The following is a 107941-nucleotide window of genomic DNA, read 5'->3' on the forward strand; positions in this document are numbered from 1 at the left end:
AATTCGTATTGGAGAGTGCTGCAAGCGATGAACTGCAATGCAGTTTTTTGCAAAATGTCAATCAGTGATGGATAAACAGCTAGACGCAAAATGTTTCACACAACATCCTTTCCCACAATGCGTGGTATCTGCATCCATTTCGCTCTTTTTGTCATTCTGAAAGCTTTATTGAGGCGCTATGCATTGAATGATTTCTGTATCTAAAGGAACTGAAGATGCAGCCCGCATTCTTCGCTTGCGAGATGGACAAGCATGCACAATTCCATCGCCTTGTGTTTCGGCTGCTGGCTTGAATTAGGGCACACAGAAAAAGAAACTATCGTGCTGCGTTAACTTACGTTTCTGATTCGGTGATAAAGAAATAATGAGATTTAAGGTTCAAAGAGTAGGGTACACTTTTTGTAGGTTTGCCGTAGTACCGGCTGGGCACGACTGGTTCAAGAACATAAACACTGTTTTATGTTGCCCTTGGTCTTGCGGAAGCTAAAGACTGCCGACAGCATTCTACTTAATGATGTGTTTGGCTACGTATTATCTGCCTCTGCAATCCACGCCGCTCCACCACCATATCATCAGCGCTGAAACTAAGTGTAGAAATGAATACTCGAGACTCAACTCCACCACTCCGTTTTGTTTTACTACACATTGCGGAAGAAGCACATTTCTTACGCAAACGTTGCTGGAATTGATGACGTTAAATATATCGGGTGATAGCGAACAGCCTGAATGAAACTGATGAAGGCAAATGACGGTTGCTTGTGGTCCTCAACAATCTGTGTGATGCATCTTTGTTTTGATGACCCCAGCCGCCAAGACGTAGCTAATGTGCTACAACATTCTTATTGTTTTACCCGCAATATCTTTAGGACATGGTATTCCGTTACGTGGTCTGGAGCTAAGTCTTAATCCTGATTAGCTTAGCAATGGTAGGCCAGAGTGTGTGTTTAAATTCCTGTACGCATCTAAGCGAGTCATCAAGACGATTCGCACAAGACTCAGACATTTCTTAGATATGATACGTTTTCTGACGTGCTACCGAGCGATGCGATGTGCAAATTAAAGTGACCGTGAATTCATGAAAGTGGGTATGGCTATGAAGCCGCGAGTTTCGGTGTGCGTTATTACCTGAAGGTGCCAGTAATCTCTCGCCGAATTAATTTTTATAATGAAGAAGGCGTGCGAGTGCTTGTCTTGTAAAATGTTGTTACGTCTCATTACGACGCAACACGCCGGTAGAATACTGTGGTCTTACGGGCGTGCCTCAACATAGAGCAGAATATCGCACTCCGGAAACACGTTGATGAGCGGAACCTTCACTTTCATATTAATTTGTGCTTCGCCGCAGACGCTGAATTTGTACTTTCGTATGAGCTTCGACAATACGGCCTTGAGCTCAAGCAGAGCGAAACGCTTTCCGATGCATTCACGTGGCCCGAAGCCGAACGCGACGCCGGACGCAGCGAGCCGTTCCCCCTCGAGTCGCTCGTTGAACCTGTCCGGGTTGAAGTCGTAAGGGTCCGCCCACAGATCGGGATCGTGCAGAACATTCCACGTGGGTAAGATGACGTGCGAATCTTTCGGGATGATGTGACCACTTGCCAGCCGAGTGTCCTTGGCACACACGCGCGACGTTACCAGCACCAAAGGTGGGTAGAGGCGCAGACATTCTCTGATGACCGCGTCGAGTCGCTTTAGTGCCTGCAAATCTTCGTAGCTAAGGACGTCTTTATGGCGAAATGCAGACATGAGCTCGCCGTGAAGCCGATGCTGTTCTTCTGGGTGTCTGGCCAGCTCGTAAAGCGCAAACGCTAATGTGCTGGCCGTTGTCTCGTAACCGGCAACGAGAAAGACGAAGCAGTTGGACACAATGTGCGTATCCTTGATGAAGCTGGTCTTTAACCTGATGGCGCTGGATGGTGATGTAAAGGTTCTATTTTGCACCCCGTTCGTGTTAGACGCGTTCTTCTGAGCCTCAACCATTAGCTGAACAATATCCGCTATGGCAGACGTTCCGCTCTTACGAACCTCGAGGACTTGATGCAGATTCTCTTGCATGCGCGTGAACAGCCTCCCGTAGCTGAGTAGCGGAAATATGTACGATATAATCGTTCCGAGTGATGGTACCAATATACACACGTCATTGATCAGGTTCCCCGAATTCCACAGTATCTTCTTGATCGTGCTGATGACAGGATCATCCGGATTTTTCTGGCAGCCCGACTGTGTAAGAAACGACAAAAGAAGGTTAGAGGATTTTCAAATGCAGCAATATTAGGACAAACCAAGATATATATATATATATATATATATATATATATATATATATATATATATATATATATATATATATATATATATATATGTGTGTGTGTGGGTGTGTGTGTGTGGGTGTGTGTTGCGTGCAAAGAAATTCATCAGCGCTTGTTTTTGCAATGATATAAAAATCACGTATATAGAACTGGAACTAAATACTGTACTTTTCGCCCTAAGCTTAAATCGCCAGTAAAACAGTAAATGTGCATATTAGCGCTACTCTCCCCGCCTTATGCTTTTGCAAACGTGAGAAGGCACAACCACATCAAACCAGCATTTTACCCGGCTCATCCTCGCAAACTCTCGCTCGTACCTACAGCGTACGGCGCGCGGCCACCATCTTGTCGCACTTGGACTTTGTACAAAACGTACACAGGGAGAAATTTATGCAGGAGTGTCGATATAATTGCTATTGCAATAAAAAGCTTTACCATCACCAGTGCTCTAAACAGGACGAGATAATTAATACGTGCAGGTTGCACTTCACTTTACTTTAAAATGATGGTAATTCAACGGTTGAGCTCCTTTTAGAATAATCTGGCCGCTGAGCAAGTATTCAACTCGACATGTCGAAAATGAAGGTGTTACTCCTCCTAACTCTTTCACGCTTACACCATTTCTTCTACGAAATCTTCGTTGCCGCAAAAAAAAATGCAAAATTTTTATTTCATAGCAGTAGCCTACCACGAGGAAAGTTTTGCATTTAACGTTCCTTACATGTGTAGACGTGACTCACTTACTTCTAGGAACTGACGCATCGCAAGAAGCATTTTCTCACGCGTGAAGTTTATGTGCTCAAGCTGGAAGAGGTTCGGCGCGCGTATTAAGTGTTCTTGACGCGTATATACAGGGTTTCCCGCATAACTTGAGCCAAGAATTTAAAAATGAAGGGCGCGTTGGAAGAACGTACTATTCGCAATAACCTATAGTAACTCACACAATTTTTTGTGTCCCCCCTAACTCACTAATTGAGTTTAATTACCCAACTTTTTAATTATTGGCTGAGGACCCCGAGTATGATACGCAGTTTGGTAGAGCACCTTCAGAAACCACCGATCGAGTTGTTTCCTTTAAGATACGTCTCACATAGTCCTTTTTTCGGGTTGCAAAGAACGCCTGCAAAATATGAAAAATGCCACGTGACGGAGCGCTTGCGCAGTGCCATCTTGCTGCTCTCAAGCGTGCCTACGGTGAACGAGGTCGGCTACCGTCGAATGACGGCGAAAACGTATGCTGCTGGCCGAGTGATGCCGAGGAGATAAAAAACGCCTGCTCCTTGCCCGTCGCTAGTCGCGATGCAGCCAACGTTGATGAGTTAGGGGTCCAGTCACGACAGTCCGTTTGTCAGGGACAAGCTCCGATAGAGTGGCAGCGATTCTTCCACGAAGAACGGCGGTTCTGTTGCCTCGAGGAGAGTGCCTTTGTTGGCGTGTCGCCGTCTATGATGGATCAACTATCGTCCAAGCGAGCGCTCGTTTTGCCGGTCAGCTTATGGTACACTGATTTAGTACGGTGCTTAAACATTACTCGTAACACAGCCTACCGCTGAATGCGCATTCATAAAGTTTATACCTTGAAGAAACAACATGCTGCATACAGTTGGCACATCACTGCATAAGTGCCAAATACAGCTATGACAGACTATGCTCAAGCTAACTGAAGAGAATCCAGCAAGTGTTATGCATATAATAAACTCGAGGTTTTAGAGTCGTAGTGTGCGATACATTTCTGCATCACGCTTTATGAACTAAGCACAATGGGACTCCGAACCGGAAGTTGGCGCTGCCTGCAATAAACTCCTAAACGGTTCAATTAATTTGGACTTCGCACCTGCCATCCGAGGGAGCACTTGGTGATGACGTCCATAGAGACACCTTGGCAGAGCTTGGACAGATTTACGTGAGCTCGTCCGTCCACCGACGCTTGATCGCTAATAATTTCCACCAATGTGTCTGAACAAAGGTGGATGATGTCTAGCATCAGCTTCATCTTAACCGACGTGAAACTAGGATTTAGTAGGTTTCGGACTGTCTTCCATTCGTCCCCTGCGAAGATAAAACAGCAAAGAATAAAAAAAATGAATGCCACTTACGTAGGTTGCCGTGTGCTGGCTCATGTATTAGAAAAGAGTGTGCGCTTAGCTTCGCTGAGGTGTAAGAACCGAAGTTTTTAATCAAAACAAATTCGATAATGTAACGTGGTCTAGAGCAGCCGCAGTTCATGTAACACGTCTTCGTAAAAAAGGCCTGAGAAAGGACACCATTGCTACAGTCGATACGGCAATGTTGATTACGATAGTCAATTTTCCCCATATTGATAAGTGCGAAAGATAGGTAAATGCACGTGACCAATTATTCCATATAATTATGTACTTCCGTAGCCGCGTTTACATGAATGAGACAAGTGGCTCTTGGCATGGAATTGCATTTCTAGAGCGTTTCTAAGACGAATCCCATTGTTACGACAGGAGAGGGTGGATCGAATTCAGTATAAGTCGACGTACGGGGTGCATGTAAGCGCTGACGTTTACACGGGGAGAGGGAAAATGAGCCGGCTCCCGGCATGTGCTCTATTCCTATTACCGGCGACAGGAGCTCACCGGAAACTGGTCGTGGCTCTTTTAGGACGAAGGGGGATGCATCACCTTTAAACTCCGTCACACAGAATTACTGTTATGCCCTAAGCGATCCTGTACGCTACTGTCGTATTCTTGTTAACGCGGCTGATGATTGCCTTTGTTTAATGCTGTCCCAAAACATTTTGTTAGGCATAAACAGTGGAACCCAGCACAACAGCAGACGCTTCGGTTCGCATTGGTCTTTGTAGCAGTATTCCTGTCTTTTTGTGTAATTTTTGCTGTAATTTTATACGTTTCTTTCTTTTGGCATCGCTTAGCTAGATTTCACTCCGCAATACGTTTTTGTCGGGGCATCCTATAGAAAGCACAGAACACATTTCATTTTCTAATGAATAGTGTGGATTCTTAGAGCGACAGGCATTTTACAAAATTTCTAGGTATATAATGCTGCTTAAAGGCCGGCCTGCTAACACGGAAGCAAGTATAGGAACGAACTGATACAAATATGGCGTTTGTATTGTCCTTTTAATTCCTGCTTATGTCCGTGTTAGTAAGCCTACTACTCTGTAATGCAATAGTGTATATGCGATGTAAATATGTTACCTTTTAGTCCTATGAGGCTGTTCAGAATACACTCGATGTCGGTTACCATCGGGGGCCGGTCGCTGAATTCATGCGCCCGCTTAACGAAAATTTCCTTGGCAATGTTGACATCACCAATGACAACTTTGGCAACCTCGCCTTCGTAGAAACCATACACTTTTCCATACAGTTGGGCCCACTGCTCCATGATCTGCGTAGTGGAAGTAAATACCCGTGAAAACACACACAGAACACCGCAGTGTTGTTTTCTACTTGGCACCCGGTGAATAACTTGCCCAAAGCAACGTTATCGAGCTAACACTGACATGAATGAAACATTTGGTTTCCATTTCATGTAAAAAGTAGTAGTATCTGTCTTTTAAAGAAAGGAAATTGAAGAGAAAAGTGCATCGTTGTAACAGTCTATCCTTGTGAGGACCCCTCAATAGCACTGGGCCGGGTGGGATAAGGGGAATAAAAAAAGGGAAGAGGCCAGAGGCCTCCCCTGTCTAGCGGCTAGGCCGACCACCGAAAGAAAACCTGAAATCCTGTTGACCCTTCCTTGTGACACCAATCTTAATTGTTTAGATTGATTTTTTCTTTTGGTGGTTTCCCTCCCTTTGGCAGTGTATGTAAGTTTCTAGACGTTTATGTGACCTTGAAGGCGACCTTAACCCTGAATTCTGGGGTTTTAGGTGCCAAAACGATGAGCTCATTACAAGGCACGCCGTAGTGAGGCTCAAAATTTTGTTGCTTACTTAGAAAACAAGTCACTTGAAGATAAGTCTAAATACCCATTCATCCTGTGACCAAAGCCTCATGCGCAGTGCATGAAAGAGCCAACGCGGGTCCTCAAGTATGAACATCTTGAAGAAGGATTTACATGCACACAATATTTATATTACATGTTCTACAATTTAAAAACACCAACGCGCCATTCTAACCCCCTCTAGTCACATCACCAATACACTCTTCAAAGAAAGGGAGCGAAAAGGGAGGAATTAGCCGTTTCCCTCCTTCAGGCCGGTGAGTTCCTGCTTCACACGCACTTCACATGTCGCGCCATGTTGTGGCAATCAAAAGGGGCGGGATGTATCTCTCTTGTGTGTGTATATTGCACCGCCGCCGCCGGTGATCGGAACATCGGCTACAGTAACTTCTTTTCGATGGAAAGTAGTGCTAAGTAGCGTAACCTGAGGTCGAAACCTTTCATGAAAAGCGACCACGAGTGTCAAACCTCTAGCTCGAACGGGAGCTGCGATACGAGAATAGTTCCGCTCAAAGCAGCACCCGGCTGACGCACAGTGAGACCAGCCCATACTCAGGCATCTCGGCCAGGCACGGCAGATATCAGCCAGCCTTTCTCATTTTGATGCGTGAAATTACCATGAGGCATGCATTTGTGGCCGTTTAGAAGAGCTCTTGGCGAGGGCTTCGAAACGAAACAAAATACGTTTACTGGCGCTGTCGGCACGTAGCTGGGCACTTTGAGTGCATCACCGCCGCAAGCGAAGCCTCCAGATCCAGCGATGGAACACAAACCCTGCCGCCAGAGCACGGAGGTGCTTGAGCACACCATGTAACCAAATATAAAGCTGTATATCGAGCCTGACTTGTGCGCCGGTTCGTCTGCGTCTCCACCCGTCAGCGGCGGCTTCTCCGGGATGCATCGTGTAGCGCGCACGCCACTAAAGAGACAGGCAGCACCGACAATCAATAGAAGATGTATAGAAGGGTGGTACAAGCAAATTAACAAACAGAAAGTATCGAGAAAATAAACTTGAATAATGCTTTTACAAATTGCTGATTTCCGCGTTGAAGTTTGGCACATACGGCTGTCGGCACACACTCGCGAATAATATGCAGAGGAACAATGGAAACTACAAAGTAAAAGTCTAATGAAAGGCACAAGGGTACGGGGCAAATGGATATGCCCTGACGTGAACGGGGCTACCAAGCTAATGGAACGCACATGGGTATGGCAGCGTTGCGCACTGTGTCGAGTACTGGGATTCTAGAACGGTGCAGGGCACTGTCGAACTCGGACGTCCGTAGGAAGCGCAACCAACCTCTCTCTAGCAGAAAGCATGGCTATCACGGCACAGACATAGCTTTGCAGTAGAGGCACTCGGGGAGAGACGGCATACTCCAAAGTCAGAGTCAGCCTTGCCGGTCACTTGTCGTGACGGTTACGCTCCAGCCACTGTATTTACCCTATGGTTATAGTATTTTAGCCTAGTAGGCTGTAAATACCTAGTAGTAGTAAACGTCTAGTAGGCTGTAAATATATTTTCGTTACCATGACTCGGAAGGAGGTGGATATAACACAACAGACACCAGCAGTTAGCCTTCTGATATCCTCGATGATGAGGGGGGCCCGCCACGCCAACCGCGCTGAGTAATCTTTGGTTCCCGTATGATGTGGCACCCTGACATAGGGGCGAGTAACTTGTATTGTAGCCTCGTGGGATGAACATTTTGTTCTCATCCAACCGCTATATCCCTACAAATCACACGCAGCGGCTCAGCGTCATTCGTGCTCAGCGTCATTCGTGCTTAGCGTCATCCGCAGAGCGATCCGCTACGGCTTCAATGTTAAAAGCTTAGATCGCCATCCCCACCGTGTTGATAGTCGAAAATCGCTGATCAAAAGCATTCAATAAAGTGCGGTTTTATTTTAAGAGGTCTGTGTAAGTTTGCAGTGTCTATCAGGTGACTTTACCGAAACAAGTATTCTTTTGATATATGTTGCTCAATTACATATAATAGAGAGTCACTCACTGGCACTGCAATGCAGGTCGAAACATCATGGTTATATGAGTAGGATCGAAGGCATAGGGATGTAGGCAGCTGGAGCGGTGCTGGTCTATCTGTCGGGTGTTGTGGGTGCTCTGGTCTGCGTAGTATGCATGATAGTGCTCCATATTGCTCTGTTGTAAATAGTACGTCGGTGACAGTGTTTTGTGTAGCTCTGTCGTAACCTTGCCGAGCGGAAAATGCACAATAAAATTGGAGCTTTCCTTTGGATGGATGGATGGATGGATGGATGTTATGAGCGTCCCCTTTGGAACGGGGCGGTGGGTTGTGCCACCAAGCTTTTGCTATTATACTGCCTAATGTCCTACGTAAGTTAAACAATGAAAAAAGAAAAAGAAAAACGCTGTGAACTACCACGCTCAAATTTTCTGATCCCCTTTTGCGAACTGTGCTTTTGTACTTTTCCGTCTTTTGTCGTTTCCCTACTTTTCTTCCACCAATCCTCCAATCGCCTCTTACTAATGCCTATTACGGACATGTTTGCTTTACCACTGCTCCCGCTGAACCAAAGGGCTTCAAAGAGACCAGTGGTGCCTAAATCGACCGCTGGGTAGCCGTCTTCACATTCCAATAAAACATGCTCCGTAGTTTCCCTAGCTTTACCGCACCAAGCACATGTTTCTTCTTCCTTCTTATATCTAGCTTTATAGGTGCGTGTTCTAAGGCATCCCGATCTCGCTTTGAAAAGTAATGAGCTTCCCTTTGAGTTATCATAAATGGTTTCTTTCCTGATTTGGTTTTTTCCTCTTAAGTAGTTACTCATGGCAGGTTTCTTTTTCATTGCCGCCACCCATGAGATTATTTCAGCCTCTCTGACTTTCCGCTTGACCTTCATTGTTGCTGTGTTGCCCACCATGCAGGCCACATACTTGCTGGTAAGCTTCCTAGTTATTTTCCTCCACTGTGAACCAATCTTTTTCCTGTATAGATAACTGAACACCCTCCCAGACGATTTACTTTCTTCCATATTCCTCAGCCGTTCTTCATACAAAATTTTACTGCGATCTTTCCTCACTTCAAAACTAGTCCAGCCCATATAACCCTGCCCAGCTTCATTTGTAGTCTTCCCGTGAGCGCCCAATGCGAGGTCACCCACTGACCTTTGGCTCCTGTCGAGTCCTGATTGTACCCCTGATATAAAGCAAACAACTGCGTTTCCAAAAGTAAGTCCTGGAACGATTACACCTTTCCACATACCTCGCAGGACCTCGTACCTATTGTATCCCCATAGCGCTCTGTGCTTCATTATGGCTGCATTACTGTTCCCCTTTACTGTTATGGTTTTTTCCTGTGTTTCCATATATATATATTGCCTTCGTTTATCCATATACCAAGGTATTTATATTCTGTTACCCGAGATATTTCTTGGCCCTTTATCTCCACTGTCTGTTCATTGTTTTCACTGAATACCATAACACCTGATTTTCTAACACTAAATTTCAAACCTAAATTGTTGCCTTCCTGTCCACAGGTATTAACCAGTTGTGGAATCACTTTGCCTATTAGCTAGCAACGCAATGTCGTCCGCGTAAAATAAACCTGGGAGTTGCTGCTCTACTACTGTACCCGCCTGTTTGTATGAGAGATTAAACCTGATATTACTTCCTTCTAGCGCCTTCTCCATCCTCACCATGTACATCATAAACAGCAGCGGGGATTAAGGGCACCCCTGCCTCAGTCCCTTGTTGATATGAACTTTCTCCTCGCTCCCCATTCCTTCCCATCAAACGCAAACGGTGTTTTCTAGGTAAATCTCTCTCAAAAGCTGTAGACGATAGTTACCTAAGCCTTCCCCTTCCAGAAGATCCCACAAAATGTTGCGGTCTACGTAGTCGTAGGCTCCTGTAATGTCTAAGAAGGCCACATACAATGGTGTGCTTTCTGCTTTTGATATTTCAATACACTGAGTAAAAACAAACAAGTTATCATCCAAACACCTACCTATTATGAAGCCATTCAGAAGCTCTCTCAAAATGCCATTATTATCTGCCCATGGTTGGACCTTTAATTTCATTGCCTGCATTGCTAGCTTGTATATTACCGATGGTCAACGGTTTATACGAGTGAATTCAGTCTTTCTACGCCTTAGCTTTTTAAAATAAAATCATTATACTTTGTCGCCAACTTTCTGGTATTCGTCTATCTTTTAAAGTTTTTTCCACTGCTTTCACCAGAGCTTCCTTACTTTTTGGTCCTAGTTTATTTATCACCCTAACGGGAACCTCGTCTAGCCCTGTGGCTGTGTGCTTAGGAATTTTCTCTTCAGGTTTCTTCCAGTTTAAATTTGTCAACACCAGCTTCTTCAAATACAACCTCGTCCTTTCCTTGGAAAGATTCGGCTGCTACTTTTCAGATGTAATCTTGCCGCTTCTCCTTCCAGTCTGTTTTCATCTTCGTCTAGGATATGTTGTAGTATTGTTGTTGACTTCTTGCCTAATAATTTTATGTGGTTCCAAAATATTCTAGGTGCGGCCTTCTTTTTCTCACGTATTTCTGGCAACGAACGTTCACTTTCACCTTTTAATTTTGCTTGCACCAGCATTTGAACCATAGATGTTTTCTCTCGCTATATTTCCCATGTACTGGTTACTTCATCCTGCGGCAACTGCGCCTTCTTTGCCTACCTGTGCTCTCGAGATGCTTTCTGTCGTTCGGCGATCGCTTCTCGTATCTCCTTGTTCCACCAACTTTTCGGCTTCTTTTTTCCTCTCCAGCGAACATGTTGTTTCTCTTTCCGTATTTCTGTCGCGTTTACACTTCAAAGCTCACCATATTCCCACTCTTTACATGGCCATTTACCAAGTTCTTCCTCAACTCTAGTGAGGGACTATATTTGCTGTTTGTTCAGCGTTCAAATTTGGGCCGGCCATATTGCTCTCCTTGCTCTCTTTCCCAACTACCTTTTCCAACAACCTTTTTCGTCAGTTTTTCTTGCAATCTACCGGGCCGCGCAGTAAATATACGGTTTAGTAGTTTGAAGCCTCTACAGTGCCACTCTGCAGGTGGCACTAAGCGCGTTGTTCATATAAGCGTGTTTGTGTGTGCGACGAATTCATTTGTGGACATCTCTATGTTTACGTAAGTGCAACGCCGCATTCTTCTAGCGATGTCATTCCTTCTCGCGCTTCATGAGTGGTTACAGTGACGTTCCGTACGCGTTATTAACATCATCAGCCCGCCGTCAACGGTGGGTGATAAGCGCCGCAGTGGAGCGGAAGGAATCGCTGCAAAATCGTGTCATACTTGCACCTGGTTCCTTGTAAGCGCCAAAGTAAAGCTTAGCGAGAGTGTTTTTCTTTTCTTTTTTGCAAATATCAGTGACATACACTTTTTTATGACGCGTGCGTTGTTTTCCAGCTGCGAACTAGGACATTTTGTAGGCCTAGTTACATCAATCGCTTCGCAAACCCGGAGTCGGCCAGTTGGTTTTGGAGAGGGAGGAATCATCGCTTTCATGCATGAGGGAGGAAATTCGCTCCTTTCAAAGGCGAACATAGCCAGCATCGGCGTTTCTCCCTTAACGGAGCTAAGGCCACTCCATTTTTCTCTTAGGGTTTAGCAACTTCTTTTACTTTATGGAGGCTCTTACTTTTCTCATCTCTTCCGGACATTTTTCTCATTCTGCTTTCGATGGCGGCGTTACCACAATCTAGTTGGACGGTTCCTTGCTCAACTTACCAGAGAAAAAAAAGTGTTCGGAATTTTTATTTATGTAAAGCTTTGTTATGTAAGTATTGGTTAAAGCATCAAAAGTTGGTTTTATTTGAAAGAATCAATTTCTGTGAAAAAGGTATCATAAACATGCGTAAGTTGGATTAGCGTCTCGTGCTGAACAACAACGCGTCAAAGGATAGACACCATGAGGAGAAGACACTAGCACTTTGTCGCCTTTTCTCGTTCATTAGGTGGCTCACTCAATGGCTCACTAAATTACCCAATGGCCCTCAGTCCACAGTTGCTGCGGAGCAGCTGTCCAAGGCGGTGGTAAGACCTGTAATGCAGCAGAGGGTGCTAAGAATCTCTCGGCCGGACAAGCCGCCGATGGAAACTTACGCTGTCAACCTTCAATTGCCGAACTCTGTCGAGTGAGGCTAGCTTAGCAGTACTGTTTGAGGAATTATCAAACATTGTTTGGGATATCATCGGCCTTAGTGAGATTAGAAGAAAGGGTGAGGCTTATACGTTGCTGAACAGGCACGTACCAAGGGGGGGGGGGGAGGCTTGGGGTTGCCCGGTCCCTCCCTCCCCTCGAAATTAGGTGGTATAGCCCCCCCCCCCCCCCCCCTTCTCACCGGCCACACCACCATTCCTCACACACATTCCTAAAGCGCTCACAAATCAATCTATTCGGCGGTCAACCTTTTGATGCCTTTACAGCAAGAGCTGTATATAACTAACCTTGCATAGTTTTTTCGCCATCCGTCAACAGACAAAATCATCATGTGAGCCGATCATGGTGATAGTGCAAAAAGGGTCGAAGCTCAATGGCCATACCCCTGTGTGCTCGGGAACCTGTAACGCGCCCTTCGAAATCTTCGGGATGGGCTCACGTATGGGGAGAGCTTAACGCCTGCTTCACCTACACCGCGGGTCGGCCCGGCATAACACTACCTTTGGATGGACACACCTATGCGGAGCGCTCAACGCCTGCTTCACCTCCACTGCTGGTGGGCCTGGTATTGCACTATTTCTAGGATCGGCACACGTATGGGCCGTGCTTAATGCCTGCTTCACCTCCACCACGGTTCGGCCCGGCATTGCACTACCGTCGGGCTGACCCGCGGCGGAGGTGGCGCACTTTGCTTTTCGTTTGAGAGCTTTGACTGTCGTCAGCTCTCGCTGCAATTCCATCTTCACAGAGTAGAATGGTCGTCAGTTTTTTTTTCAATACTTTGGAGAGCAGTAGTTATCGGCATCTTCTGGGGTATGAAGGCCAGTTTACTCATCGGTTCGGTGCGCGCGCAATCAACTGGAGGTGAGTTCGGTTGTCACCATCTATTCAACGATCACACCCATCGATGTTGCTTTCTTAGTTCAACCTTCTTCGTTTAGACTGATCCAGAGACCAGGAAAGGGATTCGGTTCGTACTCAGCTTGTCTGTATGCTCGTGGAACGAGTGGCCGTCGGAGAAATCGCCAGTTGCATTAAACGTTTGCGTTTGCTTCAGTATTTCCTCGAGTGACGGCTCGCCGCGACGCTGGCAGATCCTCGGAAGCATATAGCCGCGATATGGGTTAGATAAGGTGGAAAATGAAATAATGCAAAACAGCGTCCATCATCAGACCCTGCAATAACCGTTAAAATTGCAAGCAATAGGATTGTCACCCGTTACCTCGTCTGGCTTTTCACTAATTGTACAGCACTTTGCGTGAAAAATTGGCAACTGGAAAAAAGTGTAGCAAGGAGTTGAAAAATTAAGTGATCTGCTAAGGGAGAGAGCCAAGGCAACAGCCAAACAGGCAGGAAAAGCGAAAATTACCAAATGTAACCGTTGTTTGAGAAAATATTTATGGATCAACACCTCTTTATTTAAAAAGGAAGTAGAAAAAACGCCGACACAAATGGAAAACAAGTCTATGTGTTTTGAATCACACTTCTACAGTTATCATTGGAGCCGCCTCACGTAGCACTTCTCTGCTATGCTAATGTGTTTTTCTAACCCTCCGCGGTTGGTGCAGTACGTCTAGAACCGCGCGTCCTGCGCTCTACGTGGCTGTACGGGACTGGTGACCATGCACGGCTCGTTACGCAACTTCTCCAATAAAGATACAAGTCGGTTCTGGCACTTAGATTGGTAAAGTAGTAAATGAGGGATCAAAAGAACTGTGATTCTTCCGAAATAATGCATATTTACAATTCTTGTAGCGTTTATTCAAGAAACACTACTAGAAATTTTTATTATATACTTTCGCCTGTTTACTTGTTCTTTGCAGCGTTCTTCCTGCGCTTCTCTCATGCGCGACTCCATTTGATGTGTTTCCTTATTTGCCAAGTAAATGAGAGGTGTACCTAAGAGGCGTACTTGTGAGGTACATCTTATTTAAATTCTTTTTTTGCGTGTTTACGCGTCTTCATTGGAAATGGTGGCATTATATCTACGTTTGTGCTAGTAAGGCTACCTCGCACCCCCCCCCCCCCTTTGCATAGAAGGAGTTACCTTGGGTTGCCTCCCCCCCCACCCGAAAAAGATCCTGGGTACGTGGCTGTCGCTAAATAATAGCCAGCCATGTACTCTGCTATAAAGGTTTCCCTGATAAGAAGCAATAAGGAGCAGAATTCTTAATCCATAAGGACATCGTGGGCGACAATGACGAATTCTACAGCACTAATGAGAGGGTAGCAGTAGTCTTAATCAAACTTAATAAGAGGTATAGATTAAAGGCAGTACAAGCTTACGATCCCACATGCAGTCACGACGATGAGGAAATAGATCAGTTTTATGAAGATGTTGAATTAGCGATGAGAAAAGTGCAAACTCGGTATACAGTAGTGATGGGTGACTTCAATGCAAAAGTGAGAAAGAGCAGGCGGGTGAGCAGGCAATTGGCAACTACGGCGTCCATTCTAGAAACGCTAGAAGAGAGGTGCTGGTAGAATTCGCAAAAACGAATAAGCTGAGAATAATGAACACGTTTTCCAGGAAGCGTAGCAACAGAAAGTGGATCTGGAAAAGCCCTAACGGTGAAACCAGGAACGAAATTGATTTCATACCTTCTGCCGATACCAGCATAGTGCAGGATGTAGAAGTGATAGGTAGGGTAAAGTGCAGTGATCATAGGTTAGTGAGGGCTAGGATTCAGCTCAGTTTGAAGAGAGAAAAAGTAAAATTGCACAAGAAGAAACAGGTCAACTTAGAGGCAGTGAGGGTAAAAGCAGGCAAATTTAGGCTGGTACTTGCAAACGAATTTGCAGGCTTAGATCAGAGAGATGATGATGACATAGAGGTAATGAGTGAAACCGCAACGAGGTTGGCTTCAGAAGTAGCAACTGAATTAGGAGGCAAGGCACCAATGCACCAAGGCAAGGTAGGCAAGCTCTCCCAAATATCAAAGGGCCTAATAAAGAAACGACAAAGAATGAAAGTGTCCAACTCAATAGACAAGAGAGAATTCGCGGATTGTGAAAACTGATAACAAGGTGAAAACAAGTGATATTCGAAACTATAACGTTAGAAGACTGAAAAAGCCGTAAAAAAAAAGGAGGCAGCCTGAAATCAATCAGAAAGAAACTTGGAATAGGGCAAAGCAAGATGTATGCACTGAAAGATAAGCAGGTTAATATCATGAGCAATCTCGAAGGTATAATAAATGTAACCGAGGAATTCTATACTGGCCTGTACAGTACCCAGAGGACTCAGAAATCCATTCAAAACAATATTGAACAGGATACACAAACTCCTCCTATAACCAGAGATGAGGTTAGAATGGCCTTGCAACACATGAAACGGGGAAAAGCGGCAGGAGAAGATGCAATAACAGTCGATTTAATCAAAGATAGTGGAGATAGAGGCGGCGCTCTATATGAGAGCCGCCGGAGACTGGCGGCTCTCTATATCACGGAGACTGGCGGCTCTCTATATGAAATGTCTATAAACTGCAGGGGTCTAAGAAAACTGGAAGAATGCAAAATTATACTAATCCACAAAAAGGGAGACATTAAAGAACTTAAAAACTATAGGCCTATTAGCTTACTCCCGGTATTATACAAAATATTTGCCAAAATAATCTCCAATAGGAAAAGGGCAACACTGCACTTTAGTTAACCAAGGTAACAGAAGGATTCTCTACAATGGATCTCATTCACGTCATTAGTCAGGTTATCGAGAAATCCGCAGAGTACAATAAACTTCTGTATATATGGCTTTCGTCATTTACGAAAAAGCATTTGATTCAGTACAGATACCAGCAGTCATAGAGACCTTGCGTAATCAAGGAGTACAGACCGCTTACCTAAATGCCTTCGAAAATATCTACAACGATTCCGCAGCTACCTTAATTCTACACAAGAAAAGTAGGAAGATACCTGTAAAGAAAGGTGTCAGACAAGGAGACACAGTCTCTACACTGCTATTTACTGCATACTTGGAAGAAAGGTTCAAGCTATTGAACTGACAAGGTTTGGGAGTAAGGATCGACGGCGAATACCTCGCCAACCTTCGGTTATCCGATGACATTGCTCTTTTCAGCAACACTGCAGACATCATCATCATAAGCAGCAGCAGCAGCAGCAGCCTGGTTACGCCCACTGCAGGCCAAAGGCCTCTCCCATACTTCTCTAACAACCCCGGTCATGTACTAATTGTGGCCATGTCGTCCATGCAAACTTCTTAATCTTATCCGCCCACCTAACTTTCTGCCGCCCCTGCTACGCTGCCCTTACCTTGGAATCCAGTCCGTAACCCTTAATGACCATCGGTTATTTTCCCTCCTCATTACATGTCCTGCCCATGCCCATTTCTTTTTCTTGATTTCAACTAAGATGTCGTTAACTCGCGTTTGTTCCCTCACCCAATCTGCTCTTTTCTTATCCCTTAACGTTATACCTACCATTTTTCTTTCCATAGCTCGTTGCGTCGTCCTCAATTTGAGTGGAACCCTTTTCGTGAGCCTCCAGGTTTCTGCCCCGTAGGTGAGTACTGGTAAGACACTGCTATTATAGACTTTTCTCTTGAGGGATAATGGCAACCTGCTGTTCATGATCTGAGAATGCCTGCCAAACGCACCCCAGCCCATTCTTATTCTTCTGATTATTTCCGTCTCATGATCCGGATCTGCCGTCGGTACCTGCCCTAAATAGATGTATTCCCTTACCACTTCCAGTGCCTCGCTGCCTATTGTAAATTGCTGTTCTCTTCCGAGACTGTTAAACATTACTTTAGTTTCCTGCAGATTAATTTTTAGGCCCACTCTTCTGCTTTGCCTCTCCAGGTCAGTGAGCAAGCATTGCAATTGGTCCCCTGAGTTACTAAGCAAGGCAATCTCATCAGCCAATCGCAAGTTACTAAGGTATTCTCCATTAACTTTTATGCCCGATTCTTTCATTCCAGGTCGCTGAATACCTCCTGTAAACACGCTGTGAATAGCATTAGAGAGATCGTATCTCCCTGCCTGACGCCTTTCTTTATCGGGATTTTGTTGCTTTCTTTATGGAGGACTACGGGGGCTGTGGAGCTGCTATAGATATCTTTCAGTACTGAAAGATATCTATAGACACTGAAACACTGCAGACGAGTTACAACAAATAATTGAGAACCTTAGGAGAGAGAGTGTAAGAGGGGGCCGAAGATTATTATGCAGAAGAGAACGATAATCATGAATAACCGGGCAAGGGAACAATAATTCAGGATCGCCAGTCAGACTGTAGAGTCTGTGAAGGAGCACGTTTACCTAGGTGAACTAAACACAGGGAACCCTGACCATGCGAAGGAAATTCACAGAAGAATAAAAATAGGTTGGATCGCATACGGCAGATATCGTGAGCTTTTGACCGGAAGCTTACCGTTATCATTGAAAAAGAAGGAATACAATCAGTGCATTTTACCGGTGCAGACATATGGGGCAGAAACTTGTAGACTGACGAAGCAGCTTGAAAGGAAGTTAAGGACTGTGCAAAGAGCGATTAAAGGAAGAATGCTAGGGATAAGTTTAATACACGTAACGTGTATAAATTATGGGGTTTTGCGTGCCAAAAACACTTTCTAAATATTACGCACGCCATAGTTTAGGACTCCGCAATTTTGGACCATCTGGGATTCTTCAACGTGCACCTAAATGTAAGTACGCGGGTGTTTTCGCATTTCAGTTCCATCGAAATGCGGCCGCCGCGGACGGGATTCAATCCCGCGACATCGTGCTCAGTAGCCCAACACCACAGCCACTGAGCAAACGTGGCGGGTAAAAGACACAAACAGAGCGCTTTGGATGAGAGAGCAAACGGGGATACAGGACTTTTTAATTGACATGAAGAGAAAAAAGCGGCGCTGGGCAGGTCATGTAATGCGTAGAGTAGACAGCTTTTGGAACATTAGGGTGACAGAATGGGTACCAAGAGAAGCGGAAGCGCAGTAGAGGACGACAGGAGACTAGGTGGTGCGACGAAATTAGGAAATTGCGGGTGCTAGTTGGAATTGGTTAGCGCAGGACAGGGGTAATTGGAGTGGATATAAAATAGGCTGCCGCTGCTGATTATTATTATTATTATTATTATTATTATTATTATTATTATTATTATTGTAGATAAGCTAAAAGAAGACGTCATTGTTGATTTATTGATTTCCAACATGCTTCGTTAAAGTACATCATCCACTCTTAGAGAAAAGAAAAAAGTATCTTAGCTTCAGTGTAGTGGCGTTGCTTTTGACAAAAAGATTTGTTGTTTTCAGGTCCTTTTCGAAGACAATCCCTCTTGTTGAAGGTTGGCATTCTGATACTCCTTGCGTTCTGCTTCAATATTTATTATTCCATTTTGCTTACCTCACCTTTGACCACCGCAATGCAGCTTTGATTTCAGTGGTATGTTTTCCACCTTGTAGCAACAGAATCTGCTTACGGTGCTGGCCAGAATAACATTTTCAACCATATGAAACTAATAATTTCAGGCATGCCGGGGATTTGAGTACCTTGATTCGGTCCTTCTTGAGCTCCATATAGTTCCCAAAAAATAGGCTTGGCTCAGGTCCGGGAATTCCGTATCTTCTCAGGCGACCCTGCTTGTGGCGTCTCCTAGTGGCCCACAAGGTAAATGCAGCAAGAAGAAAGACCGCTGCAAACAGAGTCACTTCAAGCGGGGACATGCTTATGTCCGTAGCCGGGGCCTGTGAGGCTCGCCCCAAGTGAAACCTGCGCTGGGGATACCAAACAGAAAAAAAGAAAACAAAGCGAATGAAGAGTTTATGAAGCGTGAGCATGCTAGAGCTTCTTTTCTCGGAAATCTCTCCATCCGTCTCTCTGTAACGGATGACACGGTGCGCTCCATAGGTATACATGGGGTCGTAGGTGGGTGCATATGAGAATGCCTTATGATTAGGTATGGCTATTGAGATTTATGATTATGACTCTATATAATTATTACAGAAAAGGAGTTAAGAGTAACTGAGGTTAAAAATGAGAAATAAATTAAGAGGAAATGATGTATGCCTTAATACGAATCCCTAAGACTAATGAAGGTTAATAAAGTCTCATGGATAATAATTACAGTGGAATTACTCGAGCCTAATGAACAGTAATTGACAGTAAGAATAGTGAGCATATTTAAAATTATTAAGGTTGAAGCGATTAGCGTAATCAATGGTGTTTAAGTTTACATGAATTATACCTAACCAATCATGATTACCATGCAAATAATACGGGCTAATAATAATCATTTCATGTTCGTTAGGCTGACCTAAATTTAATAAAGAATAATTACAATGAACTTGCTTAAGCCCTTTGAGGAATTATAAGGGTAATGCAGATTAATCCTTGTTACCTTATTTAGACCTAATTCACATGATTTACAATCACATTATATTTCCACCAATTAGCTCATTGCGATATGTGATTACAATTCCTGCAGCACATTCGCCATCACGACACAGTGTGCCACTGTTTGTGTAACTGGGCTACTCAACCAATAATTCGTTACATCAGTGCAAGATGAGCCACTGGAGGCGATCGTTACATAATATCTGACAAGTTGTACTGAGGAGTTTTTTCTTGTGGCTCTTGTTTAGCCGAAGAACCTGTCACACCTGACAGCAGCGTGGATAGCAGAAATAATACTGTCCGGTGAATCTGTAACGTAAAGCTGTTTTATTTTGGCTTTATTCCAATCTCCTGTCGTCTAATTTACGTAACGATCGACAAAGTACGAGTGGTGGCTCACAAGGTTGTTTCAGAAGCCCAAACAAATGTTCTTGTTTATTGGAGGCGACTTTGGTTTCAAAGCGAACAAAATTGCCTACCGTGGGAAGTACTTCCTATACAACTGACTGGCAGGACGTACGCGGCAGAGGAGAGGGTTTGGGTGTGGGCGAGCTAGCGCAGTGAAAGTAGATAACTGGGGGAGGAGAGTGGTCCCGCGGAGGCTCGTCCACAATTGCGGTGGCGTGCAAGGGGGCGCAAAAAATGCCCTCAAAATGGAATTTGAAAGAAGATTTGACTGAGCGATGTCGTATACGTGTCAAAAAAGCTTGATAACGTTATACTACCACGCAAAACTCTTTATTATATGCAAAGAAATCATGTCTAGCTGGCAGCTCCGAGTTGACAGTGCTAGAATTACCAGTCCACAGCCATCTTCTATTACTTTCTGATTGGGGGAGCCTGCTGCTATTCCAGAACAAAAATAAGTTATGTTTGGCATATCTATGCATCTTTCATGCGTACCCGTCACTATGACGTGTGAGTTTCCGCGTTGTGGTGACGTCGCGTGAGTGAGAGGTGAACTAGGCGTGGCCCTACGCTGGCGCTCGCTGGGACACTACTGAGCTGGGTCACACTCGACGAGACGCTGGTTCCACTGCCATGATCCTGGAGCGCACTGGCTTTTGATTGACGTAATTGTTCTGCGGCAATCCGCAAGGTGGAGAGAAGTAATTAATAAAGGGAAAATCAGACATCCACCCGTTCGTAGAAATTGCTACAAAGGAAACCCATACGGGTTCCTCGAACGAAAAGCCTCACAGTTGAAGAAAAATTCGTCCAGTTCCCGGGCTCAAAACCGGGACCACTGCCTTTCCGGGGCCGCCGCTCTACCATCTGAACTAACCAGGCGGCTAGAAGGCGGCAGGGTGAAGTTGAATTTGTCGACAACACGAAGCTTGTGCTGTACAGGAGCTCCTTCTCATTGCAGTTCGCTGGTTTAATGCAAGGACGAGAGCCGCTGAATGTTAAATGCTTTATACATTTTATCGCTTGATACTAGTTTCTTCTCCTAAATAACCGTACATCTTGGGGTCATGAAGCTCTATTTCCTGCAGCAGCTTGGAATAAACTGTGTGAGCTGCCCTATTTATACATGCACATTTCACATTGATGATAACTTTCTTATTTTGCATTTTCCCTTCGACTATGATGATGATGATGATATGTAGTGTTTATTGGCTCAAGAGCCAAGTGCGGCCAAAGAGTGCCAAGGCAGTGGTGATGAGTTCGCAATGTAGTTATGAGTTCTATGGGGTTAATGTAAGGTGGCTGTATAGGGGCCCTAAAAATAGTCGCTCTAGAGTGCGCAAAATGTATCTGTAATAAGATTATGTCGATGACAAATGACATGTTCTATGTGCAATAAAATCCATCGTGAAAGAGTGATGCAGTACAGAAAATATATTAGATGGTGAAATTACCTGGAGCACCACTGCCTCGCCAGAGCCCTTGAAACACAAGGGGTGTGCTATATGAAACAGCTATCACAGCGGCATCCTCTAAAGAGAGGAGACGCTATGAGTGTGTGGGGCTAATAACATGTAATACAACATCTTTCAGGAAGCCCAGGACTGCGTTGGTGTCAAACAGCGGTTCTGGTCCGAGTAATATTACTGGATGAAGGGGAATGTGCTGCCGGTATGCTAAGGGAAAATGTTTCTTTCTTTCAGATTCGGCTTTCCGACACTCCAGAAGGACGTGGAGGACGGTCAGCCTCTCCCCGCATCTACCACAGGTTGGAGGCTCGTTTCCGGTGAGTAAAAAGTTCTGTGTGCCAAATGTGTGTCCTATTCTTAGACGGCAGAATAGGGCATCTGTCCGGCGGGATTTTGTTACGGAAGGCCAGAATCCTAGCTGCGGCTTTATCACGTGGAGCTTATTATTTGTTTCCGCGTCCCATAGGCGTTGCCAGTGGTTCCGTAGTTTCCTCCGTAAGAAGGGCTTCAGATCTGTGACAGGGACTGCGGCGGTGAGATTAACAGAGTGCGATGCAACTGACGTGGCCATCTGGTTCGCCAGAACATTGCCTTCGATGCCCCTATGACCTGGCACCAAGCATATGATGACATGCAGGTTTCCTATATACCCTTTACACAGAATGGAATAGAGTTCATTATTTACAGGATTCTTGTGGTTACAGAATGGCATCAAGGTCTTCACAATACTAAAGGAGTCCGTATATATAACTGATTTCTGGAGTTTTGATTTCCTGATACGCTTCACAGCCGACAATAGTGCGTAGGCCTCAGCCGTAAAGATACTAGTTTCCGGATGCAGTACGTCGGACTCCGAGAAGGATGGACCGACGGCTTCGTAGGACACCCCGTCGTGTGACTTCGATGCGTCTGTGTAGAACTCCGTGCAGGAGTACTTGTACTGGAGTTCCAGGAAATGCATTCGAATTTCGATATCTGCGGCTTCCTTTGTAACTTGTAGGAAAGATATATAACATTGTACCAGCTGCCACTCCCAAGGAGGTAGCAGCTTGGCTGGATGCATTAGTAAAAGCTCGAAGAGTGGGACATGCATTTCTTCACTAAGCTCCCTCACACGCAGCGAGAAAGGTCTTACGGAGGGATGATTGCGAAAGAGTGTACAATATGTCATATCATTAACGGTATTAAAACACGGATGTTGAGGATTAGAGTGCACTTTCAGAAATTATGTTTGGCTGATCTATGTTCTCTGTATATGAAGTGACCACTCATTTGATTCTACGTATAAACTTTCAATGGGACTAGTTCTGAAAGCGCCCGTGGCTAAGTGGATTCCTAGATGGTGGACAGGATATATCATCTTTAGCACGCTCGGGGCGGCAGAATGATAGATCACGGCGCCATAATCTAATCGTGACCGAATCAGGCTCTTATAGAGATTCATTAGGCACGCCCTGTCCCTACCCCACGTAGTGTGCGATAGAAGTTTCATTAGGTTCATTGTTTTCAGACATTTTTCTTTAAGGTGTTTAATGTGTGGGATGAATGTGAGTCTATTCTGAAGTAGAACACCCAGAAATTTGTGTTCTTTGTTTACAGGTATCTGTTGTCCACAGAGTTTTAAGCAAGGATCCGGAACCAGGCCTCTCTTTCTAGTAAACAGAACACAACAACTCTTGAGAGGATTGATTTTAAATCCATTTTTCTCTGCCCTCTGTGACACCTTGTTCATACCGTGCTCTACCTATCTCTCGCAGACTGTGAGGTTGCACGATTTGAAACCTATTTGTATATTGACACGTGTACTTATCTTTAGCGGGCGACCACGTTTCGCCGCCTAACAAATGTTACGGCACAGCGCAGGGCGCGCCTGCATGTAAAAGAAGTTTCTGGAATGTTATCGATGGTTCCGTCCACTGTCTACCACCGCAGCTTGTGTAAACTGATTGCATGTAGGCGGGACGCGAATAGTGTAGAACTTTGTGGAAGACACGTGGGTGTGAGCGGTTAATCGGGAACATTCGACGACTGATTTATAAAAGCCGACGCGTTTGACCCGCTGATCAGATTTCTCGACGATCGCCGACTGTGTTCGCCGCTCTCGTTGTGCTATAAGTGTAGCGTGTTTTGTGGGCACAGGTTCCCCCAATAAAATCTAGTTTTGCCTTTCGCAGTATTGCTACTGTGTTCCTAACGTCACCACCACGTGACATCTGGTGAAGGTGCTTGTGCGTTCATGTACTGAACGCCCCCGCAAAGCCGCGATCCAAGCCCGAAGCCCGAGGGCAAAACCAACATCGCCCAAGACCAGCGTGCTAGCCGCTGACTGCAAGGACTGCCTCCAGAGCATCGACTTCTACCTGAGACGAGCAGGAAGATTGCCACCAAGTCCACCTCAATGGCAGCCCCAGTGTCACCCGTCGTGCTGCAGCAGCCCAGGGAGCCCCCGACATTCCGCGGTTCAACATTCGAGGACCCGGAAAGCTGGCTGGAAACGTATGAGAGGGTCACTACGTTTAACAGCTGGAACAGTGACGACAAACTGCGACATGTCTTCTTCGCATTAGAAGACGCCGCGAGGACGTGGTTCGAGAACCGAGAAGCCACCTTAACGACCTGGGAACTTTTCCGTAGCGGCTTTTTGCAGACATTCGCGAGCGTCGTACGCCGAGAATAAGCCCAATTGCTATTAGAATCCCGGGTGCAGCTACTTAATAAGACAACTGCGATCTTCACGGAAGAAATGAGCCGCCTATTCCACCACGCCGACCCGAAAATGTCTGAGGAAAAGAAAGTCAGGCTACTCATGAGTGGTCTAAAGGAGGAACTTTTCGCCGGTATGGTACGAAGCCCACCGAAGACTGTCGACTGGTTTCTGCGCGAGGCCACTAGCATCGAGAAGGAACACGAGATGCGAAACCGGCAATTCCACCGCCGCACCAACTCTACAAACTATGCCGGAGTTCAATCTGTGGTCTCCGACGACCTGCGTGAGGCTATCAGGGCAGTCGTACGAGATGAGCTTTAGAAGGTCTTCCCGTCGTCGCAGCCTCAAGTGGCCTCGATCGCTGACATCGTCAAAGATGAGGTTCAGCGGTCGCCTGGAGTTCCGGAGCTGCAACCTCAATTACCGCAACCCCAGCCAGAAGCGTTGACCTACGCCATCGTCGCACGCCGTCGAGGTCCTCCTCCACGACAGCGCCAGGGCCCCATAACGTCACAATTCCGTCGACCGCTACCACCGCCGCCAGCACGCCAACCCGTCGCCCAGCGCAGCTAGCCGAGGAAGACAGACGTTTGGCGCGCTCCTGACCACCGCCCTCTCTGCTACCACTGCGGAGAAGCGGGTCACGTGCACCGATGATGCCCATAGCGGGAGATGGGACTGCGAGGTTTCACCGTCAAAGCTCCGCGCCCGCAGCGAGGTGAACGCCCTCGCGATATCGCTGACTACCTCGCCGCTACTCAGTGGAACTCTCGACGACCGTCGCGTTCGCCATCACCAGGCCGCTACCTGTCGCCGCAGTGCCGACCATACACTGGCCCAGCCCGGGGCTGGTCAGCAAGCCCATATCCAGAAAACTAAAAGCAGCAACCGATGGAGGTGCGGTTGCTGTTCGTCGTACTGACGAAGACCCTCCGCCGCCGACGAAGGCGCCGAAGAAACTACCTCGACGAAATAACGACACGCCGCCGTACCGACGAAGTCTGGAAGAGAAGAATACAACGACGAAAAACGACCTGACGACGCGACTTTCCAGCTTCAGTTCAACACGACGCAGCCGTGATCCGACGCCAAGACTCAACTGCAACGCCAGACGAAGAACCACCGACCTCGACGTACTTCTCGACGGCCACGCAGTCACTGCCTTAGTCAACACAGGGGCCGATTACTGCATAATGAGTGGACACATCGCCGCCCAGTTGAAGAAGGTTAAGACTGCATGGGAGGGCCCCGAAATTCGGACCGCTGGAGGACACCTCATTACGCCGACTGGAAGCTGCACCCCATCACCGGACTTACCCTGCCACCTTCTCGATCCTCCAACAGTGTTCACGAGACGTCATTCTCGGTATGGACTTCCTGAACCAACACGGCGCAATCATCGACCTGAAGTCGAACTCGATAACACTTTCGCAAGATCAAGCGATACCATCGGAGAGCTTTCGTGGTCACCGCGCCTTGAGTGTGCTCGAAGATCAAGTGAGCATCGCGCCGCGCTCCAGCATTGTTATTTCCGTTGGCACCGAAACACCCACTGATGTAGAGGGCGTCATCGAGTGCGACCAGCATCTACTACTCGACCGTGAAATTTGCGTCGCAAGAGGAATCGCTCGACTCCACGAGGGAAAGCGGAAGTGATGCTAACCAACTTCAGCCAAGAGTTCAAGCACTTTAAGAAGGGCACGATGATCGCGTACATCGAGAAAATTCTGGAAACCAGTAATGCTTTTGTCCTCGCGGATTCCGCCGCATCTACCGCGACGACGATGGTTGCCGAACCAGACTACGACCTTAATCCAAGTCTCCCCGTGATTAAGCAACAGCAGCTCAGAAGTCGGCTTCGACGACACAACGGCTGCTTTTCGACATCATCGAGGATTCGACAAATACCAGTCGCCAAGCATCGCATAATCACCGAAGAGTACGCTCGACCACTCCGCCAGAGCCCTTACTGAGTTTCGACGCGAGAACGTGAAGCTATTAGGGAACAAGTCGACGAAATGCTGCGCGGCGACATCATCCAGCCGTCGAAAAGCCCGTGGGCATCTCCTATTGTCCTGGTGAAGAAAAAGGACGGAACCCTACCGCGTCCGCGGCGGGTGCCCAGACCCACTAAAAGACGCCGGACTCAAATCTTTCTGATTTGAAATAAAAGTTTACGCTCTCTCTCTCTACGTTTCTGCGTCGATTATCGTCGACTGAATAAGATCACGAAGAAGGACGTATACCCCCGTCCGCGCATAGACGAAGCACTGGATCGGCTCTGCAACGCTAAATACTTCTCGTCGATGGACCTCAAGTCTGGCTACTGGCAAATAGAAGTCGACGAGAGAGATCCCAAAAAGACCGCCTTCATCACGCCAGACGGCCTCTACGAGCTCAAGGTCATGCCATTCGGACTGTGCTCGGCGCCTGCAACGTTTCAGCGCGTCATGGACACGGTGTTAACAGGATTGAAGTGGCAGACGTGTCTTGTTTACTTGGATGACGTCGTTGTCTTCGCCGAAAAATTTGACGACCACCTTAAGCGGCTTGCGGCAGTATTAGAGGCCATCAAATCATCAGGGCTCACTCTGAAGCCAGTTGGTATTGCTGCAAGCAATATTCAGGATTCGTATATGCTAGATGCTGATGGTGTGCTCCTGTGCTATATCATGTGCTAGTCCGTTAAGATGGTGATTCCCCGCAGTCAACGCTGGGACACTTCTAGCTATTTTCATGACTCGCGGTTGGCCGGACACGCGAGTGGCCCTAAGAGTTATCTTAAGTTGTGCCACTCCATCACCTGGCCAGGCATGAAGCGTGATGTGCTTCATTATTCTCGCTCATGTCGCATGTGCATCAAAGTGTGAAGCCCCGTGGTTGCAAACATCCCGGCCCCATGCAGCTGATAGACAGCCAGCTAGCTACCCTGGCAAATCGGGGCCTGTGACGTTATGGGACCTTTCCCAAGAAGCCGGCAAGGTCACACATTCCTGTTCGCCGTCACAGATAATTTCACGAAGTGGGTGGATATTTTCACCTTCGGAAGCTAAGGCCACGCGTCACAAGGGACAAGTTGCTCGAGGTTTTCACCCGCTTTGGCTTTCCGGCGGAACTGATCAGTTACAACGCGTCCTTTTTCACAGCCAAAGTGTTCGTTGATGTCGGTGCAGCCTCTGGCATAAAGCACCGCAAAACAACGACTTATCACCCTCCGGCCAATCCCGCCGAGCGCATGAAGCGAAATTTGAAGCCCTTGCTCATGGCCTTTGCCCAGCAATACAGGGAATGGAACGCCTGTCTCCGCGAGATAGGTTTCTCTGTACGCACATCGGTGAACCGCTCGACTGGGTATACGCCCGCTTTGCTCAACTTCGGGAGAGAGCTGCCAAACCCAATGGATCGCGTTCTGCGAACCGGCAGCGGGGCGGACGCCACTGCGTCGGGTCTCTCCGATTACACGGTGCAAGTAGACTCTAGGATGAGCGAGGCCCTTTCTCATGCCCACACTAACCTGGCGAAAGCACGTACTGGACAGAAGGCACAATACGACCGGTCGCATAGAGAGGTACGTTATCAAGTAGGTGACCTCGTCCTCAGATGCAGTTATCTGCAATGTGACGCAACAAAGGGCCTCTCAGACTCTCTTTCAGCCAAGTGAACGGGCCCATACCATGTGGAGACGAAATTGTCAACTCTTGTGTATAAGCTGGTGGACTCAAACGGTATAGCATCCGGCAGTCTAGTAGACGTCTCTGACCTCACACGATTCGTTGCCAGAAGCAGCGACTGGGAAGAGGAAGAGACACAGCAAGCGCAAACGAGCAAGATGGCGGGTCTCAATCTGTGTACTCACCGATACAACTTGCGAAAACGCTTAGTCGCCACTTCTTGCTGGTAGGCAGAAGTATCTTATTCACCGCCGAGGTGGCAAGCCGAGAGGCGCGACTATAGCGTGATTGCACGCGTTAAAGCGGAAAAATGCACTCATTAGCCGAATAAGATATTTTTTCGTAGTGCACAACTCCTTCCGAGGGCCGTGGTAGATCAAAGTTACCTGTGAGCCCACCGGTCTGAGCATCGAAAGCGGACCTAGGCGTTGCCTTACTGCTCGTGCTCGGGGAGCTCTATCCTCCAGTGGCACTCGAATGACATGAAAAGCACGGTTAGCGTTTCAGCGCTGGCCTGATGGGCACAGAACACTACCATAAGCCAAATATGCCTCTTTCGGTGAACTTCCTTCTGCTCTCTGGCAGCCACCTGTAAAGGTGAATGCGCCAGTGGGATGCGCCATTTGGCAAGCTGACGGACGCAGTGTTAGCTTCGTTTTCTGCGTATGAACATAGTCGTCGGACTGTGAGAGTCGCTGTTGGCGTGCTATTATCATCGGAGTTCAAACTTAGTTGTTTGAAGTGTTAATATTGTGGGACCGGTGCTACACATACGCCTACGATGAACCCGACCGAACACGCCGCGAGGACGTCGACCGACTCATCTAGGTCTCACGGGAGCCGTCCCCGCTGCAAGCACCTCCCGTTGCAAGCCGTCCGGGAAGTCACTACGGTTTCACTCCCTCCTGAGACCATAGCAGGACCCATGGTCCAATATAGCACACCTGCCGCCTCCCCATACTTCCTGGTGGTCTCAATTCTTTCGTCTCCACAGCCAGGCTCCCGGTTGCCTTCACGCCGGCATGTCGCTATGTGAGCCTTCCAATCCGGCTCCGAAGCACCAGTTTGCTTCGTGTCGGCGAGACGGCGGAAAGAAAAGAGAAAGCTGTATAATGGCGTGAACGAGCGAGAGATCCCACGCATCTTACATGGCCGCACGGTATCAGCCATTGTCAATGCGTCTGGTGGAGGAGTCATGGGCCCTGACTCTTCGGCAATGTACTGCGGGGTGTGCGGCGTGTTGCGGCTGTGCTGGTCCCATGACGCCAACGGTGTTCACAAGCTTCACGTGAAGAAGACGGAACCGGCCGCCGGAGAGCCCGGCACAGTCCCAGCCACACAAGTGTTGAAGAAGACGGACACGGACGTGAACTCTGTCCTGATGCGTTCTGTTGTCGGCGCTCTCACCTCGGACCCTGCGTACGCGGCGACTGCTCAGCAGGCGATGGCGCTGGCGCCCCTCCACGGCTCTTTCCTTTCGCCGCAAGCCGGAGTCACCGCCGCGCCTGGAGAGAGTCTGCACTTCGGTATTTTCGGTTAACGAAATTAAACAGGTCAGACCTCAGCTTTGCCATTGATTCTGGGCGGCTCCCTTATGTGCCGGCCCGAGTCTTTACGAGGCGTGGGGGATGTGGGGACCCCTTTGGACCCCTATCTACTGTTCATGCCTGACTTGGGCCATTCGCCCGCGTGATCGCTGGTGACATGCAGTTCCAACCTAATCTTCGATAGCGTACATTCCCCGCCGCCGGTGGCGCTGGTGCGACGCGGAGCCTGCTGCTTCTGTGCGCTGCTCACGTTACGCCGTGCACCGCGCGTTGGAACAGTGCCTCAGGCGTGGGGCCCTCTCACCCTCTCTTCGGTTTCCCTTTCCTTCAACATCGTAGGTGCGTGGGGGTCTTTGCCCGACAGGTTGGCTTTCGGTGCTCTTGGCTGTCGGAAGTGCGGACCCACTTGGTCCCGCACCCCCCTGAGCAAGGCGGCCCCTTTCTGAATGAATGAATGAATGAATATTTGATGTTTAATGGCGCAAGGGCCCCATGCGGCCAAAGAGCGCCATGCTAATGATTAATGAGTTCGCAGTGCCTGATGGGTTCTGTGACCTTAATGCGCCATGGCTGTAAAGGGGCCTAAAAGAGTTGATGCAAATACCGTAAAATGTGCGAGTAATAAAATTATGGGAATGACTATTGGCGTGTACTATGAACATTAAGATGTATTGAGAAAGAATGATGCAATATATAAAATATGTGATTGTCTAGATGTATAATATTGTCTAGAGCACTACTGCTTCACCGGGGCCCTTGAAATGCAAGGGCCTAGAGGCATCTGCTGTACAGAGAATCTATCCTAGCGATATCCTCTGGAAAGAGGATGCGCTAAGAAATGAATGGGCTTGTAACATGTAGTACAACATCTTTTAAGAAAGCGAGGACTGCTTTGGTCTTAAAAAGCGGTTCTACACCAAGAAACATGGCCGGATGCAGCGGGACGTGATGGCTGTATGCAAAAGGAAAATGTTTTCTCCTGTCTCTTTCGGCTTACCGGCACTCCAGGAAGACATGGAGGACGGTCAGCTGGTCGCCACATCTACCACAGGCTGGAGGCTAGTTACCGGTCAAGAGAAAGTTATGAGTGTCAAATTTGGGTCCTATTCTCAGTCTAGTGAATAGGACATCTGTTATTCGTGTTTTTGTATTCGGTTGCCAGAAACCTAACTTCGGCTTAATTAGGTGAAGCTTATTACTCGTTTCAGAGTCCCACAAGCGTTGCCAGTGGCTTCGCAGTTTTTCCTTAGGAAAGGCTTCATGTCTATGGCAGGGACAGCAGCAGAAAGAATACCTTGCGATGCTACTGATTTGGCGATATCGTCGGCAAGAACATTTCCCTCGATACCTCTATGACCAGAAACCCAGCATATTACTACACGCCTATGTGATAAGTAGATTTTACATAAGAGTGAGTAGAGTTCATTGAAGACAGGATTCGTTTGCTTTTGAAAAGAAATGAGTGCTTTTACAAAGCGAGTCTTTGAATATGATGGCTTTCTCAAGTTTCAGTTTCCTTATATTTTTGACTGCACTCAGTACTGCGTAGACTTCTGTAGTGAAGATACTTGTTATGGGGTTCAACACGTCAGATTCAGTAAAAGATGGACCAACAGCAGCGTAGGATACGCCAGCATGTGATTTGGACGCATCTCTGTAAAATTCGGAGCAGGAGTACTTCAATTGAAGCTCACGGAAATGCATGGCAATTTGAAGCTCCGAAGCGCGCTTTGTGATATCTACAAAGGATACGTCACATTCTATCACCTACCACTGCCAGGGCGGTAATAACTTAGCTGCAGGCATTAGGCGATGTTCAAGAAGTGGGACGTCCATTTCTTCGCTAAGTTCTCTTACACGTATTGAGAAAGGTAATGTCAAAGAGGGTCTGTTACGAAAAAGTGTTTCACACGTCAATTTGTTAACGGTTGTGAAACACGGATATTCCTTATTAGAACGCACTTTCAGAAAATAGGTAAAGCTGATGTATGTTCTCTGAAAATGGAGTGATCACTCATCTGACTCGACATACAGACTTTCAACAGGGCTTGTTCTAAATGCGCCAGTGTCCAGGCGGATTCCCAGATGGGGAACAGGGTCTAGTATCTTTAGCGCGCTCGGGGCGGCAGAGTGTTAAACTACGGCCCCATAATCTAATCTTGATCGAACTAGGCTACTGTGAAGATTCAGTAAACATTTCCTGTCACTTTCCGTGTTGTGTGGGATAGGATTTTAAGTAAGTTCAGTGTTTTCAGTCATTTTGTTTTTAGATATTTTATGTGTAGAATGAAACTAAGCTTGGAGTCAAGTAAAATACCTACAAATTTGCGCTCTTTGTTAAAAGGAATTTGTTGTCCGCCCATTTCTAGAAAAGGATCTGGCACCAGGCCTGTCTTTCTTTCAAGAGAATACAAGAAATTTTGTGGGGGTTGATTTTAAATCCATTTTGGTCTGCCCACATGGACACCTTGTTTAGGGCCTGCTGTACCTGTCTCTTGCCGACTGTGAGGTTGCACGACTTGAAACCTATTTGTATATCGTCTACGTAGACGGAGTAGAAATTAGCTGGTGGTAAAGATGAGTGAAGCGTGTTCATCTTTACGACAAAGAGCGTGCAGCTGAGTACGCCACCCTGGGGTACCCCAGTTTCCTGTATGAATGTACGCGACAGTGCCGGACCAATTTTCACTCGAAATGTACGGTTCTCTAGGTAGCTCTCTAGAATATTTAACATATTGCCGCAGATACCTAGCGTGGAAAGATCTCGCTAATGTGCACTTTATTATGTAACTTTCTTATGAAGCTGTTTTACTTGATGCACGCCCCCCCTTATGTAATGCCTTCGGGCCCTTAAGGTTGAATAAATGAAATGAAATGAAATGAAATTCCGTACCGCCAGGTTGTGTCGTAAGCTTTTTACATATCCAGAAAGACAGATAAGAAAGATTGCTTGTGCACAAAGGCATCGCGAATGCTTGCTTCGATGCGCACAATATGGTCGATTGTAGATCGCCCTTCCCGAAAACTACATTGAAATGGATCAAGCATTTTACTGGACTCTAGGAGATGTACGAGACGGCGATTGATCATTTTTTTTCAAAACGCTTACAGAGGCAGCTCGTAAGCGCTATAGGACGGTAGCTAGTAAGCAATGAAGTGTCTTTACCATGCTTCAGAACAGGGATCACAATAGCCTCCTTCCATTTTGATGGAAGATAACCAGCAGCCCAGATAGTATTGCGAAGTATGAGTAGCATGGTTTGTGTGTCGGAGTGCAGGTGTTTAAGCATATCATACATGATTCTATCGGGGCCCGGTGCAGAGCTCCGTCATGCTGATAAGGAAGCTTTAGGTTCAGCAATGGTAAAAGGACGATTATAAGGATCGTTTGGCATGCATTTCCGATTCAGAGGCTTGAGTTCTTCTATTCTTTTATATTTAAGAAAGTTCTCCAAATAGTGAGTGGAGCTAGACACGCGCTCGAAGTGTTCACCGAGAGCATCAGCCTGGTATTGCAGGGTATCGCCTTGTGTGTTTACAAAAGGGAGGGGGTGCGTTTGTCGCCCTCTTACGCTATTAACCCTGTTCCAGACTTTGGCCTCGTCTGTATACGAGTTGATACCCGACAAAACCTTTTGCCAACTCTCTCTTCTGGCCTGTCGGCGCGTTCTGCTGCCTTCGGATTTTGCTTTCAAACAGTTAATAAGATTCTCCGCACTGGGAGAGGCGCGTAACGATCCTCACGCTTTGTTTTGTTTCTTACGGGCGGTCGTACATTCGTCGTTCCACCACGGGAAGCATCGTTTGCGTGCCAAGCCACTTACTTCAGATATGCATTTAGATGCGGCATCTATAATGAACGCTGTAAAGTACTCAACAGCAGCATCGATTTCTAACGAAGACATATCAGCCCACGAGATACTAGTAAGAGTTCGGAATTTCTCCCAGTCAGCTGTCTCAATCTTCCGCCTAGGAACCTGGGGTAGATATTGGTTTTCTTTATATGGTTTTTGTAGTATGGGGAAGTGGTGGCTCCCGTAAGGATTGTCGTTAACTTCCCATTCAAGTTCAGACAGTAGTGACGCGGAGACAAGGCTGAATTCAACCGTGAATGTGTTTTTGTCGGCGACTTTAATATAGATGCTTCTGAAAATAATGCTACCTTCTTGTATTTCAGAGAACTTTTCGAATCCTATGGTTGTACAAATGTAATTAACGAGCCTACCCGTGTTACCTCAAGTATTGAAACAATATTAGACCTGTGCATTACAAGCTTTTGCCCTGATGAAGTGAAGTCAGGTGTAATCACTTGTGACCTTACCGATCATTTACCAATTTATTGTCTAATACCATCGAAACAAAAGCGTACATTAGTGAAAGAAACACTGGTTAGAGACTACTCGGAACAAAACATGTTAAAGTGTAAAGAACTCATGGAACAACAGAAATGGGATAGTGTCATAAAAGAAAACGATCCAAATGTTGCTTATAATGTCTTTCTGAAGTGTTTTACTTCTGCCTACAATGCCTCCTTTCCGCTAAAAGCTCCTAAAAACACAAAAAACAAGAAAACCTTGGATATCACATGAATTATACACCAGAATTAAACAAAGGCAGAGACTTTTCCAGAAGCTTTAGACACGAGATGTGAAGGTGATCTTCAAATATTTAGGAAAATGAGGAACAAATTAAGTGCTGATATCAAAAAAGTAAAACGAGATTTCTACATGCAAAAATTTTCTGAAATTGTGGGAAATTCTCGTCTTGTATGGAAAGCGATCCGGGGTATTATAGGAAAGACAAGTTCGTCAAAACGTGTTTTGTATGAAAGTGAGTCCATGAGTGACATCGAGGTCGCAAACTTGTTTAACGAACACTTTATTAATGTGGGTGCTTCATCAGATGACCGCGCCAAAATGCCTTGTGAACATTTTGTGAAAACACACTGTCAAAATACTGTATTTATGTCACCCACTGATCAATATGAGATAACTGATGTCATATTGGCTTTGAAAAATGATTGCGCCGCTGGAGCTGACGATATTAAAGCTAGACCACTGAAAGCTGTCGCGCCGATGGTAAGCATCCCGCTTATGCACATTCTCAACCTTATTCTTTCAACCGCAGTGTTCCCAGACGCAATGAAGCTAGCCCGTGTTGTCGTAATACATAAAGGTGGTTCCGTTAAAGACAAGAACAATTACAGACCAATATCAGTGCTTCCTATCTTTGCAAAGATAGCGGAGAACATAATACATAAAAGACCTTCTGGCTTTCTGACGGCAAACAATATGATAGTAAGCGAACGATTCGGGTTTAGAAAAAACAAGTCGTCTGAAAGTGCACTTCTTGAAATAAAGGAGCACATACTAGACAACATCGAAAGGTAAATAGTTACCCTGGGAATATTTGTGGATTTTAGAAAAGCTTTTGACTGGGTCCAACACGATGTGCTCTTAAAGAAACTTCCATCGTATGGAATACGGGGCAAAGCTTGGTCTTTGATAAAAAGCTACTTAACTTCGAGAGCTGAATTCACATGCATAAATGGCATAAATTCGGACTTAAAATTTGTAAAATTTGGCGTACCACAGGAATCATTACTAGGACCAACGTTATTTTTATTATACATTAACGATATTGTAAACATTAACAAAAATACAAGGTAATTTTATACGCAGACGATACGAATGTATTCTTCACAGGTGCTCATAAAAGAGAGGTATTTCGTCGAGCTAACGAATGGCTAACAGGTCTGGATTTGTGGCTTCAATCTAACAGACTTCAATAAAACATCAGCAAAACTAAATACTTACTCTTCCGGCCGCGAGGACACCACCCGACTGTAAACTTGGCTTTAAAATTTCAAAACGTTACCATCGAACAATCTGTATCAGTTAGATTTTTGGGGGTGACATTTCAAGAAAACCTCTCATGGACGCCTCACGTTCACAAGCTCCGAAGTGAGCTAGGGTGAGCTGTTGGAATCCTAAATACAGTGAGATATTATATCCCGTCTGCGGTGAAAAGGCAGATATACTGCGCCCTATTTCATTCCCGGTTATGTTACTGGTTCTTAGTATGGTCAACAACGACTAAGACCAACCTAGATGGTCTTTTTTAGTTGCAAAAGCGAGCGGTGCGTGCAATCGGAAATTTAGAACTTTCTGAAGACACTACACCCTTTTTTAAATCAAATAAAATAACGCCTATTCATAAATTGTATAAATATAAATTGGCCCTGGAAATATTGCATCAGCACAAAACAACACCTATCCACACCAAATATCAAGTGAAACCTGCTCCGTACTGCCTAAGAAAGAATTTATACCCAGGCCACGTTCTCGTACAAAATATGGCGATCAAAAACTAAGCTTTATGATACCAGACCTTCTCAACGAATATCCGGAAATTGCTGAAGCACTCGTTACAGCTACCTCAGTGCACATTTTCGGAAAAATGCTAAAAAATTTTTCCTTAATACAGACTAAAAATGGTGCCGGACTGATCCCAGTTGGTTTTCCGCTTACTCTGTGTCTTGGCTTTTCATTGTGTAAGTCCGATATATTTTCTGTACCTGGATGATTGTTTCGACCTACCTATACAATGTATCTGATTGTATGTGTATTTATGTTGTTGATGTATAAAAAAGAACATTTATTGATGTTTATGTTCTACCGTGTTCCAAATTGAGCCTCTTGTAGTCAATACGTTTTGTTATTATTTATGTTCTTGTGTGACTGCTGCTGCCAAGGGTGGCGAGGCCCAGTCAGGCACGTTCAGTGTCTTTTGTCGCGTCCCCCAAGGCATTTCTGTAAGGAATGTCTTGAATAAATTAATAAAGAAAAGAAAGAAAAGAAAAAAGATCTATTGAAGAAAAGGTTCTGTTTGCGAGAGAGTAATATGGGGGTTCCTTCTTACTCAACAGGCCCGCACCAGAAGAAAAAAGGAACTGTTCAACAAGACGGCCTCGCGCATCTATACGAGGGTCGCCCCACAGGTAGTTGTGTGCATTGAAGTCGCCAAGAACCACATAAGGTTCTGGCAATTCATCTATAAAGGACTGAAATTCATGTTTGTTAAGTTTATAATGTGGGGGTATATAAAGCGAGTAAATAGCGATAAGTTTGTTTAGCAGAACAACTCGCACCGCCACTGCCTCAAGGAGCGTTTGTAGCTGTAAAGGTTGACAGGCTATACTTTTATGAGCGAGAATCGCAACACCATCCGATGATGCGACGGCATCATCGCGATCTTTGCGAAATGTCACATACGTTCGGAGAACGTTTGTGTGTTTGGATTTTAAGTGTGTTTATTGTAAACACAGCACTTTTGGATTATGTTTCTGGATGAGTTCTTGCACATCATCAAGGTTTGTAAGAAGGCCTCTGACGTTCCACTGAATTATTTGTGTATCCATTTTTAAAGTAAATTGGTGCTGTGAATACAGAAAAGGAAGTGACGCCTTATATTACAGAGCTCTTTCGAGGCCCTGTAATCGGGGTCTTGCCCTTTCTGGAGCGTTCGAGGAAGCCTCGCCCCTCCTTAGGCGCTTGGTGCGCCGTGAGGACAGGTGTAGTGTCCATTGCCTCTTGTGATGTGCCGGACACATGCTCTTGCGAGCGAGAAGTTTTCCGTGAGAGTCCCACTTCGGAAGGCAAGACCCCTGCGCCCACCAGCCCGGACGTCGATGGGGCTCCCGGAGGGATTTGACTGCGCCGGCTCTGGCCAGCGCTGGAAGGTGCCGGGGAGGCTGCAGCAGCCTCGGCTGCGCCCACCTTCGTGGTTGATGGTCCCTTCTGCTCGGTTGGTGGAGCAGCGCTAGCTGCGACCACTGTGGGGGAAGATGGCGTAACTGCCGACTCACTGATTGTGGGTCGGACAGCCGCCGGAGGCCGTTGTGACGCTGCCCCCTGACGCGCCACTTCGGCAAAGGTTTTCTTTGGCAAGTGTGCTACCCGCCTTCGTGCCTCTTTGAACGATATATTCTCTTTCACTTTTATCGTTACAATTTCTTTTTCCTTCTTCCAGGAGGGGCACGACCACGAGTACGCGGCGTGATCCCCGTCACAGTTTACACAGTGGAGAGAGTTCTTACAAGCTTCAGTGGCGTGTTCAAGGGCACTGCATTTCGCACATGTTTGGCGGCCCCGGCAGCTCTACGAACTGTGGCCGAAACGCTGGCATTTGAAGCATCTTAGAGGATTTGGCACATATGGTATGTCACGGAGCTTGATGAACCCGGCATCTACAGACTCGGGCAGACTACTTGAACCGAATGTGAGTATCAGGTGCTTCGTTTGAATTTCTTTACCATCCCTTCTCATTTTAATTCTTCTGACACTGACAACATTCTGCTCACTGAAGCCCTCCAAGAGCTCAGCCTCTGTCAGCTGGAGCAAATCATCATCCGATACAACGCCGCGGGTGGTGTTAAGAGTGCAGTGTGGAGTTACTCTCAATGGAACACCCGCAAATGATACTAGACTGGGGAACTTTTCGTATTGTTTCTGATCATGCAGCTCTAACAGGAGATCACCACTTGCCAGCCTTGATACCTTGTAGCCTGGACCAAGGACCTCAGTTAGAGACTTGGAAACTAGGAAGGGGGAAATGTATCGTACTTGTTTATCGAATTTTTTCTGAGTGGATCACATGCTACCATGGGAAGTTCGGTCTTTGACGTCCAAGGGACTGGAAAACTCCATCGGTGCGCCCTCTTTTCTGAGGACGATCAGGAAGCGGAGGGAAGTAGGTTGCCATAAAGGAATTGAATTTTCGGCAATAACACCAGCCACCCACCGTGGAGCCCTACAATTGGACGTTACAGGGACTGTAAAAACAGGTTTTGCAAACGACAGCTGTACGTTATCACTATAACCAAATATGAGATAACCTAGGTTGGTTATTTACAAAAGGTTAACCCTTGCAGCCTGGAAAATTGGAAGTGAGCGGAAGCTAGGAGAAGACAGGAAAGATGGAAAGTGAGAGAAAGACGAAGGTTGGAGGGAGAGCGAGAGACCGGAAAAGGCAACTACCGATTTCCCCCGGGTGGGTGAGTCCGGGGGTGCCATCTACGTGAAGCACAGGCCCAAGAAGTGTGTTGCCTCCGCCGGGGGGCCTTTAAGGTCCGAACACCGAGCATCGGCTCAACCTCCAGGATCCCCCTTTCCCCGGACACGGCTAAGCCGCGCACGGTTAGACGCGGGAGGAACCAACCCCCATGTGCTCGGGTACGTGGTGTCGCAACACACCAAACGCCTGCTTACGGAGACGCCCCTGCGGGGAGGCCCTTTTCTGTGTGGCGAACCTGCTCGAAAGAACCAGTGTGGCGGAGCAGACTTCCCGAAATCTTTTACCCGTAATCTTTGACTGCCAGCCTAGTGCCGCACTCCTGTAATGCACGCGCATTTTGTACATAACAGGGAATAAGGCCCCATTCGTTTGTACCACAGCGGGAGTCTTCTCTACGCCTTGCCGGTGAGTCAACGAAACGGCTGTGGGGCCCCTTTGCGTGCGCTGCGGAGTGGGGATGAGCGACGTGTCTTCTTAGACCTTAGCTAGCCGGGCCGGTCACGTTAGCCTGAACCCCCACACATTAGATCCTTTGTATTCGACTGATGGCATTTACATCGAGTTCGCTAAAGCGTTTGATCGCGTCGCTCACGGAATACTTATCAATAAACTCACTGCAGTCAGTCTCGACCCAGTAACCGCATCGCGGATAATCCGCTTTTAACAGACCGTGAACAGCTTAGTGTTATAGGAGGCCAGCATTCTTCCACATCAAACGTGAAATCCGGTGTCCCCCAAGGCTCGGTTCTTGACGCTCTCCTTTTCTTAATATTTATCAACGACATACCTAACAGAACTTCATCTACAATGTGTCTTCTTCATAGGTGACTGCACACTTTACCGCCGCATCAATAACCACCAAGGCCACTTTCATCTGCAGAATGAATTAAACCTAATTGAAAACTGGTGCTCAAAGTGGATGAAGAAATTTAATGTTTCGAAATGTAAATTTATGCACGTATCTCAAAAACGCTTTACCTCCATTTATACATACTCGTTGCACGCAAGACCGGTTTCGCCGGTGCAGCAATGTCGGTGCCTTGGCTTCTTAATTACTACAAAATTAACCTGGGCAGAACTCATAATAAAGGTTGCAGGCAGCAGACGCGTCGAGGTCAGTGGGATTCATCAGAAGAAATCTATCTTTGTCACCACCCTCTGTTAGACAACTGGCCTACGAAATATATGTACGAACAAAGCTTGAATATGCTGCGTGTGTTTGGATCCCCAACAAATTTATCTCATTCACACCATTGAAGAAGTCTAAAACCGCGTAGCACGATTTATATTTTCTAAATATGACTACAACCACGGCATCAGTGGCATAAAGAACTCCGTCAGTTTCTCTTCTTTAGCATACCGACGTCGAATTGCCCTACTCTGTTTATTTCACAGAATATACTACACATTTCCGCATTTACATGGAACGCTCCTTCTCCCGCCGATCCGCACTTCTCGTCGTATTTTGAATTCATTGAACGTTCAGCGTCTTCACGGTTCTACTAACACCTTTAACAACTCGTCGGTCTTGCCTACTGCTGTAGTGGAATGGAATAATGTTCCCGAATTGATCCTCCTCGAACGTGATCATGTAAAATTTCGTGATTTATTACCCACACAACCTATCTAATTCTTATATTAACTACAGTTCAGCTTTGAAATTCTTCGTTGCAATGATGCTTTGTTTCAATTTTGCTTCTCTGTGCCAAGCATTCTAGAATTGAATTTCGCTCGGCTGTGTTATGTTCATTTTCTAGTATTTCTTCTTGATCCCTGTTTGACCATGTGTATCCTGTTGTTCTTTTTACTGATTTTTATTCCTTCAATGACTTCTCATGTTTTTCCCGACTTTGTATTACTGCCTAATTTTAGTGTATTCTGTAAATTCACTATCCCTCCTCATTATGTAATACCCGAAACAGGGGCCTATAAGGGAATAATAAATGATGATGATGATGACAGCCGCCGACTTTCTTGTGAATTCGTTCTCATTTAAAAGGTCATAGCTCTAGCGTTACAAATCAGTTGTCGGAGATTGTTGAGATCATGTTTCCCATCATTTCTTCCCCGTGCATTTTAACATGGGCACCAACACCATTGTCGCGTGACTGGGAATAGGGCTAGCCAACATTTTGCACAGCTTAAATAGATCCTATCGAAGCGTAAGCAGTGCTCCCTATTTGTTCCGAGCGTGCCACAGCACCGATTTACAATTAAATAATCCTTACTCACTCCCTTCCTCTCTCATCCAGATGGCGTACCAAGAAATGATAGTATTCAAAGTGATATGGATGAACAAAAAGAAAGGGAAAGACAAGAAGGTTAGTCATTGTATGTACGGACTGGGTACCCTTTGCGGGCTAAAAGGGTAAAGAGAATAAAATTTGATAGAAGGAATACTACTAAACACAAAATACATGTTACAATGCGATGCAGCGCGAAACAATTCCAATATCAGTCACACAATTGACAAGTCCTCAAAAATCTGCGTAGTGCATTTAAGGTCTTGATTGTCAAAACCCGTCTCGACCAGCATCTTAGGACTCTATCTTACGTCAAGCGGTGGTCAAGCACGGTTCAGATCACATTTCTTGACAAACTGCAACGGTCACAATCAAAGAGGAAGCGCATGATAGTTTCATTGCAGCTGCAGTTGTTGCAAGCAGGTTTATCGGCCATTATAATGCAGAAGGAATAGGCATTCGTGAATACTATGCCGAGCCACATCCCGCAAAGAAGCGTTTTTTCAACTTATGGTAGCCTTGGCAGAAAATGCACTTTCACACACACACACACACACACACACACACACACACACACACACACACACACATATATATATATATATATATATATATATATATATATATATATATATATATATATATATTCACTAATTACAAGTAATTAAGTAAGATTGCGTGATGAACAAAAATGCTCGGCATAAGTACATACGACCACGGCTACTCTGCAGTCGGTGCGATGTCTCTAGAGCTCCTGGGTATTTTTAAAATCTTGGTCCATGTTATCTGGAACACCCAGTATATATATATATATAAATATATATATTGTGGATACGTGCATTGGGACATTTGACCTCTACTGAGCCAGTGCGATCTAGAGCGCGAGCTGTCGAAGCCTTATGGCTGCATCCCTCCTGGACATTGATGTCGGTATGCAGCTTCACACGCACTCTCGTTGCCTCACATGCCACAGTGACCCATTATACACTTATAGATTACGTGTCCCTTGTCGATTGCATTGTGGCAAACGAATGGGATGTCTGCAACTGGCTGTTCGCTAGGTCCGTGTTGGAACGGAAACAGAATACGGTGGAAAGCTGCCTTCGTGTAACTGAATATGGTTCATGACAGTGATGATTCCTGAGTAATGACCTCCAGAACAGCACGGATAGGTTCGTGTTCAGCCACGGATAACCTAATATGAAATGTCTTGAATGGAATGACGATAGATTTTGTTGGAACTACTATTGCACCATGTGACCTTTTGGAGGAAACGTAATCATCCGTGTCTACATGGAGACAATCACTATGCCTTCGTGCAAGGCTGTTTGTTTGAGGGTGAAAGATGGCATTTCTCCTTTCTTTTTGAGGCCGGCAATGACGAGAAAAGCTTGGAATTGGTGCAGACACCACAGTAGTAGAGCTGGCCTTGCTGCAGGAGTAAAATCGGCGGCAACATTGCGTAACTGACGGAGAAAATCTTGCTTAATGCGGAATGTGATGTAGGCAGAGGAAAGAAAACGATATAATGCGATGGAAGTCGGGTGAGGTGCCTCATGTGCAGCCTTAAGGTATCGAGTTCAATGTACATATTGATAACGAGCCACGTTATGCAAGCACGCAAGCACGCAAGCACGCAAGCAAGCAAGCAGGTAACCCAGCCTCTAGAAATGCATAAAAAGGATGATGATGTAATACTGCGATGAAAATAACGGTAATTGCTTCGTTCCTCCAGACGTGAAAGCTTGCTTGGAAGACACGTTTTCCTTGGTTAGTAAGATGCTCCTAGCGATATAAATTCCATGTGAAGAGACGCCAGTAGAAAATTTTCATTACAAAATTCTATCTGTATTTATATTATCTCCCCCAATCATGCTTTAAATGTACATAATACGTGAACAATTGTATACATCAAGCTTTGGGACATTGGCATGCATCTTCCGACCAGTACGTCCTAAATTTAAGAGACGGGACAGGTGGGATTAATTCTACTCTGTACCGTTTACACATCATGCAAAATGAGGTTTCATGAGGCACACCACAGGCTTTAACACTCAGGTTACTCCAAGTCGGTGCATACCCTAAACCCGCACTGTTACACGGAATCTATCCAGAGTTACAGTCGACCAATATTTGCGAGCTATGGTCAGACGTAACTAGCTTTGAACACTTGCTCTGGCGGTGCCCCACATGAAGCTACGGCCACAGCGTCACGTAGCAAAAATGGGAGGCTGCCGTAAGCAGCCCCGACCTTAAAACACAGCTATGGGCTTTCCATCGGGCGGGCCCGCGACGCAGCAGAGAGGCTCGGCTTTTCTGTACCGACGTGGGAGCGGCCTGCTAAGTGCCGACACGCGTTTCGAAGGACCAGAATGAAGTTTTACCGTACCATACCGCGTCACGAATGTCTTAATTTCAAAAGTTTGGGATTCAAGCCAATATGAAGCGCCCAAACCTGCACTAAAATTTTCTTCTAGTGGACTCTATTTTCAGATAGTGCTCATACTCTCTACGGGATGTGTTGTGTGTTCTGCTCTTTTCTTTCTTGAAGATTATTAAAGAGGCACAAACACGATCCATAGGAAAATGTACAACGCAACCATAAGACCACTGACTGACTAAACGGCACAGGAGTCCTTTTCAAGGGCAAATTGCTAGCAGTGTTGTCAAATTTTTCGAGGGCGCCGCCCAACTGAGACAACGAAGTCGCCAAATTTTCTCTGAAGTTTGTCACAAGGTCGTAAACATTGTGGCTAAGCCGTCGAGCTAATTTGATATAGTGAGGGGGTTTTTGAACATTCTCATATTGGATAACATGGGGTAACGCATCTACTACCGAAACATTTCAAGATGATCTAGTGTCCCCACATGGGAGGAATGAACAGTGAACTTGCTATATATAGTTGGATGTAGACGACTTTTACCAGAGTAAAATATATGCTTATCTTCTGAACATGAAATGTGCCCGCAAGTTTCATATAGGGACCGAAGGTGGCACCAGAGACGCTGGCATAAGAAGCAGAATGTATGGGGACGACAGAGTGCTGCTTGCCAATACGTGTGGCACCGCAGCGACAAATGTGTCTTAAGTTTAGCACAGAGAAATCGAGAATTGTGACCTTTAATGAAGAGACGAGTAATTACTTGGTGTCAATTGAGCAGCAAGTCATACTCGTATTCAGGCAATATAGATAAGTCGACGCATACATAAAGGAAGGAAAGACTTACTCAGGCAGCCATCAAGATAGTGTGAAAATAAAGAAGAAGTGGAATGCAGCATTAATAAAACAGAGAGAACATTGGAGCTACTATAAGTATGAGGGGGTGCATTGAACCTGTAAATGAATAATGATGCTAGCGCTAGTGTTCGCAAATGCTATTCTGTCTTCAATCGGATATTTTGTTGGCACTGGAAGTTAACCAAATATCGGGAGGCATGGTGACTTTGAGAGCGTGTGGGAAAACCACAAATACGGCAGCGCAGGGTGACGTGGGTTGGGCCTTGTTTGAAGTCAGAGAAGCGCAGACCAAAATGAGTTTTGAAGGAAGGCTCAGGAACATGAATGAAAATAAATGGGTGGCTAAAGTTGACAAGCATGTGTACCTGAAAAGCGTGGACACCGAATGGAAGAAGAGATAAAAAAGTTGGCAACCTGGTACAGCGTGCTCGAATGTGTAAATAGACAGGCAGAGTAATCAGAAATAAAGTGAGACAAACAGAGACAGTGAATCGGCGGCAAAAAAATGGAAAAAGGGACCATGGAGATTTACAACAATGGGAAAAAAGAAATTAGAAAAGAAAATCTGTACGATAGCACGAAGGGAAGTGCCTCGCTATATAAAGCTCGAGATGCTTGCCTAAGGAAAAAACATACCGAAGCAAATATTCGCAACTAGGCGCCGTATAACGTAAAACTATTCCAATATGTTTTTATTCTAATCTCCTGACGTCAAATTTGCGTAACCGCTGACGCAAGCATCGGGCGGTTTCAGATGGTGTCAGCAGGGTCAAGATCGTGTTATCGCATACGCTAGTCACCTCTTCACAGCAGCGGAGCGCACTATTAGGTTACAGATCATGAATGCCTGGCTCTTGTCTGGGCAGTTACTAAATTCCGCCCGTACTTGTATGGCACGCACTTCTCTGTAATCATAGACAACCACGCGCTCTGCTGGCATTCCTCACTCAAGGAACCTACCGGACGACTTGCTCGCTGGGCTCTGCGGCTGCAAGAATATTCGTATACAGTAGTGTACAAGTGGGGCTGATTACATCAAGACACAAACTGTTCATCGCGCTATCCAGTGGACGAACCCTCCGCCAACCCTTACCCCGGTGCAGCAATTGCGTTTTCTCCATTTCTCAACTGCTACAATTTGCCGATGAGCAACGCCGTGATGCCTCTTTGCGCGCCATCATTGATGGCTTGGAATCTTCGCCTTGTGATTCGTCCCTTCACTTGTTTGTTGTCCATGATGGCGCATTATATCGCCATAATATACGCCCCGACGGTCTTCCCTACTCCTCGTCGCTCCTCAGCACCTCCGGTGAGCTGTTGTCCAAGAACTTCCTAATTTACCAATGGCAGGTCGCCTTGGCGTCTCCCGCACCTACGACCAGATTCGCCGATGCTTCTTTCGGAGAGGCCTTGTCCGCTCCGTTCGGAAATATGTTGCGGCATGCGAAAAACACCATCGAGGCTCCCTGCCAGGTGCCTTCAACCGCTCGACAGTCTTTCGGAGCCATTCTTTCGCTTTGGCCTGGATTTACTTGGTCCTTTCCCGCTATCCACGTCTGGCAACAAGTGGGTCACTATGGCGACAGGTTACGCCACATGCTACGCCATCACCACAGCGCTTCCAACAATCTGCGCCACAGATGTCGCCGATTTTCTTTTAAGCGACGTGATTCTGCAGGATGGTGCTCCGCATCAGCGGCTCACATACCGTGGGCGGACATTTCTTTCTCAAGTCATAGCCGATATCATGCAGTCCTGCTCCACCAAGCACAAGCTGAATATGTCTTACCATCTACAGACTAATGGTCTCGCTGAGCATCTGAATCGCACCTTAATAGACATATTTGCCGAGTATGTCTCATCCGACCATACTGATTGGAGCCTTGCCCTACCTTATGGAACTTTTGCATATTATTCTTCGCGTCACGTCACTGCCTGTTATTCCCCGTTCTTTCTGCTGTACGGCTTAGAACTCATATTGACACTTGACGCATCCCTTCCATCAGCCGCAGCAGAGATCCGTGAGTATGCACTTGACGCCATCACCAGGGCAGCCCAAGCACGCGAATTTGCCCGCGCTCGCCTCCTGATCTCTCAAGACAACCCACGGCGCTTGTACGATCACCAACACAGAAACGTGCACTTTTCGCCTGGATCTCTGGTACTCCTGTGGTCCCTGACTCGTCACGCTGGCCTGTCAGAAAAACTCCTGTCTCGGTAACAGGCCTATAAAGAGGGCGCCGTGCTCTGACTCCAGTTAGGTACGAAATTGACCCAGTCAATACCAGTGCTTCATCTGCCCCTAATTCCACTGACGTTGTGCATATCACGTGCCTGAAACCATAATACTCTCCTGTTATCACCGATATTTGGTCACCCCGGGACTGTGCTTCTGCCGCCGGGAGTAATGATACATGTATATTGTGTGTTTCTTATGGACGATGCATGGAGGCGCCCCGCCGAAGACGACGAATGCTCTCTGGTTCTAGATCTGTTGGTTGAACTGGCTAGCGCTGCAGTTATCCTTTGTAAATATACATCGTAAATAGTCTCCAGTTCTTAATCCTTTATTCGCGTAACAATATGGCTGGATCGGTTACACGCATAGGTAGTGCTACAAAGTAGAGAGAGAGGTATTCAGGAGGAGAAAAAAGAATGTAGATATGAATAAAAAATGCTAGAATGTAAGGCATGTATAGCACACCCAAGTAACTCAAGCAGGCTTGGTGATTGTTTGTCACCGCCCCGTTATAAAGATGATGTACACAAGTCATCATCATCATCATTATCAAGGAACAATCTGCCACGCCAGATGGCCGGGCTTTGCGATCATGCAAATATTTCACAAGAGGCTTCTTGTACATTTTTCCCCATTTGTGTACAGCGCCATAACTAAAACATGAGCAGATCAAAGCAGCAACGCAGGCTTTTGCGCATAAATACATAAATGCGCGACCTGAAATTTCTTTGTAGCTGGTTTTCAGGGTTGCAATAATCCGAAGCGTACCTTTTAAATTAATAATTAGGCCACTCTTACAAATGCAAAAACACCTGCAAATGAAACAAGGCGTTGTAGCTGATTTCATATTGTTCGCGCTTAAAGTTTTGGACGCTGTAGAAAACCAGGGCAGTGATTTTCGCGTCGTGCGGGTAATATTCGAACACTGATAATGGTAGTCAACCCTATACAAAAGCCGGCGCACGCTGAGAATGCCTGTGGCATCCGCCGGGCTTCTGCTCCGATGCCCTCTGCTTGCGCCAGCAACACCGTGCGTCGTCAATGGGCGTTCTATGAAGCGCTCCCCTAGCGTTAATCTTCATTCATTCTCTTCGGCTGCTCCAATGGGCCAGTGTCAATGCAACTTGTAGGCAGACGTCTTCTATTCCTTTCGGAATCGGAGAGTTTTGGCCTATTAGAAAAAAAATATTTCACTTCTGTTCTTCAGAATAATGCATATTTAATACCTGCGCGTCACTTTGACGTGAGATTTCCTGGCTTCTTTTCGCCATCTTTTCGTTTCGGAAAGGGGCATTGAGAAAAATAAATTCAGATTTCTTCTGCATGTTAATGGGTTTTTAACGCGTACAGGTCACTTCAGCGCGATGAGTTTTCGCAGAGTTAGGAAGTCGCCTGCCATGCAGGCGAAGGGGGCGCCGGGAAACCGTTTACCACCCGTCAAACGATGCCGTTTTCGCTAATGGCGAAAAAGGCGTGTAATCAGAAATTCCAATTTTTCTTTTATTCTGTCTAATTATTTTTTTATTATGTGGTTTTAGGGGTGAAAACTACTTTCTGATTATGAGGCACGCCGTAGTGAGGGTCTCTGGAAGTTTCCACCACCTAGGGTTCTCGAACGTGCATCTCTTACCCGCCGTGGTTGCTCAGTGGCTATGGCGTTAGGCTGCTTAGCACGAGTTCGCGGGATCGAATCCCGGCCACGGCGGCCGAAATATGAAAACATCCGTGTACCTAGATTTAGGTGCACGTTAAAAAACCCCAGGTGGTCGAAATATCCGGAGTCCCCCACTACGGCGTGCCTCATAATCAGAACATGGTTTTGGCACGTAAAACCCCATCATTTATTGTCTTCTAGTTTTCGTGGTTTTGTGAAATCGCGTGACAAAAAGGCGAAGTAGGCGCATGCCTACAAATGTGCACAATAGCGCAAGGCTAGTGGCGAAACACATGTGGAATCAGAAATAATTTTCTTTTATTGAGTCTTATAAGGCCTAATCAGTGTGCACACGTCATGTGACAAGGGGAGTGCTCACCGCATTCGTGACATCGTGTCAACGACAAGCGAAGCAGATGTTGCCCGAAAAATGACCAATCGTGCAGAACTGATTGCAGAAATGAAATGGAAACAGTTTCGAATGTTTTTAAGTTGTAGCGCAAATGGTGTGCGTTATATGTGCAGGTTCTTTATTTTGACAAAACAAATGCAAGGGTTGCCCGCAATGTAAGGCAAATGGGGGGGTGGAGGGGGCGTAAACCTCCTTGTTAAGGCCTTTATCACACTGGAGCAGCAGAAGTAGTACTTTAGAAGCAGCATACGTAACTGCAAAAGTTCGTTTTCGGCGCACATGAAAGTTCTGTGAAAGTACCTTTGTCATGTTAATATGGGCTTGAAAATTACGTTACCCTAATAAAGGTCAAATACTATACGTTACCGCTACTGCCCCTTGATCCGTCTGGAATAGCTTTGCAGTTTTCACTGTGAATGTGAAGTTTCCACCCCGTCACGCAACTCAAGCTGCACTAGATTATGTGAATGATTATTTGTTTACTTCATTACTACCTTTAAGTTTGATTATTGTAATGTCACTGGCTGGCACCAGTGGCCATTGCATCTTCTTCAGCGTGATGGGGGACACATATTTTCCCTTGAAGTGGCAGCCAAAGTTCAGAAGTTCCGTGGCCATTTATGATGGCATGATGTCTGCTTGGTGGAGTTGCAAGTCTCAACCCTTAGCATGTGCGACGAGTCTGACGGCTGGCTCAAACTGTAGACGTACTGTAACGATGTTGCCTCGACCATCCCATTGCGCGTACGGAAGCTTGCCGAACGAGCCGTCGGCCAGTCCGGCGGGAATTTCCATGTTGTGCACCGCCATGTATGGGTGGCCCAAGCACAACGTCACCTGCTATAGCAGTCCTCCCGTGTCTGCTTTGATGTGTCCGTCGAACTTCGCTTGAGCAGTCAGAAACTCTTTGCGCGTTCTGAATCTAGTGATGGTGCCTCGCGCAGTGCGTATTTTTGCAGACCCTTGTTGGCGGCAGCGGGTTGCACGCTTTAGGCGACCCCATTGGCGTTTCCCTTGTAGCGGCGCGGCGATGGAGCTGCGCACCACCCCCGCAGCCAACTTTGTAGAGCCGTGGTAAACGAGACGGACACACGTCTTTTCGGTAACAAGGTCTAGTTTTATTCTGTCAAAAGAGAGAATTGAGCGGGCGCGCGCAGCGCGCCGGAAGTGGCAAGGGCTTTACGGTACGTTCACACTGAGGAATCCGGCGTCTACAGCGAATGGAATTCTCCTGCCGCCGAAAATCGCGTAGTTCACACTGCTTGCGGACCGCGCCGCCGGAAAGACATACACCGCCATCTATCCCATAAATCGCTAACCTCCAATCAAGCGTGGGATATCCCGGATGTTCGCGCGGCTCGAAATTGCGCAGTTGTCTCCGCTCGCATCGAGTTCGTGTGTTTATGTTGCGCGTCTCCATCATTGCTTGGAAAGACAATGATGAACCCCGAGCAAGAAGAGGCAGTACTGCTCGGCCTGTTGGCAAGCGCCTTTCTGGCGATGCATGACGCGCAGAAGCATTCGCCGAAGAGACGGCGGAAGCGGCGTTGGTGGGTTCGCCCACCAATCTCGCAACCGATCTTGTGCCACAAGTCGTCCTTCAACACGTTGTCTTTGTGCTTCAAGTGGCGCTTATCGTAGAGGACTGGGTGGTCGCGCCCCAGTCCGATGAGCATTTCGGATGTGGATGTCGCGGCGGACTTTGATGACTGCGGCGACGACTGCGACATGACGTGAGACTCGGCCGCCATCATTGGAAGTTCTGTTTCGCGCTCCCCGATTGGTCAACGCCGCGCGGCGGCGAGGCAATCCGGCGGCAGCTGCCGCAAAAATCGGTACGGGAGCGATCGGCGCGGAAGGGGCTATTCCGGCGGATCTCGCCGCCGCCGAACTGGGTTCCGCCGAACTGGGCGCCGCTCCAGACGCCGAATGTCTCAGTGTGAACGGGGCATAATGGTACGTTCACACTGAGGAATCCGGCGTCTACAGCGAATGGAATTCTCCTGCCGCCGAAAATCGCGTAGTTCACACTGCTTGCGGACCGCGCCGCCGGAAAGACATACAGCGCCAACTGCCCCATAAAATGCCAACCTCCAATCAAGCGTGGGATGTCCCGGATGTTCGCGCGGCTCGAAATTGCGCAGCAGTTGTCTCCGCTCGCGTCGATTTCGTGTGTTTATGTTGCGCGTCTCCACCATTGCTTGGAAAGACAATGATGAACCCCGAGCAAGAAGAGGCAGTACTGCTCGGCCTGTTGGCAAGCGCCTTTCTGGCGATGCATGACGCGCAGAAGCATTCGCCGTGGAGACGGCGGCAGCGGCGTTGGTGGGTTCGCCCACCAATCTCGCGACCGATGTTGTGCCACAAGTCGTCCTTCTGCACGTTGTCTTTGTGCTTCAAGTGGCGCTTATCGTAGAGGACTGGTTGGTTGCGCACCAGTTCGATCAGCATTTCGGATGTGGATGTCGCGGCGAACTTTGATGATTGCGACGACTGCGACATGACGTGAGACTCGGCCGCCATCTTTGGAAGTTCTGTTTCGCGCTCCCCGATTGGTCAGCGCCGCGCGGCGGCGAGGCAATCCGGCGGCAGCTGCCGCAAAAATCGGTACGGGAGCGATCGGCGCGGAAGGGGCTTTTCCGGCGGATCTCGCCGCCGCCGAACTGGGTTCCGCCGAACTGGGCGCCGCTCCAGAGTGAACGGGGCATTAGAGAGCGAGAGGAGAAAAGAGGGAAAAGGAGCATAGAGAAGTGCGGTGCACGGACCTAGTGCGAAAGGAAAGCAGTAAACGAAGTAATAAGAAAAGGGAGCTCGCGCACGACGTTCGGCACAGTGAGTCGGATCATGTGTCCGTGTGCCTGGTGTCCAACACTCGCGAAGGTCCGCTTACGGGAGGCCCGCGGGACGCCCCGCGGAGTTGTTTATGGCTGCGTGGGTGGTGCGCAGCCCTATCGCCGCGCCGCTACAGATTGCTCCCCCCTTATGGTACGTTCACACTGAGGAATCCGGCGTCTACAGCGAATGGAATTCTCCTGCCGCCGAAAATCGCGTAGTTCACACTGCCTGCGGAAGGCGCCGCCGGAAAGACATACAGCGCCATCTGCCCCATAAAATGGTAACCTCCAATCAAGCGCGGGATGTCCCGGATGTTCGCGCGGCTCGAAATTGCGCAGCAGTTGTCTCCGCTCGCGTCGAGTTCGTGTGTTTATGTTTCGCGTCTCCACGATTGCTTGGAAAGACAATGATGAACCCCGAGCAAGAAGAGGGAGTACTGCTCGGCCTGTTGGCAAGCACCTTTCTGGCGATGCATGACGCGCAGAAGCATTCGCCGATGAGACGGCGGCAGCGGCGTTGGTGGGTTCGCCCATCAATCTCGCGACCGATGTTGTGCCACAAGTCGTCCTTCTGCACGTTGTCTTTGTGCTTCAAGTGGCGCTTATCGTAGAGGACAGGGTGGTTGCGCACCAGTTCGATCAGCATTTCGGATGTGGATGTCGCGGCGGACTTTGATGACTGCGACGACTGCGACATGACGCGAGACTCGGCCGCCATCTTTGGAAGTTCTGTTTCGCGCTCCCCGATTGGTCAGCGCCGCGCGGCGGCGAGGCAATCCGGCGGCAGCTGCCGCAAAAATCGGTACGGGAGCGATCGGCGCGGAAGGGGCCTTTCCGGCGGATCTCGCCGCCGCCGAACTGGGTTCCGCCAAACTGGGCGCCGCTCCAGACGCCGAATGTCTCAGTGTGAACGGGGCATTAGAGAGGAAGCTGAAGCGACGAACGATGCTCACAATGCACAAGTGGCAGCCCAGTGAACGCGACGAAGAGGTGACGAACCGCGCACTTGCAAGGCGGAGTCCGCATGTTCCGGGGAGGTGAGATAATTAAGCGCGGGTGCCTCGCTGAATGCCGGCTTGAGTCGCTCAAGCGCGATTGTATCTCGTGTCCCATTTACGTCGACGACGAAGTTAGAAGGAAAACGTTCTAAAACGGGGAATGGCCCGAGGTAGTGGGGCTGCAGCGAGCCGCGCACAGGGCCGTAACGCACAAAAACATGTGTGGCTGTCTGCAAGTCCGAAGTGATGTACACTGCACGGGGTTTGTTAAAACGCGTAGGCTGCGGACGGAGGTTTCGGAACACGTCGCGAAGCTGGTCGACGTACTCGCTTGCTGTTAGAGAGGAGGTGAGGGTGTTTTCTTCGAAGAAGTCGGCTGGCAGGCGAAGCGAGGTGCCGTAAACAAGCTCCGCAGTAGCGCAGGAGAGGTCCTCTTTGAAGGCAGATCGAATTCCGAGAAGCGTGAGCGGAAGTCTGTCAACCCACTTGTTTGGGCAGCTCTGCGCTGTGAGTGCTGCCTTGAGATGGCGATGGAATCTCTCGACAAGGCCATTTGTTTGAGGGTGGTAGGAGGCAGTTCGCAAGCGTGCTGTTCCGAGAAGTTGAAGTAGCTCCGTGAAAAGGGACGATTCGAATTGCCGGCCTCGATCAGTGACAACTTTCGTTGGACAGCCAAATCGGGATACCCAAATGGAAACAAAAGCTGCGGCGACAGTAGCTGCAGACATGTCGGGGATAGGTGTTGCTTCGGGCCAGCGTGTAAAGCGGTCGACACATGTCAGAAGATAGCGATAGCCTTGGCATGGGGGTAGCGGGCCGACAATGTCGACGTGCACAACGGAGAAACGTTCGTCGGGTTGCAAGAAAGGCTTTGTGGGGGGGACAGGGTACCGCTGAACTTTCGCGCGCTGACAAGGTGCGCACGAGCGGACCCAGTCTCTGATATCTGCGTTCATGCCCGGCCAGACGAAGCGTGATGAGACAAGCTTTTGCGATGCGCGAATGCCTGGGTGTGCAAGAGTGTGACATGAGTCAAATATTTGCTTGCGGAATGAGGTGGTTAGGTAAGGCCGAAGTGTGCCCGTGGAGGTGTCGCAAACAATTGGCACATCTTCAAAGGTAACTAATTCAAGCTGAAGAGATGTTGACGCGTCACGTAGGTGACGGAGCTCAGAATCACTAGCTTGTTCTGTAGCCAATTCTCGGAGGTTGAAAGGAAATGATGTTGAGATAGAGCTCTTGGAGCGACTGCGCGTGATAGCATGCACGCGACTGAGAGCGTCAGCTGGTGAGTTGTCAACGCCGCTGACGTGGCGTATGTCAGTTGAAAACTCTGAGATGAAGGCGAGCTGGCGCACCTCGCGTGGAGTGTATAATGATTCAGAGCGGCGGATTGAGTAGGTGAGAGGCTTGTGGTCAGTGAATATTGTGAACGAGCGGCCTTCAAGTAGGTGTCGGAAATGCCTCACGGCGAGAAATATGGCGAGCAACTCACGGCCGAAAACACTGTAGCGTGTTTGTGCGGGGCTCATGCGTTTTCAGAAAAAGGCAAGGGGCTGCCACCCACCATTTACTTTTTGTTGCAGTACCGCTCCGACCGCAGAGCTGGAGGCATCCGTCATGAGCGACAACGGATAGTTGGGGTTGGGATGAGCTAGCAGTGTGGCATCGGCCAAAGCGTGCTTGATAGAATAGAAAGCTTCATCTGTTGTGCTGTCCCAGGGCAGTGCGGTTGACGATTGTTTGCCGCAGAGCAAACGCTCGAGGGGTTCCAGCAGCATAGCACAGTTTCTAATGAATCGGCGGTAAAAGTTTACCAGGCCTAGAAACTGGCGCAGCTTAGTGATTGAAGCTGGCTTGGGGAACTCCATGATGGCTTGCACTTTGTGAGGAAGAGTGCGGATGCCGTTGTTATCCAAGTGATGGCCGAGAAAATCAAGCGATGGTACTCCGAACTCGCTCTTGGCAGTGTTGACGACGATACCATTTGCTGATAGTCGCCCCAACCATAGCAATTGCTGGTGATCCTTTTGCTTGCCTCCTTCAAAAGTTCCCCAACCTCACGCGACCACCAGAATGGACAAAGCCCGTACAACAAGTTGTACGTCATCACATCATAACAACTGGTCCACCTGTATTTGCTCGCCCCCGACGACTCGCCCCGAACAAACTCAAAATTGCCAAAGCAGAGTTCGAACACATGTTAGAACTTGGAATCGTACGAGCATCGTCCAGCAGCTGGGCGTCTCCGCTCCATTTGGTCCCCAAGAAATCAGGTGACTGGAGGCCGTGTGTGGACTACCGATCCCTGAACGCAATCTGTAGCGGCGCGGCGATGGAGCTGCGCACCACCCCCGCAGCCATAAACAACTCCGCGGGGCGTCCCGCGGGCCTCCCGTAAGAGGACCTTCGCGAGTGTTGGACACCAGGCACACGGACACATGATCCGACTCACTGTGCCGAACGTCGTGCGCGAGCTCCCTTTTCTTATTACTTCGTTTACTGCTTTCCTTTCGCACTAGGTCCGTGCACCGCACTTCTCTATGCTCCTTTTCCCTCTTTTCTCCTCTCGCTCTCTAAAGCCCTTGCCACTTCCGGCGCGCTGCGCGCGCCCGCTCAATTCTCTCTTTTGACAGAATAAAACTAGACCTTGTTACCGAAAAGACGTGTGTCCGTCTCGCTTACCACGGCTCTACACCCTAGTAGCTGCACATCCCGTCGTGGCACTGTTTGACCGCTTGTATCTCAGTAACGAATTGGCTCTCTATAAGCCTTACCTCTTCGAAATCGAAATGCGCCCTGTCTCCAATCTTCGTAAGCAGCGACAAGACGACCTTGTCCGAGTGCCTGACGACTTCAGAGCGTTAGTAGCATTCCAACTTGTGCCGTGGCATGGGAAACGTGCTGCCGACGTTTCGCGAGTTCGAAGACCGCTTCTATACCTCAGAGGCTCGCATCGGTGGCAGCTGATGGAGATTGCCGCAGATGATTATGGAAAATCCTGCGAAATGTTAGTTGATCCTGATGGCGATGATTCTAAGTCGTTGATGGACGAGTGTCGGCCAACATGATGTGATCACACACATGATGTATTCGTAGTTTTTATCGAGGATGTTGATTAATCGGTTTCCATTGAGGATGTCCACCTCTCTTTGGACATCCTCAATGGTGGACGATAAGGACGTACTCGCGTTTGTAATTCAGCACACAAATCGACTGGTAGCTGTGATATAACATATTTGCAAATTCTTGCCTTTTGCGAATATTCTACCGGCGGTACATTGAACAGAACTCGGCTAGTGTGATATCTCTCGGCTCTTCTGGTCGGTCTCCGTACTTTACCATGGAGGTTCGTTTCCATACGTCTGCGCTTAGTTGAACCAGACCTTAGTCCTCCTAATGTTGATGTGTATTTCGGACGCGAACTCGCTCTTTGGGCCATCGAGTGTTGCTATGGATGACTTTGCGCCTTTTTTCGGACATTCGCAGGTGGAAGAGAATCGACGCCACCTCCTCTGCCGGCATCTCGACGTAGTTTAGCATCTTCAAGGTAATGTGCCCAAGGCCTTGACTGCAGGGGATTTCTGCCTCCGGGGACTCGTCCATGATCTTGCGCATCTCTTTGTATAGTTTTGACATTTCTCCGTTTGCTTTGTTTACGTACTCGATGACGTACGCTGCACATTTGTAGACGTCGAGTACGATCTGAATATCCAGGCTTGAATCGAGGACCGACGCGATCCACGTATTCAAGTAATTGACTTTCGTATACCCTGGAGCTCTATTGAGCATGGCCGAAGGACGTGAGATGCCTCAGCGTACGATCGCCAAGTATTCCTCCTCAAGCTCGACGTCGTGATGTTGCCATATTTGTTCGATGATCTCGTATAACGTAGACTGAATGGGCCGTGTCATATAGATTCTTCAGTTCCTTCAGTCCTGCCGACCCAGTGGCTTCAGCTGCCCAATAGCTTGGTCCTCTAGATGGTATAGTATGGATGCCCTCGTGGCCGTTGCATCGTCGTCACTGCACCTTTGTCATCCTGCACGTGTCGTGGTGTCATCGTCACGTCATTGTGCTTATACATTCGTCAGGCATCCGTCGTCATACCATCGTCGTGATGCCGTCGCGGTCGTTCTATCGCCTGTCTCTCAGACTTGGTCTCTCTCACGTCGTCGTCGCGAAGTCATTGTCGTAATACATTTGTCGTCATCCCATTGTCTTCATACCATATCATGCCATCGTCGTCATTGCGCCGTTGTCGTAGCATCATCATCGCGCATTCGTTGTGACAGTGTCGCCGTTATGTGGCCGTGGTCGTGCCGCCATGGTCATTCAAGCTTATCGCACTCATAACATCCCGTAGACATAATGCCTTAGTGGTTCCACCGACATCATTCCTTCTCCGTCATTCTAGACTAATCATGCCACCGTCATTCAATGTCGATTAGGCCGCCGTTGTCATGTCATCGTCGTTCCTGCGTCATCGTCATGCCATCGTGGCCACTGTTGTTGTCATCCTGCAATCAGACACATGTCATGTCCTCATCATGTAATACCGTCGCTGCAATGCCACCTTAGCCGTTCTTTCACCATCACTCCAGGTAAATTTTATTATCCGACTTTCGTCATTCCGTCATCGTCAGACCATTCTCATCACGCCACTTTCAAAAGCTTTAGTGAGGCGTTGGTGGTAACGCCATCATCATAAGACGGTCATCGTTGTTCCATTGTCCTCATGCCATTGGGATGCTATCGTCGTCACTGAGCTGTCGTCATGCATTCTGTGTCATAGCGTCGGACTTATGTGGTCGTGGTCATTCCATCGCCGTCCTCTGAAATTCTTCGTGTCAGTCTCGTCATGCCACCGTCGCAACGCGATTGCCTTCACACAGTCGTCGTCAGACAATTGTCTTGATACTGTCGTGGCCATGTTGTCATTTCGCCATCGTCAGCACTTCAGAAACATTGTCTCATTGTCGTCATGCCATCATCGTCACACAGTCATCACCATTTCATTGTCATCACTTCAGTTAATTCATGCCATTGTCACCATGCCATCGTCGTCAAATCACCTCAAAGTCAGTCTTTCTTCATCATTGTATTGCAATCAAACCCTCGTCATTTGATTGTGATTATGCTGCCCTTTTCATGCCGTGCGTGATCGTCAGAGGTTAGCTATCCCGGAATTCATCCTCAGACCGGCGTCGTAATGTTATCGTACGCGTCATTGGCACTCCAGCTTCCTGACGCTGTCATCGTCCTACAAGTGTCGTGCTACAGTCATCATCACGCCGTTTTTCCATACACTCGTCGTCATCACATTATCCTGATCCGTTGTCATGCCATCGTCGTTACTGAATCGTTATCGCACAGCAGTCATCATTAATTCATTGCTATACTGGCGCCGGGATGCCGCCGCGGTCTTTCTATCGTCATCATTGTAAAGCGGGAGAGGCACGGTCCGATTTGGTGTCCGATCCGGCGTGCTGAAGCGCCTGATTGGATGGTTTGGATGTCAGGTTGGATGGATTGGATGTCAGGTTTTTTGCGCTAAACAAAATATTCAGACAGGAGTTCAAGCGCGTCAACAAGGGAACGACGACCAGATACCTCGAGGAAATTGTGGAAACCAGCAATGTGCTTTTCTTCTCGAATTTTGCAGAATCTACCTCGACGGTCATAGTTCCTGAACCGGTCTTCGACATAAATCCAAGCCTCCCCTTCAGTAAGCAACAACAGCTAGAAAGCCTTCTTCGGCGATACAAAGACCGCTTTTCGACGTCATCGAAAATTCGGCAAACACCACTTGTAAATCGCATAACAACCTAAGATTCCGCTCGACCACTCCACCAGAGCCCTTACAGAGTTTTGATGGGCGAACGTAAAGCTATAAGGGAACAAGTCGACGAAATGCTGCGTGACGATATCATCCAGCCGTCGAAAAGCCCATCCGAGTCTCCTGTGGTCTTGGTGAGGAAAAAGGATGAAAATATGCGCTTCTCCGCTGATTATCGCCGCTTGAACAAAACAGCTAAAAAGGACGTATACCCCTTACCACAGATAGACGACGCATTCGACCGACTGCGCAATGCAAAATACTTTTCGTCAGTGGACCTGAAGCCTGGTGATTGGCAAATTGAAGTCGACGAAAGGGACTGAGAGAAGACCGCGTTTATCACGCCAGACCGCCTCTTCGAGTTCAAGCTGACCCCGTTCGGACTTTGCGCCTCTGATTTTCCAACGCGTGATGGATACAGACTTGGCAGGACTGAGGTGACCGACTTAGGTTGTATTTTATAACGGTTTGCTTTGGGACTGGTCTGGTTTGGCTGTTACGTCAGCTTGACGTCCCTCGGAGAGAGTGCAATGTCGCGGTGCGAGGAAGACCAATGAACGAGTGGCGTTCTCTCGCAAGGTCACGTTGTCATTATTGTTTCTAGTTTGGGGACAATACAATAATTTAAGGGTGTTGCTTGTTCGGTAAAAAAATATTGTTTTGTATACAACCCTTGCACATTTAATTTCCAGTAGTACCTGTACTTCCGACGCAGATAACTAGTGGTTTAATTTTATCTGCGTTGCTTTATTTATTTTTTTGTCGCTAGGTGGTGCACCATGCGTTAAACAATCAAAGCTGTTCTCTGTGTGTAGGTTGCGGCTCTAATAGGATTTCGTTTACTCGTGGCTGAGCTTTTTAGGGTGGACGATTGCGGAAGAGAGTTCTGTGCGCACATCCCAAAACTTCTACAACCTTGCCGCGGTCAAGGAAGCGTTCTGGGCTGCGGATTTCTCCTGCAGTGTGGAGAGAAATATCACACCCCTTTTCCTTTTCCCTCAGCCGCGCTAACTCTAGCGAAAGCGGTAATAATGCGACTGACTGACGGTTACGACAACCTAATAGGTTCTACATTTCAGACGCACTGCTTAAACGAACACGTACCACAAAAAAGACGTAGCGCGCACACCACTTAAGTCGCTGTGTCAACACTACTAATCTTATGGTACGCCATATTCTAGCTCCTAGCAAATTCACTGCATTCTGTTTTTGGGGCACCTAAAATGCCTTCAGAACTCGCTTTCGCTCATGTGGTACGCGTGGCCCCGTTGTCTCTCGTCACATCGTGGTCTTTGGCGAACGCTCGCCAGCAACACAATCAAAGAAGCCTCTATCGGCATCCCTCTCGTCACGCCGGCCAGCGCGAAACTAGCCGACGGCCACCGGCAACCCTCAAGATTATGCTCGCCAGCGCACGTGACCCTCGAGGGAACCACTTCTCCGCGGTTCCTCTCGTAGCAGACGACGGGTTCCTTTCTAGATGATTGAAAATCTTCCTGACCACAACAAAATTTGTCGTCACGCCCACGAGGGATGACGACAAGGAAGGGCTGACCAATGCCACTCGTGAGAGCGAACCGGTTCCAAAGCGAACCGTTAGAGAATACGGCCCCTCTCGTCTACTTGGATGACGTTGCAGTCTTTGCCTGAAATTTCGAAGATCACCTGAAGTGGCTTCAGAGAATACTGTCACGTAGCAGCGATGGTGAATAATACAGTGGTAAATCTGTGAATGACGAAACTGGCTGTTATTGGGCGAACTTCTTCCCACAAAAGCAAGTTACACTCAAAGCACACGATAACGGCGAACGCGGTCGCGATCGTCGAAATCTGATCAGCGAGTCAAGCGCGTCAGCTTTTATACGTGAGTGATTGAAGGTTACAGAGTAATCGCTGGTGCCCACGTCTGTTCCAGAAAGTTGTACATCATTCGCGTCGCAAATACATGAAATCAATTGCACAAGGTTTGCTGACCATATACAGTGGATAGGATCATCGATAACGTTCGAGAAACTTCCGATACATGCAGGCGCGTACTTCGCTGTGCGATAATATTTATTAGGCGGTATAACATGGTCACCCGATAAAAATAAAAAAAATTACACATGCCAATACTATAGGCGATCAGGTCCTCTGGACTCTCCCTGAAGCCGGGAAAGTGCTGTTTCACTTACGAAGAATGTCTGTTACTAGGACGCGTCATCAGCAAATATGGAGTCCCGCAGAGGACAACTGCCATAGCTAAGTTCCCGCGCCACGTCGACATAAAGGCAATGTGCAGATTTCGTGGTTTGTGTACCTATTACAGCAGCTTTGTAAAAGACATTTGAAGCACTGCGGAACCATGAAATCTTCTCACGAATGCTGACGTCGACTTTAAATGGGAAACATGGGAAGGTGACGCATTTGGGGAGAGGAAGCGACGGCTGCAGTCACTACCGGTGCTTTCACACTTCGACGAAGATGCAGAGACGAAAATCCACACCGTCTCAAGTAGCCTAGGCCTCGGTTCCATGGTAGTTCAAAGGAAAGACGGGGCGGAAACCATAACAGCTTACTCTAGCCGGTCGCTGTCAAAAGCGGAAGCCAATTATTCTACGACGGAAAAAGTGTGCCTTGCTATCATTGGGGCTACGGCGAAATTTCGGCCTTACATATGCAGCAGTCACTTCAAAGTTGTAAGCGATCACTACGCCTTGTGTTGGCTGGCACACTTAAAGAATCCTTCTGGTCACCTAGCCCGACGGAGTCCCAGACTCCAAGAATTCCACATCACCGGGGTGTATAAGTCTGGCAGGAAGTATTCTGACGGCGACTGCCGGTCACGCACACTTATTAACCCGCCACCGCAAGACGGACTGGAAGACACCTTCTTAGGAACAATAACTGCAGACGACTTCACCGAACAGCAAAGAGCAGACACGGATTTACGAAGCCTTGTGGAGTACTTAGGAGGCAAGTCCCCCATTGTTCCTAGGGTGCTGTTGTGCCATTACCACAAGCCCGGATTCCGAGTCTGCAAGATGCAGAATTTATCCTGCGAGCACCCAAATTCTCTCTTGAAAAGTCAAGATGCTGAGCCGTCAGGCAGCGGTGTCCTGCGGGAGAAGCATCGGCAGGCAACGTGTTCAAACGTGTCAGCAAGTGCCAGACAGCCCGGCGCCGCACCTCCTATTGCCTGGGGGTCACCGCGCGCGCGAACTTTGAACCGGGTGGCCAGCGCGGTCGCTGGTTGGACCTCTCGGACGACCGCCGAGTGCTGACTTTGTCTTGGGCCGTTTGAGTGACAATGGGTCTCGGGGAGTATAAAGCCGCGAGCCGGCCGCCTCGAAAACCGGATCCGCCGACCCTCCGAGAGCACAGTGTGCCGCTCTCGACTGGGGTGGGATGTGTCACGCGTTTTCGCCGGACGTCGCCGTGCGGGAACAGTCGCGTTTGCTGTGAGATCTCGGCCCCAGTGCCGACCCGTTCATGTCCTGTATAATGACCTGTATATAGTGTATAAAGTCCCTTTTGTTATTCTCATCGACGCCTGGCTCGGAGTCTTCGCTACCAACGCTCTGTCACGAAACGGGTGACGAGCGCTACGGGACCACAAAGTCGTAATCGTGGTGCAGCGGTGCAAAGGCGTAACAGTGTTTCGGCATGGATTGTCTTCGTTTTGCTTGCGTAACGTCGTCCTTGTAAAGAAGAACTTCTCCCCAGTCCGCTCAAACTGCCTTCTTGTTTTGCCAGCAGCACTCCGTCCAGAGGTCTTGCATGCCCTGCACGACGATCAGACAGCCGAGCACCTTGGGTTTTCCAATACGCTTACAAGAATACAAGAGAAGCACTATTGGCCGTGACTCACCATAGATCTCGCTCGCTACGTCAAGATATGCCATGACTGCCAGCGACGCAAGACACTACCGACGAAGCCGGCGGGTTTACTACAAGCGATCGAGCCTCCTTGCCCACCGCTTCGGCAGATTGGGATGGATTTGTTGGGACCCTTTTTGACATCAACATCTAGAAAAAGTGGATCGTCGTGTCCACAGACTGACTACCTTACCTGCTGCTCTGAAACGAAAGCCCTGCCCAAAGGTAGTGCAGCGGCCGAAGTGGCAAATTTTTTCCTCGAGAACATTCTGTTGCAACATGGCATGCCAGAAGCCCCCCTTACGGACAGAGGAACGGCTTTTACAGCTGAGCTTACTCAAGTCATCCTGCAGTAAAGCCAGACAAGCTACCGTAGTACCACTGCCTACCAGCCGCAGACGAATGGCCTAACAGAACGACTGAACAAGACGCTCACCGACATATTAGCGATGTACGTCGACATCGAACACAATAGAGAGTTTTAGCAGAGCGCTTACGGGCCGCTCCGCTCAGACCGGCCTATCACAACAATTTGCACGCAGTCGCTCAGCAAAACGCTACCGCGAGCACTGACGCGCGTGCGCACAGCAGACATAGCGGCAGCGGAATGTGGGACGCTGACCACGTTCCGCTAGAAACCTGATTTAGCGGTGCGTCAGGGAGCGTGTAGTTGCTTTCGTAATCGTTTTACCGCCAAGCTGAGAGCACGTCAGTGGCGTCTCTGGTAGACGCGCTTGTTAGATAAGGGAAATCAATGCATTCTATGCAGCCACCAGTGCGCGTGAAAGGTGTGCGGAGCGGAGCGCAACCAAGCGCTCTGCTAAAACTGTCTAATATGTGGGATGCCGTGCTTCCGTATGTCAAATGTGCGTATAACACGGCGGTGCATGAAACACAGATCACGCCGTTCAAGCTTCTTTTTGGAAGGAACCTGACCACGACTCTCGACGCCATGCTGCCGCACATCACCGATGTAGAAAATGCCCACGTCACACAGTATCTCCAACGCACCGAATAAGCCTAACAGCTCGCCGGCTTGCACATCAAGAAACAGCAGAGGACCGACAGCTGCACTGCAGTCTTCGACAACGCTACGGTGAATGCCAGCGAGGCGACCGTGTTTGGGTTTGGGCCTGGTTACGCCAACGAGGACTCAGCGAGAAACTTGCGACACTATTTCAGGCGGCGCAAGGGTCTATGAGGTCATGCCATACCGCATTTTGCAATAACAGCGGCGCTGCGCACGTTCTGAAGGGGTTCACGTGGTGCTTCTTAAGCCCTGTTACGCCCGCTGACGAACTTTGTTCTGTTGTATCTTTACTACTGGTGTTCTTGTTGTTAGCTTTTGCGTTTGCAGCATCGAGACGATGCTTTTTAAGAGCGGGGTGTTGACACGTGCTCTTATCTTTCAGAGGTGACCACTTTTCACAGTCTAGCGAATGTTGAACATAATCTATGGGCGCAAGATGCGACTGCATGTACCGGAAGTTTCTCGAATGTTATCGATGGTTCTACCCGTTGTCTGATGCCATCGAAGCCTGTGTAAACTGATTGTATGCGCGACACGAATTGCATAGTTTCTGGAAGACGCGCGGGCACGAGAGGTAACTCTGGAAACTTCGATGACTCATGTATAAAAGCCGACGCGCTTGACCCGCTGATCAGGTTTTGACGATGGCCGATTATGTTCGTCGCTATCGCTGTGCCTTTGTAACTTGCTTTTGTGGGCACAGGTACGCCCAATAAAAAGTTAGTTTCGTCATTAACAGTTCTGTTTAGCTATTATTCACTGTCACTACTGCGTGACAATATTGTCTCTAGTTACAATGCTCAAGTGCTTTGGCATTACTGTAGGCAGTCATCGTGAGATTAGTTATGCCACATTTCATTCAACTCGCACTTGAGATTTCTTTGACTTCCTTTTATTTACTGCGTCACTCACTATTACGTGGACCTCTATGAAAATATTGTGTGATGATGATGCAGTGAAAAACCGATAAGATTATTACTTTCTTAATTCAAATACCGTCTATGTGACCTTCAGCAACCCACACACAGCAAACAGAATTCAGATTTTGCAATTGCGTAGAAAAATCTGATGGGTTAAATCTGGTTTTCTTTTGATTTCTTTTCATTTTTTTACGCGTTAAGCAAATTGTCTCTTTATGCATAGCCTCACATACATAAGGCCACTAACAGCGCGTCAACCAAGACACCGTCATGAAGAATCGTTAACACTCTATATAGCGAAAACTGCCACTTTCACAATAGTCGCGCTTTCGCACACAGTAACAGACATAACATGTCTGATGAATGAATGGACAGCATTAATTGCATTTACCGGAGTATACTTCCCGCGCTGTTATGCACGTTCTTATCAACGTAATGCATACGTTGTTTGTTTCCAGTTTGCTCGACTCAATATGATGCCCCTTTTTTTTTATTGGCCTTCTTCGATCTACCCTTTTCGTGCTTGGCGCTGTACGTTGTGGTATCTTCGTATTGCTCGCTTACATACATATAATAAATGCATTTTTCAGTGATACTATTGTATGTATCAATCTCGTTTATTAAAGTTGGGTGTTTGTTTTTTGGCGTGCGTATCATGCCCTTGCTGCCCGCAGATTATGTCCTTCCTGCGTGCGGATTATGCCCCTCCTTCGTGTACTGTCCCAATGAGCATTATAAATAACTAAACTGAACATTTTCCCGATTTCGGCACAGCCAGTGTCTGAGGTGGGTGCGTTGTGTACAGATGGGTAATTTTTCCAGAACCCACCGTAGTTTCTTAGTGGCTATGGTGTTGGGCTGCTAAGAATGAGGTCGCAGTAACGAATCTCGGCCACGGCGGCCGCATATCATTAGAGGCGTTATGCAAAAACACCAATGGTACTTAGATTTAGGTGGAAGGTAAAGAACTCCGGGTGGTCTAAATTTCTGGAGTTCCCCACTACGGCGTCCCTCATAATCAGAAAGTCGTTGTGGCATGCAAAACCCCATTATTTAATGTTTTAGTTTTAATTTTTCCAGCGCCGGGACCGACAACCCGGCAAAAGCGCTAGTCAGCGCAAACACTGGCCCATGGGTCGAGCCATATATAGGGACTTTTGCTTCGCAGCAACGCCATGCGCACCAGTACTGCCTGCTCAAACAATTGCAGCTCGGCGCTAATTTTCAGAAAATACCTGCTCTGCGACCTCGCGCGCGCTTCGCCCGCGTTCCGTTTGTTGGGACACTGAGCGATCTTTAAGGCACTGAGGGTAACCACTTGCTTCGCAGCATCTTCGATGTGCCCGCTCTAATCGTATTCCCTAATTTTTTGCGAAGATACATGGCACAAATAAGCAAAACGACATATACAAAACCACGCCTTAGATTTGTTTATGCCTGTTTGGATTATTTAGATCACTTTACGCGGCCACAGAGAAAGGTGTTTTCGAACGGTGAATGCACGTCACGCGACGTTCAAGGTTTGAATTGTGTAACAGCACAAAGTAAGGCCGCGCCAGCCCCACTGCGAACACGCCAGTGTCGGTGACCTGAACGAACGCGCTTGTGCAACCACCGCGTCTCACCTCTGTTGCGCTGCGGCGACCCAGAAACGGTCCCCCTCTCGCGCGGTATTAGGGTTGCAATAGGAGCCGCTAGAAGCCACCGTCCACTTCTCTCGCCTGGTCTAGGCCCAGTGCGCAGTCCCACTGCTGTCCAAGTTCCCACAATACCGGCACCGCTGATCCGCCACCTCCTATGGGGGCCACCGGCTCGCTACTGCGCGAAAAGGGGACCCGTGCTCTAGAGAGGACGAACCAACGTACCCAGTTTCGTAGTGTTTCCGCCTCTTCGTTGTTTGCGACGCGTGCCGGGCAATTTACCTCCGGCTTGCGCACTCTCTCTGCGACCTCCATCTCTCCTCGGGCACAGCCCTCTCATGCGCCGCTTTGTCCGTTGCATGGCCGGCACAAAATACTAAATGCTGTCGAATCAGAATTCAGAACTAAATGCGGTCTTAAGAGACATAGTTTATGTCACTTAAAGGAAACCTTAGCAACTGTCATTTTTGAAATGTCTAGCACATCTGCAGAAGTCAATCATTACAAAACTTCAAGGGTACGGTTTATATTTAATGCGCATAAAAGACATTCCTATGTAAATACTCAGACCCGCACCACTCACTGCAAGGAACTCTCCTTGGTATAAGCGAGACCAAAGTGTCTTTGAGTGACCGATTGTGTGATAGACCACTTGGCGAGTATGGAGGCAGTGGCCGCATGAAAAATGTTGCCACTGCAGCTGGAATTCGAAGCCGTGACCTAATGCCCAGCAACAGAGTGGCATAGCTAGTGCGCCCTCGCGACGGGTGTCCCAAAGCTTGTACTTTGTCATACGTCACGTGTGCTGTCTGCCTTGAAAGATAACTGGCGCTTCCGAACTTCCACGTACATATTATGTGAACGGAACAAGATGTGTACTTACTGCATCAGTGCTATTAGGATGGGGTGGACTTTTACGAGCATTGAAGGGGGCTGCTTAGTACATTGGTATACAATCTTAAACAAACCAGCGCTAACGATGAAACAAAGGATAGAAAAGTAGAAACACGTAGCCCTGACTAAGAACGGCCCTATTATTATTCAAGCGGCATTATATTTAGTACGAGATGATGTACAAAGGAAACGAAGAAAACAAAGCGTTAATTCCGGCGTAGGGAAGGCATGTGTTTGTTAATGCTATGGAGAGCGTGTTCAAAAACGTATATCTGGTCTTTCTACAAAATAGTACGAAATGTTTAGTAACTTTCATGAGTTCTATGGTCTTCGTTCATATGAGTTCTGTTCCACTGAACAAAATCTAAATACTGGCCCACTGCACCATTCTTTCGGTCTTCTTCCTCGTAAAATGTGCCTAATAGTATTGGTTGGTGCTCTGACGTTATGATTTTTATCATTATAATTGGGTTTCCGCAAATATTTTTTGCCCAGAGCTGGAAGCTCCCAATGACAAGGTGAGGTTGGTAGAGCCTGAAGTGAACAAAATTCAACACTTAATTGACGGCTTCGTGCCACAATTTACTAGAAATGCTACTTTCCATATGAACTCCACGTCCACTAAGCTTTTGCCATCAGCACTCCTTACATATTGACTTCTCAGACATTCATTAATTTTCGTCGCTTCAAGCGATATGCTAGTCAAGAAAACTTTGTAGCTACATGAGTAATTGGTATTGAGTCAGCACTGATCTTTCAAAAGCGCACAGCGGAAAGAAAGAATACAGATACAGCGTTTCACATCGCCATTTAAAAACAATTAAATTATGAATATGTTTACATGCCAGAACTATGACGCGTGCCGTAGTGGGCGACTCCGGAATAACTTGTACTAAATGGGGCTCTTTAACGGCAACGTAATCTTAATACACGGGTGCTTTCGCATTTAGCCACCATTGCAACGCGGCCGCCTTGGCCGAGTTTTGATCCCGCAACCTCTTCCTTTGCACCCCAACACTATAGCCACTAAGCAACGACAGCTGGTCGCCGTCGGGAAGGCATTTTGGGATCTCGAATTTTGTTTAGCAAAAAGTAACGAGCATAACACGCGGCAAACTAAACAGCAACATAATTGATGGGGGTTTAACCCGACGGTGATGCGTCGTTATCACACTTCGAATTTTATACCGCATACGGAACCAGTGAGTTGCAGCTATACATCATTGTCGCGCTATAATACCGCGCCACCGGGAAGCAATGCTCTCCGCTTACACGTGTCCTTGTGCTATCCCTGTTCCGCGTACACTGTTTGCGACGTGACGTTTTACGGCGCGTCCTACGACGTGCAGCCAAGTTCCTGAAAGGTCTCGCAACTTTCTTATCGAAAGGTAGTAGCCCCGATGGACGTAGTCGAAGTTGAAAGACAACAAAAATGCAAGACGTTTTGGCTCCCGTATAGAGGACGATAGTGAAACACACCGGGAGCGTGTACTTTAGAATTGAATGCACTTCTGAAATTTTACGTGTCAATACCCTGTTTTGATTACATGGCAGGTATAGTAGGGGATTTCTTTATAAGTTTGACCACCTGGGGTTGTTTAACGTGCACCTAAATCTACGTACATGAGTGTTTTTGCATTTCGCCTCCATCGAATTAAATGCGGCCGCCGTAGCCGGTGTTTTATCTCACGACCTCGTGCTTAGCAGCGCAACACCTTAGCCGCTAAGACACCGCTGTGGGTAACACTTTAGAATGCTTGCCCCCGGTCCTTGGAAAAAAGATAGCGGCACAGAATTCACATTAATTGGAATGAGAGAGTACCTTATGCCTGACCTACACGCAAAGATGGTAGGGCAGCTACAACATTTGCAGTAAATACCAATTGCAGCGTTGAGAACAATAGTTACAAGTCTGCTATGCCTTTCTGATGTCTTGGGACAACGAAATGTGACACAAAGTAAACTTTATAGAAAATTATGGCAGCTTGATAGGCCCAATAGGATGTTTAATTATGGGCAATGAATATTAATATTGCAGTACAAATGACCCCAGTGAACGGCTTCACTGGAATTTGGTCCGTGATTCTGCAAGATCACGCTTGTCTGCACACGGCGTTTTTTTCTCAAATCTGTTTCCTTCTTTGGCTAAGGCGAAAGTATTTGATGCCTATCACTCCCACCATTAACAACCTGTCATTGTGTAATGAAACCAACGGAACTGGTGGCGCACGTATGCCGACGATAAAAAAAAAACTACTCCCTATATTGGCGTAACCTACGATATAATTCTGATAACAATGTATATTTTCTAAAGCTACAAGAGAGATAGCAAAGAGAGGAAATGCAAGGAGGTCAACCAGATGAGCGTCAGGTTTCCTACTCTACACTGTGGATGAGGAAAAGGGGGAATAGAAAGAAGAAAAGAAGAAGGAAGTGATGACCCATACAAAAATGACTGTTGATTAACCATTGATATATTTATTGTTGAGAAATTGTTGAAACAACGGACTTCAACAAATTTGCAAGAGCAATTAAGTTCACTCAACCCTTGCACAATAATATTACCGTTGAGTGTTCTCAATAAACAATCTATTGGGTAACTTGTGTTGATTTTTCTAGTTGTTTTTTGCTGTGTAGCAGTTGAGTCCAGTACACAATGATTAAGACTCGCATATGAAGACATTCCAAAAATGTATTGCGAAGCGTTCCAACCTCATTCCTGTCACTTTGCGGCAGGTAGGTTCTTCTTTCGCCTCGCTTTCATTAAAAGAAAATAATGTGTGACCGATGGGGTGGAATGGAACGTCGGCGGTCGAGCCCGGTATTCTAACCAACAGGCCACGAGCGCGCACATACTCCTCTCATCCGAAAGCCAGTAAGCTCTGAAATGCTTGACGCGTGCGCCGCGTGCCACTTCCTCGTGCTGTCACTACAGCTGTCGCTTTGAAGCGCCTATCTCCGGGACCGCCCCACTTTCGTAGCCGTTTTCGCTACGTAAAAACTGCAATGTTAGACTAGATTCATGACCACCCAAGTTCATAACAATTTATTTCTTCGCCGGTGTACAATTGCCATCATCGCTTTAACATACACGAGATGACATAGCCATTGGTACGATCCAAAAGAGCACGTTTCGGGGAGCAGAAGAATGCGAAATTCACTTGCAAACACGGTGACTACGCGCATGTGGAGTTCCCTAAAAGTAGACACGGCGGCAGCGCAGCCGGCGATAAGACAGGCGCGGACACGCGACGGCGCTACCTTGGAGCATCGGACGCGGTCTGGGAACCGTATGATGCAAGCGCGCACACGGCACAAACATACACGTGTGAGGTCTTCGAATTTTCTGCGACGTAGCCTCTGTCCGTAAAGCAAATATAGTTTTTTTATCCAATGTCCGTGGTACTAGAGATCGAAGAACGAACGCGCTTTGAGATCGCAGCGCGCAGCCGCTATAAACATTGACTTCAAAGAGCTTCGGATTCAGCAACAGCCGCAACAGTATCACAGCTAATCGCTGTATCCGCGGCTGCTCCCGACTCTAGCCTTGCAAGAAACACGCGATTTATTTGAGCCTCGCCGAACTGTCGTCCTCTCATCTCCCAAGCCTGCAGGTCACGTATGTTCAGGTAAATAGAACAACACCAAAGGCAAATGAAAGAAATACAGGTAACGGACTGTTGTCATACCTTACTCGTCACTATGCCGTCTGGGAAGGCGCTACAAACTATTTTAGAAGCGTTACATTTGTAAATATAGCAAAATTAGTAGTAATTTTTATTTCTAGGTGGCGCTACAAACGTCAAGGTAGCGTTCGAGTGTGTGTGTGCGTGTGTGTGTTTGTGTTTGTGTGTGTGTTTGTGTGTGTGTGTGCGTGCGTGCGCGCGCGCGCGCACGCTGTTGCAGCCGTTGTAGCTTCGTTTGCGCACACTTTTATTTCGCACACTTTTATCTTAGTTTGCGCACACTGCTAATTATTTAGCAGTTTTCAGCGCAGTTATTTTGTGTTTGAAGGTTATTATAACTCAATACGACAGAGAAGCTGTGAACGGCTTTCGGACTCAGTTAATTGGTTGCAGTTGTGCGGTGGTTCACGCCTCGTGCTTTTTGATGAAACTATTGTTTCCTTTTCGGACATCATGATGCACATTTTAGTGAAATGCTTTAACGACGCTAATTGGGATGTTTCTCTCTTGACTAGCCTTCGACTGATGTGCGAGCCGGGTTCCTTTGAGGAGTTGCGTGGCAGAGGTCATGATGCCTGCTGTAGAGAAGGCACCCCGAAACAGTCACAGCCGAACTTCTGCAGATAGGTAAGTAATCTTGTTTTCTTGAGTGCGTAGCTTTTTCTCTATTTTGACATTGACAAGCGTGAGATGTTAAGCACACCGTTCAGTTTCTTCAAGCAAACCATATGACCCGGAGCAAAAGCGCGCGATACTAACTCTCGCTGCCGCCGTAACTTCGTTTGAAACAATGGTAGGCGAACAGGCAGCGGTGCCCCGCGTGCGTAAAATTACATTGCTTCATTTGTTCCTGTCTAATAACGCTTCCTTAATTTGTATGAGAGAACGCAACTGGAACATGAGGATCGGCTTCTTTGCGAAGTGATAATTTTGTACTGTGGCCCGTCATCTTTCATAGGGGCTCACGGGGACCGTCTAAGCGCGTGTTATCGCGTTTCGATACGTGAGAGGCGCGCTGCCTTTCAAGGTATTTGGGCAGGCACTACGAGCCTAGAAGAACCGCGAGAAATAATTGTGCAGCAGGTGTGCAGCTGTGCTACTTTTCTACCCCACTCGTATCGGAAGGTGGTGTTGCACGTCACGCTTACGCATTTCGTAACTATGGCGGCCGCCGTGGCAATTTGGGGCTCGAGGTCGTGGATATGATCCCTGCAGCGGCCGCATTCCAAAGGAGCGGAATGCAAAAACGCTCGTGCATTTTGAATTGTATGCACGTAAAAATTTCCAGGATGTCAAAATTAATACGGAGTCCCCAACTACGACCTGCCTCATAATCAGATCGTTGGTTTGGCACGTAGGATATCAGAATTATTTTTTTATCCGTAGTGCCTCATCGTGTATACCATGCAGTTAGTGTGATCACTTTTTATGCCGTAGTGGTAAAGTGCGTCTCGATTTAGGTTGTGGCTAATGATGCGGCGCACCGCAAAGTATATTTCGCCTCTTTGGGATTTGTGGAGAACGGCCAACCGATTAGTCGCAGCTTCCGCGCGGTGACTGTACAGGGTCGTCCACTCTTAGTTAGAATGCCGCTCCGTGCTGCCTGCGCTCCGCGGGGCGCCTCTGTCGGGCGCCGGAGAAACTATTGCGCAGGTGCAGTGAGAGCCGCAGGCGGGGCTTCGCGCGTCGTCTGCTACAGTGCGCCCTGTATTGCGGTGAAGTGGACTTCAAATTTGCGCTGCCTCCGCAGAACGTCGATCGGAGAAACGTTTCTGAATAAACAAAACAGTGCTGAGAAGCCTATCAGCTGCTTTTATCCCGTTGCAGCAACCGTAGCAAAGTTTCCTGCGTGCCTGGTGAAGTTGAAACACACAAATAAGCGCACCGGGGAGAAAATGCGCGCCGCGTAATATTTGAACCTTTATACTACAGCTGCAGCACGAGGATCCGCCAATATTTTCAATTTTTGGCGTCTTGCTGAGTAGCTGGTAGTAAGTGTTAGCAGACGACTGCTGTTGTCTGCTGAAATCTCGGCGCAACGAAAATTAATAGGAGCGGAATAGTAATAGTGGAGGTGGAGCTACATTTTCAGTCTCCTATTTTACCTTCCCACAGATACAGGTAGATGGTCAGGTATACTCATCAGCATTTGAAAACAATCCGTAAGGTTTACCAGGACCTCGGTCTTCAGCTTTGCACGGCTTTAAGTAGTTGCTGAGAGGATATTTGTTAAGGCGATAGCATTGAATTGCTCCTACTAGCGTCCGTCCGTTACGTTTTAGGTCACGGGACCTTAATATTCCACCTCGACTATTACTATTCCTCTCTGATTAATTTTCGTTGCGCCGAGAGTTCAGCAGCCAACAGCAGTCGTCTGCTAAAACTTATTACCAGCTACTCAGCAAGACGACAAAAATTAAAAATATTGGCGGATCGTAGTGCTGCAGCAGTAGTATAAAGCTTCGAATATTACGCGGCGCGCATTTTCTCACGGTGCGCTTATTTGTGTGTTTCAACTTCACCAGGCACGCAGAAAACTTTGCTACGGTTTCTGCAACGGGATAAAAGCAGCTGATAGGCTTCTCAGCAGTCTTTTGTTTATTCAGAAACGTTTCTCCGATCGGCGTTCTGCGGAGGCAGTGCAAATTTGAAGTCCACTTCACCGCAATACAGGGCGCACTGTAGCAGACGACGCGCGAAGCTCCGCCTGCGGCTCTCACTGCACCTGCGCAATAGTTTCTCTGGCACCCGACAAAGGCGCCCCGCGGAGCGCCGGCGTAAAACTCTTTGATAATTTGAAAGCAGCGACACTCTTTGAACTCTGCCGCCGCCGCGCGACCTCCTCGCCTCCTCCTCACCCCTTGCGCGTTCTCCCGCGGCAACCAGCTTTGCCCCCGTTTTTCTGCACGACGATTGGTCTCCCTGACGTTGCCCTTGGAGGTGGTGGTGGTGATAAACTTTATTGAAAGGGGAAGGGTAAAGAGGGACGTGGCTGAGCGTTAGGGCTCAAGTAAGGCCCTGGGCCTGCTTGGCCTTTTCCGCCCAGTCCACCAGTTCCAATTGTCGGTCGACGTCCCCGGAACTGAGCCAGGCTGTCCAGTCAGTCTCGCTGCTGACGGGGGGATGAGAGAACGGGAGCGAGGTGCATTCCCACATTATGTGTGTGAGTGTTCCTGTTTCTGAACAGAGCCTACATTTGTCGCTTTCCCTGCCCCCTGTGATTTTGTTAATGTATTTTGGGTGTGGGTATGTATTTGTCTGAAGTCGCCGAAACGCGACCGCTTGCGTTTTGTCGAGTTGCTTGGCCGGTGGTGGGAGCGCGCGACGCCTCAAGCGATACCGATGGGCTATTTCATAATAAGTCTCGCAGGGTTCCTCGTGTGTCTCCTCCTAACTTGCGGATCTGAGTTTTGCTTGTGTTTTTCTTTTTGTTCACGTCATTTTCCTCCTGAGGACGGCTGGCTCGGCGTAGCGAACGTTGTACGCTGTGTTTCCTGCTCTATGTGCTAGCGCTATGCCTGGCTGTTGAGCATATATATAACTGCAGCAAAAAGCCTGAAGATGGCTATGTCGTTTTTATCATACCAGAAGCAAAGCGTGACGGCTTGTGCAGGAAGCAGTGGCTGCATGACATTGGCCGAAAGAACTTTGTTCCGACAAAGAACAGCGTTGTTTGCGCGCTGAGGCGTCCTTCTTAGAGCTCGTAGCAAAGCATCCCGTAATGCTGCATTTTTTTCATTCTTCCGGCCTGCTCACCAGCGTTTTTGTTGCTGTTGTCCTCAGTATGCTTAATATTCTGGGGCCGCTCCATCACCTCGCACGTCGCTAATTTGTTATTCAGTCGGAAGTGCGGCATTATAGATTCTGCTTTGCTCCCTGAAAAAATTTGTGGCAAGTATACCCGTAGTATTGCAGGTGATGAGCGTTAGCTAGTCAACATTGAGTTTTTGTTTTAAGGCGAAAGTCTTTTGATCTGTTTCAAGGTCGCGCTGTAAACTGGACGTATCACGTGACCCAAGGAAGGCCAGAGGTGACCCAAAGCATGTCCACCCATGTATAACAGTATGATTACCCAAGTTAATTAATGAATCATTAGTGATTGACATAAGGTGGATTTGGGAGGATTAAGGTTGATTAGAGGGTATTAAAGAAGATTAAGGTGGATTAGAGTGCATTAAGAGAGAATGAAGATGCATGAATAAAGATTTAGGTGAGGGAGGTGGATTAGGGCGGATTATGGTGGATTAAGGAGAAGGTTTGATGAGAGTATTAGGACGGATTAGGGTGAATAAGTGTGCATGAACAAGGACTGGGGGATTAAGGTAGATAAAGGGAGATTAAGGTCGGTTGATGTGGACTAAGGTGAACTAGGGTTTATAAAGGAGGTTTAAGACCGATTAGGGTGGATTAGGGACCATGGAGCTAGATTAGGTTTGATAGAGGTGGATTAGGGTCATTAAGGTAGATTGGGACTGTTAAGCAGGAATAAGTTGAATTAAGGTTCATGAATAAGGATTAGGGTTGATGAAGAATGATTAAGGCGGATTGTGATGGATTAGAGTTGATAAAGGAAGATTAAGACGTTAATGGTAAGCTAAGGCGCATTAGGGTCGCTGTAGGTTGATTAGGTTGTATTAAGGTGGATTGGGAGTATTAAGGTGGATTACGGTAGACAAAGGAGAGTTAGGGTTCATTGAGTATTCAGACCGATTAGTCTACCATAATCCTCCTTATGCACATTAATCCACCGAATCCACATTCAGTGACCTTAATCCTCTTTCATTCACTTTTATCCACCATATTCCACGAAAGTCCTCCTCAATGCACCCTAATCTACCTTCTTCGACCTTAATCTGCTCTAACCCTCCTTAATGCACTTTATTCCTCCTTAATCAACCCTAATGCTTCCTCATTCACTTTAATCCACCCTAATCCACTATAATTGTCCTTATTTCACCTTATTCCACCCGAATCCACATTCATCGACCTTCATCAAACATAGTCCTTCATTCACCCTAATGCACCTTCATCGACTTTGATCCACCCTAATACAATCGAATTCATCTTATTCCAATCCCTAATCAATCCTTACTTTGCTAATCATAATTAATCTCTTATACGCGGCTGCACATGCTTTGGTTCGCTTCCCGCCTTCCTTCGGTCACGTGACATTTTCTGTAGCTCACAACACGACCTTGAAACATAGGTCTAAGGCTTTCGCTTAATAAGCCACACACAAAGGGATGTGTCACAAGCAATGCTAGATCAGACGCACTAAGTAAAGCATCTGATCATGTGGCAGAAAAATTCTCTAGAGTATTGAACTCGCCGCAAAGCTCCCTTTACAGCAGTATACCCCGTTCATACGGCTTAAAGAAAAAAAACAACCTCCTCATAAACTTTGCCTCCAGCATTATCGATGCTGTTATTAGAATTTCTCAAATATTTCAACACCACTGGGGCGCGCAACTGGCCCAAAATACCACGCCTACATAGACCCCTGCGGCCCATCCGCGAGAGTCCAGGAGGAAAAGCGTGCCGTGTGCACCGGCGGACGAGGAGAATCAAGGAGGAAAGCGCCGTGAGGAGGAGAGTATCGCTACTTTCAAATTATCAAGGGGCTTTACGCCGGCAGTAAGGTCCCTCTATAACAAGGTAGTGACATCTGCCGCGCGCGCCACCTAGGAAGTTCCTGTACCAGACGGCGCCCAAGCTAAACCACGGCACCGCGGCATTCGTGAGCTGAAAAAATATCTGCACACACGCGGAAATAAAACGCTACTGGTGCCTGACTATGGTGAAAAACGAAAGAAGGGTCCGAAGTGCTAAATATAGTACTTTAATTTCAAATGAGCGCTGACAGAAAAACGCTCAAGAGAGCGGAATGAATGAACGCTTGATCGCCTCACAATTCCGCATGTTTACCTTTCGTTTGTTTGTGCGTTCGCCTTGGTGATTGCTTGCGCTTAATCCTGTTTGCTCTGTAAATTTTTTTTGCTCGTAAGTGTGCTGCGTACACATAGCGCTTACTTTGAACGAAGAATTCGGGTAAAAAAAGAAGGCTTACAGTGGCTTAGACCGAAAAGTTTCGACATAACGTCGCTGAAACGTGCGGCCCTCACGGCAACTAAACAAGATTCTGTATGTGTGTGGAATTGAGTGCGCCAACAGTTTTCTTGCCGCTGAGTGTGTTTGTCGTGTAGCGATTACACGATGAGTGTTTTGTTTTATGGCTCAGTGCTAGGAGCCAGTGCAACTGCCGTGACATTTTAAAGCAGCGGTATGGATCATGACAACCAGTCTCCTCGATCGTGTTCGTGCTGCCAGCGCGATCTAGTGTCGCGGCACACCAACATCGAGCGTAGCGTGTGCGTGTGTGTGAATGCGGTTCATTGTTCTCGTGAACCTTGCGACGCCACCACGTAAACTTGAATCATGACGCGCAATGTTGTGTTTATGCCTTTCCGCCTCCGTGCACCGCTGAAGCCCCGTAAGAATTAGGGCGCCCTTATACGAAACGCACGCGGATTGGCCTGGCTATTACTGCACTGTGTTTTGCTGGCAATCCGTGTATCGCTTCTGGCGTTTTTCTTATGCCAATTTGCAGTTGTGTGTTTTTCATCAATAAAATGGCATCACCGATTACTGAAACTTCTTCGAGTGTAAGGGAAACTTGGAAGGAACGAGCTTGCAGCTGTATGTTATACACTTTGATAAATTGTATTATACTATTACACTTTATCATTTGATGGCCAGTAGCAGTGGCTATGCAGTATTTGTTTTTAAATACAGAGTAATGCAGGCACTTAGGAATATGTTTATTCCCATATGCAATGCAGAAAAAACGATTAGGATATGCAGATTTGGAAATGACCTTTCGGACATATTTTAAAGCGTAGATAACAACGCACGCAAACGCAGGAAACTGTGAAAGCAGAATTCGCTGCTGAAATTTTTTTTTATCTCACGTAACGCAATGCGGAGATTTGTCAGCGTGTTAATGCGTTTCTGCCCCACTATTTACTTGCATGATAGGTCATACTGCACTAAATTGAATAATCTTCACAAACTTCGGCCGTCAACATTCATGCGCATGAACGAAATACTATCGCAGCTCTGCACGCACACGTCTATACTTTCTCCCGCACCTTCGTATTGCTATACGTTACTTTCCTCGCATAGTCAAGCAGTTACCGACGGTTCTGTCTTTCCGTCCGATTCTATATGTCCACATTTATGTTCTGGTTAGATTTTGTTTGCCGCGCGCAATGCTAAATCATTTCTTGCCGTCCTCCGTCTGATCTCGGCACTCACCCGCACAGCAACAAGGCATTTCGGTCCTTTGCATCCTAGGTCATCCTGAGCTATTCAGCGGGCTCATAACGAACTAAAATAAATAATATCCACAAACATCGGCCATCAACATTCATGCGCGCGAGTGAAATACTATCACAGCTCGACGCATGCACGTGTATACTTTCTACCGCACCTTTATATCGTTCTGTGCTTCTTGCGTCGCATAACCGTGCAGTTACCGGCAGTTCAAAGTCCTTCCGTCCAAATCTGTGCAAGCATACTTTTCTTCTGGTTAGGTTCTGGTTGCCGCGAGGGATGCAAAATAACTTCTTGCCATCGTTCGTCCGGTTTCGGCACCAAACCGCAAAGCAGCAAGGCCATTCGGTCCTGCCGGAACGAAATTATCGCAGCAATGTGCATAGCACAACAGGCGAAACACGCGCACTTCGCCCGGCACGCAGGAAATTCAGTGGCGGCAAAGGGGTGGAGCAAGGTCACATGTCACCAATCAGCCTATCGCTGGCGGCGTCGGCTGGATCAAAGCCTGTCTGCACTTTGGAATTATTGAGGGATTTTAGCCGGCAGCACGGAGCGATATTCTAATAGACGACCCTGTACGTGCCAATTCGACCGAGTCATACATACACATGGTGCGATTCGGCAAACATGAACCTATCTTCAGGGCCAGTATATCGCATGGTTTTCCTTTCTCGGGGTGACCGTTATTATTTTTACCTACCGTCCATATAAACGACCTATCGGTGATAGCGTACGCGCAGCACCGCAAAGAAAGGCCTTAGCGAGAACGGCACTTCGATCCGGCCCGTCTGCTCTATCGCCGACAACGTCGCAGGAAAAAATATATATATTGGTTTTAAGCATAACCATCGGAATAAAGTGATCGCAATCGCACCTACTGTGAAACAATAAAAAAACAAAACGAATGCCAATCAACAGCGCTGCGTTATACGGAAGCGGCCGACGTTTTACATATGATTTTACGACTAGCGCTGGCCAGACAGACAGCGTTGTTGGTCGCATATGCCAAACTCGGACCGAGGACGCTCGGGGCAGGCAAGCAATTGCTGACCCGGGCCCGGGTCAGCAATTCCATCGTCTACATCGGGCAGCGCGAAGCAGCTGGGCCGCGCAACTGTTACGCAGTTAATCTAAGAACCTAAGGGCTAATCACAGGTCATATACCGAACCCCGCCTCGCGAGAATGGGCTATTTTCCCATGCCCTTCACCTGGGGGTTCCCTCATGCAGCGAGCGTACCATCCAAAAGCCAATCTATTATTGCCCGGCCGGCATCGCGTACGGTGGACATGAGGCGGCACACAACGACGGAAGCTTTGCCCAAGCCGGAGTAGCAAACGGCAAGAAACTGCCGTATTGTAGTAAGTCGTGGTTATCAGCGCGTGAAATGACAAGGAATAGCTCGATCATAACCTACGCTTATCTATACCGGCCTAGTCGCTGTGGTCGCGGATATGACACATAGCGTTACAAAAAAGTGTTCACAAACCATTAAAAGCCCTGCTCGTGTATTTAATAATATGTTCTACTCATCGTACCTTTGCGCTAGCTGTTATCAAAACTAAGATAAATCCTAATCTATTCGCCAACCATGCAGTCTTTCTGACATAATGTGACTGGTGAAAGTTATTCTAATGCATGCACATATATCGTATTGTCACGTGGTCGTGACGTCAAAGAACACAGTAGCAATACTGTGAAAGGCAAAAACTAGATTTTATTGGGCGAACCTGTGCCCACAAAACACGCTACACTTAAAGCACAACGAGAGCGGCGAACACAGTCGGCGATCGTCCTAACATAGAGAAAGGGATTGAACAAGAGCGGACACTCGGGGAAAATTGGAAACAGGAAACATGTCACGCTATACTTTTAACATCGACGAATTGGGGTCGCGAGCATCGCAAAAAAGAAGAATGTGAAATGAGAGTAACAGAAATTGTTTTATTTTTTTTTATTCTTTCCCGGAAAAATTAAAGATATCTGCGTATAAATTAAATTAAACTTTGCGGCTTACTTCCGTTGCCTAGCGACAGGCGAACCGGCGAATCACGAGCCAGACATGAGCCAGATGTTTGCGTCATTCGGCAGACACACCACCGAAGCGGGAGAGACCGGCCGCGCATCTGAGCGTTGGGCTGCTCGGGCCCCCGTCTGCCTGTTTTTCTATTTTGGGATTTAGCCTGGTGTGGTGGCCTCCCGGCGAATTATTGCATTCATTCGGAACTTCGACATGGCAGCACTGCACTATTGGACTACAGCAAGGTGAGAAACATTGTTCGACAGTCTGTGCGACGCACTTCAAGCAATTAGGCTTACTGCGCAGCCACTAGGCTAGACTTGTGACGCAGTTAACGAAAAACAGCGTGGCCGTCGTGGAGCAGTTAATTTGAATTAAAGAATCGTACTGGGAGATGTTTGCGACGCTTCCTATAAGCCCCAATATTGTTTTAACTAATTTCGGTAGTTTTTGGTCACGCTAGTCGCATAGGGTGCTGTGACGCAGTTTCGCGTGTACGGAATTTTACTGCGACAAGTTTTGGCGCTTTCTCTGACTGCCAACATTATTGAAACTAATTTAATTACTTTTTGGGCTACCTTTCGAGCGCAGTGGGCGCGCCTGGCGCTGTGACTCGGTTAGCGAAAATCAGCTCGGCCGTGGTGCGCGGTTCCTCGCTTTAATGCACGGACAAGTTCATGGCGCTTTTCTTTCTCTGACGCCCAATATTGTTGAAAATTATTTTCGATACTTTTATGTTATGAGGCCCGCTCGCCGTGCCTGTTGTGACGCAGCGAAAAGCAGCTCGGCTGTGGTGAGTTAGTTTGGCGCGTACTGAATCTTACTGCAACAAATTTGTCGCAAATTTTATGTCCCCGCAACAATTTAAGCCTTCTTTCGGTACCCACGCTTGTTGAAAACGCGACGAGCAATCGTCAAGAGTGATAACACGGGAGTGCGTTGCTTGCGCCTGCAGAACGTACAAGTGATAAGTCAAGGAGATCAAACGCCAGGAACTAGTAACTCGAAAATTCGGTCTTCTGAACGGCACCCACGCATGTTCTCTTGAGTGCGAGTAGAAGGAATTCTGCGAGCGTCCAGCATGCTCTGGTTGAGAGCCTGTGTTGTGGCCACCTCTGTGTATTCGTAGCGTAGCGTAGCAAATTATTGCGGATTGCCCGGGTCCCTTGCCGTAGAGTTCTTGCTTACGCAACAAGTGCAAGAAAGCTCAGACATACGTTTGTGCATCAGATTGTGCCTCACCTGTGAGGCACAATCTGATGGCTGGGATGATACAAGATGATGTCTAGAAAGTTAACTTCTGCAAGATAATTAAGCACCCTTTTAAAGTTAAAAGATGCATCCTCTGATAAAAACATTGAGGGATGGGGGGGTATATGATTTGAGAAAAGTTCCCTAAAATGAGCCACTCGCTCTCGGTGAAGTTGAGGACATTGAATGAGGACATGTAGGACGGTTAGGTTCTCACCGCAGCGTGTGCACCTCGGTGGGTCAGTTGCTGTCGAGAGGTGTTTGTGTGTGCCATAAGTGTGTCCTATTCTGAGTCGTGTCAGTGTGACTTCGGTGTGTCTATCAAGCTTCAGTGGGAAAGATTTGGTTTACTGCGGTTTCAGCAGGTGGAGCTTATTTTCAACTTCCTTGTCCCATTCAGCTTGCCAATGATTACGGAGCGCCTTTCGTACCACAGGTTTCATGTCCACACCAGGTATCCAGCATTCATCAACGGTATTCCGATGAGCCGCTTGTCCAATATTTTTGTCCGCCATTTCATTACCTGCGATCACAGAGTGGCCTGGCGCCCAGCATACAACAAAAGCTAGCTTTTGTTTATACGCTACGTGAATGTGTTTAAGGAGCATGTTTATTACAGGGTTTCGGCTTACTTTGCCACAGGACAGGGCTGTGACAACGCTTAAAGAACCTCTGTATATTATAAACTTTTGTATTTTGTGCTGTACTATATCCTCAACAGTTATCAGAATACCATACGCTTCCGCTGTAAATATGCTGCTATGTGTATGTAAGATATTAGAGTTATCGAAGTGAAATGAAAATGTGCTCTAGGAATGAACAAATGCCAGGTGGAACTGCAAAAAATTATTTCTTTAAAGCTATGAGCATGCCACCTTCTATGCAGTTGCATCATTCACAACAAAAAGTGTTGCATGCAGATGTGGAACGAAAAAATTTATTGGAGATGGTATCGTTTCGCCACGACTTGGTTAGTACAAGAAGAGATGTCGCGCATGAATCAATGAGTGATGAAAGTGACATATATATTTGACATCACACTTCAACCGTTTGTGTATAAGAATAACATGTTTATAGAAGTGTTATGGGTGTGCGGCTGCATAAGCCGTCAGTTTCCACACTTGCAGAAGACGAAGGTTTGACTTGTCATTCCATAACATGCTGAGACAGACGCACTGCAGAGTTTGCTTCCGAGTCCGAAACATACGTGTCATCGTTGACCAAAAGCTTGTTAAAAACCAAGCAAGTTAAGTGTGAGCTGCCACACACTGAATACAAATTTAAAAAATAATAAGAAAACTAATATATCTGTCATCCTGATTGCTGATTTCCTGTTCCTATGTGATGGAGTAGTGCAAAAGTGACATACATACTTTATTTGTATATATTGCACTCAACCCATTACAACAGTAAAAAAAAAGGTAAGAAAGGAAGGACAATGTGATTATGTGAAATTCTACAGATGGAGCATCCTTTTTTTTTCATGCTGAAGTAAACAACCAATATATGCACATGTGAATACGATATATGTGCATGCATTAGAATAACTTTCACCAGTCACATTATGTCAGCAAGACTGCATGGTTGGTGAAGGAATTAGGATTTATCTTAGTTTTGATAACAGCTAGCGCAAAGATACGATGAGTAGAACATGTTATTAAATACACGAGCAGGGCTTTTAATGGTTTGTGAACACTTTTCTGTAACAGTAGGCCGGTATGGATAAGCGTAGGTTATGATCGAGCTATTCCTTGTCATTTCACGCGCTGATAACCACGACTTACTACAATACGGCAGTTTCTTGCCGTTTGCTAATCCGGCTTGGGCAAAGCTTCCGTCGTTGTGTGCCGCCTCATGTCCACCGTACGCGATGCCGGCCGGGCAATAATAGATTGGCTTTTGGATGGTACGCTCGCTGCATGAGGGAACCCCCAGGTGAAGGGCATGGGAAAATAGCCCATTCTCGCGAGGCGGGGTTCGGTATATGACCTGTGATTAGCCCTTAGGTTCTTAGATTACCTGCGTAACAGTTGCGCGGCCCAGCTGCTTCGCGCTGCCCGATGTAGACGATGGAATTGCTGACCCGGGCCCGGGTCAGCAATTGCTTGCCTGCCCCGAGCGTCCTCGGTCCGAGTTTGGCATATGCGACCAACAACGCTGTCTGTCTGGCCAGCGCTAGTCGTAAAATCATATGAAAAACGTCGGCCGCTTCCGTATAACGCAGCGCTGTTGATTGGCATTCGTTTTGTTTTTTTATTGTGTTTCACAGTAGGTGCGATTGCGATCACTTTATTCTGACGGTTATGCTTAAAACCAATACATATATTTTTTCCTGCGACGTCGTCGGCAATAGAGAGGACGGGCCGGATCGAGGTGCCGTTCTCGCTAAGGCCTTTCTTTGCGGTGCTGCGCGTACGCTATCACCGATAGGTCGTTTATATGGACGGTAGGCAATAATAAGAACGGTCACCCCGAGAAAGGAATCCATGTGATATACTGGCCCTCAAGATAGGTTCATGTTTGCCGAATCGCACCATGTGTATGTATGACTCGGTCGAATTGGCACGTACAGGGTCGTCTAGTTAGAATATCGCTCCGTGCTGCCGGCTAAAATCCCTCAATAATTCCAAAGTACAGACAGGGTTTGATCCAGCCGACGCCGCCAGCGATAGGCTGATTGGTGACATGTGACCTTGCTCCACCCCTTTGCCGCCATGAAAGTTCCTGCGTGCCGGGCGAAGTGCGCGTGTTTCGCCTGTTGTGCTATGCACATTGCTGCGATAATTTCGTTCCGGGAAGCCCGAATGGCCTTGCTGCTTTGCGGTTTGGTGCCGAAACCGGACGAACGATGGCAAGAAGTTGTTTTGCATCCTCGCGTAAACCAGAACCTAAGCAGAAGAAAAGTATGCTTGCACAGAATTGGACGGAAGGACATTGAACTGCCGGTAACTGCACGGTTATGCGACGGAAGAAGCGCAGAACGATATAAAGGTGCTGTAGAAGGTATACACGTGAATGCGTCGAGCTGTGATAGTATTTCACTCGCGCGCATGAATGTTGATGGCCGATGTTTGTGGATAATATTTATTTTAGTTCGTTATGAGCCCGCTGAATAGCGCAGTATGACCTAGGATGCAAAGGACCAAAATGCCTTGTTGCTGCGCGGGTGAGTGCCGAGATCAGACGGAGGATGGCAAGAAGTTATTTTGCATTTCGCGCGGCAAATAAAACCTAACCAGACGATAAATGTGGTTGCATAGAATCGGACGGAAAGACAGAACCGTCGGTAGCTGCTCGACTATGCGAGGAAAGTAACGTATAGCGATACGAAGGTGCGAGAGAAAGTATAGACGTATGCGTGCAGAGCTGCGATGGTACTTCGTTCACGCGCATGGATGTTGACGGCCGAAGTTTGTAAAGAATATTGAATTTAGTGCAGTATGACCTAGCATGCAAGTAAATAGTGGGGCAGAAACGCATTAACTCGCTGACAAATATCCGCATTGCGTTATGTGCGATAAAAAACTAAATTTCAGCAGCGAATTCTACTTTCACAGTTTCCTGTGTTTTCGCGCGTTGTTAACTGTGCTTTACAATATGTCCAAAAAGGGACTTCCAACTGTGCATATCCTAATCGTTTTTTCTGCATTGCATATGGGAATAAACATATTCCTAAGTGCCTGCATTACTCTGCTTTTAAAAACAAATACTGCATAGCCACTGCTACTGGCGATCAAATAATAAAGTGTAGTAGTATAATACAATTTATCAAAGTACATTACATACAGCTGCGAGCTCGTTCCTTCCAAGTTTCCCTTACACTCGAAGAAGTTTCAGTAATCGGCGATGCCATTTTACTGATGAAAAACACACAACTGCAAATTAGCATAAGAAAAACGCCAGAAGCAATACACGGATTGCCAGCAAAACACAGTGCAGTAATAGCCAGGCCAATCCGCGTGCGTTTCGTATAAGGGCGCCCTAATTCTTACGGGGGCTTCAGCGGTGCACGAAGGCGAAAAGGCATAAACACAACATTGCGCGTCATGATTCAAGCTTACGTGGCGGCGTCGCACGGTTCACGAGAACAGTGAACCGCATTCACACACGCGCACACACTACGCTCGATGTTGGTGTGCCGCGACACTAGATCGCGCTGGCAGCACGAACACGATCAAGGAGACTCGCTGTCATGATTCATAGCGCCGCTTTAGAATGTCACGACAGTTGCACTGGTTCGTAGCACGGAACCACAAAACAAAACAGTCGTCGTGTAATCGCTACACGACAAACACACTCAGCGGCAAGAAGAATGGTGAATGGTGAGAAATTATGGTGAATGAAGGACTATGTTTGATGGAGGTCGATGAATGTGGATGAAGGTGTGTTGAGGCGCATTAAGGATGATTACAGTGGATTAGGGTGGATTAAAGTGCATGAAGAAGGATATGGGTGGATAAAGAAGGATTAAGGTGCATTTAGGAGGAATATGGTGTGCTAGGGTGAAATAAAGTGAACGGAGGATTAGGGAGGACTAAGGTAGATGAATGTGCATTCGGGTGGAATAAGGTGAATTAAGGACAATTATAGTGGATTAGGGTGGATTAAAGTGAATGAGGAAGCATTAGGGTTGATTAAGGAGGAATAATGTGCGTTAAGGAGGGTTAGAGTTGATTAAGGTCGATGAAGGTAGATTAGGGTGCATTAGGGAGGACTTTCGTGGTATATGGAGGATAAAAGTGAATGAAGGAGGATTAAGGTCACTGAATGTGGATTCCGTGGATTAATGTGCATTAGGAGGATTATGGTAGAATAATCGGTCTTAATACTCAATGAACCCTAACTCTCTTTAGTCCACCCTAATCCACCTTAATACTCCCAATCGACCTTAATACAACCTAATGAACCTACATCCACCCTAATGCACCTTCGCTTACCCTTAACGTCTTAATCCTCCTTTTTCAACTCTAATCCATCACAATTCGCCTTAATCATCCTACATCCACCTTAATCCCTATTCATGAACCTTAAGCCAACTTAATCCTGCTTAACAGTCCCAATCTACCTAATGCACCCTAATCCACCTCGATCAAACCTAATCCAGCTCCATGGTCCCTAATCCACCCTAATCGGTTTTAATCCTCTTTTATAAACCCTAGTTCACCTTAACCCACATTTTTCCACCTTAATCTTACTTTACTCACCATAATGCTTGTTCGAGCACACTAATTCACCCTAATCGGTCTTAATACTCTCATCACACCTCCACCTTAATCCACGATAATCCGCCTTAATCCTCCTTCCTCACCTAAATCTTTAATCATGCATCTTAATAATTTCTAATGCACTCTAATCCACCTTAATCTTCTTCAATTCCCTGTAATCAACCTTAATCCTCCCTAATACACCTTATGTCAATCCCTAATGATTCATTTTTTAACTTGGGTAATCATACTGTTATACATGGGTGGACATGCTTTGGGTCACCTCTGGCTTTCCTTGGGTCACGTGATACGTCCAGTTTACAGCGCGACCTTGAAACAGATCGAAAGGCTTTCGCCTTAAAACAAAAAAACTCAATGTTGACTAGCTAACGCTCATCACCTGCGATACCACGAGTATACTTGCCACAAATGTTTTCAGGGAGCAAAGCAGAATCTATAATGCCGCACTTCCGACTGAATAACAACAGTTAGCGACGTGCGAGGTGATGGAGCCGCCCCAGCATATTAAACATACTGAGGACAACCGCAACAAAAACGCTGGGGAGCAGGCCGGAAGAATGAACAAAAAAAATGCAGCATTACGGGATGCTTTGCTACGAGCTCTAAGAAGGACGCCTCAGCTCGCAAACAACGCTGTTCTTTGTCGGAACAAAGTTCTTTCGGCCAATGTCATGCAGCCACTGCTTCCTGCGCAAGCCGTCACGCTTTCCCTGTGGTATGATAAAAACGGCATAACCATCTTCAGGCTTTTTGCTGCAGTTATATATATGCGCAACAGCCCGGCATAGCGCTAGCACATAGAGCAGGAAACACAGCGTACAACGTTCGCTACGCCGAGCTAAAGCGCCCAGCCAGCCGTCCTCAGGAGGAAAATGGCGTGAACAAAAAGAAAAACACAAGCAAAACTCAGATCCGCGCGTTTCCAAGGGCAAAGTCAGATAGACCAATTGTCATGCAGAAAAACGTGGGCGAAACTGGTTGCCGCGGGGGAACGCGCAAGGGGCGAGGAGGAGGCGAGGAGGTCGTGCGGCGGCGGCAGAGTTCAAAGAATGTCGCTGCATTCAAATTATCAAGGGGCTTTATGCTGGCGCTGCGCGGGGCGCCTCTGTCGGGCGCCGGAGAAACTGTTGCGCAGGTGCAGTGAGAGCCGCAGGCGGGGCTTCGCGCGTCGTCTGCTACAGTGCGCCCTGTATTGCAGTGAAGTGGACTTCAAATTTGCGCTGCCTCCGCAGAACGCCGATCGGAGAAACGTTTCTGAATAAACAAAAGACTGCTGAGAAGCCTATCAGCTGCTTTTATCCCCTTGCAGAAACCGTAGCAAAGTTTCCTGCGTGCCTGGTAAAATTGAAACACACAAATAAGCATATCGGGTAGAAAATGCGCGCCGCGTAATATTCGAAGCTTTATACTACTGCTGCAGCACTACGATCCGCCAATATTTTTAATTTTTGGCGTCTTGCTGAGTAGCTGGTAATACGTTTTAGCAGACGACTGCTGTTGGCTGCTGAAATCGAATAAAAGAACTGTTATAGGTCGCTGAGAGTAAAATGGTTTTGTGATCTTTTGACGCAAGGTAAGTTGAAGCGCACTTGAAATTAAACACAAATATTTTAATTTTTTAGTCATAGCCACACATGCGCCAATTCCGCATCAAATCCATTTCGCTGCGCACACGTAAGATGGCTGCTACGTAAAAACAGCTGATCGGTTCTGTTGGCCGCACATGGTGTATTTTTGCCCGCAACGCTGCCTCATTAGATGAAATCTCGGCGTGCGAGATGTACTTTCCCGCCAGAAGAATTTTAAAAGCTGTTAAAGGGAAGCTGAAGACTCTGTCGAATTCAATAAGACGCTCATATACGGATGCGGGAACCTTATAAACCAAGTAGGTAAAATTTGGATTTTTTTTTCAAGTTGGAGCTACGTAATCGTTGGTTGAAATTGCGCTGTAGCTCCGCCCCCCGTTGAGTGAGCGAGCGGAGCGGAGACCGGAAACCGCGGTGTTGTGATGTCAACTCTAGTGTTTCGTTTCTTCGCAGCGTCCACGACCATGCCTGACCACGCTTGTTTCTGCCTGCGTGCCATCGTAATCTACTTCGATCGATCCTGCATTCCTTTGTTGGTGCGTCTGAGTGTATCTAGAGTGGTAGTCAACGTGCGTGGTAGTCAGCGTGAGTGGTAATCAACGTGAGTGGTAGTCAACAGATGAAGGTCACTACACGTACTGCATGAACCGGGAAGCTTTTCACGCGTTTAAACCATCTTTGTAGATTGCCGACAGCTTTGCACAGCGCACAAATGCCGACGATCACATCCCCGCTTACGTTCTACGAGGAGGCATGCAGGAACACAACACTATAGTTGTTTGACCGGAAACGAGCTCACTAGATTGGCGAAAGATCGGCGAGATCACTAGATCACTTTGCAAAAAACATACTCACCAAAGAGCATTTCCAACACCAGGAGATCCCAAGACTTTGCTTTCGTTCGCGTCGAAAGCACTGCTCGCACCAGCATCGTTTGTTTCTTCGAGAGGCCGGCTCTTCGCAATCTGCTCGTACATGTAGGGAGTAACGCCGAACTCCTCAGAAAAACGCAGTCTCTCTCGATTTTCCAGTACCGTCTCAGAAAAACAGCACCAAACTACCTGGCACCGCGCTTCATGTGTAGCGGCAGCGGTCGGTTACTAGAGTTGACGTCACGAGGCACACCGACCAATCACAGGCGGAAACGAGACGCGCGAGCTGGGCGTGTCCGCTGCTGCACTTTTCGCGAAATAAAATATATTTGCACTTTCTTTCGCTCAATTTCGATACAATATCTGAGTTCGGTGGTTTGAAAACCATTATGTACAGATGTTCACTCATTTTTCTGGAAAACCTTTCAGCTTCCCTTTAACATCATGAAGACTGTGAAAGCGTAGTGCTCAGTGAGTAAATACATCATCCTTTCTTGTGCTTAATGACTGAGCAGTAGCGTCTGAACAACTGCGGTGATCGCATGGTGTTCACTTTTGCTTTTATACGCATAGGATACGGAAGAATCGATGAAGGTTGGAAGGCATCTCAAGAGATAGCTGGTAAATAAACGTTTTCTATAAACGATCGCAACTATCTCCGATAGTAGGTCCTGATTTAAATCGAAGGTGGTCTGTAACAGAGGCTCATTTTTTTTTTGTCTGCCACACACTGCTGCGCAGTGATCCATTCCCCCGTGCGGGTGGTACAGATATTCCGCCAACCCATCAACAGCCGCTGGAGGATGGGGCCTGCAGGGCAGCCGCCGAGAATAGCCTGTTTCACATGATGCGATTTTCGTCGCACCAGAAGTGCGATTTCCGTCGTTTGCGATGAAAATCGCAGTCGCAGTGCCGACCCCCGATTTTCGGCTGCGACAAACCGGTTGGTAACACAGTCGCACTGTCGCACCAATCGCTGCGATTTTCCGTCGAAATTGCGCGGAGAGCTGTCAACGGAGCTATTTCGCTGGTTTGTTTTGGAAAATGGCGTCTCGCACGACAAGTGCAATGCACGGAGACGTGGACTGTCGAATTCGGTATGTACGCGAAGGAAGAATAAAATACTTGTACCGCAGATTCTATTCTCCCATTTATGTACGTTTGTTGACACGCTACGCAGCAAATAAAGTGCATTTTCACGTTTGCTTCATCCGCCTTTGCGAGTTGTCAGTGCTAGGAGGTGTTCAATCCCCAGCAGACGATGAGGTCGTCACTATTTTCTTTTGTTTAGTAGCATGCAAAAATCGCGCTTACGGAGCAGCTTCAAATTATTTCAACCTTAGGTAAGGGCAAATGACAAGAGAGCAAAGTACCCGAAGTTTCAAAGTTGTGCTGAACGCGGTACCATTCAGTTGCATTTTCTTTTCGGTTTTCAAGCGTGAATTTCCCAATGCATTTTGAAAGCTTATCTTACCTCTTATTAAATTTGACAGAGCGAAAGTGTAGGCTATCGTAATGAATTTGCTACGATAGCATTAAATCCATGACTTGAATGAAATATTACATGCACGTTAAGTTGCACCTCTTCTCTGGAGAATTTTTTTCTTGCACAGTAACCAAGAAACAGTGACTATACATGTTGCGGACTTTGTATCCTTACTGCATCTGTATTAGCACTTGCTTTGAAAGGCATTTAACTCTACAGATAGTAGATAAGGTAAATTACTTGCTTGCTATAGTGGCACAGTGACAACGTACCCTCCTGCACCGTCATGTAAAACTCGTGAAACAATGCGAAAAGCAGGCAAACGGCCTGTTTTGGGGGGGGGGGGGGGATAAAACAGCATAAAACGACACGCTGAAGAAAAGTAAATCAAAACTGTGCAGTTAAGTCAGCCAGTTCAGCCGGTACAGGCAGTTCTTGCGCGTTCACAGCTGATCAGGTGTTCAGAAACATTCATGCCTTACACGTTTCTAATTAGTTCGTGATCGCATATATTAGTGTGTAAACCCATATAGCGATATGCGCTGCGATTACTCTTTACAAGTAATGAAATACCATGCTACTTGCAAGAACATATCACCCGAGGATTTTAGAAAAATATTCTGCATTTCAACTAGGGTATAACAATATGTGCTTAATAAATAAAGACCACACACTGGGCTTTTTTGCAATCACAAACTTATTCCAAATTTTACTTACATACAGGCAAGAAAAAAAATCTATAGACAAAAATATTGTCCGTCACCTTATTCGCCGGCCACTGCTTTTTTCTGCTAACACAAGGCGAGGGGTTGAATTGCAAGTCATAGAAGTCGCATTTCGATGGGAATCATAGGTAAAAAAAGTTCTTGCACTTAGATTTAGTTCGTCACCTTTATTAAGCATAGGGGGGCCTGCTTATGCAAAATCTAACACCAATAGAAAGCAAAGGGCAGAGTGGTAAAACAACCGTCTTTCATCATAATTCCAGTCTGTAAATATTCATTGCATCTATATGTATTATTCAACAGCACTGCGGAGATAAGCACCATCAGGCATAGCAAGTAATCTGTCAGAAAGCTGGTTCTACAGATGTATAAATGTCAAGGCATGAATGCTCATACTATATCGCACACATAGCACAAAGAAAACCTTTTTCAAGAGTTGTCCCTTCTGGCAGATACGAGTGGGCCATAAGCAGCAGAAACTTTATTGCAGGGCATTGTGTAAGACTGCTTATGAAAGAATGAAGAGAGTGAAGAGGCTTTTAACAGCAGTACCTCATGCTACTCTAATAAAAAACAATTCTGGTAGATCACTTAAGTTATACAGTAACTTTCTGAAAAACAGTTCACCAGCTATGAACCACCAAGATTGACGGCAGCCTAATGTATCGACGGAGCACTTGCTTTGATTACCATTTATGTACGCTTGTTGACACGCTACGCAGCAAATAAAGTGCATCTTCACGTTTGCTTCATACGCCTTTGCGAGTATGAATGCAAAGCCGTATAGGCACATGCAATGTTTTCTCATTACTGCTTTCCTCTTTCTGTTCCCCTTTCCCTTCCCCCAGTGTCGGGTAACAAACCGGACGCTCATCTGGTTGACCTCCCTGCCTTTCCTCTCTTTGCTATCTGTCTCTCTCTTCTGAAAAACAGAAAATTCCAGGTTAGAGTTGGAGGTACATTTGGCCCACCCACACCAGCAACGCAGGCATACTACAAGAAACACTACAGCCTATGGCGTATTACAGTCTATGGGGAAGCTATCTTATACAGAAATCAAGAATGATGCAACTAACCTTCGACAACACTGCAGAATTTCTTGGCCGTCTGGCCTCTCGCTTTCGGATAAGTTGGCTAACATCGACGTCGGAAAAAAGACTAGAATCAAGAACTACTCCAGAGTGAACATTGTGCTCCCAATACCTGAAGAAACATACCCGCAAGTCAACATCCACAAATCCTCAGCTAGCGTAAACCATGATAGCAGAGCCAGCATGCGGGTGAAACAATTATGCCATGCCTGGATGTAAATTCTACACCTGGGGAAAAGAATAATCTTCAAATTATGGGGGGTGGACGAGTGGATACTACGAAAAATTGCAGATGCTGTGCTTGTGTCCAAAGTATGCTACGGTATGAATTACTAGCAGCACACAAAAAAGATAACTCATCGAACACAGGCACCGGGTAACAACAGGTATTTCCGACTTTACCATGCCTAAAGACCCTTATGAGAAAGAGCAAACGAACAAGCACCTAGACAAAGTATAGTTGCAGCCTGCAGCACAAATTCTTTGCCTCAAGAGCTCAGAACCTGGTCCCAAGATACTATGACAGCTAGCATATGAGATGCAGGGACGACTACCCCTCCCTTCAGAAACAACCTCGGGAGCACCTGAACTTGAAACACAACATGCCCACACCGTGAAATATGAGGGCAAACAATTAGGCCAGGAGACTATGCTACTGCCAAACACGCAGAGGAGGTCGCTAATCACGAATATGCAAGCAAACATCAGGCACACTTAGTACACTGATGTGGCAATAGCAGTGTAACAGTAGTATATCCCGGACAAAAAATCCATCAGGGCTATCTTGATGGACTTGTAGAATTCTTGAAGGTCAGTCAGGAATTCTTACAGGTACTCTCCCAATACCAATAGGATTCTGAAAGGTCAGTCAGGAATTTCTACAGGCACTCTCCCAATAGCAGTAGGATTCTTAAAGGTCGGTCAGGGATTCCTACAGGTACTCTCCCAATACAAATACGGTTCTTAAAGGTCAGTCAAGAGTGTCTATATGCACCCTCCCAATACAAACAGGGCTCTTAAAAGTCATGTAAAAACTCTTACAGGCAATCCTCCAATGCCACTAAGAGTCTTGTAGTTTATTGGAGATCATTTACATGTAGCTTTCGTACACCAGTAGGGCACTTAAAGGTTAGATAGATTTCTACGGGCATCATGACCGTCCGAAACGAAAACGTCCGCGCAGCCGATTAACCGAGTTGAACGTGTAAAACCTCACGAAAAATCTGCAGTAATCAAGACCGCGATCAGTCTTTGTTTAGTGCTTTTACTTTTATTTAGCCTTTCTGGTGCCGAAATCGGCAGATGCATGAGGCAACTAGCAACCGAGTGGCTTTCCGCAGTACATCGGAGAAGGATATTTCTTCACCTCATGTTAATTACAGTTACACAATAACATGAGTTGCGCTATTTTAAGAGTGTCGAGGAGAGCAGGAACTAATTGCCGCTATTTTAGCACAGCTACCGCGTGAGTATATTATGTATATATAGTATTTATAAGCGACATCACGAACTTGGGCCAGTTAGAAGCGGAATGAAGGGTGCGCTACAATTTTTTTCGGTGACTTGTCATCAACTCATAAGCTCAGCGGGTGATTAAGATCTCGTACTCTATTTTTGTGGCTGCCGAGCAATACACCATGCATCTATGCGTTGTGCCTGCGCTTCTCGCTTGTTTTCTCCGTGTGCGCGTCTTTCCAAACCATCCGCTCTTACAACGTAACTGCGCAATATATACACAGTGCAATAGGGCCGCGGCGCCGCGTTCCTATAGCTTTGGCAGCTAAACAAACACGTCGTCAGTAAAGGATCAAAGCATTTCCCTGACGGCAAAGAACGGTATATCGGCAAGGCATCATTTAGTGAAGAAACTGTCCAGAACTGGCGTAAACGGCTGTCGAGGTCTCACAGCGAATCGAGTGTATGAACGCACCATTTGAATGCAGCGCTGCGACAGCTGCGGCGCGCATTTCACAAGTAGAATAGTGGTCTAAACGCGACCTCCCTGAGCGCGAGCGATTGTGCAGTTTTGTGATGTACACCTCATGCACCAAACATACATCCGCTAGGAAAACGAAGAGCTTTCCCAATGTATACGCAATGCCGTATGTTGCGTGCGGCCCAATTCGATTACAAACGGGAAATCTAATGTCTGCATGTACTTAACTGGGCTATATATGCTATCGCCGATCATTACTATAGCGTATGCGATAGCTCTGCATGTATGCGCGTTAAATGGTGCATGAACAGAATTCCATTGCACGCCTTTCATTCTGAAGCGAGTTAACAAAATTTTTATCAGCACAGCAATTAATTTAACAGCTAACAAATTTTCATTAGGATATAGAGCAATCGGATACTGTTCTCATATCATTGCTGTGGGTGCACCGAACTATCTTCAGGCAGAACGCTCAATGTTGCTGCACCAACCAGAGGTGTGGTCAATGCGAGTGTGGGAAAGATTTATTAATTTTTATTTATTTATTTGTTTATTTATTTATTACCAAAGGATACTGTTGCATCTCTTCTAAATGGTCACAACTGATGAATGAAAGCTTCATTCCATTCATGCCATCTTCGGTTAATACAGGAAGCATCTTCAAGAGCAGTTAATGCGGCATTTTTTCAGGTCACTTTGTTGTTATTGAATGATTGCGACTTAATGATGAAGCATTTAGTACAATTTTGTCATTTTAATTATCTCTAATACCGTAAGCCTGTATTCTTGCCCACATCTAATATGTTTTCTTCCCTACAGTTCCGTAAAAGTACCCTTTCTGAAAAATATGAATGGTGTATATTTTTCATTAAGACCGTATTCTGCATTTCATGTTTTTTCTCTTCCCATCTGCTTCAAAACGGGAGGCAGCTGTTCCAGTCTTCAAGACAATTGCTCTTTTGCACCAGTGATTTCATCAATGTAACGACAAAACCGGACTGGTCATGTCGAGTGCAAATAAAGCTTCAATTTCCTCAATTTTGTTTGTCCTGTTAAAAATGGAGTGTGGAATGCACACATGCCTGCCTACTGACTGGCATACAAGCTGGTTGAGACGCACAACAAGAATGTTATTCCTTCAGCCTGCGTAGGACTAGCTGTGCCAATATGTCTTAAAATTGATGCAATCATGCATTTGTGCCATTAACGGACAAACTAATAGGGACCGATAGACTGGTAGACCAGTAGACTGGTAGAGACCAATAGACTGGTAGCCCATCAGACTGGTAGCCCATCAGACTGGTAGCCCATCAGACTGGTAGACCATCAGACTGGTAGACCATCAGACTGGTAGACCATCAGACTGGTAGACCATCAGACTGGTAGACCATCAGACTGGTAGACCATCAAGGTCCGAAATTACGTATAGCCATCAGACATGTAAGCCAGTAGCTTGATGGAATTTTTGACTTGGATATGACATTACATAAAAGTAAACCCCATATAATTGAGTACCATTCCAGGTCATACTACACCTAGAAAAGCTGAACTTAAAGCAATCAAAGCAGCACTTGTAGTGCAGATTACACCCTGCACAGCACCCTGCATGGATTCACCAGGAACTGTCTGGGACTGCACATCCCACAAGATTGTCAGGAAAATCAGGATATTGACACACGAATTGTAAACACATGGCCAGAAATTAAATTACAGGACACATAGCCATGCAGATATTCCAGGACATAAGCGGGCTTATAAGCCTGACATAATAACTGAAAACTAGATCAGTTTGCGTGTATTCATTGTCAACTAAAGTGCAACAGATAGACAACAGACAAGAACGAAGCGCTCTGTGTGTTCACTTCGTTCCTGTCCATCGCATTTCTGTTGCACTATACCTAATGAATTCATAAGGCTGCACAGGAGAAGAATGATACCTCTGCCCAAGGGCCCGACTTCAGATCCAAATCCACGCGTGCACGCACACGCACACGCACACGCACACACACGCACACGCACACGCACACACACACACACACACACACACACACACACACACACACACACACACACACACACACACACACACACACACACACACACACACACACACACACACACACACACACACACACTGTTGCAACAGTGTATAGCATGAAGCAGTATCACAGGATAACACTAGAGAGGAATGAGGACTAACTATCAAGTGAGGTTCATTTGTAAAAATGTGGCGAGTAATGCAAATTACCAGAAAAAAAGAAGACGATGAGCTAAACGAGAACAAGGTGAAAGCAGGAGCCAACGTTTCGACAAGTGGACTTGTCTTCTTCAAGGTCCACTTGTGGAAACGTTGACTCCTACTTTCACCTTGTTCTCGTGTTGCTCATCGTCTTGAGTTTCCATCTCCCGCTTTCCCCATGTTTTCCCCAGAAAAAGAAAGACATCTTTGAAAGATAGATAAAAATTGGTGCTTGATGCAGCGAAACATAAATAAAGAATGCTACAGAAAGAAAATACAAAAAATTCCGAGTGCAGGAAAAGAATCATTATGGTTGCTAATCTTGCACGCCAGCACCTTTCAAGAAACACTGTTGTTATTCCAGTATATAGACTGACAGCTTGCTTATTCGAGCACATTCTTCCAGTTCCATGCCAATGGAAAAAAAATTGTTTCCTGGAATGTAGCCACATGCACGCTTGGTGATCACAATGTTTTCTTGCCTGGACTTGTATATCTGTATGTATTTTCTATCTTTCCCGCTTTTATGTTTGGTTTCATCAAGCACTAGTCTTTATCAGGTTTTATTGCTGTACTACTAGCTTGTAACCTTTATAGATCACTGCACTTTTACAATAAACCTTTTATTTAGAAGTTAGCGTACCCTGTTCTTACTGGTGCACATTATACATTCTTGCTACATTGGCCAAATAAAAGATTTTATAAGGTACACAGAAGCATCATAAGGGCCATTAAAGTGGCTTGTTACACTCTAAAAAAATAATGAATAGCCTGGCTGCAAATGGCACCAGAGAACACATAGGACTAACAAGAAAACCGAGATTATCTAACAACCAAAAGTTTAATGTACACATCGAGTAAGTGCTTGCTGACAAGCAACCGAACTGCTGACCGAACATACACAAAAAGGACAAGCGAAAATTCATGTGTGTTTCCCGACAGGAAATGCATACATTTCTAACGGAGGCCGTGCTGACAACATTCTCCCAGCATATTTAGATCTAGAGCTTCTGTAATTTCTCTTGTCAGCCGATCTGCACAGAATGCTAGCTTCTTCCTCTGCAATGCACGCTCGATGTGGAGAGTGCAATGTAGAGGAAGAAGCTAGCATTCTGTGGAGATCACCTGCCTAGACAAATCATGGATGCTGTAGATGCAAATACACTGGGAGAATCTTGTCAGCATGGCCTCTGTTACACTTTCAGAGATGGATGCGTTCTCTGTTGGGATCTGTATGAACACACATCAGTTTTTACTTCTGCTTTTTGTGTAACTTCAATTTATTGCTTGTCATCCAGCATTTACTCGGCATGTTCAATAAGCTTTCATTTGTTAGTACGCCTTGGTCTCTAGCAGAAAGGTGTTCATTCATTTTACACTGAAGCTGTATATGCCTAGGGAAAACACTCATGGTGCGATCCCAAAAACCCTATAGTAGGGGTATGAGCCACTGTTTAAGGGGATGTGAGCCATTGCATTCGTCTCGCATGATGGACGGAGAAATTTCTTGTTGGGTAGACATAGAAATGCTTGTGCATTTCAAATGTACATTTATCTACGTATTGTAGGGAAGGGACACAGAGGGGGATGGGGTAAGGACATGATCATGATGCCATTATTATCTCGCAGCAAAGGGGTGGTGGGCCGTTGGCTAGACCGATAGTGACGTCGTTTCTCTCTAGCAGCAGAGCGCACGGGCAGCAGTCTCTCTGCAACTTCTCAATAGGTTCAAAAATGTGTCCCCGTATTCAATTAAATTAAATGTGCAGCCCCGGTGTGTCGCTTGGAAACTACAGTGCATAACTGAGTCATAAACATTATGATTAACGCATTACAAAACACAAACGCATAACATATTTCAGAAAGACTTTCATGGACCCGCTGGATTAACGCAATGAAGCACTCATTGCACTTTCCATGGTGGTGATCTTGCAAAGTGCGATTTGATGCATTCCAAATAAACAATGTGTTAAACCCAAGCCAAACATTTGCATAACCTCATTAAGAAACACAAACATAACCAATAATATTGAAAGACTTGAATAAACCATCGGAAATAACCAAGTGATAAACACCAGGGCCACACATTTCAGCTTCACTGGTTTACCGTCTGTACAGGGTGCATGGGCAGTATTTTTTTCTGTTATTGTTTGTTAAGTATGTATAATGTTGTGCCAGTAAAACACGTTGGGCTAGTTGGAGCAATGTATTCGTAGAGCTTTTTTTGCTGGTTCTTTTTCTTAATGTTGCGCTCTTATTCCTTTTGTAACAACTTTTTTATTCCCACTCACCTAATACTCCAACCTTGCAGCCTGCGAGGTGTATAAAAAAATAAGTACATAAGCACGTCATTCATTCATCTGCATACACCTTGCACCATTCCTTGCTCAACAACCATCACTGTGTTATCTCGCAGCATGCATCTACATTAACTGCCATTTGCGTTTCGGTATTGTCTGTGAACAGTGTAATGCATAAAGATTACATGACATTAAGGTTGTGACCTATGCGGTGCATAAGCAAACCTTGCAAAAGATGATATGTTGGACTGTTGAATATAAGACAAATTGTATATATCGCAGTTACTTTAATAGCATTTCATTGACCACTTGACAAAAACTTCACTTCGCATAGATTCCAACACGTGCACTGAATCTGCAGTTTTCTTTTTTGCTTATTAATGCAGTCGTTACTGCATGGCCACATTGTAGATTTGAAAACAAAGTGAAAGAAATTTGTTTGTTGCAATATAACAATATGTGTAGATCACTGCGATTGTAACACCATAACTTGATACAAACATGCACACTATAGGATGCAGACAAATGCTCAGGACAAACTCCAGAATGTTTGCATCCTGATACTTATGAAAGTGAACGGTTTCATTCCATGGCTGTCAATAAGAGTGAGAGAGAAAACTTAGTTGTGTTCTTGGAACAAAAACGCATTGATAAGCTTAGACATATAGTCATTGCTTAACACTTTCGAAATGAACAATTATAACTTGCTATCGACATTGAAGCAGCATTTCGACAGCAGAAAAAAAAATCAATTTTTCCTGCTCTGAACATTTAATTACAGGAAATGCAAGCAGGCACAAACTTCTGCAAATATACTCTGTTTAGGAATACCAAATTGGAATAAACATTGAGACTTGCATTTGTACTTTCTCTGGCTGAGCAATCTAGATTGAAATGACTCCCGTAAGCATGTCGTAACAATGTTGATCTAATACAGGTTAAATGCATGACTAGCTTAACAAATCTGGATGATTGCTATAAATTACAGTGAAGAAACTATAATACCTAATGACGTTAATAATATAACAACAATATTTATTTCCACAAAACAGGCTAACCGTGAGAGGCGGGCGAGGCTGAGCAGAAAGCTGAAAAATTCTACGGCAAGTGCGCCTGCCGTGGGCCTACGATCCTGCATTATGAATAGCGCGTATTGATATGGTCTTCTTGTTAGAAGTTCCGAGTATACTACCAGCGCGAGACTCGGGACAACAAAGTGGATGAGAAGCATGTCTTTTAGAATGCTATGTTACAACATACAGGTTTCTACAAAAGTGAAGGTAAGTACTCGAAACACTTGATGCGTCGGCTTTTGCGCCTTTAGAGATATTTAGAGAGGGCTCCCATATATACATTCGCAGCGCAAGCACGGCGATGGACGAACCAGGCTAGCGCTAAGGTTGAATTTCGCAACACTATTTTCATTCCACGTCGTAATCACACAGATCGTTTGAGGCTTCGTTCAGGGGCACACGTGGGTGTTCGAGTTGGTGCTTCTTGTTGCGTTTGGCGTAAGAATACGGCTAGGAGCAGGCACCACATATGGGCAATGACAGGCAATATACACGCATCATTTCTCCAGAAGCTGACACCGAGCACGGGTAGCGCGAGGATCTAGTTGGGCTGACACGACGACTTCGTGGCAGCCGAATTCCGAAGGCTGCATATGCAGTGAGGGTAGCTATATGAACTTGTCGATAGGTCATCTTGTAGATTGTTGTAGCGCAGGCAGAACCAAATGGTCAGAGAAGGTAAATAAGACAACAGACAGCGCTGAACCATAAAATAAAGAACCGCTGAACCACGTGCGAACAGCTGTTTACGTGCGCGATGTCACACTGAACTACGGAAACCGCCGTCGCGCACTCCAAGACAAATCTTAACTAACGTTTTTAAATTAGTAAACGTACATATTTGCTTCTAATCAAGAGAAGTAAATAATATTAGTGTAAACGTTTTAATCATTACAATAAAATAATTATGCAGCGTGTGCCCCGAAACCTGACCGTAAGCAACCCTGCGCGTCGCACCAGTCGCATTGTCGAAATCGCAATCATGTGAAATGAGCCCTCTAAAAATCACGTTGCGACGCTTGCGACAGCACCGATTTTCGTCGTTGCAGTCACAGCATGTGAAACAGCCTTATGCGCGGCAGGGGCAGGGGCAGCTGGCTGAGGCAGCGAACACGCAGGCCGCCAGTTTCCACCAGCTGCTGCTGCAGCAAAATAGGCAGGTACGCACAACTTGGCCAGGGTCATTTTTGAAAGAGGTGATTAGTGCGCATGGTAATGTACATTACAACCATATTACACATGAGAGGAATCTGTAGTCATTTGGCTCATGCACATTTATACGTCTTCTTTGAGGGTGTTCTTTAACACATAGCAACTTACAAAACATTTCCATGGTTGCATGTATCATCACAGCATGATCATCTTTTGTTTAACAATTCAACTACTCACGAATACTGTCTTCTGACAGGCAGAGGCAGCTTCGTAGGATTTGCTACGTTTCACATGTTTTAATCATGACAGACTATATACGCTTGCACTGCCATTTCTCATGTCATATGTAAATGATCTCGCTGCCCTCAAGAGCGACCTTGCTGAACCTGTAACACTTGCAAACAGTGCGGATCAAACAATTACATTGCATAACCTGCAGCTGAAGTAAGTGAATTTGTTTCGCAGCATCATGAGCAGCTGGTGGAGGAGCTGAGGGCGACCCGCGTGGTGCAGCAGCAGCTGGCAGAAGAGATGCGTGGTTTGAGAGAGGCCACTGGCCTCATCGCGACAACACTGCACCAGCTCCTGGTTGCCCTGGCTCGCCTCCGCGAGCAGCCTCAGCCATGAGGGACAGTCCCCCCCCCCCCCATATCATCCTTTAGTACTAGTAGGTACAAGTGTTGCCTATCTTTCCGTTCAAATCACCGCTGCTGCATTTGGTGGTGGTGCCCATACGTCCTCGAGAGCTGTTGTGCCGAGTTGTAGCCAGTCTTGTGAAATTATGTGCAGGTCATGTGCGACCATGGCAGCTAAAACTGATAATGCTGTGATGTCACTTGAAACACGAATGCATGCTTTTTTTCTGTAGCACTAAAAGATGATGTGAGTGTTTTCCCCACATTTGTGTCCCTAATCATATTTTTTCAAGGTAATTTCTTTTCATGTGTATTTTCGCTTTCAGTGTAAGTTTGCCCAAGGGAGACGTTATAAATTATATGTAGAATTTTCGCCATATTTCCTTTAGGTGTTGTTTGCTTTTGTTTTGCTGTTACTGATATGTTTCAATGCGCACCATTTTTCCAAGGAAGATGTTCACTATGCAATCATGTTCACAGCAACTTCGACATTGTCTCGCACGCATACAGGTGCACTTAACTACAATGCTGTGACAACTGGAAATTAATTTTCATGCCATATGTATGTCAGGTTTGCAATGTCAAACATTTCATGCCTACGCAATGCAAAGCGGCCGAATTGTATTTTTTTCTAAAACCAAGCGCCTGGTGCTTGTGATAGTTATTGGGATATTTCAGGTGTCCATGCCTATCATAGCAGTACAATCTAGTCCCTATTGTAGTTGAGCACAGTTTGTGGCATAAATAATGGAGCCATCGATGTGGCCACAATATTGTCATTCGCTGCCAGGCTGCTCTTGCAGACGTTATATGAAATACTGTTGAAGTGCCAAGCATTTTCTCACTTGTCGTTCCTTAAAAGCATGTGATGGCTGTTTTATATTGTGATCTTATTACGGCACTAGTCATTGAAAAGAAACTATTTCGTGCTACAAACATGCTGACTACATAATAGACAAGACATCTTTCTTGCTGTTAAGTTGCTGGATGAAGATAAATGGTTCTGCGCGAGTTCAAAAAAACATCATTATGCTCGTGTCATATGTATGCAATTTATCATCTGCCAACGGCCCATTGGTAGTGTACTGGATCCCGTGTAGTGAACATCACACGGCTATTTTAGTGCCGTGAAGTCGTGCTCTGTGTACTTGTCTGTCATTTACTTTGATGAAAGATGGCTTTGAAGATGGATCACATGGTTTTATTTACAATGCAGATATAAATGAACGATTTTAATCAATGCAAGTGGCACTTCCCAGGTGGCACGTCAGGTTGGGCCAACGTTGGAAACATTGGCACTTCTTGGCCCAATGACGGCCTAAGATTAACAGCGTGGTTCCAAATTGGCAGTGCCATTCTGGTTCCTGGCCCGATGTTGGCCTAAGGTTAACAGCGTGGCGCCAATATTGGCTGTGCCATTCTGATAGACATCCAACGTTGGCCCACATTACACAGTCAGTAAACAATATTGGCTCTGCCATTCTGATAGAGATCCAATGTTGGCCCACTTTACACAGTCAGTAAACAATATTGGCTGTGCCATTCTGATAGAGATCCAATGTTGGCCCACTTTACACAGTAAGTAAACAATATTGGCTGTGCCATTCTGATAGAGAGCCAATGTTGGCCCACTTTACACAGTCAGTAAACAATATTGGCACTGCCGTTCAACAAGGCGGGAATTATTGGACCGACTTTCGTATGGATTTGCCAATATGGGTTACTAGTTGGCTTTCTTTGGAGGACATTGGCCCGTAATAAGCTAATTTTCGCCTTGTCGGATTTTAGTGCTCTACGACTTGCTGAGATTGAACAACGTGTTTTGAAAACTAACGCACTGATCACAGGCACACTGCGCAGGAACCAAAAACATGTTCTCCCATGTCAACTCCATGAATGGTACACCGCCATTATTGCACTTCTCCTTTACCGAAATGTGTCCCCTAAAGAGAAAAGCCAGTGTACCACGTAGCAAGCAGGAGAAGTCGCATAAATTTAGCCGCTGCTTTATTGATCGTGAATAAGAACTTGAGCTTTCCATAAGAAGCAACGGTATTGCGAATTTGCCTGCGCATTGTATTTATTGCATGTACGCTCCGCGGCTTTAGTGGGTCAGGATTCTGAGGAGAATCGAGAATTACAGTGCCTCAGAGCTGATGGAACCGTTTTATATTGCATCGAGATGGAGCGCATATGCATGAGTGAAACTATTGTTTGTTTGTTTAGCATGCATGGCATGTTGCGGCGACATCATGCTCCTATTCTAATATATTTGTTTGTTCGTGCATGTGTAGTAAGCTCCTTGTATGAATGCCCCTGACAGAAAAAAAATTAATTGCACGTGTTGGCATTTGCGTGTCAACAACCTCTTGCATTGCCTTTAGTAGGCACGGCGCATTCCGGATTTTTTTTTTTCGGCCTAGCTTTCCGTCCTTCAGCCCCCCCCCCCTTGCCTCTCCCCCACGCACCCAGGTGAGCCTGGTCAATGCTATCAGTCAAGCGTTCAGACAGCCATAATCTGCTGTGTCGAATTGGGTGCTCTCGGAAGCATGGGGGAAAGACGCGGGGTCACTATTGTCCTCCTTGTCGCCCTCCATCGCTGCCACCCCAAAACCCGGTCGGGCTAGGTCCAGCGGGGAAAAGTGGCGTTTACGCCGTATTCTTCGTTCACCCTTTCCTTTCACTCTTTCCTTCTATGCGTCCCTAGCACGCCGACTGGGTGCAACACCGCCTGAGTGCTTGCCGTCCGTTCTTGCCAGCGCACTCCTCTCGTGAAAAATGCTCGCTTGCGGACGTCATTCCTACTGAGAAGCCTACATTTTGAAATACGCAGCAATGTAGCCACGAATTTTTGTGAGTGTTAGAATTAATATAGGCGAAACAACAATTAGAAAAAAAGTCGGCGCTCGTGGCCACCATCTTCGATGTGGGATGAACTCGGATACAAAGAAGCATGGATCATACAATGGTGAGTGCATTTGTTTTGCGCATGTTATAAGTTTTATCAGAAGCAATATCACCCAAGCTATATCACGCAAGCAATATCACGCGGTATATATATAACTGAAACAGGCCTGGCTTATGTATAGTGCCTGTAATTAAATACCTCTTTTTATTTGCAGCCTTTGAATAGTGCCTGGAGTAGAACCACGTGTAAATCTCTGAATTTCACCCAAATTCCAGGACTATGATTTTATCAAACCACGCGTGCGGCCTGATCCTGCTAGTGATACCGAGGAACCCCGCTTCTTCTCTCTGGTATAGGTCAAGCATCATTTTCAGCGGACAGTCTTTCTTTTCGTATAATAAATGCTTCTTTTACTAGTGTTTCTTGACGGAACTTCTCGGTTTCCACATTAAAAATTTCGCACGAAGGCCGCATTGTGTCTACACAGTCTGAAACTAGGCTTTTTGTGCTGCAGCAGGTTTTGCTGCAATTTTTAATTTTAAAGTGCTACGCTGACTAGGTGTGAGCTGTAAACAAAGCGGACGGATCCTGCACATTTTATGTCTGTTCTAAATATTACGTTACACCTTGTACAAGGTATGCCATATATGTCCAAATATTAAGAAGTGTTACTTGACAAATCTCTTGCAAGAAAGTTTCTTGATTCACCCCTCCGAACTCTCTACTCAGACTTATAGTATTGTTGCAGTATGGCGATTTTTCAAATGAAAACTCTCCCACATACATTTGTCATACCAACATCTCTGACAATGTTTCTTTTCATTTTACAGTGCAAACATTCCCTCCAAGTAATGGTGAAGTCGCTATGGGATATGGTGGCAATATCAACGAAACCACCGCGTTATCGTGGACCTCGGGGGCCTGATAAGCCCGCTGTCATCCAAGCACTGACAAACCTGCCTACCGACGTCAGCTCCCTGCCCTGAAACCCCTGGCCAGCCCACCGTCCTCGGCACCTTGCCCAATTCCTATCCTGAGGGCAGTGCCTGTAAATAAACTGTTTGAAGATAACCGAGCGTCACCCATCTTGGTCCACGAAAAATGCCTGTTTGTGAAAATTTATTCGCAAATAAACTGTTATAAACGTCAATTTCAGCATTCTTTTAATATTATTTGCAATCATATATGAATTCTGCTTCTTGACATCATTTTGTCGAGCTTTCCTAGCTACTATTGAGGAAGACGGTAAGGGGACAATTGCTACAAAAGATGCTGCTAGGAAAATGTTTGCGGTAAGATTATGTGCGTGCTCTAAAGCCAGCATATCTAGAATATTCGTCATGCAAAGGGCATTGGCTCAAAGCTGGCATTAATAATGGTAACGATATGGCTCAACACTGGTCCTACGCTGGCAGCATGGCTGCTGCATTGGCATAACATTGGCCCAATCTTGGCTTTAACGCTGGTCCTACGCTGGCAGCACGATGGCTGCTGTATTGGCATAACATTGGCCCAATCTTGGCTTTAACGCTGGTCCTACGATGGCTGCTGCATTGGCATAACATTGGTCCAATCTTGGCTTTAACGCTGGTCCTACGCTGGCAGCACAATGGCTGCTGCATTGGCATAACATTGGTCCAATCTTGGCTTTCACGCTGGGCCAGCATTGGATTGGGTTGCACTTTGCCAATATGCCAACATTGGTCCAACATTGGTACCAATTTCTGCCAGCATTGGGCCATGGTTGGACCAATGCTGGTGTGCTGTCTGGGTTGAAACGAATATTTACAATTTGTGTTTCTTCAATTTAAGAACTACTTACATATGTACACTCTCCCTAGAAAGAATAACGCGTTTGACACGCCAGGTGATCGTTTTTGGCATAACTTGGCCTTATGTCAAGGAACTGTGCGGTGGCTGTGTGGCAAAACAGCGCAGGGCCTACAAGGTGCGTGAGAACAGTACACATGGTGGAGCGAGAAGTGTCGTGCTTGGCAGCAGGCCAAATAGGAAGCGAGGATACGAAGACCAATATGCTCCCATGCACAGTGCAGATGGTAGTGACAGTGTCGGTGATGACAGAAGGAACAGCAGCAGCAGCAAATCATTTGGCAAACCCCAGCTGCCCAGAGAAGTGGCTACAGCATTCTGCTGATGAACACAAAGTGTTCCATCCACCGGTACAAAATGAAAGGCTCTGATGTAGTGTCACAGTGGAATGATGCAATCATCTCCGGTAGTGACAGCTCACTGGCAGAGGACACGTGAAAACGCTGGTTATGATTGGGCAGATTCGATAAAAAAACAGCACGCTATCCACTAATTGCACACATTTCTTCACATCGGTTCCTGCTCTCCATTAGGTGTGTAGGCAGCAGTAATAAACATCTGCCTGCAGTCTCAGGCACGTGTTTATTGCTGCTGTCTGTGCTGCTGTCGACGCAGCCGCCTTCACATCCTTTTCAGGTAGTGCTGGTGCTGCTGCCGTGTCGTGCCGAAGGAGCTAATAACATTGTCGCGGGCAGCACAGCATTTCAAGTACATGATGCGTGCTGCCCTCACTCGGGGAACTCTCTGTGGGGAGGGGTTGCCACTTTCATCGTCACTAACGCTGCTGCTGCTGTCATCACTACAATCATCCAACACGCCACCTTCGTCAAGACACAAGTTGTGCAACACTGCACATGCTGCAACGATGTTGGCAGCACGGTCTGGTTCCTAGTGGAGGGTGCGGTACCGCTGAAGGCAACAAAAGCGGCTCTTCAGAAGCCCAATGCACCACTTCACTACGGACCGCATGGAAGCATGTGCCGTGTGATACCTGCCTTCTGCAGTGTGTATGGGAGGGTGGCCTGTGACTGGGGTCAAGAGGCATGGTTCAAGGGGGTAGCCGCTGTCATCTGCAGGATCATAAATCATGGTATGAAATCTGCACAAAGTTTAGTAGGGGAAGCATGGGTCATGTAAAATGCACCTACTAGAGAAAGGCTGCAATAAAGGCATATACAGGCTGAGCACCTGACGCAGCTGTGATCACAGATAACAATAGCTGGGACATAGTGGCATCCCTATTTGCAGCAAGGCAGCTCTTTGCGTAGCCTTCATTCACAAATGACTATCTTTGTGCAGCCTTCATTCACAAATGACTATCAGTGTAAAAAAAATGTGACAACGCGTGCACTGTATACTCACATTAAAAATGAGGTTAAAGTACAGCGCAGGTGTGCTATCACTTTCTTTCGTGCAGATACCATTGGAAAATTTCTGCATCTCGCCTGTACCTAATAACCTTACTATAACACAGGAGGTTCGGGCTTACATATTTTCTGATGGCGCGAGCACGCTTTGCTGCATGCTGCCAGAATTGCAAATGTACAAAATTTTCCCGTTGCTCACCGAGGAGGTGTTCGCCGGCCTTGGCGATGTGCCCCTCCAGGAACCAACGACGCAACCACGTAGTTCTCCAGACGCGGGCGTTTTGGTCTGACACCGGCCTCAGAGCGTCGACGGCGAGGATCCGTATGCCTGCGTCGCAGATCTGACGAGAGCGCGCACAGCATAAGCGACGCGTTGCGATGACGGGCAAATTAGACAAAAATTAAGATACTTGAAAATATGCGTTGAGGGTGCAGTAGTCTTTCCAGCACATGAATGCCCCCCTTCTGCTCGGCCTTCGGTGCGATGATTGCGATGAGGCTGCCGTCCATGCATCCGATGACGCCGGGAATGGGTCCTCGTCGAAGGAACCCTTTCTTCACGGCCGCCTTCTCCTCCGACGTCCTCGGGAATTTGACCCACTTTTTGCGGGTCCCAGCGTGGACAATTGCCTCCGCCACGCGTCGCATACACTTGCTGACATTATGCATTATGAATCCGGGTGGTTGGTCGTGGCTCGCGGACGCTCCTGTGGACGAGGCTTCAGCGACTTCGCTCGTAGCTAAGTGCTCTTTTATCTTTATTAGCTAGTGTTTTGAAGTGTTTTCTTTTGCAT

At 46.8% G+C, this 107941-nt stretch overlaps 1 protein-coding gene across 2 annotated transcripts; it reads right to left on the minus strand.

Moving 5' to 3' along the window:
- Positions 1 to 323: 323 nt before the first annotated feature.
- LOC135917097 (cytochrome P450 3A8-like) lies at positions 324 to 65684 on the minus strand. Of its 2 annotated transcripts, none has more exons than XM_070529212.1 (5): positions 65523 to 65684; positions 18910 to 19129; positions 5495 to 5684; positions 4144 to 4358; positions 324 to 2220 (listed from the first exon to the last, which is right to left on the minus strand). In XM_070529212.1, the coding sequence occupies exons 2-5, from the start codon at positions 19081 to 19083 to the stop codon at positions 1249 to 1251; spliced, it is 1551 nt and encodes a 516-aa protein (XP_070385313.1). In that variant the 5' UTR covers positions 19084 to 19129; positions 65523 to 65684; the 3' UTR covers positions 324 to 1248. The 2 variants fall into 2 exon arrangements, with proteins under 2 accessions (XP_070385313.1, XP_065306660.1); XM_065450588.1 differs by having other exon boundaries at positions 18910 to 19134.
- Between the last annotated feature and the right edge of the window lie 42257 nt (positions 65685 to 107941).

This window comes from Dermacentor albipictus, unplaced genomic scaffold (assembly GCF_038994185.2).
Source record: "Dermacentor albipictus isolate Rhodes 1998 colony unplaced genomic scaffold, USDA_Dalb.pri_finalv2 scaffold_19, whole genome shotgun sequence".
Lineage (NCBI taxonomy): Eukaryota > Metazoa > Arthropoda > Arachnida > Ixodida > Ixodidae > Dermacentor > Dermacentor albipictus.

Excerpts from the sequence above, each read along its gene's own strand:
- LOC135917097 (XM_070529212.1), bottom strand. The coding sequence starts at position 19,083 with ATGTCCCCGCTTGAAGTGACTCTGTTTGCAGCGGTCTTTCTTCTTGCT. Across the intron at positions 5,685-18,909 it reads TCAAGAAGGACCGAATCAAG|ATCATGGAGCAGTGGGCCCA; the intron begins GTACTCAAATCC and ends TCCACTACGCAG. Across the intron at positions 2,221-4,143 it reads AGTGCTCCCTCGGATGGCAG|TCGGGCTGCCAGAAAAATCC; the intron begins GTGCGAAGTCCA and ends TTTCTTACACAG.